Source organism: Muntiacus reevesi, chromosome 11 (genome assembly GCF_963930625.1).
Source record: "Muntiacus reevesi chromosome 11, mMunRee1.1, whole genome shotgun sequence".
Taxonomy (NCBI): domain Eukaryota; kingdom Metazoa; phylum Chordata; class Mammalia; order Artiodactyla; family Cervidae; genus Muntiacus; species Muntiacus reevesi.
In genome coordinates this window covers 16,273,614-16,417,792 of record NC_089259.1, presented here as the reverse complement: position 1 = coordinate 16,417,792, position 144,179 = coordinate 16,273,614, and positions in this window count along the sequence as shown.

Here is a 144,179-nt window from a genome sequence, read left to right as displayed (position 1 = left end):
TAAAACACAGATTTTTATATACAAGGAATTTCAGGCCAGTTGAGGACAAAGTATAGGTACAGATGAGGCAATGGGATTCAGCGGAACAGTTGTGCAGAGGACAGATAACCAGAGAGGTCAGAGATCAAAGCAGACTTGACGGTGCAGTTCACAGAGGGTTCTGGAGGGAGAGCCTTTCAGCTGAGCTGAGGAGGGTTGTAGGAGGTGGGTGAGAAAAAAGAAAAGAAGGCAACTATTCCCTGTTAGGGTGGAAAGGATGAGGGAAGAACTAAAACTCAATGGCATTTGTGTATGAGTTTCCTCAGTTCAGTTCAGTTGCTCAGTCGTGTCCAACTCTTTGTGACCCCATGGGCTGCAGCATATCATGCTCCCCTGTCCCTCACCATCTCCCGGAGCTTGCTCAAACTCATGTCCATCAAGTCGATGATGCCATCCAACCATCTCATCCTCTGTTGTCCCCTCCTCCTCCTGCCTTCAATCTTTCCCAGCATCAGGGTCTTTTCTAATGAGTCAGCCCTTTGCATCAGTAGTTTCCTAGGGTTGCTGAAACAATGTACCACCAAGGACATGACTTGAAAGAGCAGACATGTATTCTTTTACTGTGTCAGAGGCCAGAAGTCCAAGATGAAGGTGTCAGTAGGGCCCTGCTCCCTCTGAAGGCTCTAGAGGAGAACTGTTCTATGCCTCAGAGACATCAGATGCTGTGGGTGCTTTGTTGCTCAGTCATGTCTGACTCTTTGCAACCCCACAGACTGTAGCCCATTAGGCTCCACTCTCTGTGGGGATTCTCCAGGCAAGAATATTGGAGTGTGTTGCCATTTCCTTCTCCAGGGGATCTTCCCAACCCAGGGATCAAACCCAGGTCTCCCTCATTGCAGGCAGATTGTTTACCGTCCAATCTCTTTCTCCATTATCACAGGGCATTTCCCTGTTTCTCTTCATGTTGCCTTCTATTTGTGCCTGGATGTCACTACATTTCTTCTCCTTTTCTTATAAAGACAATAGTCAAGTTGGATTAAGGGCTTACCCTACTCCAGTATAACCTCAAATTAACTTACACGTTAATGATATTTTCAAAGACTCTGTTTCCAAAATAAGGTCTCACAGGTTGTCGTGGGTAGGATTTTAATATATCCCTGTGGGGTATTCAATTCCTCACACAGCAGCATCTATGGGAGTTAGTGAAGAAGCCCTGAGTACAGAGCTGAGGGCTGCATTGGAAACCTGAAGAATTCTGAATGCCGGTGTACACTGCAGAGGGGAGTGGCATGCTGAAAATGTAGAGGAACACTAATAGCTTTTGTTTTATTTTATATTTATTTTTATTTTTTATCTATTTCTGCTGAGTCTTAGTTGTGGCATGTGGGATATTTTAGTTACAGCATGCAAACTCTTAGTTGTAGCATGTGTGTCTAGTTCCCTAATCAGGGATTGAACCCAGGCCCCTGCATTGGAAACACCGATTCTCAGTCACTGCACCACCACTGTTAGTCCAAAACTAATAGTTAGAATGCATTTGGGAGAAAGGGAGCAAGTTGTGAAATAGTATGCATAGTATGATAGGCTTTATGTTTTAAAAGTAATATAGCCTTTTATTATGTAGACACTATTTCTGGAACAATCCAAAACGTAGTCTTAGTGGTTTTCTCTGAAAAGAGGAATTGAGGGTCTTTGGGATGGGCATGAGATCAGAGACTTCCCCTGTATAATCTATTTTATTGTTTGATTTCTGTTTTTTTTTTTTTTTTTTTAATGACTGTGTATCGTAAATAACTTAAAAAAGTAAAATCATAAACACACTTGAGGCATTGTTATGTAAAGCCAACTAGGGATGACTTTAAAAATTGTAATAATTGTCATTAGAGAATGAATGCATTTGTTTCCACATTGAAATTTCTTTAAATTGAATTTTCTGGATCAGGCCATTTCTGGATGTCAAAGGACCAGCCATGGTGTTAGCTAATTATTGAAATACCCAGTTGGTCTGGGTGTTTGAATGCTGATGCTCTATTTGTGGCTGCCTTTTCTGATGTCCTTGTTACTTCAGATGTTTAATTTTAAATCCATTTTTCCTCTGTGGTTTAAAGTTACACTTTATTCCTCAGAGAGTGAGAGATAAGACTAATTACACTGCCAGTACCACAGAGAGTGTGGGGTGACCTTGTCCTGAATGCTGAAGGACCCAGGATCCAAAGAACAGCTCAGCACATCTATTTCCAGACCTCCGGTGACTCCCACGGAGACAAAGAGGAGGCAGGTCTGTTTTGATGGCTCCTGTTGGCAGTGGTGAGTGGGAGAGGTGGCGGCTTGGGTGAGGCCACTGCACGGAAAGCTGGCCCAGAGGAGAAATGTGGATTGAAATCGTGTCTACCATGGGAGTGTGATGAAACCTGTTCCTACTATACCTTTAGCATCACTTCTGCTTCCAGGCTGGTACATTCAAGTGCTAGTCACTCAGTTGTGTCTGACTCTTTGTGACCCCATGGACTGTGGCCCTCAAGGCTCCTCTGTCTATGGAATTCTGCAGTCAAGAATACTGGAGTGGGTTGCCATTTCCTTCTACAAGGCTCTTCCTGACCCAGGGATTGAACTTGGCTCTCCTGCATTGCAGGCAGACTCTTTACCATCTAAGCCACCAGGGAAGCCCCAATGCATTCAAAGGCAGAGGCATTAACAATGATGGGGACTCTCCTTTCTCCAGATAGGACCTTGGCCATTTTATCAGGGTTTTCTTGAACACTGCTTTCAAATCCCTAAAAAGTGTAGTATATAAAAAACCTAATTCTTGGTCTTTATCATTCCTGGGCAGCTTATTTGGTGGCAGTGCTTCGAATTGGGAAAGTTAATATTAGGCAGAAAAATTGCTTTGTCTTTAACTCTTGCCATTCAGAGAGGCTCTGGGTATGCCAAGTAGAGCATCCTTGCTTTTGCCGTTTGGGTCTCCTGGGGCTTTCAAAACTTTAGGGTAACGCCATTAGCAAATGTGAGATGCTCGGCTTGGTGAAGGAGTGGATAACTTGAAAGCAGACATTCAGGGCTTCCCTGGTGGCTCAGATGGTGAAGAATTCACCTGCAATTGAGGAGACCTGGGTTCAATCCCTGGATTGGGAAGATCCCTTGGAGAAGGGAAAGGCTACTCACTCCAGTATTCTGGCCTGGAGAATTCCATGGACTAAACAGTCCATGTGGTCACAGAGTTGGACACAACTGAGTGACTTTAGCTTTCACTTTTCACTTGAGACTAAGAATTAATCAATGAAATGCAATACCCTTGCTGAGCACCAGTCATAATAAGCCAGGTACTGGGGACGGTCACTCAAGGCATGATTCTTGGTCTCTGATGGGAAAGACAGAAGTATTACAAAATACAGGTTCACAATCACACCTGCACATTTCTGATACCCCCAAACTTTGTGACACTGAATTCTTTCTTTTTCCATAACCCATCTGGCAGCAAAACTTAAATGGATATGAATCTATTGGGATGGCTCAAAAAGTCCATTTGGGTTTTTCCGTTACATCTTATGGAAAACCTGAATTAACTTTTTGACCAACTCAATATTTATATCCTTGATTTCTCCTACATAGTATTACTTTGTTTTGCTCAAGAAAAATGGGATGGTGTACTCAGACCTCAATGGAAAAGTTACATAAAGCTGTTGATTATGCACCAGAATTTTTTTCTTAAATCCCCCAATACGGAATTCTTAAACACATCTGGCAACAAGAGGTTGGTCTGGGGGTCTAGGTAACTGTTCAGTGCGTCTTTCTCCTCAGGAGATGCTGCTACTGGACCACCTGGCGTCTTCTAGGACAAGACTCAGGTGACATTGTCTTTTCAATACAAACATTTCCACCTTTTCAGTTAGGATTTTGCGGTTTTCTGATGCATTCTGAATAATTTTCTTTCCTCACTGAAAGTGTTGCCTTGCCAAAGACTTATTCCCTTTTCCTATTAGAGAGATTAATACCTCCCCAGTTTCTCCTTGTAAGTATTGTTTAATCCCCATGCAGGTTGATTGTTTCTTTCAGAGTGCTAATTAGTCTGTGTCCTACTTAAGCTGCAGGGGGCTCTCTTTGAACAGTTAGGTATAGCAGCACCCAGGAGTCTTGTCTCTGAAACACGAAGATTCTCAGCCTCAGATCAAATAGGCTCCTGTGGACTTAATATAGATGTTTCTAAGTGTCCTTTCCCTTCATCTCCTCCTCCCTTTCTTTCCTGCAGATGAATATTGACTTGTTTTAAGTTTAACCTTAACAGGCACCGAGTTCTCTTTCTCTGGGAATACACGCTCACACCCCTAAGCATTCATTTCTCTCACGTGAGTGGACAGAATGACTCAAGTGGCCAGAGTTTCTGTGAACTTTGAGGATGAGATGGTGGGAACCCTCTTTAATACTCCTCTGGCGTGTGGGATGTAAGCCACTCACTGCAGTGGGTGGCAGCTTCTTCAAGGGGCTTGGGGAAGCTTTATTTTTTTCCTGCATAACTGAAAGTAGATACTCTTTGTGTGGGGCTCACTTCTCTGGGATGGAGGTGGGCGTAGGACCCAAGGATTTAGTCCTGGATGGACTCACCCTGCAGAAGGAGAAGAGTAGAAAGGCTTTAGTTTTCTAAGAAATTTCCGGGAACCAGAAGCCAGAACTCAAAGCAGCAACTGCATTCATAGTAATTTTTGTTAATGTTAATATTTTTTGTTTCCCACCCTTAGTGCTTAGGAGGAAAGCTGATAAAAAGGGAAAAAAAAAAAAAAAAAAAAGCTGATGTGATTATTTTTAAGAATAGAAAGTCTGAGTCTCCTTTTATTATTTGAAAACTTCTTCCCTCTGTCCTTATTTAAAAAGTTTATCTCCAAAATGCAATTCTTCATAGAAAATTTAGAAAATACAGCTTAGTTATAGAAGAAAAGGGAAATCCCATTATCTTGCTGCATAGACACGACTGTTTCTATCATCTTGGTGTACACCCTTACTGACTTTTCTAAGCCTGTTTTTAAACTTCACTGGCATGATATATTTGCATGCTGTGTGTTCATGTATATAGTGTGTGTCTGCACATGAAATATGTGGGTATCTCCACAATTTTGTCATGGTTTTTAAATTTAAAGATTTTAAATGCATTTCTTCATGTTTCAGTAAATTTATTCCTCACCCATTATTCTATTCTGAGTCTAGTGATGTTATAGCCACGCTTTCCGGGAAACAGACTCACTCAGAAGGACAATGCAGATAGTGGAGTGCAGTTTATTACACCGGCGGGCCCAAGGCAGAGTCTCCTCTTAGCCAAGGACCCCGTCCAGCATTTGTGAAAATCTTTTATACCCCATGTGTACATGTCCAAACCCACCACCTCAATTCCCTTGAGACTTACGTAAACAAAGGAAGGGTAAATACAACTACAATAACCCCATCATTCACGTGTTATGTGTTCAAACAGTCAATAAGCCCGCAGTTACATTCCAACCAGTTAATAATCGATAAGCCTGTGATTACATCCTGATAGATACGGAAAAAGTTTATGACCTGCCTGGAGACAGGGGTGATTACGGTATGCTTCCTCTTAGGCAATGAGTAACCTGGATGTGATCTTCAAGATTCCCCCGTCTGGAGGGGGTTTTATCCTTCCCTTGTCGTTCCCACAGGCACTAAGCAGAGAGTTCAGAGTCCACTGGAGAGGCAGCCGAGCACGATCAGCACGGACAGGCCTGAGATGGAGTCCAGGCCCTATGAATTCCTTCTTCAGTGATAAAAAAGAAGGCCCTTTAAAAAATGGTGGTGGTGGTTTTGGAGAAGTGTGGTGACAAAGAAAAATTGCACCCAATGGATTTGAATAGGCCAAGAAAACTTTATGGAAGATAATTGCAAGAGGGGAGAGAGCTTCACCCCGAACTCCATTCAGACAAAAAGTGAGGGTATTGAGGTGCGAGAGTGACCAGCTGGAGAAAACCCTGAAGGCCATTAGGGAGAAAGCTTGCCTGTGGGATTAGGACATCAGGGTTTACTAACTGGTACTTATTGAAGTCAAGTTTTTACCTAATGAGGGCCTGGGAGACAGGAGTTTTATCTTCCTTGATGATATATCAAAGGGATGGCTCCCTCATCTTTCAGAAAGACATTCCTGGGCTGTAAAACTGGCAGGTTTTTTTTTTTTTTTCTTTCAGTTGCCCAACTCTTTACGATCCCATGGACTGTAGCATGCCAGGCCTCCCTGTCCTTCACCATCTCCTGCAGTTTGCTCAAACTCATGTCCATTGAATCGATGATGCCATCCAATCATCTCATCCTCTGTTGCCCCCTTCTCCTCCTGCCTTCACTCTTTCCCAGCATCAGGGTCTTTTCCAAGGAGTCAGCTCTTCCCATCAGGTGACCAGAGTATTGGAGTTTCAACTTCAGCATCAGTCCTTCTAATGACTATTCAGGGTTGATTTCCTTTAAGATTGACTGGTTGATCTCCTTGCTGTTCAAGGGACTCTCAAGAGTCTTCTTCAGCATCACAGTTTGAAAGAATCAATTCTTTGGCACTCAGCTTTCTTTATGGTCCTACACACATCTGTTTATGACTACTGAAAAAAAACCATACCTTTGACTATACGGACCTTTGTAGGCAAAGTGGTGTCTCTGCTTTTTAAGCCAACAAGAGGTTGGGAGAAGTTTTACATCCCCCAGGGGCACAGAAATAATTTATAATTGCAAATTTTCTAAAATATATGATAATGAGGGAAGGAAGACAGGGGTCCATTGTTCAGAAGAAACTCTGAGTAGTTTAGCCTTGCTGGAGGCGGGTAGAGTGGGCTGGGAGGCAAGCCTGCCGAGCCCCTAGAGAACTGTGGGAAGGAGGAGATTTCCTTAGGACCTGGTCAACAGGGACTTAGACCATGGTCTGCCCTGAAGAGCAGTCACCAAAAGTGTAAGTTAGTAATAAGGATCTTCGTGCATTTTCTACCATGTTTATATTAGTTTACAAAGGGGAAACTTCAATAAAAAGGATGTTGCTGTTGTTTAGTCGTTAAGTCGTGTCCCACTCTTTTGCAACCTCATGAACTGTAGGCTGCCAGGTACCTCTGTTCATGGGATTTTCCAGGCAAGGAGACTGGAGTGGGTTGCCATTTCCTCCTCCAGGGGATCTTCTGTCACTATCACTGGCTGTTACATTCTCCATAGGCAGCTGCTCAGAGGCATAGGAGTGTGTTTGTTTACACTCCCCAAGTGTGTTGTTTAGCATAATGTCCTCAGGGTTCACTGATGTTGTAGCAAATGGCAGGATTTCCATCATTTTTAAGACTGAATAATATTTCATTGTATGTATAGACCACATCTGCTTTGTCCATTCATCTATTCACAGATATTTGGGTTGTCCCCTTGTCTCTTGTGGACTTGGAAGTGCAGATTCTCTACCACATCCTGTTTTCAGTTCTTTTGGATAAACACTCAGAAGTGGGATGGCTGGAGGGAACCTGGAAAACAACACAGGAAGCTGATAAGTAGCTTTTGAAGTCATTTAAGTATTTGTCCTCCTCAAGGTAGCTCAGCTGGTAAAGAATCCGCCTGCAATGCAGGAGACCTGGGTTGGGAAGATCCCCTGGAGAAGGGAACAGCTACCCACTCCAGTATTCTGGCCTGGAGAATTCCATGGATGTATAGTCTATGGGGTCTCCAAGGGTCAGAAATGACTGAGCGACTTTCACTTCACAAATCATTTCTGCTCACAACCCTGCTCAGTAGAAAAGGATTCATAAGGAATTTATGAAATAACATAGGAGATCGATGAAAACATTTTGTGTGTGTGCATGCTAAGTTGCTTCAGCTTTGTCTGACTCTTTGTGACCCTACGGATTGTAGCTTGCCAGGCTCCTCTGTCTGAAGAGAGAAAATAGACGTGTTAAATATTGGGTGACTCCCTTGCTCTCCTCCCCAGGCTTATCCAGTGGGAGTTCTGTGGAGAGAAGCTTTGGGGTTTGGATTTCTATAGGGCCTGAGCTGGGCTTCAAGGGGTGACTGTCCCCTTGGATTTGTTTGTAAAACGTATGTGTGGAGCACTCTTTAGCTGTCACCACATTCTCAGAGAAGGCCGTGACCTTGAAGAAGCCAAGGACCACCGCTTTAGAGACCAGCTACCCTGCTCTGTCAGATAATCACTCCGTTTGTTGTTCAATTGTGTTCGACCCTTTGAGACCCCATGGCCTATAGCCGGCCAGGCTCCTCTGTCTGTGGGGATTTTCAGGTGATAATCCTGGAGTGGGTAGCCATTCCCTGCTCCATGGGATCTTCCTGACTCAAGGATGGAGCCCAAGTCTCCTGCACTGTAGGGAGATTCTTCACCACCTGCGCCCCTCTGTGGCCTTCGGCCAATTGTTTGACCTGGGGACTCAGTTTCTACATGTTAGAGTGCTTTTCAGTTCAGTTCAGTTCAGCCACTCAGTCGTGTCCAACTCTTTGTGACCTCATGGACTGCAGCACGCCAGGCCTCCCTGTCCATCACCAACTCCCAGAGCTTACTCCAACTCGTGTCCATTGAGTCGGTGATGCCATCCAACCATCTCATCCTCTGTCATCCCCTCTCCCTTCATCCAAAGTGTGTCTTTGGGTGGATAATAATGTACATCTCACAGGTTCGGAATAAAGTTTAAGTAAGAGGAGAACATAATGTGTTCTTCCACTTAGAGGCTTAATAATTATTTATTTCTTTTCTTTTTTTCTCTTCTTTCCCAACATTTCAGAGCAGAACTTCTCTCTGGAGAATTCAGGACCAGCAGGTTCTATTATAAGTGCATCCTAAGAAATGTTTAGGCCAAACAGTTTCAAAGTTATAGGAAGAAGAACCTCTAATATTTAAAAAAATCGAAACATGTTTGACATGTGTTAATATAAATATATAACATGTTGACTTGACAAATTATATATTTACATATCACATAAATTTATATATTTATACATCAATTTTTACATATCAATGTTTACAATTTATATATCATATCACATAGTTATTTCTTTTGGGGTGAGCTGGAATAATTAAGATCTGGTCTTTTAGGAAGTTTGATTATTACAATACAATATTGTTGTCTATATTTACTAGACCAGAGAGCTAATGATCTCTAGGACTTACTACCAGATGCAAGTCTGTACTCTTAGACAGCATCTCATTTCCTCACCCCAGACCCTGGTAATCACCATTTTACCACTCATTTTAAATTAAATACACTGTGCTGCTGTGATCACTTACCAGAGACAGCAGCAGATGTCATGGAGAAGTCCATGCAGCAAGGAGTCATCCTGGGAAGCATTTACTAAATTCCCGCCAGTGCTGGGAAGATCTGGACGTGGTCTCAGAGGTCCTTCCCCCAAAGACCTTCAATTTGGCTCTACTCAGACTTACTAATGAAGGACACTCGGGGCTGCCAGAGTCCACTGAGCCCCGTCTGGGAACCAAAAGCCAATTATTGCTTAGTTTAGAGTCCACTGACATCTTTTCTGGGTTTTTATGGGCATGAGCTCAGTTTGGTTGTTGAGGCTCAGAGGGGAGCTAATTAAAGATGTGAAACGACCAAGCAGAGAGAATCTTCGTAACACTGAACAGGTTTGGGAGCAGTTCCTACTTAGATTCTAAAAGAAATCCATATTAGGACTTTCAGACTTCCCTTTTGAGCAAAATCACTGCTTAGGTAAAATTGCAAATATGAAATTATAAAGAGGTGAGATCTGGCAGTCAGTTTGAATTTTTCTTTCCCTTCCATTATTTTGCATCTCAAATCACCAACTAGCACATGACGATATAAAGAGAATGCTGTGTCATTTGCTTCCAGTCTACCATGAAGAATGTGTGAAAGGATATGTTGCTGTGAGGGCACTGGAGGGGCTTTGAGGGGATACAGAAGTGCACGCTCAGCTGGTACAAAGGCTTAATAAGCTTTTCAACTAGACTATGCTATATATAACATGCTATATATAGTTTACAGTTTTATTTTATAAATTATGTATATCATAAAATTGAGACTACTACCTTCTCCCATCAAGTCATGTATCTGGCTTGAAGCATTTGGAAATTGCCCCCGTAAGATCTGGAAGGGAACTAATTTGCACATGGTTACAGAATCAGTTGGGGGTAATTCTCTAAACATTCTCACAATTTGACATGCATTTTTTATTTTCTATCTCAATTTCCAGCAGGTATTTCTTTTTCATTTTTTGCTTTTTAAAAATTTTATTTATTTTAAATTAACTTTTATTGGAGTATAGTTGCTCTAGAGTGATGTGATAGTTTCTGCTGTACAGCAAAGTGAGACAGTTATATGTATACATATGTCCCCTCTGTTTTGGATTTCCTTCCTATTTAGAGTTTCCTTGGTGGTTCAGATGGTAAAGAATCCGCCTGCAATGCAGGAGACCTGGGTTCAATCCCTGGGTTGGGGAGATCCCCTGGAGTAGGAAATGGCAACCCCTTTAGTATGCTTGCCTGGGAAATTCCATGGACAGAGGAGCTTGGTGGCCTACAGTCCATGGGGTCCCAAAAAGTTGGATACCACTGAGAGACTGACACTCGGTCACCACAGAGCCCTGAGTTCCCTGTGAGATAAAGAAGCTTCTCATTCAGCAGTTCAGTTGTTCAATGTCCTACTCTTTGCCATTAGTTATCTATTTTATACATAGTATCAGTAGTGTATATATCTCTCAGTTCATCCTACTTCCCCCTTCCCCCCTTGGTATCCATATATTTATTCTCTATGTCTGTGTCTTTATTTCGCCAGCAGGTATTTTTTAAGGAAGAAATGCTTTCCCTTGACACATTTCCTTTCTTAGATCCGAGTCACATTGTGTTACCTTAAATTGCCCTGGTGAATTAAATAATATGTTGTCACTGAGCAGAATTTTCAGTTTCTCTGAGGGTTGGATATTGTCCCAATGCTTATTGAATAGAGTTATCTGAGATGTTTTTACTTCATTATTAGAAGAAGAATGAATCCATCTTAGATTCTCACCTTATAAGGTACCCGTTGTCAACTAATGGGTTTTTTTCCCCCCTGACATAGTAGACAAAAGCTAAAGTGTTAGGAACTTCTTAGAACTGAAATATTAGTTTGCCTTTCCCCAACAAAGAGTCTGCAGCTATAAATAAGTCATTTGTTAAAAGCGTAGTATTTAATTCTGTGTGGAAACATCCTCTGGCAACCCATTTGCACTTGATATTCCTTAAGGATTTCAATAGAGTCTGATCATGGGCTTGTGTTTATGAATGTTTTTTCCCCCAATAAAATAGAGTCTAAAACTGAACAATTAAAATTTTAATTTCATACAATTTGATTTTTCTTCACTTACAAAATCAAATAAATGCCTACATAGTGGAGACATTTTTGTTTATCAGGCCTGCGAAGCACATGTTGAAATACTGCTGTGAACATTAGAGAATGGCTTTTTCTATTGTTATCCATTTACGTTTCTTCCATAATTTTACTGACAGTGGTTTGCATATAGCAGGTGCTCAGTATTTCTAATAAATTGATAATAGGACATACCAATATTTAATGTGTTTTTTATCTTGTTACAGCAACACAGTGATCTTTCATTAAAAAATTTTTTTGGTAACAGCTTTACCAAGATATAATTCGCACACAATTCATTCCTTTAAACTGTACAAGTCAATGATTTTATATTCGCAGCTATGCAACCATGAACACTACTTAATTTTGGACCATTTTTATCAACCGTCCCCACTAGCCTCAAAGAAACCCTGCATTTACTAGCTCGTTAGCGATCACTCCTCACTCTCCTCCAGCCTGGTCAAAATCTCAGCAACCTCTCATCTACTTTAAGTCTTTAAATCTGCCCACTCTGGACTTTATTCGTGGAGTCATACAATATGGGGTTGCTTGTGTCTGACTTTTCTTTCACTTAACATAAGTTTTCAAGGTTCATCCACAGTATAGCTTGCATTAGTGAGAGGGTAACAGGCAGGAAGGCTAGGGGTCTTCAAACGGAGGAAATAGGCTGAAAGTGTCAGACTTTTTATTACTCAGTCGTTAAAAAGAATTCATTTGAATCAGTTCTAATGAGATGGATGAAACTGGAGCCCATTATACAGAGTGAAGTAAGCCAGAAAGATAAAGAACATTACAGTATACTAACACATATATACGGAATTTAGAAAGATGGTAACGATGGCCCTATATGCAGGGCAGAAGAAGAGACGCACAAGTACAGAACAGACTTTTAAACTCTGTGGGAGAAGGTGAGGGTGGGATGTATCGAAAGAACAGCATGTATATTATCTGTGGTGAAACAGACCACCAGCCCAGGTGGGAGGCATGAGTCAAGTGCTCGGGCCTGGTGGGCTGGGAAGACCCAGAGGAATCGGGTGGAGAGGGAGGTGGGATGGGGGACCGGGATGGGGAATACGTGTAACTCTATGGCTGATTCATATCAATGTATGACAAAACCCACTGGGGGAAAAAAAAAATTTTCTCTTAAGTGGCAGGAGGAAACAAACTACAAGTGTCAGATTTTTTCCCCTTTTCTATACAAAATTAAAAGGAGGTTTCTTTTAAAATTCTGTGTTGCCATGATGACTCCTGGTTCCATCTGAACTTAACTTTTCTCAAACCTTGAGCTAACCAATGCATTTTTCTTATGGAAATGTTTTTCTTAAGCTATGTTAATGAACTATGTATTTACCCTAGACTCTGTCTTTCTTCAAGTCACTTCTGCTTAAGACTCAGAACCCATAAGGGCTCAACAAACCAGTATATTTTACTCATACAATTGTTCTCCTAATCTGTTTTAATGAAACTATATATTTGCTTGGAAACCTGCCTTTCTTCAAGATACATGTCAATCATTTTATGGACCGGGATTACTCATCTTGTGCAATGTTATCTCAAAATGCATGTTTTGGGTGAGGGGCCTGGTGCCACTCTGAGTTTTGAGACATTTCCTTTCTCTAATTAGCAGCCTGCTGACAGGCATATAACATAATACTAAAGGCTAGCAGGGGGGCACTCTTTCTGCCCCTTTCTGATGTCTATGTCAGAAGCTTTCTCTATCTCTTTTATACCTTAATAAAACTTTATTACACAAAAGCTCTGAGTGACCAAGCCTCATCACTGGCCCTGGATTGAATTCCTCTTCTCCAGAGGCCAATAATCCCAGCGTCTTTCACAATTCAGCAACAACCTTTCATTAGCACTTTATTTCTTTTTGTTGACATAATCATTTCATAAAAGATGATGCTGTGAAAGTGCTGCACTCAATATGTCAGCAAATCTGGAAAGCTCAGCAGTGGCCACAGGACTGGAAAAGGTCAGTTTTCATTCCAATCCCAAAGAAAGCTCAACTACTGCACAATTGCATTCATCTCACATGCTAGTAAAGTAATGCTCAAAGTTCTCCTAGCCAGGCTTGAGCAATATGTGAACCATGAACTTCCAGATGTTCAAGCTGGTTTTAGAAAAGGCAGAGGAACCAGATATCAAATTGCCAACATCTGCTGGATCATGGAAAAAGTAAGAGAACTCCAGAAAAACATCTATTTTTGCTTTATTGACTATGCCAAAGCCTTTGACTGTGTGAATCACAATAAACTGTGGAAAATTCTGAAAGAGATGGGAATACCAGACCACCTGACCTGCCTCTTGAGAAACCTGTATGCAGGTCAGGAAGCAACAGTTAGAACTGGACATAGAACAACAGACAGGTTCCAAATAGGAAAAGGAGTATGTCAAGGCTGTATATTGTCACCCTGCTTATTTAACTTATATACAGAGTACATCATGAGAAACACTGGGCTGGAGGAAACACAAGCTGGAATCAAGATTGCCGGGAGAAACATCAATAACTTCAGATATGCAGATGACACCACCCTTCTGGCAGAAAGTGAAGAGGAACTAAAAAGCCTCTTGATGAAAGTGAAGGAGGAGAGTGAGCAAGTTGGCTTAAAGCTCAACATTCAGAAAACTAAGATCATGGCATCCGGTCCCATCACGTCATGGCAAATAGATAGGAAACAGTGGAAACAGTGACAGACTTTATTTTTCTGAGCTCCAAAATCACTGCAGATGGTGATTGTAGCCATGAAATTAAAAGAGGCTTAATCCTTGGAAGGAAAGTTATGACCAACCTAGATAGCATATTAAAAAGCGGAGACATTACTTTGCCAACAAAGGTCCGTCTAGTCAAGGCTATGGTTTTTCCAGTGGTCACGTATGGATGTGAGAGTTGGACTGTAAAGAAAGCTGACCATTGAAGAATTGATGCTTTTGAATTGTGGTGTTGGAGAAGACTCTTGAGAGTCCCTTGGACTGCAAGGAGCTCCAACCAGTCCATCCTAAAGGAGATCAGTCCAGGGTGTTCATTGAAAGGACTGATGTTGAAGCTGAAACTCCAATACTTTGGCCACCTGATGCAAAGAGCTGACTCCTTTGAAAAGACCCTGATGCTGGGAAAGATTGAAGGCAGGAGGAGAAGGGAATGACAGAGGATAAGATGGTTGGATGACATCACCGACTCAATGGACATGAGTTTGAGTAGACTCCAGGAGTTGGTGATAGACAGGGAGGCCTGGCGTGATGTGGTCCATGGGGTCGTGAAGAGTTGGACTGAGTGACTGAACTGAACTGAACTGAGTATTCCATTTTATGCATTCTGTTGATCATCAAATGATGGACATTTGTTTTCACTTTTTGACTTTTATGAATGATGTTGCTATGATTGTATGTGTGCGTGTGTGCTCAGTCATGTCCAACTCTTTGTGACCCTTTGGATGGTAGCCTGCTATGCTCCTCTTTCCATGGAATTCTCCAGGCAAGAATACCGGATTGTGTTGGCATTCCCTTCTCCAGCGGATCTTCCCAAGCCAGAGATCAAATCTGCATCTCCTGCATTGGTAGGCAGATTGTTCACCACTGAGCCACCTGGGATGCCCGTCCTAAGTGACTGTACTGTTTATAATCCCAGTGCCAGTGAAACCATTCACCACAGATTGGTACTTGAAACTCACGTGCTGGGACTCGAACCCACGTGGTGGGACTCAAACCCAGCCAAAACCCATGGTACCTGGTTTTAGGACCTAATGAAGCTCAGCTTCTTGATGTCTCATTGCAGAAATAGTTCAGTGAGAGGCAAAGTGATAGGTAAGAAGTGGATTTATTCAGATGCAGAGAGAAGCATACTCCACAGACAGAGTGTGGGCCATTGCAGAGGGCGAGCACGGCCCTGAGATTTGGCATGGTTAGTATTTATAGGTTGGGTAATTGCATATGCTAATGACTGGGGGGATTATTCCAACTATTTTTGGGAAGGGGCAGAGATTTCCAGGATTTGGGCCACCACCCACTCCTTGGTCTTTTAACAGTGCCTTGGAACTGTCATGGCGCCTGTGGGTGTGCCATTTCACTTGCTGATTGAGTATCAAGGTCTAGTCTTGTCTGCCATCTTGGTCCCATTTGATTCTAACCGGTTTTATGTTGTGTCTTTGGGCTATGTCTTTCTTTCAAAAGTTGTGCCCTGTGCCTTTCCCTCCTGTTACAGCAGTGAGAAACTTCCAATTTCTCTACTTGCTCACCAATACTTATCACCTACCTTTTTGATTATAACCATTCTAGTGGGTAAGGAACGCTAACTCAATGTGATTTTGACTTGTATTTCCCTGATGGCTAAATAAATATTTGTCTTTTCATGAGATTATTGGCCATTTGTAAATCTTCTTATGAGAAACGTCTATGCAAATCGTTTGCACAGTTATTATTGGCTTGCTTGTCTTTTTAATTATTGAGCTGACAAGTTCTTTATATATCCTGAATACAAGTCTCTTATCAGATGTATAATCTGCAAACAGTGTCTCGCATTCAATGGGCTGTCTCTCTACTTTCTTTCTTTTTTAAAATTTTTTAAATTTTCTTGATGGTGTCCTCTGAAGCACAGGTTTAAAATTTTTTTTGTACTTGCTTTATCATTAAAAAATTTTTTTTCCATTTATTTATATTAGTTGGAGGCTAATTGCTTTACAATACTGTAGTGGTTTTTGCCATACATTGATATGAATTAGCCATGGATTTACATGTGTTTCCCATCCCGAACCCCCTCCCACCTCCCTCCCCATCCCATCCCTCTGGGTCATCCCAGTGCCCCAGCCCCGAGCACCCTGTATCATGCATTGAACCTGGACTGGCGATTCGTTTCACATATGATAATTTACATGTTTCAATGCCATTCTCCCGTATCATCCCACCCTCGCCCTCTCCCACAGAGTCCAAAAGTCTGTTCTATACATCTGTGTCTCTTTTGCTGTCTTGCATACAGGGTTATCGTTAACATCTTTCTAAATCCCATATATATGCGTTAGTATACTGTATTGGTGTTTTTCTTTCTGGCTTACTTCACTCTGTATAATAGGCTCCAGTTTCATCCACCTCATTAGAACTGATTCACATGTATTCTTTTTAATGGCTGAGTAATATTCCATTGTATATGTGTACCACAGCTTTCTTATCCATTCATCTGCTGATGGGTATCTAGGTTGCTTCCATGTCCTGGCTATTATAAACAGTGCTGTGATGAACATTGGGGTGCACGTGTCTCTTTCAGATCTGGTTTCCTCGGCAGTGGGATTGCTGGGTCATATGGTAGTTCTATTTCCAGTTTTTTAAGAAATCTCCACACTGTTCTCCATAGTGGCTGTACTAATTTGCATTCCCACCAACAGTGTAAGAGTGTTCCCTTTTCTCCACACCCTGTCCAGCATTTATTGCTTGTAGACTTTTGGATAGCAGCCATTTTGCCTGGCGTGAAGTGGTACCTCATTGTGGTTTTGATTTGCATTTCTCTGATAATGAGTGATGTTGAGCACATTTTCATGTGTTTGTTAGCCATCTATATGTCTTCTTTGGAGAAATGTCTGTTTAGTTCTTTGACCCACTTTTTGATTGGATTATTTATTTTTCTGGAATTGAGCTGCAGGAGTTGCTTGTATATTTTTAAGATTAATCCTTTGTCTGTTGCTTTGTTTGCTATTGTTTTCTCCTATTCTGAAGACTGTCTTTTCACCTCACTTATAGTTTCCTTTGTTGTGCAGAAGATTTTAATTTTAATTAGGTCCCCTTTGTTTATTTTTGCTTTTATTTCCAGTATTCTGGGAGGTGGATCATAGAGGATCCTGCTGTGGTTTATGTCGGAGAGTGTTTTGTCTATGGTTTCCTCCAGGAGTTTAATAGTTTCTGGTCTTACATTTAGATCTTTAATCCATTTTGAGTTTATTTTTGTGTGTGGTGTTAGAAAGTGTTCTAGTTTCATTCTTTTACAAGTGGTTGACCAGTTTTCCCAGCACCACTTGTTAAAGAGGTTGTCTTTTCTTCATTGTATATTCTTGCTTCTTTTGTTGAAGATAAGGTGTCCATAGGTGCGTGGATTAATCTCTGGGCTTTCTATTTTGTTCCATTGATCTATATTTCTGTCTTTGTGCCAGTACCATACTGTCTTGATGACTATGGCTTTGTAGTAGAGCCTGAAGTCAGGCAGGTTGATTCCTCCTGTTCCACTCTTCTTTCTATTTTCTGCTCCATGGCCTTCTCCTATGCATGCAAAATAAATGACAATACTGGCGTCTGAAGAAAGGGGCCAGTCTTTTTCCAAGACTGATTTTATCTACCTGATTTGAGGAGGTCTGGTTCATGTGTAATGTAGATGTGCACTGCATATTGGGAAAGTCCTATCACAAAGAGGACATGTTACTTATTTTTTCTTAGTTCAATTGTTCTTCCATAGAAAAAATTTATGATTTTTTCCTCATCACTTATAAGCCCCTTTCATATTTTTTACTCTTCTTTAGCTAGCTTTTGTCTGAACTATGAGACAAAGAGGGCTGTGAAGTTGCCCCACGGGTGCAGCTCTTGCTGATGAGCAGAGACGCTGTTTGTTTATGGGCTGGACTCTCCCCTGGCACCTTGACCTTGTTACCCTTTTTGAGAGGATTCACAGGAGTTATATTTCACTTCAAACAGAGCTCTGTCTTGGTGTCAACAGACATGATTTTTCACTTTCTTTCTAAAATTAAAAGCAGCGAGTTAGCCTTAAGTAAATTACACATTTCTAGACTGTACTAGAAATAGGTGCTTGTTTATGCATGAATGATCCCTGGGTCAGGAAGATCCCCCCAAGGAGGGCATGGCAACCCAATCTAGTATTCTTGCCTGGAGAATCCCATGGACAGAAGAGCCTGGCAGTGGGGGTCAGTCTGTGGGGTAGCAAAGAGTTGGACACAGCCGAAAGACAAACACTTTATGCATGAATGACTACCGTGACTTCCATCATCTTCATTCTTAAATAGAGACCAGAACAACTTGGGTTCTGCAGGTCACTACCCTTGGACCATGAGCTCTGGGGACTGTGGAATGCCAATGGTAATGACAGTGATAATGATGACAACAGCCACTTAGTGTAGGCCACTTACATAAGCATGCACACACCTGCTTTGCTCACCACCTGATTACCAAGAAGAATGCCTTTCAGAGACATTAATAAGCCCAAGGTCACTAGTAGTGGTGAGGCTGTGTTTCAAATTATTTCTGACGGTATCTAAAGAATGAGATCTCTCTGGAACATCCCTGGCAGTCCAGTGGCTAAGACTCTGTGCTCCCGAACCCAGGGCCTGGGTTCAGTCCCTTGTTGGGGAGCTAGAGCCCACATACCATAATTAAGAGTTTGCATGCCACAACTAAAGATCCTGCATGCCACAACTAAGACCAAGCACAGCCGAATAAATAACAAAAAATATAATAAAAGAAATCTCATTTTTTTTTTTTTTTAATAATGAGCTCTTTCCACTGTATTGGCTTCCCCCGGGGCTCCATGGTAAAGAATCCACCTGCAATGTGGGAGATCCAGGTTTGATTTCTGGGTCGGGAAGACCCATGGAGAAGGGAATGGCAACCCACTCCAGTATTCTTGCCTGGAGAATCCCATGGACAGAGCAGCCTGACAGTCTACAGTCCGTGAGGTTGCAAAGAGTTAGACATGACCAAGTGACTAATACACACAGTCCACTATATACACCGCCTTCCTCACTTACTAAACAGTGGTTGCCAACTTTTAGAAAGTTAAACGCTCATGTCTAGTTTATGGAACTGCTTGAATTTGGTGGGCATGAGACAAAAGTCTGATTTTTTTCTCCAATACCTCTTTCAGGTTATGCTCTGTTCAGTTTCCTTTCCCCAACCCCAAAGGAGGTTTCAGGCAGCACCACACACAGCTTTGTGAACGGTCCCAGTGAGGGATTCAGTGTAGGCTGTGGCCATGAGCTCCCCAGATGGACTCAGTGTGGGCTGACAGTCCCAGATCTAGGAAAATATTTCCTTCTATATCTTGTGCAAGGTACAGCACGGCTGCATTGGGGCAATACCAGATTTTCTCTTCTGAAGTTGTGACTTAACTTGCTTTTGTTATCCTAAATCATCACTTGTATTTCAACAGCATGTGGGTTTGGAATTTGTCAGCTTTTCCAAGTGGTGAAATGAATAAAAATACATTTCTTAGCTTCCCTTCATTTTCCTTGTTTAACTATTCTGAAACAATCTTTCCTTGATGCCTTTTTGAGAACTTAAATCTTCACGAAGACTTCTATTCTTGAGGTGGTGAGAGAGTGTTAAGTTCTAACATACCTAAGATTCTCTATTATGTGGTCCCACATTTTTTCTTCAACTCCCTAAATTTCTGGCTGATGCTCTTTGCCAGTAGTGATGCCAAACACTTACCCAGATCCCCTGAAACTTGCCCAAGACTCAGATACCCATTTCTGCTGTAGAGAGATCACAGCCCAGGACTTTTCAGGAATTGCCCTGGATTAAAGGAACTCCCTCACCTAGGGTTGCACCCCACCCTCAGAACAGGAGCAGTGGGCATTCCTTGCCTGGTCACTGCGGGAAGGTTGAGGGGGAAGGGACGTGGTATAAAGGCCATGCCACTTTCAGCACATTTGGACAATTTCATCTACATTTCGGAATCCCTCCCTTGGGTCTGTTTGTGTCCTTTATTGCCATCCTATTGCTTAAATTCAGATTTTCCCTGTTAAAATGTGTTTTATACTACAATTTTCCTCAAAAGTATTTTAGGAAACACAAACAGGATTAAGTTCCAAATAGTTCTATTTAAAATATTGTTTTTTCCCTGGGTATTTTCCCAAAACTAGCTTGAAAACATAATGTTCATGAGAACACTTAAAATGTTAAACAAGTTAAAAATGTTTTTTTTTAACATTTTCTGTTAAAAGCCTTGTTTTCTACCATATTTTTACTCAAAAGTTGCTTGGAAACTTTGTTTTTTTTCTCTTTATCACAGCAGACATTCTGCACTTTTCTAAGAATTCCTTTTATTAGATTTTTTTCCTAAAAGTTATCTTGGAAACATGGCTCTCTTTCCACTCCAGCCACCTCTCCCCAGTTTTACTAGAATTACTATATACAATTTACTGTATAAATTTGAGATACAGCAAGATGATTTGATTTGCATATATGTGAAATGATTACCACAATAGGTTCAGCTAACATCCATCATCTCATAAAGATACAATAAAAAGAAAAAAGAAAAAAAAAATCTCCCTGTAATGAGAATTCATGATTTACTCTCCTAACTTTCCTATATATCATACAACAGTTATAACATCTTAGTCATTATGTTGTACATTATGTTCCTAGCACTTACTCATCTTATAGGAGAAAGTTCCAATCTTTTAATCACTTTTCTTCATTTCCCCCTCACCCCACCTTCCACTTCTGGTAACCATAAGTCTGATTTCTCTTTCTGAGTTTGTTTTTGTATTATTTTTTCAGATTGCATGTATAAGTGAAATCATACATTATTTGTTTTTCTCTGACTTTTTTCACTTAGCACAATGCCTTCAAACTTCATCTGTGTTGTCACAAATGGCAGGATTTCTCTGTTTTTTTTTTTAATGACTGAATAATATTCTATTGTGTGTGTGTGTATATATATGTTGAAGAAGGAAATGGATATATATATATATATATATATATATATATGGATAGGTCCATACATGTCATATATATGTGTCACATATGTCACACATATACCCATATATGTCACAAGTTCTTTATCCATTCTTCCATTGATGGACACTTAAGTTGGAATTGACTGTTAATCACAGCAGGCTTAACTCTTTATTTCTCAGCAGAATTTAAGCTCATTTTGATGAAAATAAAATTTCCAAGTTGAGTTTTAAGAAAGAACCTGGCACAAAACAAGCTTTTCGATAGAAAAAGTGTTTGGTTTAAGAACTTTGTGATAATCATATTTCCAAGGTAGTCAAAGATTAATCCTTTACTACTAGGACTGAGAGGCTGTTTCTCTTCCCAGTGAATTTTTTTCACCAATGAATGTTTTTGATATGATTTACAAATAGATTTTATATGTACAGAGAAGTTCAGTTATCATATTTTATGTTTTACTAATGTTTTAACATTATTCATGACATTATACCTGTTGAAAGGCCTGTCTGTCTTTTGGCGAAATACTTGCAAGCCAGCTATCTTGTCCTCAATCTTGTCTTGTCCTCCCCACACCCTTAAAAATACCCTCTGTCCTACACAGATGATCTCGGTGTAGATGTCATTGTCTGATTTGAATTCTTCACAGGCTTTCTATCATCAAGAAAGTGAGTTTTAAACTGTATTCTGCAGGGGTCTTGAATTCTGTGTGTGTGTGGGTTGGGGGGAGGGTAGGGGCTTTGAGGCTGCTGTCAAGGGGAGGGAAAGCAGATGGGGAGACTGAATCACAGGGACACCAAGCCCCCCAATTTTTACATCTATCAGAACAGCTCTAATGGTTTCAGGTCTACAGAATTCTAGAGTTTCCTGTACATTTTCCTTTACGAAAGGGATTTCAGGGCCTTCATAAAAAATTCCCCTTTAAGATAAGCCCCCTTTCAGTAATAAGAGTTGCAAATCTTTTTTCCCCCAGTTTGAATTGCTAGTATATACTAGAAGACTGTTATGTCCATAAATCTTTATCCTTTTATTTTTCACTTTAACAACAACAGCCGCAACAGAATCAGCTCACATGCCAAATTAGACAGAGTTCATCACCTTCCTTTTTGATTGGCCATGATATTTTATGAACTCTAGAAATTTACAAGACCTCAAAGTTGAGGTTAGTCAGGAACACTTGTTAGATACTGTCATTACTTCTTGCAGCCACATGATGTCACTGTGGACAACTGGTCAATGTGACAGATTCTGCGGGTCTGCCTCAGGCTCACGCCTGTGCACGTCACCAAGAAACCTTGAAAGACAGTCTGCAGTGGTGGACAATTAACTGCTCCCGTGTCATGCTTAGCTAAGAATCTCCCATACCTGAGCTCCCAGGGTCACAGTTCTTGGCACTCACTTTTTTCTGGCTGAAGTCATCTGCTAAGGCACTTGAAGCTCCTTGAACACTTAATGAACTGACTCTGGAGTCTGCTTCTTGTGAAGTAGCCCATTATTTCTCACTGCTAATTCATATCCTTAGGAGTTGGGCAACCTTCCAACTCTTGAACAACAAATGGTCTTATTACATTAACTTTATTGGCGGATAGGATTATGTACCCCACTCCCCTTAATGATGGTTCCCTTCATGACTTTCAGGGAACCAAACATCTTTACTATAAGCCTTACCTGCCTTGGTGATTCTCCTCTCATTGGCAATCAGGATGATTTTCTAGAAGCCCTTGCTAGAGATGAGAATGATCCTCACTCTCCTTCACTCTTTCAAGTTTTAGTTTTCAGTAGAACATTCTACAAATGGTCATAGTCCTTTCCTTTGAGAAGTTAATATCTGGTGAAAGAGAAGGAGACTTAAGCTTATAATTATTTTACATTTTACTAAGCACAACAAAAGAAGAAAAGAATATGCAAGAACAGATGCTGGAGAAGTTGTTGGGACTGATTGTGAGAGGATTTTTTATGTTGTGATATGAATTTGGATTTTATTCTGTAAGCAGCGGAAAGTCAGAAAAAGAAAGTGAAAGTCTCTGAATCGTGTCCAACTCTTTGTGGCCCCATGTACACCACGCTCCTCTGTTCATGGAATTCTCCAGGCTAGAATACTGGAGTGGGTTGCCATTTCCCTCTCCAGGGGATCTTCCCAACCCAGGGTTCAAACCCAGGTCTCCTGCATTGCAGGAGGATTATTTACCATCGGAGTCACCAGGGAAGCTTAGAAAGTCAGAAGAGACTTTTAAGCATCTGAGAGACAGGTTCACATAGGAATTAGCTTTTAGAAAGCTAATTACAGAGGTTATGAGGAAGATGAACTATGAGAAGGAAAGATCAGTGGTAGGGAGGCTACACTAATCAGTGGGCTGCTGTCATGGTTTCAGTTCAGTTGCTCAGTCACGTCCGACTCTTTGCAACTCCATGGACTGCAGCACGCCAGGTTTCCCCATCCATCACCAACTCCCGGAGTTTGCCCAAACTCATGTCCATTGAGTTGGTGATGCCATCCAACCATCTCATCCTCTGTCGTCCCCTTCTCCTCCTGCCTTCAATCTTTCCCAGCATCAGGGTCTTTTCCAGTGAGTTGGCTCCTTCGCATCACGTGACCAAAGTACTGTAGCTTCAGCTTCAGCCTCAGTCCTTCCAATGAATAGTCAGGGTTGATTTCCCTTAGGATTGATTAGTTTGATCTCCTTGCAGTCTAAGGGACTCTCAAGAGTCTTCTACAACACCACAGTTCAGAAGCATCAATTCTTCGGTGCTCAGCTGTCTTTGTCAGCTGTCAGCTATCAGTTGTCATGGTTTAGGCTAGAAATGTTGAGGGCTTGAACCAATACAGTACTAGTGAGGCTGAAGAGGAGTGACAGATTCCAAAGATTTTCCGAGATGGAATTGACAGGATGTCAAAAAGAGAAGGAGAGGACATGATGGGCCTGAGAGACTAAATGTTGATGCTATAAAGAATATAGTGAGTTTCAAAGGGAGAAAAGGTTTCTAAGGAAGGAAAAGTTCTGTTTGGGGACATTGAATTGGAAAAATATTTTCACTGGTGTAGACAAAACGTATTTTCACTGAGTTGGCAGATTTTTCTTCTAGCACATATATGTCATTCTGTTGTCTTCTGGCTTTCATTGTAACTGTTAAGAAGTCATTCATAATTCTTTATAATTCTGTTCATCTGAATATAATGGATCTATTATTTTTCTGACTACTTTTCAGATTTTTTTCCCTTCATCTTTGTTTTGTAGCAGTTTAACTGATGTGCCTAAGTGTGGGTTTCTTTGTGTTTATTCTGCTTGGCTGGATACTTATCCTATTTTGTTGAGCACTCTGAACTTGTTTAATATCTTTTAACTAGTTTTAGAAAATTATTGGTGATTATCTTTACAAATATTTATTCTGCTTAGTTTTCTGTCTCATCTTTGTATGTTACTCCAATAACATATATATTAGAAAGCTTGGTATTGTCCCACATGCCTCTCATGTTGTGTTCTGTTTTTTCCTATCCTTTCCTCTCTTTTCTCCAGCTTAATTAATTGACCAATTTTCACATTGATGGGCCTTGTCTCTTGCTGTCCAATCTGCTGTTAAGCCTTTCCAATGCATTATTTTTTTTTTTGGAAATACTGTGTTTTTCAGTCTTAGTATATCCACTTCTCTACAGAAATTCTCCATCTTTTCATTTGTTTTTTTCATTTTTTTACTCTCATTTATTTAACCTGTTTATAAAAGTTAATTAAAAGCCTTTATCTTTTAATTCCAATGGCTCGTTTATCTGTGGGTATCTTATTTGATTGCTTTTTGCTTTTCTGATTATCAGTCATATATTACTTAATGTGTCTCATAATTTTTTATGGTATGCTACAGACTGTGTTTAATAAACATTTTATTTTAGAATGGGTTCAGTTTCACAGAAAAATTGTGAAAGAGTCCAGAGAGATCCCATATACCCAGATCCAGTTTCCCCTCTTATAAATCCCTTATGATAGTATGGCACATTGGTGACAATAAACCAGCATTATTACATTATTATTAACTAAAATCCACACTTGATTCAGATATCCTTAGCTCATACCTAATGCTTTTATCTTTTGCAGAAACCCACTCAGGATACCACATTATATTTAGATGTGATGTCTCCGTAGGCTCCTCTTGGCTATGACAGTTTCTTAGACTTTTCTTATTTTTGATGACCTTGAACATTTTAAGGGATATTAGCTTAGATATTTGTACAACGCTTCTCAACTGGAAATAGTCTGGTGTTCTCTTCATGGTTGAACTGGGTCATTGGTTTTGGGAAGAAGATCCCCGAGATGAAGTGCCATTTTCTTTACATCATATCAGATTTACATACTATTAACAGGACTCTCACTCTAATCTTGCTAAGGTAGCATTTGTCAGGTTCCTCCACCCTGGTTACTCTTTGTTTCCCGTTTCCACGCTGTACTCTATGGAGGGAAGTTCCTATGCACAGTCCACACTTGAGGAGTGGGAAGTTAAGCTTCACATTCTCAAGGACAGAGCATCTACACATATTATTTGGAGTCCTTCTGCATGGACAATTTGTTCATTCTCCCTCAATTTATTTAGATTACTATGGGCTCTGAGATACTTATTTTATTCTTTGAGTTATAATCCAATAAACTATTCAGTTTCATGCTCAAATTGTTCCACATTTGGCTATTGACAGCTTCCCTGGAGGCTCAGGTAGTAAAGAATCTCTTGCAATGCAGGAGACCTGAGTTTGATCCCTGAGCTGGGAAGATCCCCTGGAGAAGGAAATGTCTACCCACTCCAGTATTCTTGCTTGGAGAATTCCATGGACAGAGGGGCCTGGGGGTCACAAAATTTGGACATGACTGAGTGACTAACACTTTCAGTTGACTCATTTGACATATCCCCTTCATTGTGGGCTTTTGAGCAATTTCATACTTTCTGGCATTATGAGATACTCCACACTCATCTTCTATATTTAGTACCAGCTCTTAGAATCATCCATTTCTCCAAAAGCTTTGATTCCTTTTACTGAAGAATACTGTTAGAAACCAAGATCTGAGTGCTAAGTATGCTTATTGCTTCCATATCTTCTCAGCTAACAAAGCAAGGAAATATATGTGTGTAAATCAACCCATGTATATAAAAATGTCTATAAATATGTCTACATGTAATCATCTGTTTCCATACCCAGCTAAAACATGAGTCAGCAATGATGTATTCAGCTCCATTACCACATGAATTTTTATAGCTTCTACTCCTTGTTTATCTGTAGCCTCCCACTCCACAGTGAGAGAAACCTGGCTCCCACCATCTGCCATCCATTTACTTAATTGTTTAGTTTCAATATGTATGTATAGTGGTTTCAGAATTTTTAATCCCTACTCCCATGGGAAACAACTTTATCAGCTAGAAGACAGGGCTTATACATAATGCTTTTCATCTTTACTTTGAGAGACTCCACTTCTTTCCAAAGTTACTTAGGTCAGCACCTTTCCCCTCCACCTCCTTCAATGATGTTGTTTCATACATTTGCAATACAGTTAGATGTGGTTTTTTTTTTTTTTTTCATATTTTGTATTCTATCCTGGAATCTACTTACCTTCTAAATAATTCTTAAAATATTTTCATGCATTGAGTTTCCCTCTTTGTGCTGTGCTATGGATTTGACAAACGCATAGTTTTATGGATCCATCATTACAGTGTCATATAGAATAGTTTTACTGATCTAAAAAAGTCACCTACTTAATTGCCCCTTAACCTTTGATAACTGCAACTCTGCTTACTATCTGTATAGTTTTGCCTTTTCCAGAATGTCATACAAATGGAATTGTACAGCATGTAGCTTTCTCAGACTGTCTTCTTTCATTTCGCATTTAAGATTCACCAACTTCATTGAATGACTTGATAGCTCATTCTTTTTTATTGCTGAAAAGGATTTGAATGTTTGAGATGTATCAGAATTTGTTTATCTATTAACCTACATCTTGGTTGCTTCTTGTTTTTGGCAGTTCTGAGTAAAGATGCTATACACATTTGTGGTGCAGGCTTTTGTGTAGGCAAAAGTTTTAAAATCAGTTGAGTTAATACCTAGGAGCACAATTGCTGAATTGTATGATAAGATTGTGCTTGGCCTTGTAAGAAACTGCGAACCTACCTTCCAAAGTGGCTGTACCATTTTTGTATGCATACCAGCAGTGAATGAGAATTTCTGTTGTTCTGAATCCTACTAACAATTGGTATTTTTAGTTTTTTTGGATTTTAACCACTCTAATAGGCTTGTAGTGGTATCTCATTAGTGTTTTAATTTGCACTTCCCTGGCTGTACCATTTTTGTATGCATACCAGCAATGAATGAGAATTTCTGTTGTTCTGAATCCTACTAACAATAGGTATTTTTAGTTTTTTTTGGATTTTAACCACTCTAATAGGCTTGTAGTGGTATTTTATTAGTGTTTTAATTTGCACTTCCCTCATAACATATAATGTTGAGTGTGGTTTTACATGCTTATTTGCCATCTGTATATCTTATTTGGTGAGTTGTCCATTCATATCATTTACCCATTTTTATAATTGGCTTTTTCTGACATGGAGAAGAAACATGGATTCCAAGGGGGGATGGGGGATTGATGAGATGAATTGGGGTATTAAGATTGGCATATATACACTACTATGCTTGAAATAGGTAACCAATTGTATAGAGAATACTATACAGCACAGGGAATTCTCTACTCAATGTTCTGCGGTGACCTAAATGGGAAAGAAATCCACAAAAGAGTGGGTATATGTGTATATATGGCTGACTCACTTTGCTTTATAGCAGAAACTGACACAGAAGTGTAAAGCAACTGTATTCCAATTAAAGAATTGACTGTTTCATTATTGTTGAGTTTTAAGAGTTCATTGTTTATTTTGGACACAAGATTTTCATTAGATATATTTGGCAAGTATCATGTCATTTTCCTTCTGCCTGATGAACTTCTTTTAACATTTCTTTCAGAGTACATCTGTCAACAGTGAAATCCTTCATGTTTGTTGAAAAAAGTCTTCATTTTTCGCAAATACAGAATTTTAGGTTGTTAGTTTTTCTTCTTTTAGCACTTTAAATAGTTTGATCTGTATCTTCTTGTCTGTATGGCTTCCGATGAGAAATCCACTGTAGTTCTTATCTTTGTTCCTCTATTTTGTTGTTCAGTTTGCTCTAACTCATGTCCACTGAGTTGATAATGCCATTTAACCATCCCATCCTCTGTTGCCCCCTTCTCCTTCTGCCTTCAATCTTTCCCAGTATTAGGTTTTTTTCCAATGGGTTGGCTCTATAGATAAGGTTTTTTTACCCTCTGACTTTGTTCATAATATTCATTTTGCTTTGTGTTTTTTTTTTTGTGCAACTTGATTATGGTACACCTAGGAGTAGATTCTACTTGGTGTTTTTTGAGCTTCCTGGATTTTTTATTTGATATCTGTCATTAATTTTAGAAAATTCTTTTTCATTACCACTTCAGATATTTCTTTTGCCTTGTTCTCTCTCTCTTCTCCTTTACTATTCCAATTTTACATATATTATGTTACATTTTTGGGAAACTTCTCACAATTCTGCACTTTAACGTTTATTTTTTTCTTTTTCTTTTTCTGTTGTTATGTCAGTTTGGGAAGATTGTGTTCACATATCTTCAAACTTATTGACTTATTCCTTGGTTGTGTCAAGTCTACTAATGAACTCATTGAGGGCATTCTTCATTTCTATTACTGTGTTTTTGATTTCTAGAATTTCTTTTTGATTCCTTAGAGTTTGCATCTCTCTGCTTCTATTATCCATCAGTTCTTGCATCTTGTCAACTTTTCTCAATGAAACTCTAAATACATAATTATTTCAAGCCCCCTGACTGATATATTTCACTGACTGTGTCATATCTGGATCCAATTTTAATGCTTGCTTTATCTTTTCAGACTGTGATTTTTCTTCTTAACTGTTGACATGACTTAATTTTTTTTTCTTTTTGGTGAAAGCCAGACATTTTGTACTAGATACTAGAAACTAGTTAAATAACCTTTTAGTGTGAGGATTTATGTTCATCTGGTTAGAAATTGGGCTGTAAATACAGCCCAACCTAACCCTTACTGTAGTTGTAGGTATCAAAGCTTCAAATTAACCTAGTGTCCTTGTTTTTTCTCCTCTGTTGACTTCAGGGAATATCTCTAAGTTCTGCTCCTTGGAGAGTATCTGTGTGTTGCATCTCTTTCAGCTATAATCATTGTTATTATACAAGAGCCCGATTGTGTGATCATAGGGTATGAAGGAGGATGGGTGTTCTACCAACTTATGATTAAATTTCAGTCTTGTAGTAGGCTCAAGTCTCTTGTCTGTGACCTACATAAGTGTTTTTTTTTTTTTTTTTTTTCTGCCCAGTGCTATTGCTTTTTATTTCCCTCTGTTGCCGGAAAGGGGACCCATTTCAGGGCCCAAGAATGGACTCTTGTCTAACACTTAGAAATGAATTATCCAAGGAGACACTTGTGTTGACAAAGCAAGAGAGTTTATTGGGAAGTGGTACTCGGGCAGAGAGCAGGAATGTAAGGGAACCCAGGAAGACTGCTCTGCAGTCTCTGGTTTTATGGCGATGGGATTAGTTCCTGGCTTGTCTCTGGCCAGTCCTTCTGACTGGCCTTCCTGGTGGCATTACTCAGCCAAGATGGATTCCAGGGTGGAGGATTCTGGGAGGTTGGTAGGACATGTGGTATCTCCTTTTGACCTTTCCCAATTTCTTCCAGTTGATGATGGCTTGTTAGTTCCATGTGACTTACCAGGATCTCCTGTCATAAAATAACTCATGTGAATAGTTCCATGGTACCTGGTCAAGATGGGTGATTTCAGTCAGTGTTTTCCCTAACACCTGGTTTCCCTTACTCCTTTATCTGGGTATGGTGTTTTCAGTCTTTTCCCTAGAGCTTCTTCTCCCTGTTGACTATGTCCCTCCACTCTCTCTCCGTCTTAGGAGAGATAGGAAGGCTAGAGGAGTCTGGAGTGGGAGAAATGCCTTTTCCCTAACTGAGAACAAGCTCACAGAATTTTTTTCTCCAGAGTAAGTCTTGGTTATGGACAAGGTTCTGGGTGTATCACAATTAGTACTCATTTCCTTCTTCCAGAGCAATGAGGGGATCTCTCTAGGATTTTTATCTTGAGAACCAGTGAGATTCCTGAAGGTAAAGCTCACAGAAATTTGAGGCCCCTGAAGAGATTTTTATTCTTATGCTAATCCAAACACAGATTCTAGCAATTCATCAAATTTACCCCATTCAAATATTTCTAGTAGTTTATCCCTTCACTGACTTCTGCTTCAGGTGTAACTCTCTGCATGTGCCTGTTTCTCTTGATTTGGGGGGGATGTTTCCCTAAAACCTTGATTTTTTAATGGGTACTAGAAGAGTCGTTAGTTCCAGCTTATCCCACTTTTCTGCTTTTCCTTAATTATAAGGATGGTAGTGACAACTTCTAAACTCTTTACATGTTGGAGCTGAAACAGGAAATCTGAAGGTTGTGTTTCCAAGAAATCTGAAGGTTGTGTTTCCAAGAACCATGGAGATTTAAGTAAATATTATACCCTCTCTCCTCCCCAACTTTTCCTTTCATGTATATATAAAGCCTCAAGTCCAAAGGATTGACTATGTGGAATGGTTTTGGAAATGTCTCTGACTTCCCTTAAAAATTTTCAGTAATAACAAATCTGTCTTGTTACTGACTAATGCTGTAATCTTCACCATGAAGGTATCATCTTAAAAAACACTTATAGTCTTCTTAAAATGAAAACAATAATAATTTAACCTGTTGTCTAAGATAACATGCATGTCTTTCTGCTCCTTTCTTGAGAACTATTTTTTTTTTTTAAACATTTATGTGTTTACTTGGCTGTGTTGGGTCTTGGTTGGAATCTTTGCTCTTCATTTTGGCACACTGGATCTGTAGCTGCAGCGTGTGAACTCTTAGTTGTGGCATGTGGGATCTAGTTTCCTGACCAGGGATTGAACCTGGGCCACTTGCATTGGGAGCAGGCAGTGTTAATCACTGGACCACCAGGGAAGTCCCCTGAGAAACAAAGCAAAACAACTTGTTTTGACAGCAAAAGCAGTTAATGATGTGCTATGTGAAATCCATGCAGGAGGATGGCATGGATATATAGAAAGAGGTGATGGCAGGGAAAGAATGGCAAAGGTTGACAGAGCACAGACAAATTTTACCTACTAACTCCTTTCCTAACGACTTGCTTGGGTCAGCTTTTGTAAACGTGCAGTCTAATTTGCAGGGAAAGCAGTGTCCCTTTCTTCCCCAACACTTCTATGAGGCTGCAAATCTTGGTTTCTTTATTTTGTCTCTTTTCTCTAGGTCACCCACACAGTGGCTGAACGATATGACTACTCTCTAGGAGCTGTACTTCCAGACAGTACTGATGTGCCTCTTTTTTCTCAGTCTTTGAAACTCTTTCTCAGAAGTCAAGGTCAAGTTGCAAGGAAGAATGCTAAGTGGTATAACTTGGAATCTTAGGGTGAAGAGGCACTAAGGAACAATTGTTAAGATGCCTTCTTCTTATTTATCAACAAGTGATCCTACACTGAGAGGAGTATGGTGTGCTTGACATGCTGTTCAAGAAGGGGTCAAGTCAGGCATTGAGAAAGCTGGCCTCTTTTTCTCTGGTACGAAATGTGGAGGGGCTGTGAAAGTGCTCAGAGCACCACACTGTATGTTAGAAGCCCCCAGGAACCACTAGCTGAGTGAATAAGCACTAGGAGAGTCTTCCTCTTGCCTTCATGACACCTCATCATTCTCTGAGTGTCTGTAGCAGATGTTCTCAAGGCCCTCACTGACTTCCAGAACTCTTTCCATGTTTCTCTCCTCTGATAAATCTTAGCACGTGAAGGTTTCACAGTCCAGGCTAACATGGTTGCACCCTGCCTTGCACCTGTTGCCAGAGTTTCATGAATTAGTTAGGTAGAGTCCATGTGGAAAATGGGGAGCCACATTGTTGAGACTTTTACTACCTTCTCACCCTATTCCTGATTAAAGGGCTTCCAATTACCAGGTGGCTCAGTGGTAAGGAATCTGCCTGCCAAGCTGGAGACTTAGGAGACTTGGGTTCGATTCCTGGATTAGGAAGATCCCCCAGAGAAAGAAAAGGCCACCCACTCCAGTATTCTTGCCTGAAAAATCCCTTTGACAGAGGAGCCTGGCAAGTTACAGTCCATGGGGTTGCAAAGAGTCAGACATAGACGAGTGACTAAACAGCAAGGAGCCCCTACCTTCAGCCAAAGCCTCACCAGGGAATGTGCCAGTGAAACAGGGTCACTGCTCCAGGAGAGTTCCTTGCCTGCTTTATTTATTTATTTTTATAGCTTTAATTTAAGTGTAGGTGATTTACAATATTGTGTTAGCTTTAGGTATAGAGCAAGGTTATACACACACTATGTTCTTTTTTAGATTCTTTTCCATTATGTGTTGTTATAAGGTATTGAATATAGTTTCCTGTGCTATACAGTCGGGTCTTGTGGTTATCTATTTTAGATTTAGCAGTGTATATCTGTTAACCCTAAACTCCTAATTTATCCCTCCCTCCCACTGTCTCTCACTTTCCCCTCTGGAAACCATAAGGTTTTTTGTTTTATGTTATGATCTATTTCTTTTTTTTTTTTTTTTTTAATTGGTTGGAGGCTAATTACTTTACAGTATTGTAGTGGTTTTTGCCATACATTGACATGAATCAGCCATGGATTTACATGTGTTCCCCATCCCGATCCCCCCTCCCACTTCCCTCCCCACCCCATCCCTCTGGGTCTTCCCAGTGCACCAGCCCTGAGCACTTGTCTCATGCATCCAACCTGGGCTGGTGATCTGTTTCACCCTTGATAATATACATATTTCGATGCTGTTCTCTCAAAACATCCCACCCTCGCCTTCTCCCACAGAGTCCAAAAGTCTGTATGATCTATTTCTGTTTTGTATATAAGTTCATTTATATCATTATTTTTTAGATTCCACATATAAGTGGTATCATATTTGTCTTTCTCTGACTTCCTTCACTTAGTATGATAACCTCTAGGTCCATTCATGTTGCTGCAAATGGCAATATTTTATTCTTTTTATCAGTCCAGTTCAGTCTCTCAGTTATGTCCAACTCTGTGACTCCATGGACTACAACACACCAGGCTTCCCTGTCTATCACTATCTCCTGGAGTTTTCTCAAACTTATGTTCATCGAGTTAGTGATGCTATCCAACCATCCCATCCTCTATCATCCCCTTCTCCTCTTGCCTTCAATCTTTTTATGGTCAAGTGATAGTCCATTGGCCATAAATGGATATATATGGGTATATATATTCCATGTATGTATATATCATATCTTCTTCTTTAAATTTTTTTGTTTTTTGGCCATGCCCCATGGCATGTGGGATCTTGGCTCCCTGACTGAGGATCAAACCTGTGTTCCCTGCATTTCAAGGTAGATTCTTAACCACTGGACCAACAGGGAAGTCCCTGCCACATCTTTATCCATTCCTCTGCCCATGAACACTTAACTGCTTTCATGTCTTCCTTGCCTACTTTACAGTTAAGCTTTGTCCTCTCATTTTTCTTTTGAGAATGGTAGAAACTACAGTTGGAGAAGAAACCAGGTTTCTATCCACTCTGTGCTATTTTAGCATTTTATATTTGGTTTACAGTGTCAATAGGCTGTCAGCTGAGTCCTACAAGGTCTTTAAGCAGAAGGGCACTTCCTGGGACTGTATAAAGGTTTCTCAGTATGTTAGGTATAAAATAGAGAAATGGAGCCTGTGAAATACAGCTTTTATAAAACAGAGGAGCAAACCCATTTGGAGGAATTCTCTGCTCCAAACTGCAGAAACTTGGGAAAATTTAAGCCATTCTTTAGTTATGGAAGCACTAAATTAGGAGTTTTTGATGTATGGTTAGTGCTTGCATCAGAATTATTGCTATTGTTGTTCAGTCGCTCAGTTGTGTCTGACTCTTTGTGACCCCATGGACTGCAAAATCATTAGGGAGAACTTACTTAGAATGCAGAGAGTCTTGTCCAACTCTTTGCCTCCCGAATCAGCATCTCTGAGGGTGGGACCTGAGAAATCTATGTTTTAAAAGATTTTCCTGGTAGTTTGTCTAAGGATCACTGAATAGAGGTTGTCTTTTAAATTTCATCTTCTAAACTTGAAGAAAGCAGTCCACAGTTATAACCATAGTGTGAATGCCAGGGTAGACAGAATTCTCTTAATAAGATGACTCCCAATGACCCATGCCCGTGTAAAACCCTCTTCCCTGGACTGCGGTTGGGTTCTGTCACTTGTTTCCAACCAGTAGACCTTGGTAAGGATGATGGCATGTCATTTCCTTGATTATGCTGTGTGATATAGCAAAGGTGGAACCTTCCCCAGTGGCTCAGCAGTAAAGAATCTGCCTGCAATGTAGGAATTGCAGGAGACCCAGGTTTCATCCCTGGGTTGGGAAGATCCCCTGGAGAAGGGCATGGCAACCCACTCTTTCCTGGAGAATCCCATGGAGAGAGGAGCCTGGGATGTAATACATGTGCGTTGTTTGACCCTTGTTACGCAGCAATAGAAGATAATGTAAATATTAGAGAATAAAATACTTGATTTCTCAAGCATTATAAATTAGATTTCTCAGTTGCTTGAAAGTCTGCAGCAATGGTCTTCAAATCAGGGTCTAGGTACCTGTTGGGGAATAGGAGTCTTTTCTAAGAGGTACACAATTTTGAGGAGCACCAATTTTCATATCATTGTTGCCTATAATCCTCCTTTCTCAAATGTATTGGCCTGGAAAGATGCCTGCAATTCAGAAGTCATGTGTGTTTTTCTTTCCCACCTTCCTTTTCACATCTGCCTTTTCCCTACTTTCCGAAAGAAAATCACATTTTAACACATCTGAAATCTTACTGTGGTGAACTGTTAGGGTGTAAAAATCTCTAATCAAATGAAAAATATCAGCATGCATGGTGCCTCCATTAATTTAAACCCCAAGAACCTGCTATAGTATTTCGTGTCTTTCTCAGACTTTTACATATTTCTGTTGAGTGCAAAGTGTAGCATTAGAAACAGGACTCAGATGGTAAAGAATCTGTCTGCAATGCAGGAGACCTGGGTTGATCCCTGGGTTGGGAAGATCCCGAGGAGAAGGGAATGAAACCCACTCCAGTACTCTTGCCTGGAGAATCCTATGGACAAAGGAGTCTGGTGGGCTATATAGTTCATGGGGTCACAAAGAATCAGACATAACTGAAATGACTAACACTTTCACTTTCAGAAACAGGGCATTTTGGCTTCTGTGACAATGTTCTGATCTCATACATGTAAAATGGTGTAGCAGAAGTGATGGACGTTTCTTCTATCCTCTACTTGATGTCTGTGAAGGCACCTTTTCCCAGTCAGAGGCTCGGGAGACAAAAGTCGAGAGAGTTTGCCCCACGCAGTCCTCATTCCAGGATCCAGTGGGAGGAGCAGCACTACCTGTGATCACATCAGGGGAAGAAAGAAACAGTGGTGATGAGAGGTCCCTCCTAAAGTTTGTGCTTGGAAATAGCAAAGGTTCAGTTCAGTTCAGTTCAGTCGCTCAGTCGTGTCTGACTCTTTGCGACCCCATGAATCGCAGCATGCCAGGCCTCCCTGTCCATCACAAACTCCCGGAGTTTACTCAAACTCATGTCCATCGAGTCAGTGATGCCATCCAGCCATCTTATCCTCTGTCTTCCCCTTCTCCTCCTGCCCCCAATCCGTTCCAGCATCAGGGTCTTTTCCAATGAGTCAACTCTTCGCATGAGGTGGCCAAAGTATTGGAGTTTCAGCTTCAGCATCAGTCCTTCCAATGAACACCCAGGACTGATCTCCTTTAGGATGGACTGCTTGGATCTCCTTGCAGTCCAAGGGACTCTCAAGAGTCTTCTCCAACACCACAGTTCAAAAGCAAAGTAGAGGTGCCTTATTTTGTCAAGGGAGCAACCTCATGGAAAAGGTCTGTTCTAGAACTTGATGTCTATGTTAGAATGCACAGGCTTGTCGCAGAGACATGTGTTAACACTTTTTATGTGAACCGAGAAATGACATCAGGTATTTTTATTGTCAGAAAGAAAATCTGATTTTACTGGTTTGGTAATGAGGACTGGTTGTGTCAATCATGTTACGTGGTGGATACCTCCATAAGTTGAAGGAGCTAAGTCTACAGTGACAAGGTTTGGGTGAATATGTTTAATCACAAGATAAAAACATTTTATCAAAAATACTGCATTAGCCAAGGAGTACTGTAATTAACAGCATTTTGATTTTCCAAATTCATTATAGGATTCCACAAAATGTTTATACATGAAAGAGTTAGGTGTAATTAATATATTATTGGTAAGCTTGGGCAAAGCCTTTCTAAAAAATACATGGAAATTAAGTTGAATGAGTCTAGTAATTGGATAGTGAGTAATTTGTCAAAGAGATTATTTCTAAGTCTGTGTTTTTAATAAAATTCAAGGAGGACTTAATTAAATTGTCACCCAGTAAAACATTAAAATAATTTTTTGATGATAAAATGCAAGACAATTTTGGACATTTAATTCAGAAGCAAGCTCCTTCCATTCTAATTTATTCACATATGTCAATATATTTTTTTATTGCCTATAGCTGTATAAGTGAGAAAAAAGTAATGAGTGTATTTCTTAACCTGATCGCTTTCTGACAACAAATAGCATTCATCAATAGTTTGATAAACTAATTGAAAAAGTCCTGTTCATATTATTTCCAATAATATTTAATTTTTATATTTGATATCATTTATCAAAATTATAACAGATTTATATTCTATATTTTGGTTGATTGTGTGCTACTAATAATTGTGATAACAATTCAATTCAGAAGAAGAAGTTCACTCTTGGAGTCTCATTAGAAAAGAAAATTCAAAATTAAATTATATACAATTATATGCATTTTCTTTCTGAGAGGAAAGATAGGGTGACTAATAAATTCAGGATTCAGAAGTCTGTGGGGAAAGTAAAATGAAAATACAAGTTCAAACCTAGATGGATGATCTGGGAAAAATAAATTGGAATAAAATAAATAAATAAGTAAATTTAAAATAAAATTTAAAATTAAAAAAATAAATTGGAATAAAAATAAATAAATCTGGAAAAAAAACTGGGAAAAAATAAATTTTACAACTATTAAAACTTGTTTATATATTTTTAAAATACACAAAATATGGTGGTAGGTCTTATAATAATATGATTTTGTACCCATTTTGGTACATTTAAAAGGGTGAGGGAATGGTTGTATTTCAACAACCAAAATTTAGGACAAAAAATGCAAACTTTACCATTTGCAAAAATTAAAATAACTTTCATACATAAGATGGAAAATTTTAGTTGTCAACTTAACTTAGAGGCAATCTATAGTTTCTAAAAATTATTTTAGAAGATATACAGTTAAAAATTTGAAGACTATTGAATGTAACAGTCAATAATTGGCCAAGGAATGCTGGGTTAATAATTCCCAATTTTCGGTGTCTTAGAACACAAAAGTTTATCTCTCACGCATGCTACTGCTGCTTCTGCTCCATGTTCTTTTGTTTCCAGGATCCAGGTCAGTGGCTACTCTCCTTGGAAAGTGGCTGAGCTTGCAGCAAATGGAAAAAAGATCAGTAATATATGGCTACTCTTAAAGCTTTGACTTAAGAGTGGCACCATGATTTAATCACATTTTAGGGACCAAAGCAAGCCACAAGACCAGGCCTAACATCAATGGGACAAGAAACAAAACTTTTCCATTGGAGGGATCAGCAAGTATTTGGGGGGACATCATCTCCAACAATGATTTATAGAATTATAGATACTCACTTTGGGCAAAGTGTAGACATGCCCAGTGGAAAAGGTGTTGGGCAAAAAAGAAAATTAAAGATGTGCTTCAATAAAAAGTAGAGGTACTAGTATAGGTTTAGTTCAGTTCAGTCACTCAGTCATGTCTGACTCTTTGCGACCCCATGAATCATAGCACGCCAGGCCTCCCTGTCCATCACCAACTCCTGGAGTTTACTCAAATGCATGTCCATCGAGTCGGTGATGCCATCCAGCCATCTTATCCTCTGTCGTCCCCTTCTCCTCCTGCCCCCAATCCCTCCCAGCATCAAGGTCTTTTCCAATGAGTCAACTCTTCGCATGAGGTGGCCAAAGTACTGGAGTTTCAGCTTCCAGCATCAGTCCTTCCAATGAACACCCGAGACTGATCTCCTTCAAGATGGACTGGTTGGATCTCCTTGCAGTCCAAGGGACTCTCAAGAGTCTTCTCCAACACCACAGTTCAAAAGCATCAAATTTTTGGTGCTCAGCTTTTGTCATGTCCAACTCTCACATCCATACATGACCCCTGGAAAAACCATAGCCTTGATTAGATGGACCTTTGTTGGCAAAGTAATGTCTCCACTTTTTAATATGCTATCTAGGTTGGTCATAACTTTCCTTCCAAGGAGTAAGCGTCTTTTAATGTCATGGCTGTAATCACCATCTGCAGTGATTTTGGAGCCCCCCAAAATAAAGTCTGCCACTGTTTCTGCTGTTTTCCCATCTATTTCCCATGAAGTGATGGGACCAGATGCCATGATCTTAGTTTTCTGAATGTTGAGCTTTAAGCCAACTTTTTCACTCTCCTCTTTCACTTTCATCAAGAGGCTCTTTAGTTCTTCTTCACTTTCTGCCATAAGGGTGGTGTCCTCTGCATATCTGAGGTTATTGATATTTCTCCCGGCAATCTTGATTCCAGCTTGTGCTTCTTCCAGCCCAGTGTTTCTCATGATGTACTCTGCATAGCAGGGTGACAATATACAGCTTTGATGTACTCCTTTTCCTATTTTGAACCAGTCTGTTGTTCCATGTCCAGTTCTAACTGTTGCTTCCTGACCTGCATATAGGTTTCTCAAGAGGCAGATCAGGTGGTCTGGTATTCCCATCTCTTTCAGAATTTTCCAGTTTATTGTGATCCACACAGTCAAAGGCTTTGGCATAGTCAATAATTCAAATAATCCAAATAAGAGACACCCTATTTAATAGTCTCCTATAGGAGGGTGTCTCTTATTTGGATTGACCAATTTTCTGACTTCTTTCAAATTAGATTAGTTGCAGTTATTTAAATGCTTCATGGAACAGAGGTTTTAGGCTGCTGACACATACGTGAATCAGATCCAATCAATAGCAAATTCTTTATAAAAAACTTGTGAAATTTGATGTTTTCAGTTGGCAGATTTGTTTCATTTTTATCCTACCAATAAGTACAGCTTCACCATTTGCCATTTGTGAGGTGATCTGTTTATCTGTTTGGAAACAGCACATTAGAAGATTGTCAGGGGAAATGAGTTGACAACAAATACTGTTTTGAAATCTTTAAAAGTGTCCATGTGTAAGAAACTTCCAAGAAACTCTGGAACTTTAAGATGAGAACTTCAAGGATCAGTCAGTCACCTAAATTTTAATGCCAGTCTGTACTACAAATGCTTCCAATATTCAAAGCTGTTCTGTCACTTGATATATTTTACTGTGGAATCTCACCTCCTACAACTATATTGAGAGTTTTTTGATGCATGAAAATTTCATATGAAGTTCCTAGAATTATTATGTGTTTAACATTTTAAAACATTTTTTTCCCTTTAATTTCAATCTGTAGTAGTAGAAAGATGGGTAGATTAGAGTTTAAAGAAAGCTTAGGAAAAAACATGATTGTGAACTATTATCATTATTTTCTTTTTACTCTTGAGAGTAAACTTTAAGTTAAGTGTTAGTCACTCAGTTGTGTCTAACTCTTTGTGATGCCATGGACTGTAGCTTGCCAGGCTCCTCTGTCCAAGGGATTCTCCAGAATACTGGAGTGGGCTGTGATGTCCTCCTCTAGAGGATCTTCTTGACCCAGAAATCAAACTCTGGTCTCCTGCATTGCAGGGAGATTCTTTACCATCTGAACCACCAGGCAAGCCCATTAACTTTATCTATAGCCATGATAACATGATGTCCTGTATTATGTATTTAATGTAAATGACCTTTTCCCTTTGGACAATGCAAGGTACTTAGCATGTGCCAGCTACACAGTAAGCACTCAATAAGTGTGGACTAATAAAAAACAGTAAGATTTTTATTAATGTAGTTTTTCCTTCTTTTTCTTCCCTATTAATTTTTGCCTTGGGAATAATGAAATGTAATATTTCAGTGGCATAAACAACAAAGATTCATACTTATGGACCCTAGTGGTATCTTTAGCTAAAGGAATCACTGGAGAGGGGATTTAGGAAGAGATTAGCAGAGAAAACAGAGAGAAATATGACTGTATCAGAGATGCAAATGTAAAAATAATGGAACCACACAACCACTAGAAGAAAGCAAGTGTGAGTCCTTTTATAACTTTGGTGTTGAGGGGAATCTTACTAAGTCCCAAAATCAAGGAGCAATAAAAGAAAAATTTGACAACAATAGCAACAAAAAAGCAGTAAGTTTTTATTAGTAATCCCAGCATTTTGATAAAGTGAGGAAGAATGGTTGGGCAACTGAGGGCCAGAGAGGAAGAACTTAAACTTTAATTTGAAACGTTAATATATTTTGGGGAGTTTCGTGGTTGCCTAGTGGTTAGGATTCCAGGCTTTCAGTGCTGTGACTTGGGGATCTCAGTTCCCTGGTCAGGGAACTGAGATCCTACAAGCTGCGCAATTAAGGCCAATAAAAAATAAAGAAATAAAGAAAAGTTAGCATACTTTTTTTCTTAGTGGGTAGAGCTGTTGAGGGTGTTGATAATTTAAGAGAGTTGCTTTAGTCAGAATCCGATCAAAAAGATGATGTGAGCAGCAGGATTCTGAGGATCAATTGAGTTTGAGGTTCTTCTTCTTTGAAGGTCTCAGAACTTTTTCTCGTAGGCTGAATATATTACTGATCCATTGTATTTTATCCTGGAAATTTTGCACAAGGAAGTAGAATTAGAGTTTTGTCTGTTCTGCTCTATGAGAGGTTGTCAAATACTTGTGTCCACTAACAATCATCTACTTCTTAAAACTGTTTCCTTGGACTTTAGGGAAATGTAGTGATCATTCCAATTCACCCAGCAAAAAGTAATAGAATTGGACCAAGAAACCAGGCCTGACTATGCACCTAGACTTCTGTTTAGTAAATTATAATGTTATGTTAGTGAAAGGTGATGAAAACTCTACTTTTTGAAGGATTGTCACCATATTTAAAAAAACATTTACTGTGATATTGAGTCCTCTCCTAGGACATCTCTAGACGATTCCTGAAGACAGCTAGTTGTCCTATTTTTCCATTAGTAAGTACAACCTAATTTATGGAACTTTCTTTCTAAATTAAACTTCAAAGACTTTTATCTACTTCTGTTTCCAGAATTAGTGGATTATGTTCAGGACTCTGACACTATTCTGGGTAAAAAAAAATTAGGCATTTTTTTTCTTGTTCTAAAATGTGATCAATCTAGTCAATACAAGGTCAATATTACCTCCCTGAAATCATTAGTTTGAATGCAAAGTAAGTGTATAGTATTTGTCTTAAAATGCCAACATAGCGTTGTATTATACTATAAGGAGATAGTATAAATTTGAAGTAGAAAGAGAACACCGAATTTTATTTTGAATTCTTTTTGATGACTATCCTCAACATTTTCCCATTTTACCCTGCTGTTGGGTTGTCTTCCAATGTCCTCAGCAGGGGAAGGCGGGAAGAAATAATGTTTAATTAGATTGCAGCTTCGTGACTCCAGCACTTTTCATAAATCAGTGAAGAATCAGCCAAACCAGTCTGGTGTCTTGAAGGCAAAACAACTCCTTGATTAACTAAGTTTCTCACTTTTTAAATTGGTGGCTTTTTGTTGCATGGATACAGCATTGGATAGAGCTAAAAATTAGAGATTTTCTGCAAACCATAGGAGGCATTTGCAGCATCTATCAAGGCAGAGCCAAGTTGGAAGCCCCGAACACTGAGAAGGCAAAATGAACTTTGAGTCGTCTCTGTTCTCTTCCAGCTCCCTCCAGTTCTGCTCCTGGGCAGCCAGTGCCAGGTACTGGGCTCATCTGGTTTGGCCTGCTCAGTGTTGGGCTCCCAGGGGGCTATTTGTCCTGTAATCCTAGCTGAGATGTTAACTAGTAAATGACTGCCAGCTCTCAGCTTCCAGGGGACATCTGAATTCTAATAAGAGATTAGAAGATATAGTATCTCTGATGATTATATTTCAAATAGATGGTGGATACAATCCCTACTTGGGCATTAGGGAATTCTGAAATCACATCCCATAGGTATCTGACCCATGCAATGAGCATGGTTGATTCAAAAACATAGCCAAGGTTACAGCAATGGAGAAACAGACATAGAGTACAGACTTACGGACCCAGGGAGAAGGGAGGAGAGGATGAGATGTGTGGAAAGAGTAACATGGAAACTTACATTACCATATGTAAAATAGACAGCCAATGGGAATCTGCTGTCTGGCTCAGGGAACTCAAACAGGGGCTCTGTATCAACCTAGAGGGGTGGGATGGGAGGGAGATGGGAGGGAGGTTCAAAAGGGAGGGGATATATGTATACCTGTGGCTGATTCATGTTGAAGTTTGACAGAAAACAGCAAAATTCTGTTAAGCAATTATCCATCAATTAAAAAATAAATTAATTAACAACAACAAAAAAGACTAAACAAAAACAAAAACATGGTCAAGGTTAGACATTGAGGATTTTAGCCCAGTGCTTCATTCAGACTCCCGTCATTATTCCTACCTGATTCAGAGACCGTGAGGATGAGTTTCGAGAAGTTGCTTCCTATAAATAATGAGCTAGGGAAAGAAAGGATGAAGATACATAGTCACAAATATTTATTGAGAACTAATATTATCCAAACTCCGAACTAGGTATATCAGTGGCAAGACAGGGAGTGTCCTTGCCCTCTTGATATTTGATAGAATGGTGGTACAAGCTAGAAAGTAATCAAATATACAAATCTATGCTATGAATTGCAATATATATGGGGAAAACTAGTAGGATACTAAGAAAGTTACTGGAACTTCCTCGGTGGCTCAGGAGTGCAATGCAGGAGCCGCAGAGATGTGAGTTCAATTCCTGGATCACGAAGTTCCTCTGCAGGAGGACATGGCAACCCACTCCAGGATTCTTGCCTGGAGAACTCCATGGATGAGGAGCCTAGTGAGCTACAGTCCATGGGGTCACAAGAGTCAGACACGACTGAAGTGACTTAGCATGTATGTACACATGCAAGAAAGTTACTGAGGGAGTCTTTGACCCAGGGAAAGATAAACTCAATGGTGAATTTCTCCAAGACCTTGGAGTCAAAATGTTTGGATTCAAATCCCAGCTCAGCTGTGTGATCTTGGCTGCACTGCTTTTGTTTTGTGTTGCCTCAATTTCTTCATCTGGAAGATGGGGACAATAATAATATCTATCTTATTGAGTTGTTGTGAGGATTAACTGAATTAATACACGTGTGTAAGGTGTTCAGAACAGAGACGGGCACAGAGTAAACCTTTAGCTCCTTATTATTACTGGGGTCAGGGAGAGAGCCTCATAGAGGATATGCCATTTGACTATGATTAGAAGGAAGCCCCACGAAGAGGATTAGGACGTGGGCTCCGGGCAGTGGGCAAACTTCTGTGCTATGAAGGAACTCACTGCATTTAAGAAACAGAATAAAGAGAGAAGCTATCTGGTTGATGCCAAGTGGCCGGAGAGTTGAGACAAGGCTCCAGAGGAGGAGGACAGAGGTCACATTATGTTGAGATTTGAAGAGTATGTTAAGGATTTTGGATTTTATTCTAAGTGCAATAGTAAGATAGACGTGGTTTAAACTGGAAAATAATGTGTTATAATATATGCTCTAAAAAATAGCATTTTGCCTATACTGTGGAGAATGGATGGGAAAGCCAGGCTACCACTTGGGGTTGTGTGTTAGTCCAGTTAGGGTTCTCCAGAAAAACAGAATCAACAGGAGGTGTGTGCGTGTTGTCATGTCTGAATCTTTGTGACCCCATGGAGTGTAGCTCCACTAGGCTCCTCTGTCCATGGGATTTTCCAGGCAAGAATACTGGAGTGGGTTGCCATTTCCTTCTCCAGAGATCTTCCCAATCTAGGGGCTGAACCTGTATCTCTTGTGTCTCCTGCATTGGCAGGCGGATTCTTTACCACTAGCACCACCTGGAAAGCCCTATATATAAAATATAGCCCTATATATAAAATATATATTATATATAGTACCTTCCCAGCAACATTTAGACTGGTGTCTGAAACCATAACCTACCAAGTTGACCCATAAAATTAACCATCACGTGGCCTGTTTCCGTAGTCCAGGTGAGAGATAATGGTGAAGAGGGCAGTGGCTGTTGATTGAGAAGAGGTTGAGCCAAGATTTAGTGTAACAAAAGAATAAGTAGTATTGGTGTTGATGCATTATAACATATCGTAAAAAGTGGAGGGGGGCGAGGCGCCATCAAGAACATCCCCTTTATTTCTGTCTCTCATCAAAAGCACAGCCCTACCTTACCCACCTGGGGGGGTCCTCAATCAGTGACCTTTTACAACCTACCAAATGTGACCCAGTGAAGGTCAGGATTTGCAGGAAGGACTGGCTCAGTAGAACCCAAGCAGGAATATGAAGAGAGGTTAATGCTTCCTTTCTACCCAGCTTGGGGAAAGTTGCTTCAAAAAAGGAGACAATGTAAGACTTCCCTGGTGGTCCGGTGGTTAAGACACCACACTCCCAATGCCGGGGACTCAGGTTCAATCCCTGATCAGCGAACTAGATCCCATATATATGCCACAACTAAGACCCAACACACCCAAATAAATAAATATTTTAAAGATTTAAAAAAATTCTTTAAAAGTTGTAGCTGAGAGGTGTTGGACTGAAAAGTGCCCATCTAATTTGGTAGTTTTGCTGATGGACCCATTTTTCAGATGAAAAAACTGAGGTAAGAAAGGTAAACTAACTCATTCTAGTTCAAGCCAGCAGCTCAGTTTGTCTGCTTCCATTACTGTCCATGCTTTTCAGAATGAGCACAGGGTGGGGTCTTACTGCCTTTGCCCTGACTTCAGGCCCTTTTCTTGATGTGGCTGATGGACAGTGATGCTCTGATTCTGGACTTTAGCCCAGATATAAACTGGGTCTTCTGAAAACATCTCAAAGTTCTAATATTTAAGACTCTTTCACCAAATTCATAGTATTTGCTAACATTTTCTTAAAGTCTTAGTGGTGGTAAACCATCAATTTGTAACACCAGTTCTTAAAATCCTTCTTGGTTTAGAGATCTATGCAATTAAAGCAAATTTATTGAAATAGACTTTATACTTACTTAGTCTTGTAACGGAATTTCACCACAAACCAAGAACAACCACTTAACCATATTGAAGAGCTAATTTAGTTTCAGCCCAGCAATTTTGAAATAGTCACTTATATAATAAAATTTAAGTCATAGGAGTTCTTTTCTAGAAGTTACTGTGTATGTATTTATAAGTTCATAATACATGCTATTATGGTTTATTTAATATTCTTCTATTTCCAACTCACATTCAGTTCCTTCTGTTTCTTTGCCTTCTGGATCATAAGTGTCAATGATTCTTTGCTCTTGTTTCATTTTCTATCTGGCACATAGAGCTATTGTTGTACAAATCCTTTCATTTGTAAAGGACTTCTATGCAAGTTCTGTATTTTGAAAGCAATAAGCATGCACCACATAAAAAATGACTGTGACACAGGTTATTTTTTTTTATTACTTTCAAGTCATGCTTGTAAATGCTCAATAAATATGCATTTTTAAAAAGAAATAATTTTATTAAGCAGAAGAATTTCCATTCAGAAACTATACAGCCTTATGTGGTGGTTTTTAAACATGTCCACAGACTCTTCAACATTCCTTCCTTCAGGAGGTACTGTCTAATTCTCCTTTCATCTTAATTCATGTGGGTAGGTGGGCTTAGCTCTTAGCTTCTAACTAATGGCATGTTTCAGAAGTCATGGGGTATGACTTCTGAGCTAGGTCATAACAGGCGTATCCATCCTGTCTTGTTCCCTTGGGTGACTCTCTACCAGATACAGCTCATCACCGTGATGTGAGGACACTCAAGTTGCCTGAGGCTTCCTGCCCGAGACCTGTGCCAACTGCCAGGTGTGAGTGAGGCAACCTGGAGGCGGTCTCTGCAGTCCCACTGAAGCCTTTAGCTGATGGCAACTCTGGCCATCATGCTGAGTCTCACGAGCGACTCTGAGCCAGAACCACCCAGCTAAGCAGCCTCTAAATTCCTGAAGCTGAGAAAATCCAATTTTATTGTTTTAAAACCACCAAGTTTTAAGGTAATTTGCTGTGCAGCTAAAGATAGCTAATAACCTTAGCTTTGGGAAAACCCTGGGGATGGTCAATGTTTTAAATGTTCACTGTCCTCATTTGGGAGGTCACTACCATTCTTTGTTGGAGTGGGGGTGGGGTGCTATCTCTCATGTCTGTACCTTTTCTGGGGAATCCCTTATAAACACAGCCCAGCCTGAGTGTGTTTGGAAGCAAGCTGGTGGAGTTCACACCACACTTGCAGAATATCTGACACCCAGCAGTTAGCATGAGAAAAACAGAAGTATTTTTTAAGTAAAACCATTGCATCATTGCTACATCATCACCATAGACATCACCAAGAATGTTTGTGCTGTTACTTCAGTCATGTCTGAATCTTTGTGACCCTCTGGACTGAGGCCTGCCAAGCTCCTCTGTCCTTGTCATCTCCAGGCAAGAATGCTGGAGTGCGTTGCCCTGTCCTCCTCCAGGGGATCTTCCCCACCCAGGGATCGAACCCACATCTCTTATGTCTCCTGTACTGGCATGTGAGTTCTTTACCACTAGCACCACTGGGAGGCCCCTGTCCTTCACCATCTTTGTCATTAAACATTTGGGCTGCAGATGCTGTTATAACCACGCTTTCCAGGAAACAAACTCACTCAGAAGGACAATGCAGATAGTGGAGTGCAGTTTATTACACCGGCGGGCCCAAGGCAGAGTCTCCTCTTAGCCAAGGACCCTGACCAGCATTTGTGAAAATCTTTTATACCCCATGTGTACGTGTCCAAACCCACCACCCCAAGTCCCTTGACGCTTACAAAGGAAGGGTAAATACAATCACAATAACCCCATCATTCACGTGTTATGTGTTTAAACAGTTAATAATCAATAAGCCCGCGGTTACATTCCAACCAGTTAATAACCGATAAGCCTGTGGTTACATTCTGATAGATAGTGTCCGGAGGCAGGGGTGATTAGTGTCTGTTTTCTCTTAGGCAATGAGTAACCTGGATACGATCTTCAAGGTTCCCCTGTCTGGAGGGGGTCTTATCCTTCCATTGGCGTTCCCACGGGCGCTAAGCAGAGAGTTCAGAGTCCACTGGAGAAGTGGCTGAGCACGATCAGCATGGACGGGCCTCAGATGGAGTCCAGGCCCTATGAATTCCTTCTTCAATGCTATTATAAGAAGCAAGTGTCTGTTTAAAAGGGAGAAATCAACCACACACCCCCAAAGGCAATGACCCTTAGTTGTTTGTTTGTTTTTTTAATAATTATTTCCTTCTTAAAGTCCTGACAGTGTGATGATGCTTCCATTTGTGTGATGTAGCCCACATTCCATGGGAACATATACTGGGAATCAAAGCCACAGTGCTTTCTCTGTCAGCCTCCATTGAAAATGCTACTGTCAACTCAGCCATTAGCCTCATTTTGCAAGTTGATTCTCTTTATTGTTCTCCATTTTGGATGACAGAGGAAAGGGAAGACACAGAAGGAAGGAATACGCCTGCTGAGATAATTGCCCTGTCCTTCTCCACAGGAAATAAAAAATCTCTTTACCCTTTCATTCCTCTAAGCAAGCTGCTTCAATATGCGGTTCGGCAAAGAACTTGGATGTTAAAAAGCCCAGATGACATCTCCAGAGCGGTATATTATGCAGCTTTTGAGCTAGGTACAGACAAGGTGACTGATGACTGGAGAGCTGATCAGATGCCCCAGAGAAGGTAGTAGTCGTGCTTGAGAGTGATTCCTCCTGGGGAGCTGGAAACAGCATTTTAAATCTCTTGATTTGTTTGCTACAGCACCAGCCAACTGTGGTTGCTTCATGTTTATGTTCCACGCAGCCAGAGGTGCTGGAAAGACACATTTTCTTCTTTCCCATCCTCCAGTTCCATGAAGTTTAATCTGCTACTTGAGCTAGCAGTGTTAGCTTCCTTGACGTATGTGGGTATCAGGAGATAAGAGAATGTACTTCTCCTAACAGTGGAATCTTGATCTGCTTCATGGTATGCAGCACCTCCTTTTAATTATAGGACTTTTGTTGGATGGACAGTTATTTTTGGTTGAATACAATATGTTTGAGAACAAGGAAGGAGGGGATAGTGGTCATAGAGGAAAACAGGCAAGTTAGTAGAGGCAGAAGTGAGAGGTTTGGAATTGCAGATCTGGACTTAGAAGAATAGCCACTGAGGGACCAATTTCTGTGTAAGTGTTTTTGAGGCAGGAGCAGTGAGCAGAATTGTGTGAGCGTACCCTTCCTGCTCTGCACACCAACATTCTGGGATCCTCTCCAGAATGGGTTGCCAAAATCTTGGCTCCCTGTGCATTGATGCCATAGAATAGAAATATGGAGACAGAGTGGAGAAAATAGAAGAGTAGCTTTATTTTTTCTAGGCAAAGGAGAAACACAGCAGGCTAGCACCTCAAGAACAGTGTCCCTGTCTCACAGGAATAGGGAGATGTTATATCCTCATGAAGGTCTTGCATTTTCTTTTTTTTTTTTCTTTTGCAAAGTTTCGAAATGACCACGGCTACCACCAGGCAACTCAGCAACCTGGCCTGGTGTTCCTGAAGTTATTGGCTCCTGACCTTCTTTTTGAAATGCAGAATGCTACAAGAGAATATAAGGGGAGAAGAATGCAGATGCAGAGTACAACTAAATGAAGTAAAAAAGTAATTAGATGTGTTTACCTTTGTGAAGGACAAGTCTAACTATACATGTTTGTTAGTAATAACAGCTAAAGAATAACCAAGATTGCTTAACCCTTGCAGGCGTGTATGGCTGGTATGTGGCAAAGGCTGTTCAGTCATTTCTGTTTTTGCTGCAACAGGTGTGACCCCAAACAGCCCCACCCCCTGCTCCCAGCCTTCTTCCTTGTCCTTGCTGGAAGTGTCAATGAGATGGAGTCTGATTGTATGTCCACAGTTGCATGAAAATAAGAACTTTCTTTAAGAAAATTAAAAAAAAATGATTGATGGAAATATTTACTAAATCTTAAGACTGCGTTTTTAAATGCATTAAAATCTTAAGAATGCCTTTAGGCCATTTAAAAATGTATAATACAGTGGCATTAATTACATTAATGCCACAAGTACATATTGTGCGGCCATCACCACTATGCATTTCCAGAACTCTTTCGTCTTTCCAGTCAGAAATGTGGTTCCCATGAAACAATAACTCCCCATTCCTCCCTTTCCTCAGTCCCTGGTAACCACCATCATACTCTATGTTTCTGTATATTTGCCTATTTTAAGATACCTAAGACACTGTAAGGTAACATTTGTCCTTTTGTATCTGGTTTATTTCACTTAGCTTCGTGTCTTTATAGTTCATCCATGTTGCAGCATGTCAGAATTTCCTTCCTTTTGAAGACTGAATAATTTTCCATTGTATGGATATACCACATTAACTTATCCATTTATCTATTTTGTTTGTTTGGCTTTTTTTTTTTTTTTTTTTTTTTTGGTTTTTTTGGCTGTATCCTGCAACATGTGGAATCCTCCCTGACCAGGGAAGTGGATGGAACTGCAGAATCACTTCGCCTGTCATGGAAGTGCAGAGTCTTAACCTCTGGACCACTCAGGAAGTCCTCTGTTCATCTATTGATGGACGTTTGGGTTATTCCTTTTTTTGACTATTGTGAGTGATGTTTCCATGAACATTGACGTTAATGAACAAATACCTGTTCAAGTTCCTGCTTTTATTTTTTTGGGTATACACCCAGAAGCGGACTGTTTTCTACAGTGACTGTATCATTTTATATTCCCACTAGCAATGCTTGAGTGTTCTGATTTCTCCACATCCTCTCCAATGTTTATCTTCTATTTTTTAAAAAATTATTTTATAGCATCCATCTTAATGGGTGTGAAGCGGTATTTCATTGTGATTTTTATTTTTATTTCCCTAATGATTAGTGATGTTGAGCCTCTTTTTTTGTATTTATTGGCCATTTGTATCCTTTGGAAAATGTCTATTCAAGCCCTTTGCCCATTTTTGAATCAGATTGTTTATCATTTTGTTGTTGAGTTGTTGCTGACTATTTTTGTTAATAAAGTTTTATCAGAACAGCCATGCCTGTTCATTTACATATTTTTATGGCTGCTGCCCTGTTATAATGACAGAGTTGAATAGTTGAGCTGGAAGCTGAATAGCCCACAGAACCTAAAACATCTGGCTTTTTACAGAAAAAGTTTGCCAGTCCCTGCTGCAGAACATCAGAACTTTTATTGATACTTTCATTTCCCCTAGGAAAGTTGGCAACCTCTTCTCTCCCTACGCTTGTTTCCCTCATCACCCTTTCCCTCCTCTCCACCCTTGTCCTCAAGATGTGACACTTAGTTCATTGGTTAAGGCTGTGAAGAAAGGTAAAATTAGAGAGCTGGAAAGGAGTAGAATGACTATTCTAGGAAGGATAGAGTATTATAGAATAACAAGGTTGTGAGGTGAAATGTGAAAGTGGGACTCCACAATGTTTATTTCTGTAATTAATATTTATTCATGACTTTTAATGTGCCAGGTACTGCTAGGTACTTTCCTTGCATAATAACATTTCATTATCAGAAACCTATCTCTGAGGTAAATGTTCTTATTAATGTTATTTAAGCATGAGATTATTTGCTCAAAGTTTCTTAGTAAATGGCTGAGTCCAGATTTGAACCCAGGTCAGTCTAACTCCATAGTCCAAATGTAACCATTCCATCACTATGCTGGGGAGAAACACGTTCCATTTGGAAACAGGGAGCCCAATAAGGTAGAAGAAGTTGTGTGTTGGGAGGGAGAGGTAGATCAGTTACCTGCTATAGATTTGAACTGAGTTTCAGGTGACCTTGATAGCCATGCTGTAGGTTTTGGACTTTATCCTGAGAACTATGGGGGGCTTAAATGATAAAGTTCATTTGGGGTTGTGAAGAATTGGGTGACTGAGGAGAGGCAAGGCAGGGAGGGCAGTGGGTAGGCTGTTGTGGTCATCTTGCACAATGGTAAAGGCTTGAACTAGGATGCTGTAAATTTTAAAATGGGTCATAAAAAATCATGAATCTGTTTTCTCAGAGTAATGACCTCTAAAATTATTTCTAGGTTAATTTTAATTTTTTTCTTTCCTTCTCCTCTTCTTCCTTCTTCTTCTTCTTCTTTTTTTTTTTTTTAACATTTTTGATGTACCACACAGCATATGAGATCTTAGTTCCCCAACCAGGGATTGAACCCATGGCTCTTGCAGTGGAAGTGCAGAGCCTTAACAGTTGGACCTCCAGAAAAGTCCCTAACTTAATTTTAGAGGAGCATGTATGTTGCTCTGTCTCTATCCTTGGTTGAATTTTTCATCTACTGTGGAGCATGCTGGGATATGTGCCATCATAAAAATGGGAAAGGGAGACATGTTGTGGTTTATCTGTGTCTTTCTTAAGGCTGGTTGGGACTTTCTTAATATAACCAGGGACTAAGAACTTTAATTTGATCTCCTTCTAGTTATTAAAAATTGCAGTTTTACCTCATTGTGTATGACAGATGGGACTCTCTTTATAGTATTTTTATTAGCTTTTCCAGATAAGCAGAAAGGAAGAAGTATTTATTTATTTAGAAGGGATTTATTTAGAGCAGGAATAAAGACAAATGCTGCTACTCACACTTACAGAGAACAAGGTAGTGGTTATCAGTGGTGGGGAGGCAGAAGAGAGGGGAATACAGCCAGTATTTTTTAATAAATGTAAGTGGAATTTAACTTTTAAAAGGCATATAAAAATTAAAAAAAAAATGAACTGTTGTTATCACAAGTTCTCAGAGGCTGCATGTTTGAGACTTGGAGGCCTGTTTACATCCAGAGAGGCTCCTGGTTGTTAAGTGAGGTAGACATTTAGTGTAATTTTAATGAGGAATGGTTTGATCCCTGGATTGGGAAGATCCCCTGGAGAAGGAAATGTCAACCCACTCCAGTATTCTTGCCTGGAAAATCCCATGAACCCAGGAACCTGGAGGGCTACAGTCACAAAGAGTTGGACATGACTTAGTGACTGAGCATGCATGCATGCACCAAGCTGGTGGTATTGATCAGAATTTGATTTGAAGCATAACGTATTCAAAATGTAATCAATTCTCATGATTCACAGTAGTTAAGTTGCATCAAGTGTCCGTGAACACTGATTGTGTAAATACTGAACCGTTTTCCTGAGGAAACACAGGATAGGTTCCCAAGAACTTTGGGTCACAATATTTTCATTATCAGATGAAACACATAGCCATGTCTCATGTGTGTTTCTGTTTAAAGACACCTTGTTCCTAACACTGAACTATGGCTGATGTTACAGAACTGTAACTCATGCCTGAACAAAGCTTTTCCAACATGTGTTTTCTCTGTCAGGCATGTCACAGTCTTGCTCACAGGAACGCTGGACAGCACAGCATTTCAGCACACCAATTGTGGGCCATTTTAAAAGCAGCAAAATCACTCCTCCGCCACCCCCCCCCCCAAAAGTGAAGCGTGACAGTAAATAAACAACACAAAGGACCCTGTTTATAGCATGAAGGCTGGACTAAGATGGCTTGTTTGACCTCACCTAGGACCATGTGCCTCAGGTGGTGGATGAAAGCATTAGCTGCAGTAGTGCAAATGACCTCAAGAACTCCATGAGTATTGACTTTGCAGTTACAAATATGTTTTAGCAAGAGGCGAATTTGCCAATATGGAATAGTGAGGGTTGACTGAACATGATTAATGGATGGCATTCATTTATAACAGCAGTTTAATTTGGTTAACGATGTGCTAACCTCTGCTTAGTTAACCCCTGTCTGAGGAAATCTTTGATCCTGCATAGTCCTGCTGTGATTTATAGGCAGAAAGCTCAATAGTAGCTACAGGGACCAGGTGCTTGGCTTGCCTTGCAAATCTACAACTCTGCACTGCAGTGAAGGCCCTTTCACTAGTCCACGTGTGAAAAACACCAGAGTATCCCATATGCTCACTGCACTACTAGTGAGAACCCATAACAGATTTCATCTGCTTTTGTCTTCCTTATGTCACTTACAACAGTTAGGCATGTGAAGCACAAAAACATTCTAATTCCGAGACAGGACTTTTAAGAGAGTCAGAAACACCAGAAACTTGCCTAAGCTAACCTTTGCCTGTCTCTTGGGATAAGACGATCAGTCAATCAACCTGCCAAGGGGGAAGTTGTTTGATGCAGCCCAGGGAGTTATATCCAGGCTCAGAAAGTCCAGGAAGCCTAACTACTGTCCTGCTAAATCATCTAGTTACTAACAAGCCTTGGTTAGTTAATTTTCATAGGTATAAGCCAAAGACATACGTAGGAAGAATGATTCAGCTGGTTGATGGTAAAGTTTGATACAACCCTGAAAGTCATCAAACTTCTCCATACTGAATCATTGCCCCAATTGAATAAGTGAGAGTATGTGGGGTCATTTCAAACTCTGGGAGCAATTTCCAAGCATGGACCTGAGCCCCACAGTGCAAGAGGTCTGGGTACAGGTTCCTGGTCCCGTCAGCATCCTGTAGGCAACTCAAGGTTTCACCTTGGACAGCACCCCTGCACTCCTCCAGCACCTAGATGCCTCACAGCAGGGGTGACCTTGCCGCGTTGCCTCCAGTGCAGGGGTCTATGCTTCCAGATCACATTCCTCCCTACCCATCAAAATGTGGATATGATCTGTCTAAGCCCCATCTCAGTTTTCTGGAGTAATGAACCAGCTGCCTCCAACCTTCTACAGAACCAGTGAAGAAGATCTGACTGAGCATGTCTCCTGGAGTTCTTGCTTCAGAGCTGGTCTTTGAGGCAGCCTCCTTATGACCGTGTACCTGAGGGATGCCCCAGACTCCTCTGGCTTCCTCCTGGAATCTTCCCTGCAGTCCTAATTTATGATTAAAGTACAAAGTAGCAGCAACTGACATTAGAAGTTCTGGAGAGAGAGAAATGATGGTAGAGAAAATGGTTGACTTCAAGGGAGTAGGTATTTCCACAAAGAGCTGCAGGTTTATTGAGGCACATACAGCGTATCTTACCTGGAGCAAGTTGAGTAAAATGGAGCACATGGAACCCCCATGGAGCATTTGAATGTTTACACATAGGATAACAATTGAGGCCTGTTGATTTAAAAATATGTACAACCTAAAGGTTGAGTGTGTGTGAAGTAGCTTCAGTTGTGTCCGACTCTTTGAGACCACACAGACTATAGCCTGCCAGGCTCCTCTGTCCATGGGTTTCTCCAGGCAAGAATACTGGAGTGGATTGCCATGCCCTTCTCCAGGTGATCGTCCCAGCCCAGCAAGCAAAGCTGTATCTCTTGTGTCTCCTGCATTGGGTTCTTTGCCACTAGCACCACCTGGGAAGCCCCAAAGGTAGAGAGTTATGCTTTCTCTGGTGGAAAATTTTAGGACTTCAAGCCTGGGAGGCAGCATCTCTTGTAACCTTGAGAGAATTGTTTTGAGAAGGCTAGGGGGGAGCTAGGATATATAGGAGTTTTGCAATAAAGGGCAGGTAATAGGAACAGAAGATTATTGCTAATTAAAGAAACTAGAAATCTTAAGGAATGCAGCACTTTTCTAAGTATAGGAAGGTTCAAGAGTCTGGGCTCACTGAAATCATTCCTTTGATATGTGCCTCAACTAACTGAGGCCAGTATCCTGTGTTTTCACAACCTGGGTTTCTTCTGGGCTCACTGTAGGGAGTGGCTACAGTAGATGGCAGGTGTTCTTTTCCTTCCTGAGTTTTCTCAGGGCTCACCAGCTCACCATTGGCTGTGGCTGCAATCACTGATGATTGTGACATTGTTTGTTTACTGAGATGGCAGGAAATATTCCATTTATTATGTCCATAATGGCATCCTGGCCATTTATTGTTTTAAATTAAATAGAGACATGTTATCAAATAAGATAGAAATAAAGCATTTCAGTAAAAATTGTCATAAGAATGGTTAAAAAAATACAGTAAACAAAAGCACTTTTGGAGAAAACTTCTCAACAAATTTGGTTCTGTGCAACACTTTATTTCTGGATTCTGTCAGGTAAACAAGACTTAACTGATTTGAGATGAATTGCTTTGCTCACAGCCTTCCTGGTTCATGCATATTTCTAATCGAGGTAGAAAGGATAACAGCAGTTTTTCAAATAAGAGAATCTGCCTGAGGGGTCATGGAAGAGTCTCTGGGTTACCTTCACAACAGCCACTCCCCTCCCATTCTTCCTTGATGGCTCTTTCAGGGTCACCATCGCAAAGAGTATCAGGTTACTTCCCAAGCTCCCTTGCAGCTAGGGGTGGACATGCAGCCAGCTTATGGCTAATGAGATGCAAACGGATATCTGCCGGAATATTTCTGGGAAAAACTTTCCTCTTAAATTAAAAAAAAAAATTGAACAAAACAGATACAGGTCAGGAAATTTCTCTCAACATCCATGTCTCCTTGCCTACTTTCTGCCTTTGTACTGACTTGAAATTCAACCTGCTTTAGCCCTCCTGCTGTCATTGTAACCAAAAGTGGGGTCCAGTTTCTTGCTACTCAAAAGTCGATAGAAAGGCAAGGTTAGTGGAAAGGAAAGTTCGCTTTATTTTGGATCCTGGCAACTGTTGTGGGGGGAGGGCAGGTACCTGTCCAAAGGCCAACTCTATCCCACCCAACTCCAACAATTAATGAGCAAGAGTTTTAATAGATAGAGGGAAGGGGCTACACACAGAAACAACACAGTCAGCTTTAATAGTCATCTTGAAATTGGCCATCACTGGTCTGACCAGCATCATTTTTGTTGTTTTAGATACAGTTAATCTCCAGTTCCAGGGTTGGTTGGTTCCCATTTCCTTGAGACCTATTCTTGAAATTATAGCAGGTTATGTCATGACTAGTCTTGTCACCATGTAGCTAACTTTTCCCACCTGATGTGGGTTTCAGTATCTATAACACAGCTCACAGGATATGGCTCAGAATAGTATCTATAGCCCTTGAGAAGGAACTAAAGGTTCTTGACTATGCTTTATGACTAGATTATTATTATTTGGTTTCTTTTGACAGCTTTTCTTTTTCTTTTCCTTTTTTTGCATTTTTTCACTTCTTTGATTAAACTTACCTTTTGGCTAAAGTTTTTCCGCAGACAAAAGGCAGGCTGAGGACGTGGGGGAGGGGCAAGAACCATAGGGCCAAAAAAAGAACCATAGGGCCCTGGTACATTTCATCATGAAGGAACATGTCACTCATGCACCAAGAATGACAGGAGGTAAATGTGAGCAGTTTTGAATCCTTGATGACACAGCTAAGCCCCTAGACCAACTTTAGCACCACCTTTATTTAGACTTCTAGGTATAGTATGTGAGATAATTAAAATCCTACTTGTCTGTTCTTAATATTCTGATATTTGCACCTGTGAACTTCCCAGATGGTCAGCTGAGGTGGGGGGAGGACTTCTTTTTAAGGCTTGTATGCCAATTTTGATCCTTGGTAAACACCTTTTTGCAAAGCAAAGAAAGAAACCAAGGGGCCAATTGCAGAAAAAGAATCATATGTGTAGACTGGTTAGAGCAAGTTGTTAATAAGGTTGGGGTGGGGTTGAATTTCTGGGCAATGTGGCAAGTGTTTCAGTTTCATGAGCAAGGGCTGAGCTGTTCCTGCTCTCAACAATAGCAGCAACATACACACGACCACCACGGTGATGACAGCCAACATTTTACTGAGTGCTTATGCTGAGTACTGATACTGTTCTCAGATGTTTATACATATTAGCATATTAATTCTGCTTGATAACCCTATCATGTCTCTAAGGTGACCCCCAAAGTTTCCCATCTCCTGGTATGCACCCCATTGTCTTGTCACTCCCCACATTTTACCATAGGTTGGTTTGTACGGTCAACAGCATCAGGCAGAAGGAAGGGATGGATTAGACTAGATTGTATTAGACTATGTGCTCAGTTGCATCCAATTCTTTGTGACCCCCATGGACTGCAGCCCACCAAGCTCCTTTGTCCATGGAATTTTTCTGACAGGAATACTGGAGTGGGTTGCCATTCCCTCCTCCAGCGGATAATCCCAAACCAGGAATCAAACCTGGACCTCTTGCATTGCAGGTAGATTCTTTCCATCTGAGCCACCAGGGAAGCCCTTCATTAGATTATATTAGATTATAAAAGGCTGGATTTCCTCCTTGTCAAGAAACTGTAGCCACACCCAGATTGCCTCTGGGAGGCCTCCCAGGATTATTTGATGGCTTTAGGGAGGCTCCTCAGTGTGGGAGAAGTGGTTAGAAATCCATCACCACTGCATGCTCAGAGGGGGTCCACAGGATCGCGTTCCTACATCAAGGACGTTGGTATGTCCTCTCAGCCAACTCAGGATCACTCTCTCCTAAATATGTGATTTCAATGGCTAGTGCAGATCCAAAGCCTGCACTCCATAATTTTCTTATCTGGGCTCTGTCAAGAATCTGGGCTTGAGCAGAAGATAAAGAAAATTTGTTAAAAATCGGAGTTACACTTTTGGGAGGGATTTTATTTTATCACAAATTTGTTCCTGCTCTAAGCAGTGGGTTAACCTTAGAGTTCATATTCTTTTCAAATTTATATTAATTAATTCCTCCTCTCAATGACCTCTTGATGCATTGGAATGAAAGCTCTTGGCAGGTTGAGATGCTAGAGGAAATGTCAGACATTTAGAGAACTCATAGAATGTTCACCCCAGAGACAACATATATAGAGGCTCCTGTTTACGAAACTAGAAGTGAGGCACAAAATGAAAATTCCCTTTGTAATAATAAAAATTCTATCATTTCCTGATTTATCTAGCTCTTTGAACTTTTCAGAATACCTCCATATACACTGTTTCCTTGGACCTTTAGAATGTACTTATTCTGTCACTGTTGAGGAAGGCGACTCAGAGAGATGGATTGATTTGTTTAGGTCATACAATATTAATAGCTCAGTTTGGGGCTACTTACTGTGAACTTATTATTCCAAGCACTTTCACACATTAACTCACTTAATTCAAGCAACAACCCTATCAGGTAGATTCTGTTATTGTGTGTGTGCATGCTAAGTTGCTAAGTTGCTTCCAACTCTTTGCGACACTATGGCCTGTAGCCTACCAGATTCCTTTCTCCATGGGATTCTCCAAACAAAGATACTGGAGTGGGTTGCTGTGCCCTCTTCCAGGAGATCTTCTTGACCCAGGGATCGAACCCAAGTCTCTTATGTCTCCTGCATAGGCAAGTGGGTTCTTTACCACTAGCACCACCTGGGAAGTCCACAAACAACTAGGCCATATGGTTAATCATTAGGTTTACTACAATTAATTAGTGATATATGCTGGAATCTGAACCCAGTTTTACATCTGCAGTGCTCATACTGATTTCTTTGCTCCATTTTGCTGCAGTACCAAATATCATATAATTTCATTTCAGATATCCATTAATTTGCAGGTGGCCCATTCTGTTTTAGAAAAATGTCAACCAGTTTGCTAGTAAATATGGCCTTTCTTCTAGATTGCCTGCTATGTTTGATGGAAACATAATAGCATTGGGAAGTACCCCAGAAACCTTGAAAAATCCAGCCATCTGACTGTGACTGTTGATTCCTGAGGGTCCCCCACAGACCACAGGGCAGCCCTGAAGCTGCAGTCACATGTCATTGCTAGCTGCAGTGTTGGCTTCAGACTGCATGGGGAGTCTAAAACCTAAAGGGAAACCAGCAAGAGGTTTTTCTGGGTGGGTTGCCTCTCCCAGGCCTCAACCTGAATTTGGCTCTCCGGATCTTATCTCTCTGGGAGCAAGATGTGAGATCTGGGGCCCTTTCAGTATTTGTCACCCTTAAGAACAAGCCAACTGTTTTGTGACTTATAGAAAATAGCATAGTGTGGGCTCACAATCAGCCCCTGGGTTTTTATAATATCTCTGCTCTACAACTTCCTCTTTAAAGGCTCCCCTTCACTTCTTCTATGACCTTAAGCAAGTGGAGAAGCAGCAACATTTAAAATACCTTGAACCCATTTCTCCCACCAGACATCAAAGGCTGGGCCTCTTTGTGCCCTCTGAGACAAATGACATCAGCTGTTCTGGCAATAAACTGTGGAAATAAACTGTGAAAAATAAACTGTGGAAAATTGTGAAAGAGATGGGAATACCAGACCACCTGACCTGCCTCTTGAGAAACCTGTATGCAGGTCAGGAAGCAACAGTTAGAACTGGACATGGAACAACAGACTGGTTCCAAATAGGAAAAGGAGTACGTCAAGGCTGTATATTGTCATCCTGCTTATTTAACTTAATGCAGAGTACATCATGAGAAACTCTGGACTGGAATAAGCACAAACTGGAATCAAGATTGCCAGGAGAAATATCAATAACCTCAGATATGCAGATGACACCACCCTTATGGCAGAAAGTGAAGAACTAAAGAGCCTCTTGATGAAAATGAAAGAGGAGAGTGAAAAAGTTGGCTTAAAGCTCAACATTCAGAAAACTAAGATCATGGCATCCGGTTCCCTCACTTCATGGGAAATAGATGGGGAAACAGTGGAAACAGTGGCTGACTTTATGTTTTTGGGCTCAAAAATCAGTGCATATGTTGACTGCAGCCATGAAATTAAAAGACGCTTACTCCTTGGAAGGAAAGTTATGGCCAACCTAGATAGCATATTAAAAAGCAGAGACATTACTTTGTCAAGAAAGGTCTGTCTAGTCAAGGCTATGGTTTTTCCAGTAGTCATGTATGGATGTGAGAGTTGGACTGTAAAGAAAGCTGAGCACCAAAGAATTGATGCTTCTGAATTGTGGTGTTGGAGAAGACTCTTGAGAGTCCCTTGGTCTGCAAGGAGTTCCAAGCAGTCCATCCTAAAGGAGACCAGTCCTGGGTGTTCATTGGAAGAACTGATGTTGAAGCTGAAACTCCAATACTTTGACCACCTGATGTGAAGAGCTGACTCCTTTGAAAAGACCCTGATGCTGGGAAAGATTGAGGGCAGGAGGAGAAGGGGACGACAGAAGATGAGATGGTTGGATGGCATCACCAACTCAATGAACATGGGTTTGGGGAACTCTGGGAGTTGGTGATGGACAGGGAGGCCTGGTGTGCTATAGTTCATGGGTTTGCAAAGAGTCGGCCATGACTGAGTGACTGAACTAAACTGAACTGAACTGTTCTGGCAGCTCTTGGTGGGGGCAAGGGGGTGGGTCAGTAAAGGAGAGTGACTGGAAAATGTTTACCCCTGCAAAGAGGGACTCATCTCACCTACTGCATTGCATACACACTACTTGAGTGCTTATTTTCAAGAACTTTCCCATATGTAATATTATTACATTGAATTAGCAACAACGGCTCTAACAAAAAGTAGAATGGTTATTGTTATTGCTGTTGTTCAGTCTCTCAGTCGTGTCCGACTCTTTGTGACCCCATGGACTGCAGCACGCCAGGCCTCCCTGTCCATCACCAACTCCCAGAGTTCCCCAAACCCATGTTCATTGAATTGGTGATGCCATCCAACCATCTCATCCTCTGTCGTCCCCTTCTCCTCCTGCCCTCAATCTTTCCCAGCATCTGGGTCTTTTTCAGTGAGTCAGCTCTTTGCATCAGGTGGCCAAACGATGGTTAGTATTATTATTCTAAAATATCTTACAGAGGTTTCAAGACTTGTCCAAGATCCAGGATCCAGATCCAGATCTTCTGACCTTAACTCTAATGCCCTTTCATTATACCAGCTACGGCAACAATAACCATGTTCTTTCAAGTAATCTCCAGGATGTTTTAAATAGGATCTTACAGAATATTCAATCTCTCCCTTCGAACTGCCCAACAAGTTAGAGTTGACAATAATAACAATGTCACCTCATAGTTATTGAATATTTGCTTTGTGCCAGGTACTGTGCTGAGAACTTGCTGTGTATTATCTCAGTTAAGTCTTAAAAACCCAGTACAGATTTACTCTTACAAATGTGGTTTGCAGGCCATCAGTCTGGGCGTCACTGGGAGCTTGTGAGAAACGTAGCCTTTCGGTCCCACCCCAGACCCTGAATCTGAGCCTGCATTTCACTGAGGTCCCAGGTGATGTATGTACTCCTGACAGTCTGAGGAACGGTCAATAGTCCGTGTTACTGAGGAGGAAAATGAGGCTTAGAGAGACTTAAGGAACACAGATGTCTATTTAGCCAGTGCGGTCCAACCAGGATACCAGCCTCCAAGCCTTGCACACCATTCTGGAGCCTCAGCCTGCCGGCCTGTCACACGGGAACAAGGGTGCCTCAGTGGTTTGGTATCATGGCACAAAATGCAAGATCATCATGCAGAACAGCAGGCTCAGTGCCTCGGCCAGGGCTAAGGACAGCTCTGTTTATTTCCTGTAAAGCGGTGTAAATCATACCCAGCTGGCAGCATTCTTCTACTTCTCTACTGCCTGTGAAGGTCTGAGCCAGGCTTCAGCTAATGGTGCTTCTATTTTATGTGTGTAATGGTGACAAGCAAGGGTTTCTTCATAAATTTCCAGGCAAAATGTGATTTCTGATTGTTTAGAAGGACAAGGGGCCTTTCTGTGCTAAAATACACATACACATGCACACTGCCCCCCCCCCCCCAATGCCATAGTAAAAAGCCTGAAATCGAGGTAAGTAGAAACAGAATCATTTTATCTACTCTGAGGCCTCAGGCTTCTCCTGAAATTATTTGCTCAATAGAGGGTGAGCTGGACCATGAGCAAATGTCGATTTCTGTATTTGCTAGCAATATCTCCCTGCTATGACTTTAGAAGTGTTTTAGCTTCAGTGAGTAAGTGCCACATTTTTCACTGAGAAGCAAGATACCACGGCCTGAAATACATAATATATATATCCTTATTCCCTTCTTATCTTCTCCATATCTCTGTCACAGGGCCCTTTATCATCAGAGAGTACACCCTAGGTCTCTCTGGTGTAGCTCACACTCGAGGTCACCGACTCACCACCCAGGGATCTGGCCATATGGAACATCGCTGGTGTCACAGATGTGGGACGCATCTCCAGCTGATGGGCTGCTGGACCCTCCCCACTCTGTTTTCAGTCCTTTTAAAGCACCCTGCCCTGGGGTTGCGGCAGGGGACCCTTCCTCTGGCAGTGACGAGTGCCCTTCTCTTTTCTCTGAATACCTTTCTTTGCACAGTTTATGTCTAGGGAGGGCTTCCCTCATAGCTCAGCTGGTAAAGAATCTGCCTGCCTTGTAGGAGACACTGGTCAATTCCTGAGTTTGGAAGATCCGCTGGAGGAGGGAATGGCTACCGACTCCAGCATTCTGGCCTGGAGAATTCCATGGACTATGTAAGTCCACGGGGTCTCAAAGAGTCGGATATGACTGAGCCACCTTCAGTTTCACTGTCGCTTCTGTTTGAATTGTTCCCATTGACATAAGGATGTTCAGTGCAGTGCCCAAGGCACCTCTGTCTGCAAAGACACACTGGTTACATTCACGTCCTAACTCTGCTGGTTACTGAAGCTTTTTGTGCCTCCTTTACATTGCTAAGAGGAAGAGTAAAAGAGCCTACTTGCTCCCTGGTGTTTAGAACTTGGACACCCTTAGAAGAGTGCCTGACACACAGCAAGTGTTCAGTAATGAGTCTTGTCTTTTTTGTTCCTCCCAGGAAATCTGTGATCCACTCAGGACAGTTCTGTTTCCATTTAACAAATGAATACAATGGGCTCACTTCTGTTTGGTAACAATTACAGGGAGCCATCCTAAGAGCTCTTGCCTGAGACAGGCCGGCCCGGTCAGGGGCAGTCCCTCCCCTGATTTCCAGCAGCTGCTGGAGCTCCTTTAGCTCCCGGAGCCGGGAGGGACTCTCCGGAACAGGCTCTGGCTGCCCCAGCACAGGAGGATGCCTTGAGCTACAGTCCCACTGGGTGTCCTTGGGGTAAGTCGCTCCAGCTTTGCGCTGCCTGGGAATTCTACCCACTTCCTGTAGGCTACTTTGGTTGTGGGAATTAAACCTCTATGGGCTCGTCGTCGTTGTCGTTGTTCAGTTGCTCAGTTGTATCTGACTCTTTGTGACTTCAAGGACTGCAGCACACCAGGCTCCTCTGCCCACCACTCTCCCTCTGAGATATTCATGTCCATTGATTCATGATGCTATGGGCTCCGAGAGCCAATTCTGGGTTTGTTCTCTGTTGAGAATTTGGAGTCTATTTGGAGGTCCTGTCTGGGAGTGGAAGTGGAATGTTTAGACTACACGTCCTCTGATTTTCTATCTGTATGGCCGTAGCTTATCTGTTGTTTGTGCTTTTGTGTGTGTTGTTTCGAGGTGAGGCACTCCGGTGGGTGCAGGATGGGAAAATTCTACCCGCTCCATCTGTGTTCACTTCCCTTTCAGGGAGTGAGTCATCTGGGACTCAGTGGGAGCCACCTTGGGTCCAGGCCACTCTGGAAGCTTCTGTCTGGGACTGGAAGTGGGATTTTTAGGTTACACCTGGTCTGAACTTTGGTTTGTGGGACCGCATTTGTTGTTTGTGTGTTAGTATTTGCTTTGGCCGGTTGAGAGGTCTTTGGTGACGAACAGGCCTCGCGTGTGATGCCACTGTTAGTTTCACCTGTGGCAGAGCGTGGTTGGGATTTTCCCTTTAGGACTAGCTGCAGTCAATCCTTCAGCTTCATCTCTGGTGGGGCATTAGTGGGGATTCTCCTCTTTTGGACTCGTGGAGCATTAGCTGGGAATCTCCTTTTATGGGACTAGGGAATTGCATGCCTGAAAGACATTTCTGCACTGCATTGGTCTGCTGTTTGGCCGTGACTAGTTAGGTATGGCTGAGCCAAGTTCTGTTCCATCTTACAGTCCCCTAGGGTATTTTTTGAAAAACTGGGAGATCTTTAGTTATGCTCCCAGGAATGAAAGGAATTGGTATTTCTCTCCCCTAGTGCCTTGAGATGCAAATGTTCTACTTGGGCTCTCAGGAACACTTATACAGACTATTCCTGAGACTGAAGGAGAAAAAGGTGGGGATGAGGGAGGGGGGAGAATTTTTTAAACTCTAGCAGAAAAACTGAGATCTCTGGTTCTGTCTTTATGTGAAAATTAACTTGCAAATTAACTCTATTTAATGGAATTAAAACTAAATGCTTACACATTAAATCTAAATATTTAGAAGGTTGATCAGAATGAATTTTGGGCTCATGTGATCTGAGAAATATTCAGTACTGAGCCAATATCTGGTATTGAATCTGGCTTTGATTAATATAGACATGTCTTCAGAGTCATCCATGTTTTAAGTATAATATTTCTGTTGAGGTTAAATAAGATCTATCTGTTGCAAATATGTCAGCAAGGAAAATACCTTGATATGATGAAACTTTAAGTAAATGCAAATGAGATAAGAGCTTTTAGATAAACTCTGTAGGAATAATTATGTTTTGGGAATGTTTACCTAAAATAGTCTCTCCAGAGACCCACTTGCCTGGAAAATGCCAAAGAAAGAAAAAGAAAAAAAGAAAATCTCTTAAATTTTTGTTGAACCAGTGAACTGTCCACCCCATGGGGGAGGGAGGATGTTGACCCACCTTGAGTGACATTGGATACTGGAAAGGTCTCTTAATGAAGCCTTCAGGGCACTTCTGTAGGTTGGGATGGGATACATTCTGGGTGTGGTTTTCATAGAATATGTGGGTCAAGGAAATTGCAGCTCATGAATCCATTCTGACTTCTTTTGGCTGGGGAAGGATGGAAAGACACAGGGCATTTAAAGTTGTGCAAGTACTTGAACATCTAAATCAGTATCTAACTCAACAAAAGAACTAAAAGATAAACATAAGTCATAAAATTAATAGGTTAGGGGACTTCACTGACAGCCCGATGTTTAAGACTCCAAGCTTCCAATGCAGGGGGCTTAGGTTCAATCACTGGTTGGGGAAATAAGGCCCCTCATGCTGCACGGCATGGCCAAAACAGTAACAACAAACAAAAAAGCCCCAAACAAAACAACAACAACAACAAAACCTTGATAGGTTAAAGTTCACTGTCTGAAATAATTATTCAAATATTTATTCAAGTATCACCTATGACATGTTGGCTAATTTCAATGCATAGTGAGAGGTCCAGAGGCATATAAGAGGAGGAATAAGACACAGATCTTGTCCTCAACAAGTCACTGAAAATACAGTGAGCTGAGTCATATGGAGGCTTGGCCATGGGGGTCCTCCTGGTTATCTCCTATGTCAAATTGAATATCTAGGAGTACAAGTTTCTAATAAAGCTGAGGCTGCAGCTGTTTTTGTTCCCATTTCACAGGATCTTTCCATCTTGCCCAGACCCTGTGACTCCGTCTTTCTGCTAACTCCTCCTTCCCCCAAACACCTAATTACCCACCACCACTCTGGGTAAAGGGACTCAAGCAGTATTCCTCAGTTCCAGTTGGTGAGCCAGGCAACCTCACATGCTTAGCGAGTTCTCACCAGTCCCCTGGGGGTTGTAACTACTACTGATTTTTCTGACGTGGAGGCCAGACCCATATGTTATTACAGACTGGGGCACCTTCACCCTTTTGCAGTTCAGGCCAGGTCCTTGGGTAGTGGTAGCAGCCTGGATTTGACTGAGGTTTTTCCACATTTATTCACACGTGTGCAGAAGAGAGAGGGCACATGCTGCTTCTTCTCTACTGATGCGTTCCCTATTCCCATGGATCCAGCCGTCTCCTGGCATGACTACCTAGTGGGACTGGATGGAGGGTTTTGATAAGCGGATGTGATGAGCAGGGAGATGTGTGACAAATGAATGGAATAAGCAGGGTTGTATTCGCAGGTGGCACTAGTGGTAAAGAACCTGCCTACTAATGCAGGAGATGTAAGAGAAGCAGGTTTGTGCCCTGGGTCAGGAAGATCCCCTGGAGGTGGGCCTGGCAACCTACTCCAGTATTCTTGCCTGGTGAATCCCCATGGACAGAGGAGCCTGGCAGGCTACAGTCCACAGGGTTGGAAAGAGTCGGACACGACTGAAGCAACTTAGCACGTGTACACACATTGAAAAAATGAACAGGGATGTGTGTAATGAATGAATCAAATAAACAGGTGTATAACAAATAAATGAACAAGATGTGTAATAAATGAATTAAATGAACAGGGAGACATACAAATGAAGTAAGCAGAGTGATATATAACAAATGACTGAAATTAGCAGCAAACGGGAGGTGTTTGGAGATACCAGTGAGAGTAGAGAGCTGAGGCAGGAACATGGACCATGGCAGAATAGTAAAATAGCTTTGTTTAGGGAATTCTATTTTCTTACATGTTTGTCTTCAAATGAGTCAGTCAACTTGCATTATGTATCTGAAGACTTTTTTGTCCAATTATTTTCTCAGGTCAGCTAATATAAAGGTAGGGTCAGCACTCAAAAGAGCAAAGTATTCCTGTGATTTAACAATAAGCTATTTCCCAAGAAGAGATGAATAAGTGAAGCCATTCTGTAGATGTTCTGCTTGACCATATTGATTTCTTGTGTGTGTGTGTTTTCCTAACAATAGTAGAGGAAGTGACCTCAAGATTCCCAGAATCAATCATGGCAAATCTTGATAGCATGCCTGTGATTCCAAGAAATGCTCTGATTTAACAAAGGTTTGGTTCCAATGAAGTCTCAATCGCTTAAAAGTTACACCTACCCACTGCACTTGTGTCTTCTGTGATTCTGTGTCACTGATGATCTTCTTGAGTTTTATAAACTTTATTATTAACAGAGCAAATCCAAGGAGGAAGCAAAACAGGTGCAGAGTACATCTCCTCTGTCACACTTCATGGACTGTCGGTATAAACCTCCCAGATGCACACAATTACAACACAGTATTTATAGCTAACATCCCAGCATTCAATCTGGCTTATGGATTAGACTATTCTGTCCCATTCTTTACTTTATGTACTTTCTTTTCATTTCAATGTTTGTTATCATCTCCAAATATTAGATGAAAAAGCAAACTCAAGTCTGTTTAGAACTTAGGGTCTTGGAGAAGAAGCTTGGTAGGGATTGAAGCAGTTGACTGAGAGGCCGTGTTTCGATTACACATGAACTTCAGCCACCTGTGCTTTTCCTGGGTCCATCTGTGTTCTCCAGCTTAGTTAACGATTTCCATTCTCCATAAAATGAATGCTTGTACATACATAGCTCTTTGAGGTGGAGTGTGAAATTCCTGGAGAACCACCCTGTTACCTTACCACTGACCCATCAGAAGAAAGCCACACACTCAGCAGTCCTCACCCCAAATTTTGCCTGTATAAGCTTTTCCCCACAAAACACTGGGGAGTTTGGGAGTTTTGATCATGAACCACCCATTCTCTTTGCTTGGCCCTGCAACAAACCCTTCTGTGCTCCAGACTCCTTTGGTTTATTTGGCCTCACTGTATGCATGGGGGGCATACGGACTTTTGTTCAGTAACAAAGCCCCTAGAATTGGCTGTTTAATGGTGTTCTTGTGCAGACAATTGAGATGCACGATTTAAATGCCCCTGTACCTTTGCTTACACTCCTCCCTGACCCAAATGAAAATTACATTCTGTCCATTGATAGCTTACAGTGAACAATGTTGAATTTGTGGTCTCCAAAGAAGATTTAACTTTGGGACCAGGGGCCAGACTTAATCACTCAAGATCACTCAAGCAGAGTTTTATTAAAGTACAAAAAGGGACAAAGCTTCTGACATAGACATCAGAAGGGGGATAGAGAGTGCCCCTATCACTAGTCTTCAGTCACTCAGTCGTGTCCGACTCTTTGTGACCCCATAGACTGCAGCACGTCAGGCTTCCCTGTCCTTCACCAACTCCTGGAGCTTGCTCAAACTCATGTCCATTGAGTCCCTAGTCTTATCAAGGCCTTATATAGGAGACCCATTCCCACAACATACATCTTAAATTAACAAGATTAGAACTAACATTAGAAAGTGAAAGTGTATTTTCTCAGTTGTGTCCAACTCTTTGTGATCCCAGGGACTGTAGCCCAACCAGGCTCCTCTGTTCATGGGGATTTTCCGAGCAAGAATACTAGAGTGGGTTGCCGTTTCCTTCTCCAAGGGATCTTCCTGACCCAGGGATCGAACCCGGGTCTCCCACATTGCAGTCAGACGCTTTACCATTTGAGCCACCAGGGAAATTCCAACAATAGAAAGATCTCAGCAGACCCACTCCCACAACATACAGTTTAAGATAATGGGATTAGAACTAAGAATAGAAAGATCTTACCAGCCCACCCCCATAATATACATTTTAAGATGACAGGATTAGTCAGAAGGTTCTTAAGAAGGAGACGCATGTCCTCATGCAGCATACATTGTTATTATATAATCACTGGTACAGAGTTGAAGGAAAAACAAATCCTTTGAGATGAGTTGTTTGGTTGTGCAATCATCAGCTCTGGGCTTAAAGAAAAAAATGTCTGTCCTTTTCTCCTCTTTGAGAACTCCAGACCCCTCTCTCCTCCTCTGGGACCCTGGACTTCTTATCAACCTACCTAGGAATTGACTCTCTCACCAGAACCTGAGCATGCAACTCCCATGGATTGCACTAAATGGCATATTTACAATTTATTTTATCCTCCAGATTTATTGAGCTATAGTTGACATACAACACTGTTTAAGGTGTACAAAATAACAACTTGAAATATATATGTAATAAAGAAACAAAAACAAACAAAAAAAGAAATATATATGTATTGTGAAATGATTGCCACAATAAGGATAACACATTCTTAGCATTTATTTTTCCCATTTCCGTAGATTTTGTGGGCAGAAAGATATGCATTTGGATTCAGGCTGTGTTAGTAGTTGTGAGACTTTGGGCAAGTTACTCACCTTCTCTGAGCCTCTTGCTCACCTATCTATTGTGGATAATACAGCTATATCTCTGTGTTGTTATGAGGATCCTATAAAGTAGTTCATATAATATACCTACGGGTGCTAATCAGTAGATGCTGAATCTTTGTGAAATCCTCTTACTCTGGTGGACCATTGCTAGGCTCTGCCTCCCTGGTTATTTTTGCCTCTCCCATGCATCTCTCCAAACTTTTGTTATAACCACAAAATTTATTATCTTTATATACTAGTAAAAGTGATAAAGGACTTAAATTAAGTTCTTGGTCATAGGATTGGCATTTATTATAGCCAGGATTTAAACCCAGTTCTTTCTGACTCATGCCCATGTGCTCTTTCTGCTCTTTCTTTCTCTGCTGAGTTAACAGGCTTCCAGCATTAAGTATATTTTATTCTACTCTAGCATTTTGTGGACCAAGTTTTCACAAGTTTTGTATTCTCACAGAATTGTACACTGTGAGCACAAAACAGATATCAAAGCTGAAAACGGTACTCCCCACTTCTTGCCCCCAAAATATTCATGGCAAATTCCTGGAACCTATGAATGTTACTTTAATTGGAAAAAGGGCTGTTGTAGGTGTAATTAAGTTAAGGATCTTGAGATGAGGTGACAATTACCCCAAAAGGACCTAAATCTAATGACAAGTGTCATTTATAAGAGAAAGGCAGAGGGAGATCTGAGTTAAATAGGTGTGACCGCAAGCAGATATTAGAGTGATTGGGGCCACAAGTCAAGGAATGCCTGGAGCTGTCAAAAGCAGGAAGAGGCCAGGAAGGATGCTCCTTCCAAGACAGTATTGTTGATACCTTGTTTTCAGACTTCTGTCCCCCACTGTGAAAGAATAAATTTCTGTTGTTTGAAGTCACCAAATTTGTAGTAATTTGTCACTACAATCAAAAACTAGTACACCATCATCCATTGATATGCATAGGCTAAATATAATAATAAGAAATTATATTTCTTGAGTGCCTTCCCCCTCCTGTGACTTTTTTTCCCTCCGGCACTATTCCAGACTTTGGAGCAATGTAGTTATCTTATTTTCCTGTCTTGACTACTAATGCTGTGGCTGCCTCCACTGGTATGATAATTCTAGGGCTGCTACTCACCAGTCCTGAAGACAGCAAATTCAGATGACATTGACTGAAGTTTGGAGAGTTTAGAAAACCAGGTCTTGGAGACTCAAGATCTGTGTTTTGTCTTTAATTTTTTCCTTAGAGGAAGACAGAAAGGAGAGGTCAAAATTTCTATTAAACATGAAAAATACTAATTAGGACAATGGACAGAGACGATTGTCTTATTACCTGGCAAATTGATTTTTAACTCACTGGCAACTTGGTGCCACTAGATCTGAAAGTCATGCCAGTGGGTAGGTTAATATATTCTTTGCAGAGATGTGACAACTGCCACTAGGACGAATGTGCATTACTTTAAAATTAAGGTAAATTCCTGTAAGTTAGTACTGAGAAAAAAATTAGCATGATCTCTTAACAGCTGAAAGTGAATAAAGCCACCAAGGGTTATTTGCAAGTGATTTGTAGTGAATAATTGCAGACCTAAGATGGAAAATGAAATCTTTTAAATCTTAAAGACTTGAGATAAGGTCTCTAGTTCTGGAGATAACCCGGTATAAGCTCTGTATCTCAGTAGATAGGAGAGAAAGGAGAATAGCTTTCTGATGAAAGAAACTCATGCACAGCGATCATCTTTCCAAGAGCCTATTTTCTTTGCTAGAAAATCAAAGAGAAAAATTATATTTCAAGGTCATGGAATTAATCTTTCTCTGAACAATAATAACAAAAATGCACTTAAAAAAACCTCGATTTCTACCTGGAAATAAATCTGTTGAAAGGGACTGTGGTTTCTACTTGACACATAAATATAAAAATACTCCCGATTATAAAGGCTGTGGAAGCGGGATTTGATCTCACGCCAGAGTCCACTGGTCACTCAGAGGTGGCTGAGCTGTTTCACAGAGAGGGCGAATCAGCCAGAGTCAGCGGAGATGCTCCTGTTCATCTCCATTCTGTCACAGATTTATAAATTCTCCATTTTAACTGTAATATCCATCATACATTTTCTTCTTTCATGGCAATTACTGAGTCAGGGACATCACATAGCTGTGATGTCCTATAGCTCTGATCCTCTCCTCTCTCTTTTATTTCTGTCAGTTCATACCATCATCATAATACTTTGGGTGATAGGTGAAAGAGACATGGCATAGGGGGGAACCGTTCCTTTCCCCAAGTTGTCAATATCCAGATGTAGTTTTCTGGGGCAATAGAAGAATAAAGAAGAAATAAAGAAGAATGTGTAATAAATAAATAAAGAAATAAAGAAGAATGTGTAATTTTTGAAAGTAAGCTACTTAACCGTAAACATAAGGCATGGTTTTATTTGTCATATAGTGTAAGAATTGTTTTGAAAAGTTTCAAGATAGAAAAGTAAAATAAAGAAAGCAGTGAGTGAATCTCTTGGTGATCCTGATCGGCATCATACCTAGGTTATCTGGAACTCACCAATTGTTTTCTTTAATCTTTGAAGTTACAATGTTGTGTTCATTTTAGGTGTACAGTGAGGTGAATCAATTATGCATATACATATATCTTCTCTTTTATAGATTCTTTTCCCATATAGAACATTACAGAGTATTGATTAGAGTTCCTTGTACTTTACAGTAGATCTTAATTAGTTACTTGTTTTATAGACAGTTTTGTGTATATGTCAAACCCAGCCTCCCAATTTATCCTCACCCACTGCCAGCCTGAAACTCTTTACCTGCTGGTAACCATAGGTTTGTTTTCTACGTCTGTCACTTTATTTCTGTTTTGTAGATAAACTTGTTTATACCCTTTCTTTAGATTCCACACATAATGATATTGTTGTTTAGTCCCTAAGTCATGTCTGATTTTTTTGCGACCCCCATGGACTATAGCCTACCAGGCTCCCCTGTCCATGGAATTTTTCAGGCAAGAATACTACAGTGGATTGCCATTTCCTACTGCAGGGGATCTTCCTGACCTAGGGATCAAACCTGAGTCTCCTGCATTGGCAGGCAGATTCTTTATTGCTGAGCCACCAGGGAAGTCCCATATAAGTGATACCATATGGATATTCCATATATATAATATTCCATATATACAATAGTACACACACACACACACACACACACACACACACACACACACACACACACACACACATCATATCTTCTTTGTTTTGTTCTTTTTTTAATTTTGGCCATACTGTGCAACATGTGGGATCTTAGTTCTCTGATCAGCAATTGTACCTACACCCCCTTCATTTGAAGTACAGATTCTTAACCCCTGGGACCACCAAAGAAGTTCTGTACCACATCTTTATCCATTCCTCTGTTGGTGAGCGTTTAGGTTTCTTCCATGTCCTGACTGTTGTAGATAACACTGCAATGAACACCAATTAGATTCTTTTCATGCTTAGGTGTGTGTTATCTCTTTTTGTGTAATAAGTGACTCTAGAGTTAGCAGCCTAAAATAATACACATTTACTATACCAACGTTTCTGTGAGTCAAACTAGGAAGTGGCTTAGCTGGGTGGTTCCATCTACAGGTCTACCATGAGCTTGCAGTAAAGCTGCTAGCTGAGACTGAGGTCATCTCAAGGCCTGACTATGGGAGGTTCTGCTTCCAAGTTCGTCATATAGTTGGTGGCTGTTGGCATATTGGTAGTGACCATAGCCAGGCTGGCCTTGATGAGTGCAAGTTCACATTACTCAGTCCATCCATACACCTCCTTTCTGCCATGACCACTGTGTTCATGATACTGTTGGTCTATGGCAGGGTGGCTGGAGAAAGAGGCTTACTACTGTCCATGACTGGGCCTACAAATCACCTGAATGTTAAAATCCTCCCCTGAGATCTTTCATATGGGACTTGAAAGTCTTTATACTCTGTGCCCATTAAAAATGTCTGCTACATACCTCTTTCCTAGACCTCCTAGTCATCAGTTTTCTAATCTTGTTCTTTCCAAGTCCCTGACAACCCTGCCAAACCATCAGCCACTGCTCCTGAATTGGCATAAATATGGCCCTTTGGGCATCTCTCATATTATTATTCTCACATTAGTTCCTCATGTTTGACTATTTGTCTCCACTCATGGAAATTCTCACACTGTCCAGTAACAGCCGTGGCATATCAGACAAGATCATCCTTAGAGACACAAAACAGACATAATATCTTAATCGAAAGGGGTTTTATTGTTTTCATACAACAGTTAATCTTGAGGTAGGCAGTCCAGGCTGGGTCCTCAAGGAAAACATCAAGGACCGAGGCACCTTCTAGCCTCTGTTACCATTCCTAGGGCATGGCTTTCCTACTCTTGGTTGTAAGATGATAGCAAGATTCTGCTAATCTGTTGCCCAAATATAGCTTTGTGCTTCCAGTCTAGCAGAAAGGAGGAAAGAGCTAGAGTAGAAGCTTTAGGCCATCTGGTTCTTATCATTTTTATCAGGAGAACAAAAGCTGCTCTACTCTGCTCTTAATCTCATTAATCAGAACTGAGTTCCGTGGTCATTCCAAGCTGAAGAGGCTGGGGAGCTGAATAGTTTTTACTGGTCACGTTGCCTCCTAAAACAAAATTGGGATTCTCTACATAAGAAAGAAAAGATGAATGGAATTTTCTGCTACTTATGATTTTTTTTTCTTTTCCAGAGTTAGTGTGTGTTGAAGTTGGTGAATAGAAATGAGGGTAAGTTGAGGATCCAAGAGAAAAGATAGGAAAAGGAGGAGGGGACTTGCCAGCAAGAGGAATTGGATGCTAGAGGAATGGATTCCCTTCATTTTTAGTATATTTAGTCAGCTTCTACTGTAGAGTAGAATGTGGTCTTACTCTATTAACATGTCTAAAAGAGGAGAACCAGGCGACAAGGATTCCTTAAATTTGATGCCTCTTTCCTTGTGTTCTCTCTCTGACAGAAGAATCTCTTATTTTCACCTTACTGCTCTGTAAGTCTGGTCATATTGACCAGCAAGACTCTATGAGTCTTTTGAGAAATTGCTTTGGTCCGTGAAGCCTATCTTGGGGAAGGAAATGACAACCCTTTCCAGCATTCTTGCCTGGAGAATCCCATGGGCAGAGGAGCGTGGCGGGCTGCAGTCCATGGGGTTGCAAAGAGTCGGACATGACTGAGCGACTAAACAATCAAGCTTACCTGGGGGTCCTGTGTCTTCTCTGTCAACACTAAAGTGGTTTCTTTGGGTTTGGACTTCTTGTACCCATTCCTTTGGGGACACTGGCTCTGCATTTGTTGTCTAAAGCAGAAGGTGATTGTTTCAGGCTGCGTAGTTAGGAAGGACAGAATTTATTAGACCTCTGAGGCAGATAGTTTCAGGTAGATGGGACTTAGGAAGACGCCAGGTCACATGAGATCTCACCTTAGAGAACATTGTCTGTTAGCCTAAGCAAGGGTGCTTGGCTTTGAACATTGTCCTTTAATTCATTTTAGTGATATAGGGTACTCAGGCCCCATGCAAATGCTTTCCTGATTCCTAGTGAACAGCGTTTGTACAAGATGGCCTTCTGGACAAAAGCTTTGTGTTTTACTTGCACGAGTGTATTTCATGAATAAGCCACAAGTGGCACCAAGTATTAGTCAAATGGCAGATTTCCCTGCCAATAAATTTTCCTTAGGCCTTCTTCTGATTAACTACTGCAATAGAACTTTGATTTCTTTGAGGGAGTGGTTAACACATTTTTACATGTGAGTCTAATGTATATTGGGCTTCCCAGGTGGCTCAGTGGTAAAGAATCCACCTGCCAATGCTGGAGATGCAGGAGACGTGGGTTCAATCCCTGGGCTGGCAAGATCCCTTGGAGGAGGGCACGGCAACCCACTCGTCTTCTTTTCTGGGAAATCCCATAGACAGAGGAGCCTGACAGGCTACAGTCCATGGGGTCATGAAGAGTCAGACATGACTGAGTGACTGAGCACACACTAATGTATATTACAAATCATATATAAAATATATATATATATATATATATATATATATATATATTTGCATGCTAAGTTGGTTCAGTCCTATATGTCCTATATATGTGACATTTTATATATGTATATATATATGTGTGTATATATATATATATATATACACACACACACACACATTTTATATAGATATACACACACACAGGAAGCTACAGAAGTTACTATGCAATAAAAATTTTGGATCTAAATTAATAATGAATATAGTGAGACAAACCTTGTGTCACAGCTCATAAACAATGTGGGAAAAGATTTTAATTCTTCTTTTGCTCTGAGATAAGTGTCACCAGTCTCAATGGAAAGCTATTGAAATGATCAGAATTTCTTCTTCTGGGATTAGCAGGTTTTTATAATTGAAGTCATGTCTTTGATTGCTGGACTGTCTCAATGGTAACCCAGTTGGAAGTCTTTGTGGCAACTTAGTAGGTGAGAATGTGTCCCCCAGCCACACTGACTTATGGAAGAACTGCCAGCAGCTGTTTATTTTCCATCTATAGCAAGTCACAGAGCAACTCATTAGAGCCATGTTGCCCCCTGCACCTGTCCTGAGGAGGATTTAGATCCTTACATTTCAGAGTTGGGGACACTACGGATGTCTACCTGCCATGACATCACCTATCCCTCCCACAGCATGTTCTCTTTTCTGGTGCAGCCAATGTTCCAATTCCTTGAATCTGCGGAAAAGTCAAACTTTTCAGAGGCAGAGGGGTCATGTGGCTACTAATCTGGTCATGGCTCATGACCTTGATGTATCGTTCATCAGCTGTGTCCTGTCATGACCTTGTGATTTTCTGTCTTCTCCCAGGCAGGTGTATACTTTATCAGTTGTCTGTCTCTACACTTGAATAAACTTCTCTTAATCTTCATGACCCCCTTCTGCATAATAAGAACATAGAGTGGGAGAGGAGGGAAGGGAGGGAGGCTCAGGGCACCCCATCCTTCACTGCCTGCCAGCCCATTCTGTGACAGCTTGTTATACAGGTAAGATGTCAGGCTACCTTGAAAACTACATTTACTACCAACTCCATTTGTAACAGACACCCAAGGGAACATCAGAGAGCGGCAGGGCAGGATTAGCCAATGATATCTTTTTCGGGATCTACTTCATTATTTATCCTTTTTTTGCAACTGTCAGAACATATCTGTATGTGCATTCATTTAAAAATGCTGGCAAGAGTTAGTAGAAACCCAGGTGTCAGTTTTTCTTCCATGGTGGTTTCATGAAGGAATCATCCTTCTTCATGCCCTAAAGGGATGTAGCCCACAGGAGTCCAGAAAGCCGGGAGCATCAGGTGAGCCAACTAGGGAAGGTATGAGACTAGAAATCTCCTAAAAATATTGGAGCAGTTTAACATCTCATTCTCATTCTCTATTATCTTAGAATCCTCTCATCTTCCAATGAAAAATTATTTTCCTTTATTTAAAATTTTTTAAAATTAAAAATTATTTATTTAATTTTTAATTGGAATATAGTTGCTTTACAATGTTGTGTTAGTTTCTATTCTACAGGAAAATGAATCAGCCATACATATCTATATTGATATCAATAATGATATCAATATATATTCCCTCACTTTTGGATTCCCTTCCCATTCAGGTCAGTTCAGTTCAGTTGCTCAGTCATGTCCAACTCTTTGCGACCCCATGGTCTGCAGCACACCAGGCTTCCCTGTCCATCACCAACTCCCGCAGCGTGCTCAAACTCATGTCCATCGAGTCAGTGATGCCATCCATCCATTTCATCCTCTGTTGTCCCCTTGTTTTCCTGCCTTCAATCTTTCCCAGCATCAGGGTCTTTTCCAATAAGTCAGTTCTTTGTATCAGGTGGCCAAAGTATTGAAGCTTCAGCTTCAGCATCAGTCCTTCCAATGAACACCCAGGACTGATCTCCTTTAGGATGGACTGGCTGGATCTCCTTGCAGTCCAAGGGACTCTCAAGAGTCTTCTCCAACACCACACTTCAAAAGCATCAATTCTTTAGTGCTCAGTTTTCTTTATAGTCCAACTCTCACATCCATACATGACTACTGGAAAAAATCATAGCTTTGACTAGATGGATCTTTGTCGGCAAAGGAATATCTCTGGTTTTTAAAATGTCTCTGCTTCATTCAGGTCATCACAGAGCATTAAGCAGAGTTCCCTGTGCTTTACAGTATGTTCTTCTTAGTTATCTATTTTACATATAATATCAATAATGTGGGCTTCCCAGGAGGCTCAGTGTGTAAAGAATCCACCTGCAATGCAGGAGATGTGGGTTCTTTCCCTGAATAGGGAAGATCCCCTGGAGGAGGGCATGGCAGCCCACACCAGTATTCTTGCCTGGAGAATCCCATGGACAGAGGAGCTTGGTGGGCTAAATTCCATAGGGTTGCATAGAGTCGGGCACGACTGAATGGACTAAGCACACATGCACACATCCACAGTGTACCTTTTTCTTTTATACTTGTCATTTCTCCTCAGATCTTCACTTTTCTCACATGAGCCCCAACCCTGAGTCCCTTGGTTTCACTGGCTGTGGCAGAGATGACCAGCTGTCCTGGGACTCCACACCCCAGGTGCCCTTGAGTCAAAGTAGGGTCATGTCAGTGTGGGGTTTGGATGGTGGGGGTCATCTACAGTCAGTTCTGGCCACTAGGGAACTAGAGTCAGAAAGAGAGAATGAACAAGAGCTCAGGATGGAGCAGCTGCAATGATGCAGGAGGGGCCGGACCTAGGGAAGAGCCAAGATGAAGGAACCAGGGATGCAGCCTTGGCCGAGCGATGATTTCACAGAGATAGCTCAGGGCTGGCTGACAGTTTGAGGGATGTTTAAGTCCAAGACAGGGAGGGAGAGTGTCTGATGTGATCCAAGGGAAATTTAACCATAAGATGAAAATGAAAACCTCAGCAGGGGAGTTTTCAGAAACGCTGATGAGAAGGAGACAGAATAGACTCTCAAGGGATATCTGACTGCTCAAAACATGGGCCAGACACTGCTGGTGATATCTGACCAGTGCTTTCTATTCTCTGTGTGGTGGTGGGGAAAGAAGGTGGGGGTCTTATGATTTGCTGTATCTTTTTGTCCCTCTCCTTTTGGGTCATGTTAATGATGACACATTCATCTTGCCTTTCCCTCCATAAAGTTCTCATTGGACCTATCCCAGTGAGTTCTCTCTGGTCCTTACTGGTCTCATGTGTCAACTACCATTAAATATTTGCATGGTCTTAGTGTGCCTTACAGGGCTTCCCTGGTGGCTTAACAGTAAAGAATCCACCTGCAGTACAGGAGTCTCAGATGATGCAGGTTTGATCCCTGGGTCAGGAAGATCCCCTGGAGGAGGGCATGGCAACCCGCTCCAGCAGTCTTGCCTGGAGAATCCCATGGACAGAGGAGCCTGTGGACTCTAGTCCATTAGGGTTGCAAAGAGTTGGACACAACTGAAGTGACCTAGCATGTGCGCATGCACAGTGTGCCTTAAAAATTTGTTTTTCATCTAATGCTAGCTCAGGGTTCCAGAGTCTTTTCTGTGTCACTTCATCCTCCATGTCCCCTTCTCCAAAAATGTTACAGTACAACGCTCAGGTGCTGCCCATTGCTGACTAACAGCTGTTCAGTTAAGCTGTTCCTTTTCAGCCTCATCTACTGCCAGATTTTTACAAGAGCTGTAGACGTGCAGAGAAACTAGAAATGACAGAAAACCTGGCACTCTGAATGGTGTAAGAGAGAAAAGAATCTGAATAAGTCAGTGATCGTGTAATTAACCCTTGTGTGATTGGAGGCCACTGTCACTTGTGTCTCTGCTGGGACCTCTGAAAGTGACCTCAGGGGCCGTTGTTGCCCCTTTAGAGTGAATGCATTTTCTGGGCTGCCCATCTTTCCTTGGTCTTAAAAGGACTGACTTTCATCTCTTTAAATTTAGCTTTTTGAGTTGCTTTGCAGAAATGCTGCTGAAGGGGTCTCCCACCTTTTCATTGTGGAGGTGCTTTGGTGTAGAAAAATCAGCCTTGGGTCTGGAGTTGAAAGACTGGGTTAGAGTTCTGATTCATTAGTTAAGACTTTCCCTTAGGAAAGTCACTCAGGCTTTCTGAGCATCTGTTGTCCTTTAAGATCTCTTCTGTCTTCCCTCCTGGACACATGACTGCCTGGCTAGAGATCACGTTTCTTAGCCTCCTTCACAGCTAGGTATGGTCTCAAAATTAAGCTCTTGCTCATGGAATGCAAGGAGAAATTGCTGGCCCTGGAATCTCTTTTCTTCTCTTTCTGCTTCTCTTGGGCTGGATTTTAAACCTGGGGTGACACAGGTGCAGTCGAGAACAATACCCTGAGGGGACGACAGACCAAAAGACAGAGTCACTTGGATCCCAAGATGAGTTCATGATATACAGCAGCCCTGCCAGCTTGGACCTGCAAGCTCCTCACGACCAAGTGTGAGAGGAGCAGATGTCGATCTTATTTAAACCACTCTTCTTCTGTCTCTATTATAGCTGTGTAGTCTTAACCTTAATTAATGCAGTAGGTATATCTTTATTTTTAAGGACTGAGGAATTCATGTCTTCTTGATAGCATTGCTGAGAGGGTTGTTACATAAAGTATGTGTTTAGAAATTGTAAAGCACTGTTCTGCTGTTAACTTTTATTACTTTTGCCATGGTGAGACCACCAGGGGGGACAGTAGAGGAAGGGATAAATCTGGGTGTGAATAATAAAGTTTCTGGAGGGGACATGAGGTATTTTTCTACCCACAGATGTGCTGATCCTGCTGGAAAAAGGGAAGGTATGAAGATGATGGCCAAATGCACAGCTTTGCATTCTGACTGCCTGAACTTAAATTCTGTTTCTACTGTATATTACTTAGGCAATTTACTTGAACTTTCTGTTCCTCAATTGATCCATTATTCCTCAGATAACAATGGTACTGACCTTGTTGGCTTGTCGTGAAGAGTAAATGTGTGCTGTGAGGATTTCTGGGTATATGACTCTGAATAATGCCTGCACATATGAATTACTCAGATGGATTTCGTATTTGAGTTACTTATTTGTTTAGAGGAAAGGACACATGGAAATTGAGAGATGTAGTACATAAATGAATAGATACTCTCTCCATCTCAAGATTCACCATGATCTGAGACTACTTCAGAATCCTTGTAGAGACTTACTATCCCTGAGTCCAAACATTTTTTTCTTCTCAACTCCTGTTACCATACTTCATCAGCTCTCAGATGGACATTTTTTTAAGTGGCAAAAATTGAGATGCATCCTAAAATTGATGGTGTTTTATAACTGCCGTGGACCAGGCAGGAACCACCTGTCATGGCATGAACAAAGTTGGGCCACAGCCATTTATAGTATTGTTAATGCAATTGGGTTATGCCCGTTGTTGGTTTAACTGGTGCTTCAAATATCTTAATAAAGAGGACACTGATATTTAAATGATAAATTATTAACATAAATAGACATGGACACAGAGCAACAGCTTGTGCATTTTATATTAGTGAAGCAGGTATTTGTGGCTCTAGGCATTATATAATTCCATATTCTCCTGAAAAGTGAAAGCCAAGGGGATTATGGGACCTGAGGAAGAAAGATTTTTGTAAGTGTATTAAGCTGTGTTATGCTCTGTGACTGAAATATTTGCACAAGGATTATCAACCCCATACCTAAATACATGACTAAAGATGGAGAAATTGCCACAGTTGCCAATATACATAAAAAGAAAATTTAAAGATAAGAGAGACTGTGTGTTGACAAGAACGATGACTAAAGCACTGAACCACTGAACATCAATTTGTCAGAAACCTCTGGATAACTCTGAACAGAAACAGATTAATTTCCAGCAACATGTAATTCAGTTGAGGAAAAACTTATAAATTAAATCAAGGGGAAAATGTTGATAAAACCTCAGTAGTTTAGACATGTTTAGAAATTTATGAAAGGTATGAAGGAGACAAAGAACTTAATCACTGGTGGGAAAAAGCATCATATCACTGTAATAATATACATAATTTCAGTAGTCAAAAATTGTTACCATATTTAATTTAGTCCACAAAAACCCAAGAATGAGATAGTCATCTAAAGATTTTTGTTTTTAAAAGGATAGATAATATTTGATTTAATAGAAGACTGGCTTAAAGTAATCTGAAAAAGACATCCTGGAGCTGTACGTAAATCAGTAAGAATGCTCATCATTAATGCAATTTGGGGATATGTATTCAAATAACTAAAGAGGAAGCTCACAGGGAGTTTAGGGACTTGGTTATTATTTTTGAGAGGTGTGACTGAATGCCTGCAGCCCTTCAATGTTTCCATCAACAAACTTTTGAAAGACAATTTGAGTAAGGAATAGGAATCCTAGCTGTTTTCTGGAAACTTTTTGATGATATCTTCTGGTAAGATGAAGAAAGTGCTGGTATCAAAACTGGCTGATAGGCTAGTAAGCGGCTTGGAAGGAAGCCTTAGAGACAAGTGCTGCTTATGATGGTACAAAGAATGGTTGTGCAGAAAAGAGGGGTGGGATGTGGAAGGGGTGGGAAGCCCAAGGTGGGAGGGAATATATGGGATATATGTACACATATAGCTGATTCACTTCATTAATGTATATCATAAATTAACACAACACTGTAAAGCAATTATACCACAATTTAAAAATATACACAGAAGTATAGATATCTGTGTATCCATCATCCACATTGAACAGATGTCAGATTCAAGTTCCTCACTGTGTCCAACTTTTTGCAACCCTGAGTATTGTAGCCCATCAGGCTCCTCTATCTATGGGATTTTTCAGGCAAGAATACTTGAGTGGGCTGCTATTTCCTTCTCCAGGAGATCTCCCTAACCCAGGGATCAAACCTACATCTCCTGCATTGCAGGCAGATTCTTTACCCGCTGAGCCAAAAGGGAAGATTGCCATCTTTTAAGAAGTTACAGCTAAAGCCCCACTCCCTGAACCACACCCCTCTGTGCTAGGTATTAAACTATCGTCTCCCACAAGTGCTCGGGCCTGGTGCACTGGGAAGACCCAGAGGAATCGGGTGGAGAGGGAGGTGGGAGTGGGGATCGGGATGGGGAATACGTGTAACTCCATGGCTGATTCATGTCAATGTATGACAAAACCCACTGAAATGTGAAGTAATTAGCCTCCAACTAATAAAAAAAAAAAAAAAAAAAAAAAAAAGAAAGACACATGTCAGTATATAACTTCCAAAAAAAAAAAATAAATAAAGTATCGTCTCCCAGCCCCAAACCCATGCCTTTATGCTCCACACTGTTGTGCCAGGGCTGAGACTTTGTCAACTGCCCTCTCCTTTGCCAACTGAGTCCCTCCTACCTTCTGTGAATAGAGGATGGAGGAGGTAGATGGGAAGGCTGGTGTCATCTCAGCAATGCTTCTCCAAACCACCAGCTGTGGTTGGTTCCAGCAGCAGTTGGCTTCAGTGTGCTGGTTCCCTCTCACTCCTGGAAACTTTGGTACCATCTCAGAGATCCCAATACCCACACCCGTTAGTCGGTACCTCTGATCCAGTTTATAGGTGATTCATCTGCGTCCCTGAGGTTTCAGCACCAGCTGGGTGGTAAAACTTTTCAGAGATCAGAATAGTTGCCACAGAGAGAACTTTAGGTCTGAAAACCCCACCTCTACAAGGAAAAGGCCTCACAGCACTGATCTCAGCGCACACAGGGGTGCTTGGTAAACCCATTACACTCCTTGCCTGGAGCTGGAGAAAATAGCTCCTGTTTACGAAGCCTGTGCAAACTTCAGATTAGACTTCGAAGTAAAGCGCTAGCAGTTTTTAGAAGATATCAAAGTAGATGTGATTAAATCTTCTTGCATTATGGGAGCCCCTGGGAGAAAATGTGTTCCCTTGACCGAAACATTACAGTTGAGGAGAGTGCCTTTCTCGGTCCCAGAGATTGCTGGTATTCTAATCTCCAGTTAAAATAAGCAGCACCAGGGGGTGGGGGTGGGGAAAGAGCCAGCCTTCATGAAAACAGTGAACTTAAGTGGCACACACTGAGCTTGTGTGGAAGAGGTCTTCCGCAGTTAGAGAGCTTCAATCTCCTCCCCATTCTCACCCACATTTTTGGCCAGAAGAAGCCCCCAGTAAATTGTAGATATGGCCAGGATAAACATTTCCTTTGATTTCCCTTCAGGGATTCTAATATTTTATTGTAATAAGTTTTCACCACGTGCTGTTGTGAATTTTGCCTCCAGTCCTAGGAAGTGGGCCTACAGCCCATCTTCTTCCTTGTCTGCTAAGGGCAGTGAGGACATGCCTGGCCCGCGTGGCTGACACCGGAACCCTGGCCACACTGGGGCAGGTGGGGTGGACCCCGGGCTCCCACAGTTCCCCTGACAGCAGAACAAACCTTCCAGCGATGTGACCTCTGGGTCTTCCAGGGGATGCTTATCAGCGTATGTAGTTTGAGAGCATGACTGCTTGGGGGCCCAGAAAGGGTCATATCTGATTTAAAACTCCCTCAATATATTCAACCCTATGGAAAGCACAGGTAGAGCGTTTTCCTATGAAGGCTACAAAAGGGCAGCCTTTCAGTGGTTTCCTTTTTTTTCCCCCAAAGTAGAAACAAAAGGAAGAGAATTAAAGGATGTAGAAGAAAACTCTTCGTTATTTCTGTGGTCAGCAGACTTCCCGAGCATTTTCTCAGCTCCAGTGCCAGAGGCATGCGTCTTCTTTCCATGGAAGTCGTAGCTGAGAGAGACATTATCCCATGAAGGTGCAGTGGCTGAAACTGTGTTGGGGGCTTTCTGTTTGCCTGAGCAAGTCCACTTTCTACAGTTACCATGATGCTCTGAACCCTGGGAGGTCAACCTTTATAGACTAAATCAGAGGGTCTCCTGACCTCTCTCTGGCTCTGGGGTGGGTTTGATCAAAGGAAAACACTAACCAGGATGGGAGAGAAGGAGGGAGGTCCATCAGATTGGGCTATTTATTCCTTGGCTCTTCTCTGCTGGTTGCTGCCGGTTAGATGAGTTCCCTGAGTTAGGGCCACTTGCTCAGTCGTGTCCAACTCTTTGCGACACTGTGGACTGTAGACTATCAGACCCCTCTGTCCATGGGATTCTCCAGGCAAGAATACTGGGGTGGGTTAACCATTTCCTTCTCCAGTGGATTTTCCTGACCCAGGAATAGAACCCAGGTCTCCCGCATTGTGGGCAGACACTTTACCCTCTGAGCCACCAGGGAAGCACCAGTTAGGGCCACAACTTCTGTCAACTGGTCCTCCCCTGCAGTGTCACTGGTTTCTCAAGAATAACCAGACTGTGATACAGAGGCACGAGTGAGCAAATGATGTTGGAAACATGGCACACATAGACTGGCTTGACACAGGGTTACCACAAACCTTCAACTTGTAAACACACACACACACACACACACACACACACACACAATCTGTGAAGTGCAATAAATTGAAGCCCAGTAGAATGAAGTGTGCCTGGATAAACTTTAAAAATTCTCGTGGGAATGTTTGGAGATGTACTTGTCTTGCTCCACCCAAGACGAGCCTCATCTGTAAGTTCTCTTGCTTGCTAAACCTGCCACCTACCAGTCTGGACGTGGCTACTTCTTTCTTTGGTTTCTCCTTGGCCTCCATGGAGAGGGGCTGTTTGCAGATTTCAGCAAGAAAATTCACAAGGTTTTGAACCAACAGTGTACAAGAGTGCTGGACACTAGATTTTATTCAACTTGACAAATCTGAATATTATTACACTTAATATTTTGCAGTATTGCATATTACTAGACTTTTATACTTATCTATCTGATCGGTGGGCTCCTGCTTATTTTTACTTCTTTTTCAACTAAATAATTTATTTAGGCATCAATAACTTCCACTTCTTCTATGTAAATTGAAAATCCCAGTTAGAATGAATAGAAAGAAAATCTTCCATATACTCATGAATAACTTCCTTTTCTGACCATTCAATTTTTGTTCTCTATATGTACTTCCTTCAGGACATGTCCATAGCTTCTAAAATGTGTTTTCTTTTTCTGCTTTAAGTAAGTGACTATTTTATTAAAAAAAATTTTTTTTTTATTAGTTGGAGGCTAATTACTTCACAACATTGCAGAGGGTTTTGTCATACATTGACATGAATCAGCCATGGAGTTACACATATTCCCCATCCCGATCCCCCCTCCCACCTCCCTCTCCACCCGATTCCTCTGGGTCCTCCCAGTGCACCAGGCCCAAGCACTTGTCTCATGCATCCCACCTGGGCTGGTGATCTGCTTCACCATAGATAATATACATGCTGTTCTTTCGAAACATCCCACCCTCACCTTCTCCCACAGAGTTGAAAAGTCTGTTCTGTACTTCTGTGTCTCTTTTTCTGCCCTGCATATAGGGTTATCGTTACCATCTTTCTAAATTCCATACATATGTGTTAGTATGCTGTAATGGTCTTTATCTTTCTGGCTTACTTCACTCTGTATAATGGGCTCCAGTTTCATCCATCTCATTAGAACTGATTCAAATGAATTCTTTTTAACAGCTGAGTAATATTCCATGGTGTATATGTACCACAGTTTCCTTATCCATTCGTCTGCTGATGGGCATCTAGGTTGCTTCCTTGTCCTGGCTATTATAAACAGTGCTGCAATGAACATTGGGGTACACGTGTCTCTTTCAGATCTGGTTTCCTCAGTGTGTATGCCCAGAAGTGGTATTGCTGGGTCATATGGCAGTTCTATTTCCAGTTTTTTAAGACATCTCCACACTGTTTTTCATAGTGGCTGTACTAGTTTGCATTCCCACCAACAGTGTAAGAGGGTTCCCTTTTCTCCACACCCTCTCCAGCATTTATTGCTTGTAGACTTTTGGATAGCAGCCATCCTAACTAGCGTGTAATGGTACCTCATTGTGGTTTTGATTTGCATTTCTCTGATAATGAGTGATGTTGAGCATCTTTTCATGTGTTTGTTAGCCATCTGTATGTCTTCTTTGGAGAAATGTCTGTTTAGTTCGTAAGTGACTATTTTAAATTAATCAGTATTTTTCTTTAACCCATCTTTGCTGTTCTCTCTTTGTGTACTTAACACTCATTATTTCCTAGGTTTTCAAGGGTCATATGACTCTTTGACTTCTCTCTACATTGTATTAATAGTAAGGATGTAGAACATTAGTAAAAAAGAAAACATCTAATTTCAGATAGAGTTAAGTGCTACAAAAATAAAACAAGGATGAGTTAGAGAGTGTGTGTATTGGAGGAGGGAGGGCAACTGGTATTTACATATGAAAGTAAAGCAGGATCTCCCAGAAAAGACAACTTTTGGGCAGATTCCAATGATAAGGAATGAGACATGTGAAGAAAGGAGGGAGTGGAGAGGTGAACCAGGCAGAGGGAAGAATGTGCAAAGGCCCTGGGGTGGAAAGGACTTTAGTGTATTTGAGATTAGGAAGAAGCCAACTTGCTAGAGGTGTAGTGAGCAAGGGAGAGGAAGAAAAGGTTGGCTGTGCAGGCCTTGTAGGCCACAAGCCTACAAGGAGTTGGGATTTGATTATATGGAAGGAAGGCTGTTAGGAGCTGTTAAGAGATATGATCTGATTTATATTTTTAAAAGGCCATTCTGGAGACATATGCTACTGGGGCTGTTCCTCCCATTCTCCAGCCCACTCAGCCCGGAGAAGCTTCTCCCTGTTTAAAAATAGCCCTTTTTAAAAACCACTTGGCATTGTGAAGTTACCAAGCAAAACAAAGTGGGGTTTAAGCTGTAAAGGTGGCTTTGTATGTGGTCCTTTATCTTTTCTCTGAGTCCTTCAATTTATTTCATCTGAGATGGTTTAATTATATCAAGTCATTGAGTTCTAGCTGAAGTATTTTGGATAGATCTGCCCAAAGATTAGATGTCATTTAAAAACAACTTGTATTTTTTAAGAACATGTCCAAGTACAGCACTGGGTTGCTTAACAGTAGCTTTATCCTTCAGCTCTTTAGGATGCCTGGAAGGTTCCATTCCCATGAACATTTAAGAGGAAAGCAATTTTGTATAAATCTGCCCTTTCCCCTCTATCTCCGATTTTCACTAAATTTCTCCTTGTTTAAAAACATTGCCTATAAAACTCAACTTGGGTGTAAATCATAATTAGAGATACAGTCTCTGAGGTTGCCAAATTATGTCTTCCCAGGTCTATTAACATTTCCCCTGTTCTCTGTTGGCTGATGTAGATCCTGTACTAGGAGGATTTTGGCTACTTTCCCATTTAGTTTCTGCACATTGACTGATGTGTATCAAGCTAATTGCTGGCTAATTCTATAATAGATGCATCCCAGGTGTTTTCCTGGGTCACTTGGGGCTTTGTATTGTGTGATTTTCTGCACTTGAACCCCTACACACATCTTTACCAACTTGCATAATGTATAAACCTTTAATTTCTCAGAAAACTATGCCCTTCACTCTGCTCTAAGCCCTGGATTAGAAACAATCCTTGCTGACTATGGTGAGTTGAGTTTAGGAATTTTGATTAACAACAAAACTCAAGTCTAAATAATTTGATTATTTTGAACCAAGATCTGGTAATACACTACAGAATAGGCCACTCACACAGTGCAAACAGCAAGTTTAGGGGGTGAGAGAGAAAACTAGGTGGCAAAGAAGATCAATAGGCAATAGGTAGTACCTGGTCTCCACCTCTGCTCTTTTCTGTTCTGCTCCTGCACTGCTTCTTAGTACCGCTGCAATAAGCATACCTACAATTTCAGCTGTTCTTTCACGTTGCTTTTACTCAAGAACCCCAGAAGTTTGGGATCTGATATTTTCAAGAACTTCAGATGATAAACTCTTTGGTATTGTGGTTGGATTTTTTTAAAACAGTCTTTACCAGTGATCTGTTAGTAAAATCTTGTTCAAATATTGTCTTCCTGAGGGCACCCACCCTGAACCACTCTATTTAAAACTGCAACACTCTATACTTCCACATTTTGTTGTTGTTGTTCAGTCACTAAGTTGTGTCCAACTCTTTGTGACCCCATGGACTGCAGCGTGCCAGGCTTCCCTGTCCTTCACTATCTCCCAGAGTTTGCTCAAACTCATGTTCATTGAGTCAGTGATGCCATCCATCCATCTCATCCTCTGTTGCTCCCTTCTCCTCTTACCCCCAATCTTTCCCTGCATCAGGGTCTTTTCTAATGAGTCAGCTTTTCCTATCAGGTGGCCAAAGTATTGGAGCTTCAGCTTCAGCATCAGTCCTTCCAGTGAATATTCAGGACTGATGTCATTTAGGATTGACTGGTTTGATCTCCTTGCTGTTCAAGAGACTCTCAAGAGTCTTCTCCAATCCCAGCTCAAAAACATCAATTCTTCAGTGCTCAGCCTTCTTTATGGTCCACCTCTCACATCTGTACATGACTACTGGAAAAATCATACCTTTGAGTATTCAGAACTTTGTCAGCAAGTGATGTCTTTGCTTTTCAATATGATGTCTAAGTTTGTCATAGCTTTTCTTCCAAGGAGCATGCATCTTTTAATTTCATGGCTACAGTCATCATCTGCAATGATTTTGGAGCCCAAGAAAATAAAATCTGTCACTGTTTCCATTTTCCTCCATCTATTTGCCATGAAATGATGAGACTGGGTGCCATGATTTTCACTTTTTGAATGTTGAGTTTTAAGCCTGCTTTTTCACTCTCTTTCAACTTCATCAAGAGGCTCTTTAGTTCCTCCTTACTTTTTGCCATTAGAGTGGTATCATGTGCATATTGTCACCCTGCTTATTTAACTTATATGCAGAGTACATCATGAGAAACACTGGGCTGGAGGAAACACAAGCTGGAATCAAGATTGCTGGGAGAAATATTAATAACCTCAGATATGCAGATGACACCACCCTTATGGCAGAAAGTGAAGAAGAACTAAAGACCTCTTGATAAAAGTGTAAGAGAAGAGTGAAAAGGTTGGCTTAAAGCTCAACATTCAGAAAACTAAGACCATGGCAACTGGTCCCTTCACTTCATGGCAAATAGATGGGGAAACAGTGGAAACAGTGGCTGACTTTATTTTTCTGGGCTCCGAAATCAGTGCAGATGGTGATTGCGGCCATGAAATTAAAAGATGCTTACTCCTTGGAAGGAAAGATATGACCAACCTAGACAGCATATTAAAAAGCAGAGACATTACTTTGCCAACAAAGGTCCATCTAGTCAAAGCTATGGTTTTTTCCAGTGGTCATGTATGGATGTGAGAGTTGGACTTAAAGAAAGTTGAGCACTGAAGAATGGATGTTTTTGAGCTGTAGTGTTGGAGAAGACTCTTGAGAGTCCCTTGGAGTGCAAGGAGATCCAACCAGTCCATCCTAAAGGAGATCAGTCCTGGGTGTTCATTGTAAGGACTGATGTTAAAGCTGAAACTCCAATACTTCGGCCACCTGATGCGAAGATCTGACACATTGGAAAAGACCCTGATGCTGGGAAAGATTGAGGGCAGGAGAAGGGGCCAACAGAGGATGAGATTGTTGGATGGCATCACCGACCTGATGGACATGGGTTTGGGTGAACTCTGGGAGTTGGTGATGGACAGGGATGCCTGGCATGTTGCAGTTCATGGGATTTCAAAGAGTCGGACATGACTGAGTGACTGAACTGAACTGATGTGCATATCTGAGATTGTTGATATTTCTCCCAGCAGTCTTGATTCCAGCTTGTGAGTCATCCAGCCTGGCATTTCGCATGATGTGCTCTGCATATAAGTTAAATAAGCAGGGCAACAATATACAGCCTTGACATACTCCTTTTCCAATTTTGAACTAAGTTTTACTCTTTTTTTTATTAGCACTTGCCAACCTCTAACATGCTATGCTACCTATTATGTTTGCTGTCTTTCTCGTCCTCCTCCTGTTAGAATGTGAACCTTAAAACTACAGGGATTTTTGCTTTGTTCATTCATATATACCTGGAATGAACTTAGCACAATGCCTTGTACAAAGTAGATGGTTAATAAGTATTTGTTGAATGGTCAAATGATGTTTCACAGCAAGAATGAGTCATAAATTTCCTCTCTGAAGACTACTTCTTATTTTGGATATTTAATTAATTTAGCTGTTTGACCAGTCTTTACTTGTGAATGTTTGCATAACATGATATGTAATCTATCTACAGCTGTCATGACTTTTATTATAATTTTTTTTTACCAACCATGTACATTGTAGTCCTATTCTTAGACTACCAAAAGTCACAAAACTGGCTATTACATTTTTTGTTTTTTTTAGAAAAAAGTTTATTTGCTTGGCTGCACTGGGTGTTAGTTGTAGCAAGTGAGATCTTCTACCTTCATTGTGGCATAAAGGATCTTTAGTTGGGTCACATAAACTCTTAGTTGTGGCATGTGAAATCTAGTTCCCTAGTCAGGGGTTGAACCTTGGGCCCCCTACATTGGGAGTACAGAGTCTTAGCCACGGGACTGACAGGAAAGTCCCCTGGCTATCACCTTGATAGACAAACTGATCTAATATAGCATGATTCCTATAATTAAGTATATGATATATTAACATTGTTTCATTGTACACCACTTCTCATTTTATTTTCAAGTGAATATCCCCATTCTTTGGATTTATCATAGCACTAGGCATTTAGTACATACCAATTAAGTACTTAATAATTAACTGTAAAGTGTCATGGGAATTTGTATCTTACTATAACTATTACAATTCTATGTCAGCTGTTAACAGTTCTGTTGTTGGCAGCAATTGCACCTGAGGAATTTACTCACGAAATGTAAGTTGCTCACTGGCCTTCTGCACATGTTCCCTTCTGAAGGTATTCCCTGCTTCCAGATCTTTCTCTCTCAGCTCTGGCATCGACAACTCTATCAAACTTTCCTCTCAGCTCTGATCATCCATGCTAACCTCAAAAACCTCCAACAGTCCTGAGTGCCTATGTGAGTATGCTGTATATGCTAAGTCACTTCAGTCATATCTGACTCTTTGCGACCCTCTGGACTGTAGCCCGCCAGGCTCCTCTGTCCATGGGATTCTCCAGGCAAGAATACTGGGGTGGGTTGCCATGCCCTCCTCCAGGGGATCTTCCTGACCCAGGGATCGAACCCACATTTCTTAGGTCTCCTGTATTGACAGGCAGGTTCTTTACCACTAGCTCCTGGTAAAGAAACTGGGAAGCCTGAGTGCCTATACAGATAAACACAAATTCTTCAGCATCTTATTGAAAGCCCTCTTAAAAGGCCTCAAATCACCTTCATAGGTAATTTATGTCTTATTATTTTCATATTAACACAGAAATCAGATTGATTATATTCTTTGCACCCAAAGATGGAGAAGCTCTATACAGTTAGCAAAAACAAGACCAGGAGCTGACTGTGGCTCAGATCATGAACTCCTTATTGCCAAATTCAGACTTAAATTGAAGAAAGTAGGGAAAACCACTAGGCCATTCAGGTATGACCTAAATCAAATCCCTCATGACTATACAGTGGAAGTGAGAAATAGATTTAAGGGACTAGATCTGATAGAGTGCCTGATGAACTATGGATGGAGGTTCATGACATTGTACAGGAGATAGGAATCAAGACCATCCCCAAGAAAAAGAAATGCAAAAAAGCAAAATGGCTGTCTGAGGAGGCCTTACAAATAGCTGTGAAAAGAAGAGAAGCGAAAAGCAAAGGAGAAAAGGAAGGATATAACCATTTGAATGCAGACTTCCAAAGAATAGTAAGGAGAGATAAGAAAGTCTTCCTCAGATATCAGTGCAAAGAAATAGAGGTAAACAATAGAATATGAAAGACTAGAGATCTCTTCAAGAAAAGTAGAGATACCAAGGGGACATTTCATGCAAACATGGGCTCAATAAAGGACAGAAATGGTATGGACCTAACAGAAGCAGAAGATATTAAGAAGTGGCAGGAATACACAAAAGAACTGTACAGAAAAGATCATCACGACTCAGATAATCATGATGGTGTGATCACTCACCTAGAGCCAGACATCCTGGAATGTGAAGTCAAGTGGGCCTTAGGAAGCTTCACTATGAACAAAGCTAGTGGAGGTGATGGAATTCCAGTTGAACTATTCAAATCCTGAAAGATGATGCTGTGAAAGTGCTGCACTCAACATGCCAGCAAATTTGGAAAACTCAGCAGTGCGCACAGGACTGGAAAAAGTCAGTTTTCATTCTAATCCCTAAGAAAGGCAATGCCAAAGAATGCTCAAACTACCACACAATTGCGCTCATCTCACACGCTAGCAAAGTAATGCTCAAAATTCTCCAAGCCAGGCTTAAGCAATATGTGAACCGTCAACTTCCAGATGTTCGAGCTGGTTTTAGAAAAGGCAGAGGAACCAGAAATCAAATTGCCAACATCCGCTAGATCATTGAAAAAGTAAGAGAGTTCCAGAAAAACATCTACTTTTGCTTTATTGACTATGCCAAAGCCTTTGACTGTGTGGATCACTATAAACTGTGGAAAGTTCTTCAAGAGATGGGAATACCAGACCACCTGACCTGCCTCTTGAGAAACCTGTATGCAGGTCAGGAAGCAACAGTTAGAACTGGACATGGAACAACAGACTGGTTCCAAATAGGAAAAGGAGTACGTCAAGGCTGTATATTGTCACCCTGCTTATTTAACTTAAATGTAGAGTAAATCATGAGAAATGCTTGGCTGAATGAAGCACAAGCTGGAATCAAGATTGCTGGGAGAAATATCAATAACCTCAGATATGCAGATGACACCACCCTTATGGCAGAAAGTGAAGAAGAACTAAAGACCTCTTGAAAGTGAAAGAGGAAAGTTAAAAAGTTGGCTTAAGCTTAACATTCAGAAAACTAAGACCATGGCATCTGGTCCCATCACTTCATCACATATAGATGGGGAAACAGTGTCAGACTTTATTTTTCTGGACTCCAAAATCAGTGCAGATGGTGACTTCAGCCATGAAATTAAAAGACGCTTACTCCTTGGAAGGAAAGTTATGACCAATCTAGACAGCATATTAAAAAGCAGAGACATTACTTTGCTAACAAAGGTCCATCTAGTCAAGGCTATGATTTTTCCAGTAGTCACGTATGGATGTGAGAGTTGGACTGTAAAGAAAGCTGAGTGCTGAAGAATTGATGCTTTTGAATTGTGGTGTTGGAGAAGACTCTTGAGAGTCCCTTGGACTGCAAGGAGATCCAACCAGTCCATCCTAAAGGAGATCAGTCCTGGGTGTTCTTTGGAAGGACTGATGTTGAAGCTGAAACTCCAAAACTTTGGCCACCTCATGTGGAGAGCTGACTCATTGGAAAAGACCCTGATGCTGGGAAAGATTGAGGTTAGGAGGAGAAGGGGATGACAGAGTATGAGATGGTTGAATGGCGTCAATGGGCATGAGTTTGAATAAACTCTGGGAGTTGGTGATGGACAGGGAGGCCTGGCATGCTGCTGTCCATGGGGTCACAAAGAGTTGAACACAACTGAGTGACTGAGCTGAACTGCACTGATTTTCATATTCCCAGAAAACTAGGAGGATTGTTGTTTCCCCCATGCCCTGGGCATTTCTGATTCTCTAACTTGGCTCATGCTTGTCCTTTGCCCCATCTTAGGCTGGATTCTATCTCTCAAGCTTTTTTAATCTTTCAGAATAATCTCAAGAGCCACCTTCATGAAATTTCTTCTAATTCCTCCATCTCCTTTCTCCTAAGTACTGTAACTTTTAAAACAAAGGTTTACAACATTAGTTCCTTGTTCTTTTTTAAACATTTTCTTTTATTCTGGAAGAAACAGTTAATATGAGATCTACTTTCTTTCCTTTTTAGCTTCATAGAGGAATATATGATAAATAATATTATATCTTTAAAGTGTGAAATGTGATGATTTGATATATATATAGTGAAAGGATTTCCACGTATAAATGATATCATGCAGTATTTGTCTTTCTCTGCCTGTCTTATTTTTACTTTGCATAATACCCTATAGGTTTATCCATTTGTCACAAATGTCAGGATTGCCTTCTCTTTAAAGGATGAATTATATTCTATTGTGTATATATATATATATACATGTAAATATAAATATATACATATATATATACACATATATATCACATTTTATTGATTCATTCACCTGTTGATGGACACTTAAGATGTTTCCTTCCCCCCCCCCCCCAATTATTTTTATTAGTTGGAGGCTAATTACTTTACACTATTGTAGTGGTTTTTGCCATACATTGACATGAATCAGCCATGGTTTTACACGTGTTCCCCATCCTGAACCCCCCTCCCACCTCCCTCCCCATCCCATCCCTCTGGGTCATCCCAGTGCACCAGCCCTGAGCACTTGTCTCATGCATCCAACCTGGACTGGCAATCTGTTTCACACTTGATAATAAACATGTTTTGATGCTGTTCTCTCAGATCATCCCACCCTCGCCTTCTCCCATAGAGTCCAAAAGTCTGTTCTAGTCATGTGTCTCTTTTTCTGTCTTGCATATAGGGTTATCGTTGCCATCTTTCTAAATTCCATATATATGCGTTAGTATACTGTATTGGCGTTTTTCTTTCTGGCTTACTTCACTCTGTATATGGACTCCAGTTTCATCCATCTCATTAGAATTGATTCAAATGAATTCTTTTTAATTCTTCCTTATCCATTCGTCTGTTGATGGGCATCTAGGTTGCATCCATGTCCTGGCTATTATAAACAGTGTTGCAATGAACATTGGGGTGCACGTGTCTCTTTCAGATCTGGTTTCCTCGGTGTGTATGCCCAGAAGTGGGATTGCTGGGTCATATGGCAGTTCTATTTCCAGTTTTTTAAGGAATCTCCACAGTGTTCTCCGTAGTAGCTGTACTAGTTTGCATTCCCACCAACAGTGTAAGAGAGTTCCCTTTTCACCACACCCTGTCCAGCTTTTATTGCTTGTACACTTTTGGATAGCAGCCATTCTGACTGGCGTGTAATGATACCTCATTGAGGTTTTGATTTGCATTTCTCTGATAATGAGTGATGTTGAGCATCTTTTCATGTGTTTGTTAGCCATCTGTATGTCTTCTTTGGGGAAATGTCTGTTTAGATCTTTGGCCCATTTTTTGATTGGGTCATTTATTTTTCTGGAATTGGGTTTCAGGAGTTGCTTGTATATTTTTGAGATTAATCCTTTGTCTGTTGCTTCATTTGCTATTATTCTCTCCCATTCTGAAGGCTGTCTTTTCACCTTGCTTGTAGTTTCCTTTGTTGTGCAAAAGCTTTTAAGTTTCATTAGGTCCCATTTGTTTATTTTTGCTTTTATTTCCAATATTCTGGGAGGTGGGTCATAGACGATCCTGCTGTGATTTATGTCGGAGAGTGTTTTGCCTATGTTCTCCTCTAGGAGCTTTATAGTTTCTGGTCTTACATTTAGATCTTTAATCGATTTTGAGTTTATTTTTGTGTATGGTGTTAGAAAGTGTTCTAGTTTCATTTTTTTACAAGTGGTTGACCAGTTTTCCCAGCACCACTTGTTAAAGAGATTGTCTTTTTTTGATTGTATATTCTTGCCTACTTTTTTGAAGATAAGGTGTCCATAGGTACGTGGATTAATCTCTGGGCTTTCTATTTTGTTCCATTGCTCTATATTTCTGTCTTTGTGCCAGTACCATACTGTCTTGATGACTGTGGCTTTGTAGTAGAGCCTGAAGCTGACTTCAGGCTGAAGTTGATTCGTCCAGTTCCATTCTTCTTTCTCAAGATTACTATGGCTATTTGTGATTTTTTGTATTTCCATACGAATTGTGAAATTATTTGTTCTAGTCTGTGATGAATACCGTTGGTAGCTTGATAGGGATTGCATTGAATCTATAGATTGCTTTGGGTAGTATACTCATTTTCACAGTATTGATTCTTCCAGTCCATGAACACGGTATATTTCTCCATCTATTTGTGTCTTCTTTGATTTCTTTCATCAGTGTTTTATGTATAGGTCTTTTGTTTCTTTAGGTAGATATACTCCTAAGTATTTTATTCTTTTTGCTGCAATGGTGAATGGTATTGTTTCCTTAATTTCTCTTTCTGTTTTCTCATTGTTAGTGTATAGGAATGCAAGGGATTTCTGTGTGTTAATTTTATATCCTTCAACTTTACTATATTCATTGATTAGCTCTAGTAATTTTCTGGTAGAGTCTTTAGGGTTATCTATGTAGAGGATCATGTCATCTGAAACAGTGAGAGTTTCACTTCTTCTTTTCCTATCTGGATTCCTTTTATTTCTTTTTCTGCTCTGATTGCTGTGGCCAATACTTCCAACACTATGTTGAATAGTAGTGGTGAGAGTGGGCGCCCTTGTCTTGTTCCTGATTTTAAGGGAAATGCTTTCAATTTTTCACCACTGAGGATAATGTTTCCTGTGGGTTTGACATGTATAGCTTTTATGATGTTTAGGTATGTTCCTTCTATTCCTGTGTTCTGGAGAGTTTTAATCATAAATGGATGTTGAATTTTGTCAAAGGCTTTTTCTGCATCTATTGAGATAATCATATGGTTTTTCTCTTTCAATTTGTTAATGTAGTGTATTACATTGATTTATTTGCAGATATGAAAGAATCCTTGCATTCCTGGGATAAAGCCCATTTGGTCATGATGTATGATCTTTTTAATATGTTGTTGGATTCTGTTTGCTAGAATTTTGTTAAGGATTTTTGCATCTATGTTCATCAGTGATATTGGCCTGTAGTTTTCTTTTTGTGGCATCTTTGTCTGGTTTTGGTATTAGGGTGATTGTGGCCTCATAGAATGAGTTTGGAAGTTTGCCTTCTGCAATTTTCTGGAAGAGTTTGAGTAAGATAGGTGTTAGCTCTTCTCTAAATTTTTGGTAGAATTCAGCTGTGAAGCCATCTGGTCCTGGGTTTTTGTTTCCTGGAAGATTTCTGATTGCAGTTTTGATTTCCGTGCTTATGATGGGTCTGTTAAGATCTTCTATTTCTTCCTGGTTCTGTTTTGGAAAGTTATACTTTTCTAAGAATTTGTTCATTTCTTCCGAGTTGTCCATTTTATTGGCATAGAGGTGCTGTTAGTAGTCTCTTATGATCCTTTGTATTTCAGTGTTGTCTGCTGTGATATCTCCATTTTCATTTCTAATTTTGTTGATTTGGTTCTTCTCCCTTTGATTCTTAATGAGTCTGGCTAGAGGTTTGTCAATTTTGTTTATCTTTTCAAAAAACCAGCTTTTAGCTTTGTTGATTTTTGCTATGGTCTCTTTAGTTTCTTTTGCATTTATTTCTGCCCTAATTTTTAAGATTTCTTTCCTTCTACTCACCCTGGGATTCTTCATTTCTTCCTTCTCTAGTTGCTTTAGGTGTAGAGTTAGGTTTTTTATTTGACTTTTTCCTTGTTTCTTGAGGTAGGCCTGTAATGCTATGAACCTTCCCCTTAGCACTGCTTTTACAGTGTCCCATAGGTTTTGGGTTGTTGTGTTTTCATTTTCATTCATTTCTATGCATATTCTGATTTCTTTTTTGATTTCTTCTATGATTTGTTGGTTATTCAGAAGCATGTTATTTAGCCTCTATATGTTTGAATTTTTTCCCCATTTATTTTTATTAGTTGGAGGCTAATTACTTTATAATATTATAGTGGTTTTTGTCATACATTGACATGAATCAGCCATGGATTTACATGTATTCCTTATCCCGATCCCCCCTCCCACCTCCCTCTCCACCCAATCCCTCTGGGTCTTCCCAGTGCACCAGGCCCGAGCACTTGTCTCATGCATCCCACCTGGGCTGGTCATCTGTTTCACCCTGGATAATATACATGTTTCGATGCTGTTCTCTCGAAGGATCCCACCCTCGCCTTCTCCCACAGAGTCCAAAAGTCTGTTAAAGAAATGCAAATCAAAACCACAGTGAGGTACCATTACACACCACTCAGGATGGCTGCTATCCAAAAGTCTACAAGCAATAAATGCTGGACAGGGTGTGGAGAAAAGGAACCCTCTTACACTGTTGGTGGGAATGCAAACTAGTACAGCCGCTATGGAGAACAGTGTGGAGATTTCTTAAAAAACTGGAACTAGAACTGCCATATGACCCAGCAATCCCACTTCTGGGCATACACACCAAGGAAACCAGATCTGAAAGAGACATGTGCACCCCAATGTTCATCACAGCAATGTTTGAATTTTTAATAGCTTTTTTTTTCCCCCTGTAATTGAGATCTAATCTTATTGCACTGTGGTCCGAAAAGATGAATGGAATGATTTCAGTTTTTTTTTTTTTTTTTTAATTTCCCAAGGCTAGATTTATGGCCCAGGATGTGATCTATTCTGGAGAAGGTTCTGTGTGCACTTGAGAAAAAGGTGAAATTGATTATTTTCGGGTCAAATGTCCTATAGATATCAATTAGGTCTAGCTCGTCCACTGTGTCATTTAAAGTTTGTGTTTCCTTGTTAATTTTATGTTTAGTTGATCTATCCATAGGTGTGAGTGGGGTATTATTGTAGAGGTTTCTCCTAGTGGGTGGGGTTGGACGATTGGCTTGTCAAGGTTTCCTGGTTAGGGAAGCTTGCGTGGATGTTCTGATGCATGGAACTGGATTTCTTCTCTCTGGAGTGCAATGGAGTGTCCAGTAGTGAGTTTTGAGATGGTCTGTGGGTTTGGTGTGAGTTTGGGCAGCTTGTATATTGATGCTCAGGGCTATGTTACTGCATTGCTGGAGAATTTGTGTGGTATGTCTTGCTCTGGAACTTATTGGCTGATGGGTGGTGATTGGTTTCAGTGTAGGTATGGAGGCTTTTGGATGATCTCTTATTACTTAATGTTCCCTGTAGTCAGAAGTTTTCTGGTGTTCTCAGTTTTGGGGCTTAATTCTCCTGCCTCTGGATTTCAGTCTTATTCTTCCAGTAGCCTCAAGAGTTCTCCAACTATACAGCACTTATAATAAAACTTCTAGGTTAATGGTGAAAAGATTCTCCACAGTGAGGGACACCCAGAGAGCTTCACAGAGTTACATGAAGAAGAGGAGAGCGAGGAGGGAGATAGAGATGAGCAGGAGGAGAAAAAGGGGGACTTAAGAGGAGAGAGACAGATCTATGCAGTACTCTGTTCCCTAAGTGTTCTCCGTAACCCAGAACACCCACAGAGATTCACAGAATTGGATTGAGAAGAGAAGGGGGAGGGAACAAATAGAGGTGATCTGGGGGAGAAAAAGGAGAGTCAAAAGGGGGAGAGAGCAATCATCACACCCCTGAGTAAAAATGAGTACTGAATATTGGATTCTTAAATGTCCAAAATTGATATCAAATACTGAAAAACAAAGATTAAAAATCTAGAGTAGAGGTTAGACTCTGAAAAATACAATATTAAAAACAACAACAACAAAAAAAACCACAAAAAATTTAAGAAATATATATGAAGTTCAGTTTAAAAATAGGGTCTTTTTTTTGTGCAAGGTTATAGTGAAATGAAAATGAAAATTAAGTAGTAATAGAGGAATAATAGAGGACTTTAAAAGGAAAAAAATTTTTTTTAAGTTAAAAAAATAGTAAAATTAAAAGAAAATGAAAATTGAGGAGTAATAGAGAAGTAATAGGGAATTTTAAAAGAAAATAAAAGAGAGAGAACAAAAAAAAGAAAAGAAAAAAAATTTTTTTTTAATTAAAAAAAATAGTAAAAATTTCTCTGACACTGTTGTGGGCAGTGTGGGTTCGGTTCAGTTTCAGATAGCTCCTTGTTCCAGCTTACACTTCTCGATATCTATAGCCCCCTTCTGGTGTAGTCGGTGTTAACTACAGGGATTTTAATCTGTTGCACCAGTCACTTCTGAACCAGTTCCCTTTGTTTATTTGGCTTCTCTTTGTGAGTCTCTTCAGTGTCTAATTTCCACGCTAACACAAGCGGGCAGAGGTGGTCTCTTGTTTAGGTTTGCTTTATCAGTCGTGCTGTGGGGAGGGAGGGGCGCTGCAGAGAAATATCGCTGGCTTGTGTGGGGAGCACTCGCAGTGTTCCGGCCACACTGGGTTTGCCCCCGCTTTCGGCGCGTGTGCTTTCCCCGTCTACACTGCTCAGGTTCCAGGCTGCTCTATAGGGTGCGGGCCCTGCATTGCGTGCGGTTCCAGTTTTCTGGTACTCCACAGTAGCATAGACTTGGTTGGGCCTGCGTTTTGTGCCTTCCCTGGCCTGAGCAGCTCAGGCCGCCAGGAGCTTGACGGGCGCACTCTCCCCGGGTGCGGTGCGCCTTCTCCCCTCCGCGGTCCCAGCCTCAGTTTTCTCGCGCTGGTCGGATGCGTGCGCCTCGTGTCTGTTCTTGGGAGCTGCCCTCTAGCCGCGGCCCTCCCAGCGGATGTCGACCGTCCAGAATCTCAGGAAGTCTTTGGTTGGAAACTGGGAGCCTGTTTGCAGTTTGGTAGGGGGTGTCATCTCTGGGGCCGAGTTTGCCCCTTTCCCCTCCCCCCTGCTTCCTGCCTCCGGTGGGGGATGGGCCGGTGTGCAGCCAGCTAGCTCTTCTCTGGAATTGCTCCGTCCTTCCTTTGTTCTGTGAACGGGCCGGCAGTGTGTTCGGTTAGTGCTTTTCACTGGCTAATTCTCTCTCTCTCTCTTGCCATCCCACAGTTTAAGTTGCTATCTCACATTAGCTCCCTCTGATTGCCCTCAGGGCATTCAGGCCCGGTCCTCACCCTAAGCAATGCCGCCCGTTCCTCTCCGTTCAGCCCCCACTTGCTGGTGGCGGATGCGAGTGTCTGGGGTACTTTTCTGCTGGGAGTTGCTTTTAGGCATGTAATCTGTGGGTTTTATTTATTTTTCCTCCCAGTTAGGTTGCCCTCCGAGATTCAGAAACTTCCCCCAGACCCGCCAGTGAGAGGGTTTCCTGGTGTTTGGAAACTTCCTCTTATATTAAGACTCCCTTCCCGGGACAGGTCTCCATCCCTAACTCTTTTGTCTCTCTTTTTATCTTTTATATTTTGTCCTACCTCCTTTCGAAGACAATGGGCTTTTCTGGGTGCCTGATGTCCCCTGCTAGCGATCAGAAGTTGTTTTGTGGAGTTTACTCAGCGTTCAAATGTTCTTTCAATGAATTTGTAGGGGAGAAAGTGGTCTCCCCATCCTATTCCTCCGCCATCTTATGTCCTCCCTCCAAGCTGTTTTCATACCTTGACTATTGTGAATAATGCTGTAATGGACATGAACGGGGGAATGCAGCCATTTTAATGAGATACTGATGCCAATCTCTTCGACTCTATACCCAGAAGTGAGATTGTTAGATAATATGGTAGCTCTACTTTTAATTTCTGAGGGACCTCTTTACTATTTCCATAGTAGTGTTTACCAATTTACATTCCCTCTGACAGTCTACAAGAATTCCTTTTTCTCCATATCCTCACTAGCATTTTTTATCTCTCCTACATTTTCCTTCTCCCCCTCATGCATTTGATGATTTTGATGGCATGATTTACATCTTTTTATATTGTGTATCCATGAACACATTATTGTAGTTGTTATTCAGTCACCAAGTTGTGTCCGACTCTCTGAGACCCTATGAACTGCAGCACACCAGGCTTCACTGTCCTTTGCTATCTCTCTGAGTTTGTTCAAACTCAAGTCCATTGACTCAGTGATGCTATCCAACCATCTTATCCTCTGTCACCCCCTTCTCCTCTTGCCCTCGCTTTCCCCCAGAATGAGGGTCTTTTCCGGTGAATCGGCTCTTCACATCAGGTGGCCAAGTATTAGAGCTTCAGTTTTAGCAACTGTCCCTCCAGTGAATGTTCAGGGTTGGTGTCCTTTAGGATTGACTAGCTTGATCTCCTTGCTGTCCAAGAGACTCTCAAGAGTCTTCTCTAGCACCACAGTTTGAAAACATCAAGTATTTGGTGCTCAGCCTTCATTATGGTTCAACTCTCATATCCATACATGACTACTGGAAAAACCATACCTTTGACTACATGGACCTTTGTCGGCAAAGTGATGTCTCTGCTTTTTAATATGCTGTCTAGATTTGTCATAGCTTTCCTCCTAAAGAGCAAACACCTTTTAATTTCATGGCTGCAGCCACCTCCCACAGTGATTTTAGAGCCCAAGAAAATAAATTCTGTCACTGTTTTCACTCTCCCCGCCATCTATTTGCCATGAAGTGATAGGACCAGATGCCATGATCTTAATTTTTTGAATGTTGTGTTTTAAGCTTGCTTTTTCACTCTTCTCTTTTACCTTCATCAAGAGGCTCTTTAGTTCCTCTTTGCTTTCTGCCTTTAAAGTGGCATATCTGAGGTTGATATTTCTCCTGGCATATTGTAGTTATGTATTTTTAGTGCTTTGTATTTGAATCTTTATACTAGAGTTGCAAATGATTTTTTTAAAAGAAATTTTATGTAATTTGTTACAGTATTGCTTCTGTTTTATGATTTGATATTTTGGCTCTGAGACATGTGGGATCTTAGCTCTCTGACCAGGTATGGAACCTGCATCTCCTGCGTTGGAAGGCAAAGTCTTAACCACTCAACAGAATTGCAATATTAAAGTATTCTAATTCAATTATATATGTACCTTTACCAATGAGTTTTATGTTTTGCCTTATTTTCATGTTACTAAGCATTCTCTCATTTCAACTTGAAGAATGTTCCTTTAACATTTCTCATAAGACCAGTCTAGCAGTGTTGAAGTTCTTCAGCTTTTATTTATCTGGGAATCTCTTTATCTCATCTTCATTTCTGAAGGAACAGTTTACCCAGGTAGAGTATTCTTGGTTGTCACATTTTTTGAATATACCATCCCACTCTCTTCTGGATTGCAGTTTTGCTGCTGAAAAAAGTCTATAAAAATCATGTGGGCATTTCCTAGTATATAGCAAGGTACTTTTTTCTTGCTTTTGCTTTTAAGTTTCTCCTTTTGTCTTTAACTGTTTACACTTTAATTATAATGTGTCTCCATGTGGTCTCTTTGGAGTCTTTTAGTTTGATTCTCTTTGGGCTTCCTGTATCTAGATGTCTTTCTCCCCCCTCTCCCCCCCCATTGTTAGGAAAGTTTTAAGCCATCATTTCTGCAAATGAACTTTCTATCCTTTTCTCTCTCTTCTCCCTCTGTGAATATTGGTCCCCTTGACTGTGTGCCATAAGTCCTTTAACCTATTTTCATTCCTTTTTGTTCTTTTCTTTTTGCTTCTGCTCTGTCTTTGAGTTTATTGATCCTTTCTTCCTCCTGATACAATTTACTGAACTCTTCTGTTTAATTTTTCAGTTCATTTACAGTATCCTTTGGCTCTAGTATTTCTGTTGACTACTTTAACAAACATTTCTATCACTTTGTTGAACCTCTCACTTTGTTCATGCGTTACTCTTCTGAACATGGTGAACATCTTTGTGACCTTTATTTTGAAGTCTTTATCTGATAAATGTTTCATTAAGATTGGTTCTGGAGATTTATCTTGTTCTTTTATTTGTAACATATTCCCCTTTACTTCATTTCCTTTGATGCTCTGTGTTGGTTTTTGACAGTAGACAAAGCAGCCACCTCTTCTGATCTGGAGAGACTGGTTTTGAGTAGGAGTTAAATCTCATCAATCAGCCTCTCAAGGTCGTGGTTGCATCTCAAGCCTTTGTGATTGTCAGGCCACTGTCTTTGTTCTTAGTGGCTTCCAGTAATTGAGGGTGTGCCAAGACCTGTCAGTCTCCAGATATGAAGGATACAGTCAGAAATAGTTGCATGCTGATTAGAACCTTGTAGAATATGCAGTAATATATTTTCCAGGAAAAGACAGGCAGATGAGACATGTTACCTGTTCCCTCTGCACAGAGTCCTAGGGAAGAGCTTCAGCAAGTGCTTATGTGCCTGTTAACAACTGCTTCTTTGTTTGCTAAATTCTTGTGGGAATCATGAATTCAAGCCCTGTTGACTTTCAGAGCTGTGTCATTTGGGGACCTGATCCTTAGGTGGCAGCCTTAAAAACTGGGGTGCTAGATATGTGCTCTAAACTCTTTACTTCTCAAGGAGTAGCTTATAAGTTAGGGGTTCCTTCCCAATTATGCTGGTGCTGGGCCAAGGATGGGATTCATGGTGAGAGTATCTCAGCCTTTTCTACCTATTGTAATGTATTTTCTCAGTTGTCTGATGTATAGGAGCCACTCAACTTGTTTCTCTCTTTGACTAGTTTAGATACTTCTTTTAATGGAATCATGCTATATTTGTCTTCCTGTGACTGACTTATTTCACTCTACATAATGTTCTCAAGGTTCAACCATGTGATGCATGCTGTATAATTTCCTTCTTTTTAAACTCTGAATAGTATTCCATTATATATACATACCACAGTTTCTTTATCCATTCATCTATTAATGGACATACAGGTTGCTACCATATGTTGGCTATTGTGAATAATGCTATAATAAACATAGAAATGCTAATATCTCTTTGAGATTTTGATTTAAAATCTTTTAAAGAAATATCCAAAAATAGAATTGTTAGATCATATGGTAAATTTAATTTTAATTTTTTGAGGAACCTTTATACTGTTTTCAATAGTAGTTGCACCATTTTGCATTCCTACTGAGGTACAAAGATTGCAGCTGTTCCACTTACTCATCAACACTATCTCTTACTTTTTTGATAATTATTTTTGATAACAGCCATCTTTACGGATGTGAAGTGGCATCTCATGGTGGTTTTGATTAGGATTTCCACGATGATTAGATGTTGAACATTTTTTCATATGTCCATGTCCACTGCCATGGCATTCTGTGTGTCTAATATACACTTATTTTCTTTTACTTATATTTTGGTCTACAAACTTGTCTAGTTCTCATCCTCTGCTAGAAATCACCTATGGGTGGGGATCATATATATGGTACCTGGCATGTAATATTTCACTGATGCACTGAATTGAATGAATGAGGAAGCTTATTCAGAAAAATCAAATATTTTCCATCCTTTTATTCAGTTATCTCAAATAAGTTTAACCTTGAGTAAGGTGGAAGGAACACAGGGGGACTGATAAATTGACTGATAAGGAAGGTTTGGAAGTTTCTCTTTGAGGAACAAGAAAGAAGACTGACCAAGGACAAATGAAAACTTTGCCTAGTAGTGCTGGGAACCCTGCTGAGCTAGTGATGTGTTAGGTGGTTAAAAATTAATAGTAATAATAGTAGTATATTATGGGCTAAGCAATGTGCTAAACATTTTACAATAATAATTTTATAGTAAAATTTTATTTAATACTCAGTTCTATCTATGAAGCAAGGTATTAATTTCATTTTACATATGCAGTAACTGAGGTTCAATGATTTATTCACGTTCACACAGTTAAAGAGTGGCAGTGTCAGAATTGCCAACCAGCTCTTTCTGGTTTCACCTTTGGATCATTTAACAGCTGTACTAGCCTGTCTCTAGAGGAACTGAGCTTACAGGTTTTGGCATACCTTATCTCAACTGCAAAATTACTCAGTCAAAGGACAAGCGCCATCACTCTTTGGATGTCAGCTTCCTTGTGTGTGATGTCTGAATGGTTCTGTTGGGGGCTGAGAGGGGTGGGAGGTATTTAAGGTGATCAATCACATTCTGTGATTCTATCCTATAGTAAATATGCTCAAACAGAGCTTCTACTTGCAATTACAGAACAAAAGACAGCAACAGCCTATGTGGAGAGCCTCTGGTGCCTTATGTTTGTATAGGTAAATCTTCTTTGCAATTGTTTCCGATTTAATCTGAGACTATAACATGGACAGCTAATAACTGTCACAGCCACATTTTACCGTCTGTGCTTGGTTATCAAGTTTTCTTATTTCCTGCCAACTTCCTGCTCTTTGGTCCCTGCTTTTTAGCATTTTTGTGGTCAAGGTAACTAGCCCTTAGATTTTCTTGACTTATTGCAGTCTGCAACCTCATCTCAATCAGAATTGTCAAATGGGTTGCTGAAAGCTGCTCTTTAGCCTGATTGGAGAATAGAGGCCTACCAGCCTGCAGACAACTCCTGGCTGGGTATTTCCCAAGTCTAGCACACTTCCTGCTTAAATATGTGTTTTTATTGACATTAAAAAAATGCACAACTTGAGAATTGTGAGTTAAGTTTTATCTGGGGCAAAATGAGGCTTGTAGTCCAGGAGACAGCATCTTGATAGTTCTGAGAAACTGCTCCAAAGAGGTGGGGGGAAGGTCAGTCAGCACATGTGTGATTTTGGTGAAGAAGGAGTACAGTTCAAGCACATATTTTTTGCAGGTTTCTGCTAGTTTCACGAAAGTAACTGCCAGTCATGAAGAGCAGACTTCACCATGAAGGATTTTAGTGCATTTTTTAGACATGAAAAGATACAAGAATTGGGCTCATAAAATCAGCTCCTGAAAATATCGAATTATCTGAAGACCTGTTCTGCCAATTTTTCCCAAGGCACAGAGTGCCTCATTTCTGTTCTCCACCCTGAACTCCTTTCAGGGGGTTCTGAAAGTCAGCAGCTGCAGCAGCACCTGATTTAAGCCTTGTAGAGGTAGATGGCAAGTGCCAATTTGTAGTTGACATTTTGAGTCAGAATCTGCTCACTCTGACCTCAGTACCTTTTATTTCTATGAAGTTAGAACCACTTCTCAGAAAGAAGCACTTTCCATTGACTTTAAGAATTTTCAATTACTGTAACAATTTTCTTTTAGGACAGAAACTCTCTTTTTTATCATGAGGGACTACATAATTTTTCATCTCTGAATGGATGCATGGTTACTTTTGTTTAAAGTTTGACTCTCAGAAAATAGCCTTGTGCTAATATTTATGTAAAAGTGACAGGCTGTGGGTCAGAAAATATAGGAGGAAATTTAAAAATACACTTTCTAGTGTGTTACACTCAAATCTCCCAGTAGATTAATCTGCTCTGTTAAACTAGATATACCACCTTTTGCATTTTCCTTAATATATAAACTATGATTTTTATCTGCAATATTTATAGTGTTGTGGAGTAACTCATCAAAGACAAATCTCAACAGGTACTTCCAGAAATTAGAGCTTCTCTGGGCATAAACCCAGTGCCTATGGGTCTAAAGTCTCAGAACTCTGGACATGGGATGTGTGGTTTTTTATCATTAAGAGAAATGGACAATTTCTTAAGTTTTGCTTAAAATGAAACTCTACTTACCAATTTTCCTTTCATTTAGCATTTAAGTTATCTGCTTTAAGTTATTTCTCATTGATCAGCAAGCAACAACTTTTAGCAAGGCACATAGAAATTCAGTTCCACACAGCTCTTAAATTCTGATTTTTGGTGGGTGCTATGTATCATAGGAAAAAGTCTTCCCTGGTGGCTCAGATGGTAAAGAATCTGGCTACATTGAGGGAGACCCAGGTTCAGTCCCTGGGTCAGGAAGATACTCTGGAGAAGGAAACAGCAACCCACTCCAGTATTCTTGCCTGGAGAATCCCATGAACAGAGGAGCCTGGTGAGTTACAGTCCATGGGGTCGCAAAGAGTCGGACATGACTGCAGTGACTTAGCAGCAGCAGTGTATCATGGGAAATAGAAAAATGAATAAAGCGTGGCCTCTCCTCTTTAGGGAGTCACAATCAATTAGTAGGGACAGGTACAGACAAAAAAGCTTGAGTACAGTGAAGGGACTCAGCCAAAGAAATACGTTCGCTGTTCACCTGAAACTGTCACAACATTGTTAATCATCTACACCCCAACAGAAAATAAAAAGTTTTAAAAACAAAACAAAAGCTTAAAATCATGTTGACATGGTAATAAACTTCTAAAATATAAAAGCAGAGAAAGAAATCAATATGATCATCTAGAAACACCATAAAATTAAAAGGCAAAAGAACAAGCAAGAAAAATATTTGTACTGTATTTAACATTTTTGATCTTGATAGTTTAAAAATCATTTTCTTTTAAAAGATGAAATCTTAATGGCAAAAATTGGTGAGTTCAGTTTAGTCACTCAGTTGTGTCTGACTCTTTGCAACCCCATGGACTGCAGCATGCCAGGCCTCCCAGTCCATCAGCAATTTCCGGAGCTTGCTCAGATTCACATCCATCTAGTCAGTGATGCCATCCAACCAACTCATCCCCTGTTGTCCCCTTCTCCTGCCTTCAATCTTGCCCAACATCAGGGTCTTTTCCAATGAGTCAGTTTTTTGCATGAGATGGCCAAATTATTGGAGTTTCAGCTTCAGCATCAGTTCTTTCAATGAATATTTAGGACTGATTTCCTTTAGGATGGACTGGTTGGATCTCCTTGCAGTCCAAGGGACTCTCAAGCGTCTTATCCAACACCGCAGTTCAAAAGTATCAATTCTTCGGTGCTCAGCTTTCTTCACAGTCCAACTCTCACATCCATACATGACTACTGGAAAAAACCATAGCTTTGACTAGATGGACCTTGTTGGCAAAATAATGTCTCTGCTTTTTAATATGCTGTCTAGGTTGGTCATAGCTTTTCTTCCAAGGAGTAAGCGTCTTTTAATTTCATGGCTGCAATCACCATCTGCAGGGATTTTGGAGCCTCCGAAAATAAAGGTTTTATTAAATAAGTATGCCATCATTTATTTAGCCATTCTTCTGGGTGATTCCCAATTTTTTCTATCATAGACAAGCCTAGGGGGAAAATCCTTATGCATTCATCATTGCCCACTTTTCTGATTACCTCTTTCGTATCTAAGTCAATTATTGGTTGAAGTTTGTGATATTTTCCAAAGTCATTGATCTATATTGCCAAACTGGTCTTCAGGAAGTCTTACCAATTTATAGCATTTGAAGAAGGTAATGAGACTGTTCAAGTCACTGCACGTTTATCAAAACAGAGTAGGACAATTTCTAAATTATCATCTCTAAATTATTATCAATTTCAAAGTTAAAAATAGTACTTTGTTTTAATTTGCATTCATTTATTAGTTGGAAGCTGAGTATTTTCTCACACATTTACTGGCCATTTTTATTTCTTATTTTGTGAATATTCATCACAATCTTCACTGATAAAGGATAAAGGACAAAAATTGGTAAATGTTGTGATGAATACCAATTGATGAACACTTCTGGCTTCTCTTCCCATGGGAGGAGGAGTGATCAGATCTACTCTTTGCAAAGCATCTGGTTAAGTGCTAGAGGCCCTGCCCTTGTGAGCAAAGACTGCCTTTGCCCATGCTTGCGTGGACCTGAGAAGAAAGCTTTGATCATACTGACAGGCCTCTTGCACCTAAGCCTTGCTCCTCGCCAATGATAATAAATTAGTGACAATGATATCAGAGATCAGAATGTGGCATAGACAAATACACAGTAACACTTTCATCTCGACACAGTTCCACTATTGAGAATATGCTAAGTGACTTCTCATCTTATTGATTAGTTACTTGGAAAATTCTATACCATATTAGTCAGCTTTTTACTAATACAAAATGTTACGCGATGTTACATAATGAACAACTCCAAGATTTAGTGGCTTCTGACAGCAAATATTTCTTCATTGCTTATAAATCTAAGGGTTGGGCATGGTTCTGCTGGTCTTTGCTTGGCTTGTAATCTCTTCTCATTCTAGGGTCATCTCTAGCCTGAGTTGTTCTCATAGTGGAAGGCAGGCATGTGACAGGCAAACTCAGATTTTTAATGCCTTTAGGACTTCCCCGTTGGCCCAGATGGTAAAGGATCTGCCTGCAATGCAGGAGACCTGTGTTTGATCCCTGGGTCAGGAAAATCCCCTGGAGAAGGGAAAGGCCACCCACACCCACTCCAGTATTCTTGCCTGGAGAATTCTATGGACAGAGGGGCCTGGCGGCTACAGTCCATGGGGTCACAAAGAGTCAGACACGCCTGAGTGGCTAACACTTTCACTTTCCTGTCTCTTCACACATATGTATTGCTTCATTCCCACCAGTTTAGAACTGAATGAGTTCGCTTGGTGTTAAATTATGTTTGCTAATGTGTGTGTATAGATAATATAGATGAAATTTATAGTAGGAATTGGGTTTGAAATAGGGGCTTCCCTCATAGCTCAGTTGGTAAAGAATCTGCCTGCAATGCAGGAGACCCCGATTTAATTCCTGGGTTGGAAAGATCCCCTGAAGAAGGGAAAGGCTAACCACTCCAGTATTCTGGCCTGGAGAATTCCATGGGGTGTATAATCCACGGGGTCACAAAGAGTCGGACACGACTGAGCGACTTTCACTTTTACCTTTCAGAAATGAATGCAAACAAAAATACCTTAGAGTTCAGGAGATTGAAATAAAATATAATAAGAGTAACAAAAATGTATCATTTGGCATGTAATCTTGTAATAACTTGGGTAGGAACCATATAGTATAATGCTATGTTAGTGATCCTTAGGATAAGGAAAAAGGTATTTTAAAATGATACAGTTAGCTATTAAGTCCTATCTAGTATATATTGACCATATACCTAACTGAGCTCTTGTTAATGAGAACAGAGGCAAGCCAGTTCTGACACTGCTTTGTATATCAATGTCCCTCTGTATCTCCTTCTTATTTCTCTTTGCTCTGAAATTGTTCTGCTGTCTTTTATTAAACTATAGATATTTCATCCCTCTGTGAATCGAAATCTTTTGCTTCTTTCATTTCTGCATACACATTGCATTTTAGAGTTTGCGTTCTGGGCATGCCAAGGAGGAAATAAAGTTTTCTCTTACTTTGACTTGGAATTTTTTTTGTTTCCAATGAGTTTACAGAGTGTTTTCTTCTTAGGCATTTCTCTTGGTAGAAAAAAATCTGTCTCCCAAAAGTATGTTTGGAACTGAAAGTGCATCTGTCTTGAGAGTCTGGCGCCATCTTAAATGTAAATGTGTGCTCTGTGAACGTTAGTAACTGTTGAGAAAGACAAATAATGGAGATTGTGTCTATGAATTCTCTCTCTCTGTGTGTATGTGAGACAGAGAGAGAAAGAGAAAGAGAGAGATTCAGAGGGAGTCAGAAGGAAGAGGCAAAAGAGAACTAAAGAAAGAAATGGGGAATTCTTGAGATAGTTAATAAACAGAAATCAGTTTGACTTGAAGCAGGTGCCAGGGTTATTGCTATGTTTACTAATTAAGACAGCTACAAAATGATGACAGAGGGGGACCAGACACTTAGGGAAATCTTTTCAGAAAGACAGAAAGGTCACAGAGAAGAAAAATAGGAGCAAAACAAGAATCCAGCTTGTCCTCCTTTTCTGGGATAATAAGAGAGTTCAATTTAAGGTCCTGTGACAATGGATGTAATAATTAGGGAGCCCACGTTTTCAGGATACAATCTAGGTAAGGAGTTAAACACCTGAAGTGTTTCTTAAAGTTCAATAGGGAGGAAAGATGATTTGGAAATTGATCCCCGAAGCTATTTGTTTTCCCAGTAATAGAGAAGGGGAGCACTTGGACTGGGGTCACCAGCAAGTGGTGACAAGAGTGGAATTGGAAATGGAATAAGTAGAAACCTGATCAACATGTTAAAGGGTGTTGCGTGTGTACTCAGTTGCCCAGTTGTGTCCGACTCTTTGCTACTCCATGGACTGTAACCCACCAGGCTCCTCTGTCCATGGGATTTTCCAGGCAACAGTACTGGAGCGGGTTGCCATTCCCTTCTCCAGGGGATCTTCCTCACCTAGGTATCAACCCTGGATCTCCTGCATTGCAGGCAGATTCTTTATTATCTGAGCCACTGGGGCAGCCATTCCCAATATCTAATCTTTCAAACATTTCTTCTTTAACTTCCCATGCCAGTGGAGCTTTAAAAACAACCGTATAGTAGATATTATCTTTAAACTCAATTCAATTCAGTCAATTTATTGAGGACTCATGTACTAGGTGTTATAAGTGTGGGGATGAAGAGATAAGGAAACTGGCCCCGCTTCTTCACATCTTACCACACAGGCAGCTGAGTGGAGAAAGAAGCAGATACTGGTATGTGTGCTGTAAGGAAGGTGAGGAAAAATCCCATTGACAGAGGAGCCTGGTGGGCTATAAGCTATGGGGTCACAAAGAGTCAGACATGACTGTGTGTGTGCACGCGCGCGCGCACACACACACACACACACACACACGCACGCGCGCGCGCTGGATACTGGGGGTAAGGAGGAAAGGAGACTGATTCCGGAGAAGAAATGATGTTTTGGGACAGAAAGAAGAGCTCAGTTTTGGACATGTGCTTGAGGGATCATGGGTCACCTAGATGGAGTAGATGGAAGTCAATCTCATTATTATAGAAAATGAAACCTTTAAGTAAATGAGGTCACCTGGGCCATTATAAAGAGAAGATCCTTGGGAATGCCAACAGTTGAGAAATAGGTAAAGGTAGAAGACAAGTCAGTAAAGGGTAAGAAACATTTGCCAGAAAGGTAGGAGAAGCTCTTTACAGTACAAAATTCCTCCAAACCTGTGGGTTGAATGGATATAATTAATTAATTAATTGTATTTATTATACATGTAATTAATTAATTGCTGTGGTTAATACCTCTGCAAATGAATCATTTTTCTAATTAGGCAACTGCACAGATTTAAATCATCTGTCCTTTGTTGGTGCTTAGAATAATATTACTGAATGATTGTGTGTCCTAAAACTGAGTGTGTGAAAAGGCTTTTATATGGATCTGGGGAGTAACTTACAGTTATAGGGCCAATGTGATCTAGAATGGAAAGGAGTGAATGAAAATACATTCAATCTGAAGGGGAATTTCTTTGAGCAGTTTATTTGGAAAATATATTTCTTTTACCTATATTGTATTATCATAAATCTCCTTTCCCCTAAAAGTTTAGTTCAAGAAGAGACTGATGTTCAAAATTAGATTTTATGGGAGAGACATTTTAGAAATAGTATCTGAAACACTAAAAAAAAAAAAAGTATATATATATCAGATGCAATTGTGTCCAGTGCTTTTCTTTTTCTTCATGTATCTTGGATATCTTTCCATATCAGTACGCAAAGAACTTCCTTGTTCTTAAAAAAAAAAAGTAGCTGTGCATTATAGCCACTAAATGAATATATGAGAATAGACAGATAACTCTATATTGCTGGAAATTAAGGTAATTTCTGATATTTTCCATTCAAAACAGTGCTGCAATAGATAACTATTACATATATCATTTTTACAGTCTGCTAATAAATCTTCCTGATAAATTCCTAAAAGTATAATTGATGCATTAAGTGATATGTACAGTTATAATTTCAATATATACTGCCAAATTGACTCCATATGAGGTTCCAATTTGAATTCTCATCAGCAGCATACAAGAATTCATGTTGTCTTCACTGCTTTACAGCAAGCCTATCTCCGAAATTTTAAAATGTTACCAATGTGATAAGTTAAGAATAATGCCACATATTTTAATTTGCATTTTTCTTATTAATGTGGTCATATATTTCCTATATTTAAGAGCTATTTGTATTTCCTTTCCTGTGAATTGGTTGTTTATATGTCTTGCATTTTCTATTTATTTTTCATGGTTTTTAGAAATTCATTATGTATTAATGAAATTAATATATAAATTTCTCCCAAGCTATATCTTTTTTTTGTTCTTTGATTTTGCTTTTGGTGGTTTGCTTTGCAGGAAGTTTCAACTTATATGTAGTCAAATTTGTTAGTTGTTTAAAAACTGTTTTTAAATTTCATAAGGCGTAATAGCTACAAAGATCTTCCTTATTCTGAAATTGTAAGAAAATCCTCCTATATTCCCTTTATTGTTTAATCATTGTTTGTATTTTAATTTTAAAAGATATTTGGAGTTTTTCCCTGATATAAAGTTGAAGTCCCTGCATAAAGACTTAGTTTAGATCTGGAAAATGTTGTTTTAAGTAAGAAATTAATTGAGAAAGTAAAAAATTTGAATTTTTTTTTTTTAACCTAAAAGTGTAAAGTGATTGAGAAATCTTTTTGGAGTGAGTGGCTTTGGCTTTGGCATGGCTTTTGGCTGCCATGATTTCAACACCCAAAGACAGTAGACAATCTCATTTCTAATTTTTTTTTTTTTGGTCTATTTCAATAATGTATTAAATAGAACTTATCTGGATAATGAAAGGTCTTCTTTTAGATTAACTTAAAGTGGACACAGAGTTCTGACCAGCGATAAGAATGGCATGGAAGAGCAGAAAATCAAGAAAGTATCGTGGGACTTCCCAGGCAGTAAAGAACCTGCCTGCCAATGCAGGAGATGTAAGAGATGTGGGTTCAGTCCCTGGGTTGGGAAGATCCCCTGGAGGAGAGTATGGCAGCACCCTCCAGTATTTTTGTCTGGAGAATCCTATGGACAGAGGAGCCTGGCGGGCTACAGTCCACGGGGTCGCACAGTTGGAAACGACTGAAGAAACTCGGCCCACATGTACAAAGCATTGTGAGGGCATGGAGCGGGAAACGTGAGGACCAAATCACAAAGTTGCTTTTTCAAAATTAGATTTTAGGGTAAAACTGGAGAAAGGATTATTGAGAAAAAAAGTTATATTGTAGTTCTTAGGATGTGATAAATAATGGCTTTAAATTGCTCTTGGGTTCAGGTTTTGCATCAATTGAGTTCAGGTCAGGTCAGCTTTGCTGCCAAATGACTTTCTAAAAAATCTTTTATTTTCAGAGCATTTTGAATTTCAGAATTTCCTGTAGATTTGTGGTCTTCAAATCATCTGAGTTATTTTTCTCTGCTATGATTTTCCCTATGTTTACCAGCATCAGATAGTTGTTTTCTGTGGCAGGGTTGGAGGGGATATTTTACATTGGAAAATGACTGCAAGAGTAGAAAAAAGAAGACTCATATTCTGAATATGCTTTCCTGATAGTTTCATTTGATGGGATACCCTTCCATTTAAAGACATGTATATGGAGAACACTCTGATGAAACCCAAATTCATTCTTTTCTCATATGTTTTATAGTTTCCTGATCACTTATATTGTAGCTTACAGTTAATATCCTACTAGGTGAATATTCAGTTTATGTGTTTGTACAGTATGTGGTACTAGGTGCTGGGGATCCAAATTAGATGCTCTTTCTCCTGAGGGATGTTAATGTCAGTTTAGTGAGGCGAACAGGTGAAGCAGTAAGTGTAGCCCAATGTGGTGAGTGTCAGGTATAAATAGGAACAGGGTACTTTGGGGGCATGGAGGAAGCCCAGCTAAACCATGTTGCAGAGCTAAACCATACAGAAGGGGATGAAAGGCTTGACCTGAGTTCTAAAGTCTGGAAAGGAGTTAATGAAGAACTAGAAAAAGAAATGGAGATCACTACCATGTATGTGTGTGGGGAAGTTCAAGTGGCTTATTTGGGCTGGAGTGGAGGACCTGTGTGGGGGATGAAGAAGGCAAGCCAGTGAGGCAGGAAGGAGTCAGAGCATGAAGGGCCTGTGTCCTAAGCTGGAGTATTCAACCACTGTTTTGAAAGCCAGGGGATAAGGGATAAGCAAAAAACTGACATGGCTAGGTTTGCCTTTGATAAAGACCATTAAGATATTTTTGTGGAGGATAAATTCAGGTGGGCCAGATGGGGAGCTGGAAGACTCAGGCGGGCGGTAATGGAAGCTGGGTGGGAGGGGTAAGACTCAAGAGGTATTGAGGCAGGAGAAGCTATAGGGACAAAGAAAGTGAAAGTGTTAGCCACTCAGTTGTGTCCAACCCTGAGATCCCATGGCCTGTAAGCCTCCCAAGCTCCTCTGACTATGGAATTCTCCGGGCAAGAATACTGGAGTGGGTTGCCATTTCCTTCTCCAGGGGATCTTCCCGACCCAGATATTGAACCTAGGTCTGCATTTCAGGCAAATTCTTTACCAACTGAGCCACGTTGGAGGCCTGGGACAAAGAAACTATATCCCAATTTTAAAAAATGTTGTAGTATAGAGTTAAGAACAAAGAAGCTGTAGGGACTGACAGTTGACTGAATGTGGAAAAGGGAGAAGCAGTCAGTTTGTGACCAGTGAGCCTGGGACCAGGTGTTTTGAGAAGCCTGTGGCCAGAACTGGAGTGGGTCTGGCCTGGTTTAAACTCTGCTCCAGGGTGACATGTAAAAACCCTCTGGTTTGGGGTTTCTGCCATTGCCTGGAAGTCCAAATGTGACCATCCCCAATTCCTACCCTGCCAAGGTTGCTAATTAAAGAAAAATAATTTTAATTAAAAGAAAAAACTCTTGTCTAAGCAGTTTGGTGGATGGTAGTACCTTTATGAACTTGGGGAGAAGTGGTCATTGTGCTCTGGATATCTTAAATTTGCCAGTGGGATAGACTAATGGGGTTACCCAGGAGATGGTTAGCAAAGAGTTTTCATGTGTATGAGAGAGGCTCAAGCCAGAGGATAGATTTGGGAGTTATCTAACCATTCCTGGCTTGGGTGTGACCATTCAGGGTGAGTCTTAGAGAGAATAAAGAAGAGAGATTCCTTGTCAGTACACCACAGAGACAAATGTGTCTCCTGTATAAATTGGGTAACTATCATTTTTAAAACAATTTCTTGAAGGGGGTGGCTGTAAGCAATGCATTAAGAACTTTTGCAACTGACTGGATCCACTGTTCAGGCCAGTTAACCTGTAGCAGAGAATGGTCAGAATGGAAAAATTGCAGATGGAGCCCAAATCTGTTAGGTTAACTTTTGATTTGAGATTAAAGAGTTGGGCTGTGTGCCACTGCTTAAAATCCCTTTCAGAGTAATCTCAGGGATCCACCTTTCCATACTGGAGATGGGTCTATTTGGGAGGTCTAGTTAAGTGACCTCCATACCAAATGATGGTCTCCAAAGGTCATCATGACTCCTGACTACTGGAAAAACCATATCTTTGACTATGTGGAGCTTGGTCAGTAAAGTGATGTCTCTGCTTTTTAATATGCTGTCTAGGTTGGTCATAGCTTTTCTTCCAAGGAGCCAGTGTCTTTAATTTCATGACTGCAGTTACCATCTGCAGCAATAACAGTGGTCATTATGCCATACTCTTGATTTCTTATTTTCTTACATTTTATTAGTGGAAGAATGTTGCAATGTTGTAGGTGTAATATAGATAAGGATTTGAAATTTTGTTGAGGGTGGTCAGGCCAAATTTTAGACCATAAGTCTCTGGATGTGTCTTTGCTAATTGCTGAATGTGAGTTGTTGTGTTACTTTTCTTCAGTCCTGTTCGAGCTGTCACATCTGATTTCTCCTATCCCAGAACATAAGTGAAAGGTAGAAAAGAAGCTTCCAGAATCTCTCTCCATCCCCATTTCATGCTATGCTTTCATTTTTTAATATGTTCCAGAGTCACTGTTCTTTCTTCATTTCTTCTATCACTAAGCTGTTTTATCAACCACAGGACCTCTGCACAGTCTGCCTGAAATCTACCACAGCTTTTACTCACAACTGGCACTTTATCCTGTTTCAAGTTCTGATCTATTTGTCACTTTTTTCCTCTGATCACCAATTCACAGAGAGGATTCCTCTCCCTGTCCCCACCTCTCAGCAGTCTGTCGATCTGCCTACTTGTTTTCTGTGTTGTTCAATGGTGTACCCTGACAACAATAATAATGTGAAGACATTTCAAATTTATTCTCATTTGAGCAACTCAAATGGCTGTCTTCCCTCATGGCTCACTTGATAAAGAGTCTGCCTGCAATGCAGGAGACCCCAGTTCAGTCTCTGGGTTGGGAAGATCCCCTGGAGAAGGGAATGACAACCCACTTCAGTATTCTTGCCTGGAGAATCCCACTGGCAGAGGAACCTGGTGGGCTCTAGTCCATGGGGTCACAAAGAGTCAGACATAACTGAGTGACTAACACTTGAACAATTCAATGTACCAAGGTGTGATATTAATATGCCCCAATGATAAATAAGAAATTGGAGGCCCGGGAAACTCAAGTGATTTACCCAGGGTCACACAGTTAGTAACGACAGAGCTGCACGTGGTCTGATTGACTGACCAAGGCTGCTCTCATAACATCATCATCTTGAGGGGAGCATCTAAATGTGACTTGTCCAAGGACTAGCATTTCTCTCAAATACGCTGCCTTTGGTGAAAGCTTCACTTCCCTGTGTCTTTGCCTTTAAGACAATTTCTTTTATTCCTTCCCTGAAATCTATAGTGAATCTCCGAGAACTCCAGAGAAAGATGATTTTGTTTTTCCCTGTAAAAGGGAAATAGCCCCTGATTTCAGCACTGATTAGAAGTGAGGTCTTTCCCTGGGGACATAATCAGCTGTGGACAGTAGGTTCTGATGATGTCTGAGTTTCTTTCTCCCACTCTGCCCTGAGGGGGGATGAAGGGTTTTCAGTCTTTACTTTTTAATGACTTTGTAAGAGGAAAAGAAGGAGCTGGTGCAGGAGAAGAGGTGAGTCATGTTGGAAGCAGTGATGAAGCGTGTGAGGTGATGAGCTGTGTGTTGTTGGCAGGGGGTGGTCTTTCACAGTACTCAGTAATTATTTCAAGGAGCTCAATCAAACCCACTGCTGGCCCCATGTAAGTCAAAGGGGGAGCTAACTAATTGCCAATTTCTCCCTTTAAATTCCATGCCTTCCTATCATTAAGGAATTTTGCAACACAGATACATAAGTGCAAGAGCCAAGCCTGCATTCATTTGCACAATCTCTTCCCTCAGTGTTTACTTCTAAACAAGGGAAGAGGGGGCCACCCTGACGAACCAGATTTTCATAGAGTACTGACAGCCATCTAATTAGAATAAGATGAGACCTAAATTGGTTTAGGAGAACTTAGTCCTCCCCCAGAACTATCTTAGAACTATCTTAGAGGTTTAATTTTTTTAAATTAAAAAACACTTCTGACTTTTTATTTTGCTTTCTTGCTACAAAAATATGCTCCCTCTACCCCCTCCATTCTGATAATAAATTCCTTCTTGGTTACAGTGACAGGATAAAGGAGAACATTTTTAATACTGTCATTTTAGTTTGGACTCTGAACTAAGGGAAAGACACAAGGAAGTGGAAAATCTGTCCAAGGGCACCAAGGAATTTCTTCCCACCTTACCAAGAAAGACTGTAGCACAACCACAAGGTCACTGCTGGTACAAACCTATCACCATATTTTGCAATGTGTTGAAGCAAAGATTTAATTTCTACCATTACCAAAACCTTCTATACCTACAACCCAGAAGATCCAGCAAATTACCCTTCAGTCAATAGTAACAACTGAAGTAGTTTCATAGCTGCATCTCTATATTGATTATACTCAAATGTATCATTGCTCCATGTAAAAATATATACACATAAAAATTACAAATAATGTGGAAATGTTGACTAGCCATGGTTATCACTGAGAGATTCTAATTATACAATTTATATTTTTTTCCGTATTTTGCAAATCTTCTACAATTACATATGCTGAAAAGTAGACATTTTAAAAAATCATTGTGCATTGGTTTCTATATACCATAAAAAACTATACAAAGCAAAAAGACTAGAAAGAAATATAGGAAATTATTTTTAAAATGTTTATTTATTTACAGTGTGTTAGTTTCAGGTAACAGCAAAGTGATTCAGTTAGATCTAAATATTCTTTTTCAGATTCTTTTCCATTATAGGTTATTACAGTATATTGAATATAGTTTCCTCTTGGGAAGTTATTAATACTGGTTATCCCTAGATGGTGGGCCAAAGGGAAATTTGTTTTACTTTTCATCTATTATGATGTGATCAACATGTGTTAGCTTCAAAATGGGAAATGAAACAAATTTTAAAAAATGAGATTAGAGAAAGAATGCAACAGTGCAGTAGTATGTATCACACTTAAAATCAAAACATTGATGAAAGAAACATGCTGGACAAGAGTTATGCAGCAAAACCAGGAATTTTATACTGCCAAATGAAAGAAAAAAATCTTGCCAATGATTTTTATTGCTGTTTAGTCTCTGTGTTATGTCCCTCTCTTTTGCAACCCCATGGTCTATAGACCGCCAGTCTCCTCTGTTCTTGGGATTTCCCATACAAGAAAACTGGAGTGGATTGCCATTTCCTTCTTCAGGGGATCTTCTGGACCCAGGGATTGAACCCATGTCTCCAGCAATGGAAGGCAGCTTTGTTACCACTGAGCTACCTTGGAAGTCCTTCCAGTGATTTGAGGTCACCTAAATCCCAAGATTCTCAGCATGGTGTTCATGAGCCTTTTATGAAGATGGTGCAGCACTTCTGTGGACATTTGTGTACAGCATGTACTTTAACTTTTTTTTATGGTAAGTTTTATCATACAATCCTTTGTATCTTTAGAAGTCATCTTTTCCTTTACTGAGTCTAGATAGAGCATAAATAGATAAAAATAATGTTTTCTAATGCTGGATTGATATATACCAAAGTGATTTCCATTAATCTGTCAAGGCACAAGTACCAGAAGCATTTTCTATAATTTCTCTCATCATCATAATTTAGTTTAAGAAAACGATTTAGAACCCTTCAGAGAAAGATTAACAGCTACTTTTGAGCATGTTTCTTGTATTTGGTTTTGAAAGTTATGAAAACCATGGAATTATTGTAACAGAGGTTCATCAGCCCAAAGGTACAAATGTTTTCTTATTCCACAGAGACTAAAAGTACATATGTTTTTACATGAAAGTCTATGTGGTCTGGGCTTCCCAGCTGGTGCTAGTGGTAAAGAACCCACTTGCCAGTGCAGGAGACACGAGGAACTTGGATTGGGTCTCTGGGTTGGGAAGATCCCCTGAAGAAGGGCATGGCAACCCACTCCAGTATTCTTGCTTGGAGAATCCCCATGGACAGAGGAGACTGGCAGGGTACAGTCCATAGTGTTGCAAAAAGTTAGTCATGATTGAAACGACTTAGCATGTACGCTATGTGGTCTATGTGAAGATTAATGTGGAAACTATGACTTTAGAAAGTGATTCTTTGATTGTGAGAGACAGTAAAGCATAGATGTTACTGTCAGTCAGATCTGATTTCAAATTCCAGTATCTGAATCCAAGAGTTTGGGAAAAACATTCTATGTAGATTGAGTCTTGAGTGTACTTTATAGGTTGAAGAACTTTCCTTAACAGTTAAAAAGGAAAGAATAAAAAAAAAATCAAAAGCTCATCTCTCTAGATTTACAGTTATAAGTTGCCCCTAGTGGTCTTGTGGGTCTTGGGTTTCTTTGTTACACAACTGTTGAGTGTATGACTTTGACAATTTACCTAACCTCTCTATGTTTTCATTTCCTTATCTGAAAATAAGACTTCTCACTGTCTCAGATGGTAAAGAATCTGCCTGCAATGTGGGAGACCTGGGTTTGATCCCTGGGTTGAGAAAATCCCTTGGAGAAGGAAATGGCAACCCACTCCAGTGTTCTTGCCTGGAGAATCCCATGGACAGAGGAGCATGGCGGGCTACAGTCCATGCAATTGTCAAGAGTCGTACATAACTGAGGGACTAACACTATTCTATTCTGAAAATAAGAGTAATAATGTCTTCTATCATACAGTTGTCAAGAGGATAGCATAATTTGATATATATAATTTCTTAGAACACTGCCTGGCACAGAGTAAATGCTCTACGAATGTTCTTAGCATTTATCTCCAGCAATCAAAGAGTATGATGTTGATGGTAATATAAAAAGTCTTAAAAATAGCCTAGACTGTTGCTGATGATGGTAGCAATCCACTGGGGCCAGAGTTTCTCATTTATGCTTATTCCTCTTTCAGGAGCCAAGGTTATTTCCTAAATTGACACAAGCCCAGTGGATCTCAGGCAAAGTTCATCTGTCTTGATTCAGGCATTTATTTTAAAAAAGTTATTGTCTTATTTTTGGATTCTGAAAAACTTTGAGAAGAAGGAAAACACTTAAGATATTCTAATTTGCCAAGACCACTGTAATGTGTATTGCAGAGTGATGTTCTAAGTTTACCCCATGTGGGTAACTGAAAAGAGATGAAATGACTCATCTGGTTTGTTCTTTGTAATCTTTCATGAACTTAGCTCGGCTTGCTTAGAGCTTTAAGTGGGAAAAAGAGAAAAAGATTCCATTGTTTAAAGAAAGAAAACTACTTTTTTTCTCTCTCTAAGCATTCTCTCTGTATTTACACAGATGACAATCGCTCAGCACTTTTGTGTTATTCCTTGGTGATGTATCCTTCGGTTTTCCATATATTTTAACTAAAATAGAATCAGATGTTGTTACCTGCTAAATGTTTTCTTGCCCTTTCCACCTACTTACTCATCAGCATTCCTCCCAGTATCTGACAAGGGCTCAGCAGGAAACAGATGTCACACTTAAATTAGGATAATTTGAGGATGGCTTAATAAGCAGACGCTTTACAAAGACTTTGGGGGGGGGGGAATGTAGGGAGCCCCAGGGGACAGTATGGCCCCTGGTGCTGGTAACAAGAGAGGACAGCAGGCAGAGGAACACGAGAGACTCTTAGAATCTCAGTGGAGCCAATGTGATGAAGGCCACTTTGAGAGGAGCAGTGACCATGGATTGCACATTGAAGGAAGCAGCCAACCAAAAGCAAGCCCATGAGAAGGGACCAGGCAGGCTCAATATTTCTACTTGTCTCTCCCCGGTACCACCAGTCCCCTACCAGGACTTCCCACTGGCTGATCCCAAGGATAACCAGAAGGCATGGGACACTTGATGCAGAACCTGCCCTCTCCGCCCCCCCACCCCATCAGCCTTAGCTGGTGGAGCATGCTCAAAGAGAATGCAGGAGGTACCTACATGTTACTTGTCCTTGCTTCCTTCTCTTTCACATCTGAGACAGGGATGCAATCCCTGCAGCCCACCTTTCTCCACTGATCATCTTCTCCCTCCCCTCTCCCTCTCCACCATCACCTTCCCAGCAGTGGATTGTTTCACTCAAGTTTCTTCCATTTAAAAACAACAACAATAGACGTGGCAACTTACTCCAATATTCTTGCCTGGGGAATCCCACGGCCAGAGGAGCCTGGTGGGCTATGGCGGCAAAGAGTTGGACATGACTGAAGAGACTTAGCATGCAAACACCCCCTTTTAGTTTCATTTTAATGTTCTTGAAGAAAGGACAGTTAAGATCCATGGGCTGAATTGATGTTAGACATGTAAAGAGTGCATTTTAGGCAAGGAAAAAATTGTCTCAGTAGAGTTTCTGATGAGGAATAAGCAAGGGTCAGAGTGGTTGATGCCTGCTTAGCAAGGCTCAAGAAGAGACTGCAGGACTAGCTAGGATCTGAATTATGCAGGAACTATGGGTTTCAAAAAGGATGTTGGATGTTATCCTGAAGACAGTTGGAAGCTGATCCAGTCACTGTTGCTGTATAAATGAGTAACCCCCAAATTTAGTGGTATAATAATGGCCGTTTGATTTTTACTCAAGTTTTGTGGGCCAATAATTCATAAGGGACTCAGCTGGGCAGTTCTTGCTCAGATTCTCTTATTTAGTTTTGTTCAGATGTTGCCTGGGGTCAGTGACCATCAGCCGAAGTCTCAGCTGGGCTGGATAGTCAAGATGTTTGGCAGTTGGTGGTGCGAGTTCAGCTGAGGCTGCTGACTAGAGTGCCTTATATGACTTTTCTGAAATGGAGGTCTACCTTTTTTAAAGGTTCAGTTCAGTTCAGTTCAGTCACTCAGTTGTGTACGACTCTTTGCAACCCCATGAATCGCAGCATGCCAGGCCTCCCTGTCCATCACCAACTCCCAGAGTTTACTCAAATCCATATCCATCGAGTTGGTGATGACGTCCAACCATCTCATCCTCTGTCATCCCCTTCTCCTCCTGCCCCCAATCCCTCCCAGCATCAGGATGTTTTCCAATGAGTCAACTCTTTGCATGAGGTGGCCAAGGTACTGGAGTTTCAGCTTCAGCATCAGTCCTTCCAGTGAACACCCAGGACTGATCTCCTTTAGGATGGACGGATTGGATCTCCTTGCAGTCCAAGGGACTCTCAAGAGTCTTCTCCAACACCATAGTTCAAAAGCATAAAATTTTCAGTACTCAGCTTTCTTCACAGTCCAACTCTCACATCCATACATGACCACTGGAAAAGCCATAGCCTTGACTAGACAGGACCTTTGTTGGCAAAGTAATATCTCTGCTTTTTAATATGCTATCTAGGTTGGTTTTTAAAGGTAGTATCATTTTATTTAGTGTTACAGGAATGGGGTCACAAAGAGTTGGACATAATGGGTGACTGAACAACAACAACATAGGGAATTTTAGGTTACTTCTTAAAACTAAAAGAAAAGAAATTCAAAATTCCCCAAATAACAAGGCAGGAATTTGGAATTTCAGTTCATTAAGTTTTTATAGCTGACTTTCTCCAAAGTAAGAATCTCAAGGAAAACAGATGGAAGATTTCTGGCCCTTTTTGACCCAGGCCCAGAAGTCACATAATGTCACTTCCACTGCATTCCATTAATTGAGTCTGTCCCAGATTCAAGGGTGAGGGCAGTTTTACTCCGTCTCTTAGTTGGGGAGAGTCCCAAGTCCCAATCACATGTGGTCCCAAGAGCATGTGTGAAGCATGTTAACATGGAAAATACAATCTCTCCCGCTACTTAAATACTTTTAACACAGTAGAAATGAAGGCCAATATGGGTCCTACAAAGGTCACTGTGCTTGCTGCTCAGACTAAAGATTAAAGAGTGAACAAGACTGTACATGGTAGCCTATGGAGGTAGTGTAGGCAAGATATGTTGATGGCTTGGTGCAGAGGGCTGGCAGCAGACATGGGGAGCAACTAGAAAATATGAATTAAATTGTAGATGGTACTGCTGAGGCTTGGTGAAGGATGGGGTGTGCAGTGTGATGGGGAAGTGATATCATGTGACTTGCAGGTTTCTGGACTTGAAGCTATTAAGTGAATGCTGGTGTTGTTTTCTGAGATTAGGCAGTTAGGAGGAGGGGTGTTTTTGAAGGCAAAAATCAAGGCTTCACTTTAGATTGAGTGCAAGTTGGGCTTCCCCTTGTGGCTCAGTGATAAAGAATCTGCCTGCAATGTAGGAGACCCGGGTTCAATCCCTGGGTCAGGAAGATCCCCTAGAGGAGGGAACGGCAACCCACTCCAGTATTCTTGTCAGGAAAATCCCATGGACAGAGGCACCTTGGGGGTTATGGTCCATGGGGTTGCAAAGAGTTGGACGTGACTGAAGCGACTGAGCATACAAGTTGCTTTGGGGCCAACCAAGTAGACTTATCGAGAGGCTGTCTATATGCTCAGAGATGGGGCTCAGAGGAAAACTCTGGGCTAGAGATATAAATGTGGTACTGGTCATCATATGAATGATACATAAAACCATGAAAAGGGATGAGATTCAACTAAGAGAATGCCTGCAGAGAGACGAGAGAGGCAGGTGAGAGCACTGAGAATCTGTATTAAATACTGAGCAGAGGAGGAGCTTCCAAAGGAAACAGAAATAGCCAGAGACTGAGCATATTTTTGGTGGAAGGACATGTATTTTTCCAAACTCACATAAATCAACAGAAAAATCTTAATATAGAAAGTTGGAAACATTAAATATGCTTCTTCCAATTTTCTCTTGGAAAGACTTTTCCCCCCTTCTTGATCAAGCACCTTTCATAGTTAGCAGCCTAATAGGCAGTTTCTGATTTCCTGTGATTTCTGCGAGTGAGGTATTTGTTTAAACTAATTAGGTGTTAGAGATGTTATGCTAGAATTCTAATCTCTGTGTGATTCCAAATAGCTTGTTTAGCAGAGTGTATTCTCGTTTGGAAGCTACCTGTATGAAAAAAAAAAAAACCTAGAATTTTAACTTTAAATTTAAAACTTTAAATTTTAAACTTAAAATTTTAAAACTAAGTTTAAAAATTAAAACCTAAATTTTTAACTTTAAAAAGTGTCACTCACTGTTTACTTTATCAGAGATACTTTGTTCAGCTTCTTGTCAGAGAACTATTTTAAGGTAAATGTGATGAAAACTTAGAAAAGATGTTCCAAATTAAGTAGTAGATATATATAGGGTTTCTCTAAAGCAAAGACATCATGAAGTGGGTTGGATAACATCAAGAATGTGACTGAGATGGATCATTTGGTGCAATATACAATTTCTTTTGTACAAAATCATAGGTGTGAAGACTAACCAGTGGAGCATGGGATGAAGTTGACAGAGAAAAGATATAAAGCAGAAAAATGGGCAAGAATTGTGTGCTTCATGACAAATGAGAAGAAGCAGACATAGAGGAATTACGTGGGAGAGGTTTATAAAGCATCCTTGATGAAGAGAACATTTCTTTTTTTTTTTTTTTTAACAACTTTTTATTGTATTCACAAAGTTGTACAACCATCCCCATTGTCTATTTTTCTTTTTGACTGTGCCACACAACCTGTGGAACCTTAATTCCCTGAGCAGGGATTGAACCCATATCCCCTGCATTGGAAGTGCTGAATCTTAGCTGCTGGGCTGTCAGGAAATCCCCCAAATTCTTGTTTTAATATTGACCCATCTTTAGCAGTGATCACTGGAACATCATTTCATTTTTATTTTTCCACCTTCTGAAACTTCTATCACTGATTGCTTCAAAAAAGTGACTGTCATTCACTGTTCGGAGAAGGCAATGGCAACCCACTCCAGTACTCTTGCCTGGAAAATCCCATAGAAGGAGGAGCCTGGTAGGCTGCAGTCCATGGGGTCGCTAAGAGTTGGACACGACTGAGCGTCTTCACTTCACTTTTGACTTTCATGCATTGGGGAAAGAAATGGCAACCCACTCCAGTGTTCTTGCCTAGAGAATCCCAGGGACAGGGGAGCCTGGTGGGCTCCTGTCTCTGGGGTCGCACAGAGTCAGACATGACTGAAGCCACTTAGCAGCAGCAGCAGTATGCTCTGTTGGAATTAGTCACCCCCCTCTTTAGGAAGGGTATCTTTTTGCTCAGATAGTCTGTTTTCACAGTATGAATTTGGGTACAGTTACAGTGAAAATAGCCAAACACCACTTAAGAGAGTGATGTGACCTGATTCGCTTATTAGGATGGACAAGTGGGAAGTTGGGAGGCTACCAACCTAGAGGAGACAGGATGAGAATTGGAACTGACTCAACAGTGGAAATGGCAGGGAGAGCCCAGATTTGAGCACAGTTTTTGAAGTGGATTAAACAGATCGTGGTGGGCCTTCCCTGGCGGTCCAGTGGTTAGGACTTTCACCTTCCAATGCAGGGGATGTGGTTCAATCCCTGTTTGAGGAGTTAAGATCCCACTTGCCTCTTGGTCAAAAAACCAAAATGTAAAACAGAAACAATATTGTAACAAATTCAATAAAGACTTTAAAAAGGGCCCACATTAAAAAAAAATTCTTAAAACCAGACACATCTTGGTGACACAACTTGGTGACCGATTCAGTTGAGGCAGTTTAGATAAAGGGAGGAGTCTGATCAGGCTGATGTCTGCCTTAGATCACAGGTGAGACAGAGTCTATGAGAAGGAACCACGCATGGGCATCATACTGATGAGACAACTAGAGAACATGCCCATGTGTTATCTTCCCAGCAGCTCTATGGAGTGGATAGGCAGACTGTATTTTCCTCTAAGGGAAGGCAACTCAGATGACATTCAAAACCCGAGGTTCTCCAGATCTATAGAGTTACTACTTGCTTGCCACTAGCACCTAGATGATGAAGATTTGGAGTAAGGAAGGGGATTTATCTCCCTCAGCTCCACTCACACCAGCAATCACGACCTTCCCTATGCATGAAGGACCTCGTCTAGGAATACCGTTCCAGCTGACCAGCAAGTTGACAAACATCTTGGTCATGGAGGGAATTTCATGATGGATTGGCAAGCACGTTACTCTTAAACAGCTACAATTTCCACTTTTCCTTGCAGTCAGGGTTCTATCTTTAAAAGTCTTAAACATTTTCTTTAAAAAGATATTTACCTATTTGGCTCTGCTGGGTTTTAGTTGCGGCACGTGGGATCTAGTTCCCTGATCAGGGATTGAACCCAGGCCCCCTGCATTGGCAGCGTGGAGTCTTAGCCATATGGTGGCAGGAATGAGGTTTTCCTTATAACATTCTCACAGAGGGTAGGGTATTTCTCCCATCTGCAGTTCTTCCTGGCTGTGTAACATCTATTCTTGACTTGTGGCCCTCCTGGAGGTGTGGTATGCCACCTAGTAATCTATAATAAATGCCTTTCTGATCTAACTAGCTAGAGTTGAGTTTATTGACTGCATCTGAGAACAGTGATGATGCTCAAAGCATGTGTGTATCTATCTATCTATCTGCTAAACCAGACATAAATATGTTTATGTTGAACAATTCATTTTGGCACAAGTCACAACTTTTATAGTGCTTTCAAAATAAAATTGACATTTAAAAATTATTTAGCAGTTATTAATTGGACATTTCCTGGAGAAGGGAATAGCAATCTACTCCTGTATTCTTGCTTGGAGAATTCCATGGACAGAGGAGCCCGGCGGGCTGCAGTCCATGGGGTTGCAAAGAGTCGGACATGACAGAGTGTCTAACACACAATTGGACATTTAGGATTTTTTAATTGAAGTCTAGTTGCTGTACAATATTATATAAGTTATAGGTGTCCAATATAGTGATTCACAGCTTTTGAAGATTACACTCCATTTGCCATTATCATAAAATATTGGCTATATCCCCATATTGTACACCATATACCCTTGTAGCTTGTTTTATACCTAATCATTCGTATCTTTTACTCCTCCACCCCTATGTTCCCCCTCCTCCTTTCCTCTCCCCACTAGCAACCAGCCCTGTTTGTTCCCTATATCTGTGACTCTGCTTCTTTTTGTTACATTCGCTAGTTTGTTGTAACACTTAGGATTCTTAAAGCAGTGTCCTAGATATGGATGCATTTGATGTCATGAGTTCTGGCCTTCAAAGAAGCTCACTCTGGCTTAAAATGTGTCTTAAAAGTGTCTCTCTCTGGCTTAAAATTCTTTTCGGATGCTAACCTAGGAAGACAAAGACCACGCCTTTCTCAATCACTGTGACATCTAAGGCCTAGCACCATGCTTAGCACTAATACATATAAGGGAACACATACACACATATGCACACACAGGCATACTCACACACTTCATGCACACACACACGTATTTACTACATGAATAAAGGAAACTCCATGCCAAGGGTCCTAGAAGTAAATAACATGGGGAGAATTTCTTTTGGGCTATTTCATGCCAGCCATCTCTTCTTCCAGCCATGAAACCCTACTTTCAAAAGGACTCATATTTGTTTTAACACGATTTTCTTATAATAATCTTTATTTTCCCAAGGTAATTTGCTCAAAGGTTTTGTTGTCTTTTCCGATTATGTAATTTTCCTAAAAATCTGCTTCCTTACTCTTACCCTGCAGACTCCCACTTTGTCAAAATGTACATTTCCAGGCAGCTTCTTCTTGTTGGCACACAACCCCCAGGTCGACACTTTCTTTCCAGGGTAAGCATTTGCTTATCTATTACCCAGTCTACTCAATCATGGCAGTCCAGACTGCCAGTTCTAGAGAGATTTTTTTTTAAAAACAGTTCCACACCTTTTTTTTTTTTTTCCAGTTGGGGTTTGCTGGTGCAGGTAGACAATGGGAGACATATCTTGCTAATGTTTCCATTTCATAATTGAGAAAACAGTGAAATGATGAAGTTACAAAACTTAAATGAGTTCATGCAGCACGGGAGGATGACTCAATTTTTATTTCTTAAACTGTAATTTCCTTATGATCAACGTGCTTGTTCAAGGTCACTTGTAATCTGTACTCTACACACAATCCTAAGACTTTTATTTTTTTTTCATTCTTTTTTTTTTTCCAGTGGGTTTTGTCATACATTGATATGAATCAGCCATAGAGTTACACGTATTCCCCATCCCGGTCCCCCATCCCACCTCCCTCTCCACCCGATTCCTCTGGATCTTCCCAGCCCAACAGGCCAGAGCACTTGACTCATGCCTCCCACCTGGGCTGGTGGTCTGTTTCACCACAGATAATATACATGCTGTTCTTTCGAAACATCCCACCCTCCCCTTCTCCCACAGAGTTCAAAAGTCTGTTCTGTATTTCTGTGTCTCTTTTTCTGTTTTGCATATAGGGTTATCATTACCATCTTTCTAAATTCCGTATATATGTGTTAGTATACTGTGATGTTCTTTATCTTTCTGGCTCACCTCACTCTGTATAATGGGCTCCAGTTTCATCCATCTCATTAGAACTGATTCAAATGAATTCTTTTTAATGGTTGAGTATATTCCATGGTGTATATGTACCACAGCTTCCTTATCCATTCATCTGCTGATGGGCATCTAGGTTGCTTCCATGTCCTGGCTATTATAAACAGTGCTGCGATGAACACTGGGGTGCATGTGTCTCTTTCAGATCTGGATTCCTCAGTGTGTATGCCCAGAAGTGGTATTGCTGGGTCATATGGCAGTTCTATTTCCAGTTTTTTAAGAAATCTCCACACTGTTTTCCATAGTGGCTGTACTAGTTTGCATTCCCACCAACAGTGTAAGAGGGTTCCCTTTTCTCCACACCCTCTCCAGCATTTATTGCTTGTAGACTTTTGGATAGCAGCCATTCTGACTGGCGTGTAATGGTACCTCATTGTGGTTTTGATTTGCATTTCTCTGATAATGAGTGATGTGGAGCATCTTTTCATGTGTTTGTTAGCCATCTGTATGTCTTCTTTGGAGAAATGTCTGTTTAGTTCTTTGGCCCATTTTTTGATTGGGTCATTTATTTTTCTGGAATTGAGCTTCAGGAGTTGCTTGTATATTTTTGAGATTAATCCTTTGTCTGTTTCCTCATTTGTTATTATTTTCTCCCAATCTGAGGGCTGTCTTTTCACCTTTCTTATAGTTTCCTTTGTTGTGCAAAAGCTTTTAATTTTCATTAGGTCCCATTTGTTTTTTTTTGCTTTTATTTCCAATATTCTGGGAGGTGGGTCATAGAAGATCTTGCTGTGATTTATGTCAGAGAGTGTTTTGCCTATGTTCTCCTCTAGGAGTTTTATAGTTTCTGGTCTTACATTTAGATCTTTAATCCATTTTGAGTTTATTTTTGTGTATGGTGTTAGGAAGTGTTCTAGTTTCATTCTTTTACAAGTGGTTGACCAGTTTTCCCAGCACCACTTGTTAAAGAGATTGTCTTTTTTCCATTATATATCCTTGCCTCCTTTGTCAAAGATAAGGTGTCCATAGGTTCGTGCATTTATCTCTGGGCTTTCTATTCTGTTCCATTGATCTATATTTCTGTCTTTGTACCAGTACCATACTGTCTTGATGACTGTGGCTTTGTAGTAGAGTCTGAAGTCAGGCAGGTTGATTCCTCCAGTTCCATTCTTCTTTCTCAAGATTACTTTGGCTATTCGAGGTTTTTTGTATTTCCATACAAATTGTGAAATTATTTGTTCTATTTCTGTGAAAAATACCGTTGGTAGCTTGATAGGGATTGCATTGAATCTATAGATTGCTTTGGGTAGAATAGCCATTTTGACAATATTGATTCTTCCAATCCATGAACACCGTATATTTCTCCATCTGTTTGTGTCCTCTTTGATTTCTTTCATCAATGTTTTATAGTTTTCTGTGTATAGGTCTTTTGTTTCTTTAGGTAGATATACTCCTAAGTATTTTATTCTTTTTGTTGCAATGGTGAATGGTATTGTTTCCTTAATTTCTCTTTCTGTTTTTTCATTGTTAGTATATAGGAATGCAAGGGATTTCTGTGTGTTAATTTTATATCCTGCAACTTTACTATATTCATTGATTAGCTCTAGTAATTTTCTGGAAGAGTCTTTAGGGTTTTCTATGTAGAGGATCATGTCATCTGCAAACAGCAAGAGTTTCACTTCTTCTTTTCCTATCTGGATTCCTTTTACGTCTTTTTCTGCTCTGATTGCTGTGGCCAAAACTTCCAACACTATGTTGAATAGTAGTGGTGAGAGTGGGCATCCTTGTCTTGTTCCTGATTTCAGAGGAAATGCTTTCAATTTTTCACCATTGAGGGTGATGCTTGCTGTGGGTTTGTCATATATAGCTTTTATTATGTTGAGGTATGTTCCTTCTATTCCTGCTTTCTGGAGAGTTTTAATCATAAATGAGTGTTGAATTTTGTCAAAGGCTTTCTCTGCATCTATTGAGATAATCATATGGTTTTTATCTTCCAATTTGCTAATGTGGTGTATTACGTTGATCGATTTGCGGATATTAAAGAATCCTTGCATTTCTGGGATAAAGCCCACTTGGTCATGGTGTATGATTTTTTTAATATGTTGTTGGATTCTGTTTGCTAGAATTTTGTTAAGGATTTTTGCATCTATGTTCATCAGTGATATTGGCATGTAGATTTCTTTTTTTGTGGCATCTTTGTCTGGTTTTGGAATTAGGGTGATGGTGGCCTCATAGAATGAATTTGGAAGTTTACCTTCATCTGCAATTTTCTGGAAGAGTTTGAGTAAGATAGGTGTTAGCTCTTCTCTAAATTTTTGGTAGAATTCAGCTGTGAAGCCATCTGGTCCTGGGCTTTTGTTTGCTGGAAGATTTTTGATTACAGTTTTGATTTCCTTGCTTGTGATGGTTCTGTTAAGATCTTCTATTTCTTCCTGGTTCAGTTTTGGAAAGTTATACTTTTCTAAGAATTTGTCCATTTCTTCCAAGTTGTCCATTTTATTGGCATAGAGCTGCTGGTAGTAGTCTCTTATGATCCTTTGTATTTCAGTGTTGTCTGTTGTGATCTCACCCTTTTCATTTCTTATTTTGTTAATTTGGTTCTTCTCTCTTTGTTTCTTAATGAGTCTTGCTAATGGTTTGTCAATTTTGTTTATTTTTTCAAAAAACCAGCTTTTAGCTTTGTTGATTTTTGCTATGGTCTCTTTAGTTTCTTTTGCATTTATTTCTGCCCTAATTTTTAAGATTTCTTTCCGTCTGTTAACCCTGGGGTTCTTCATTTCTTCCTTCTCTAATTGCTTTAGGTGTAGAGTTAGGTTATTTATTTGGCTTTTTTCTTGTTTCTTGATGTGCGCCTGTAATGCTATGAACCTTCCCCTTAGCACTGCTTTTACAGTGTCCCATAGGTTTTGGGTTGTTGTGCTTTCATTTTCATTCGTTTCTATACATATTTTGATTTCTTTTTTGATTTCTTCTTTGATTTGTTGGTTATTCAGAAGCGTGTTATTTAGCCTCCATATGTTTGAATTTTTAATAGTTTTTTTTCCTGTAATTGAGATCTAATCTTACTGCACTGTGGTCAGAAAAGATGACTGGAATGATTTCAATTTTTTTGAATTTTCCAAGACCAGATTTATGGCCCAGGATGTGATCTATTCTGGAAAAGGTTCCGTGTGCACTTGAGAAAAAGGTGAATTTGATTGTTTTGGGGTGAAATGTCCTATAGATGTCAACTAGGTCTAGCTGGTCCATTGTATCATAAGGTTTGTGTTTCCTTATTGATTTTCTGTTTAGTTGATCTATCCATAGTTGTGAGTGGGGTATTAAAGTCTCCCACTATTATTGTGTTACTATTAATTTCCTCTTTCATACTTGTTAGCGTTTGCTGTACATATTGCGGTGCTCCTATGTTGGGTGCATATATATTTATCATTGTTATATCTTCTTCTTGGATTGATCCTTTGATCATTATGTAGTGTCCTTCTTTGTCTCTTTTCACAGCCTTTATTTGAAAGTCTATTTTATCTGATATGAGTATTGCGACTCCTGCTTTCTTTTGGTCTCCGTTTGCGTGAAATATTTTTTTCCAGCCCTTCACTTTTAGTATGTATGTGTCTCTGGTTTTGAGGTGGGTCTCTTGTAGACAGCATATATAGGGGTCTTGTTTTTGTATCCATTCAGCCAATCTTTGTCTTTTGGTTGGGGCATTCAACCCATTTACATTTAAGGTAATTATTGATAGATGTGGTCCCGTTGCCATTTACTTTGTTGTTTTGGGTTCACGTTTATTCAACCTTTCTGCATTTCCTGTCTAGAGAAGATCCTTTAGCATTTGTTGAAGAGCTGGTTTGGTGGTGCTGAATTCTCTCAGCTTTTGCTTGTCTGTAAAGCTTTTGAATTCTCCTTCATATCTGAATGAGATCCTTGCTGGGTACAGTAATCTAGGTTGTAGGATATTCTCTTTCATTACTTTCAGTATGTCCTGCCATTCCCTTCTGGCCTGGAGGGTTTCTATTGATAGATCAGCTGTTATCCTTATGGGAATCCCTTTGTGTGTTATTTGTTGTTTCTCCCTTGCTGCTTTTAGTATTTGTTCTTTGTGTTTGACCTTTGTTAATTTGATTAATATGTGTCTTGGGGTGTTTCGCCTTGGGTTTATCCTGTTTGGGACTCTCTGGGTTTCTTGGACTTGGGTGGCTATTTCCTTCCCCATTTTAGGGAAGTTTTCAGCTATTATCTCCTCGAGTATTTTCTCATGGCCTTTCTTTTTGTCTTCTTCTTCTGGGACTCCTATGATTCGGATATTGGGGCGTTTCACATTGTCCCAGAGGTCCCTGAGGTTGTCCTCATTTCTTTTGATCCTTTTTTCTTTTTTCCTCTCTGCTTCATTTATTTCCACCATTCTATCTTCTACCTCACTTATCCTATCTTCTGTCTCCGTTATTCTACTCTTGGTTCCCTCCAGAGTGTTTTTGATTTCATTCATTGCATTATTCATTTTTAATTGACTCTTTTTTATTTCTTCTAGGTCTTTTTTTTTTTTAATTTTTTTTCCTTCTAGGTCTTTATTAAACATTTCTTGCATCTTTTCAATCTTTGTCTCCAGGCTATTTATCTGTAACTCCATTTTGCTTTCAAGATTTTGGATCATTTTTATTATCATTATTCTAAATTCTTTTTCAGGTAGATTCTCTATCTCCTCCTCTTTTGTTTGACTTGGTGGACTTTTTTCATGTTCCTTTACCTGTTGGGTATTTCTTTGCCTTTTCATCTTGTTTAGATTGCTGTGTCTGGAGTGGGCTTTCTGTATTCTGGGGGTCTGTGGTTCCTTTTTATTGTGGAGGTTTTACCCAGTGGGTGGGGTTAGATGATTGGCTTGTCAAGGTTTCCTGATTAGCGAAGCTTGCTTCAGTGTTCTGGTGCGTGAATCTTGATTTCTTCTCTTTGGAGAGCAATGGAGTGCCCAGTAATGAGTTTTGTATGGGTCTATGTGTTAGGTGTGACCTTGGGTAGTCTGTATGTTGGCGTTCAGGGCTATGTTCCTGCGTTGCTGGAGAATTTGCGTGGTATGTCTTGCTCTAAAATTTATTGGCTCTTGGGTGGTGGTTGCTTTCAGTGTAGGTTTGGAGGCCTTAGGACGGGCACTTATTACTTAAAGATCCATGTAGTCAGAGTTTTCTGGTGTTCTCAGGTTTTGGGCTTAAGTCTCCTGCCTCTGGATTTCAGTTTTATTCTTCCTGTAGTCTCAGGACTTCTCCAACCATACAGCACTGATAATAAAACTTCTAGGTTAATGGTGAAAAGTTTCTCCCCCGTTAAGGACACCCAGAGAGGTTCACAGAGTTACATGAGGAAGGGGAGAGGGAGGAGGGAGATAGAGATGAGAAGGAGGAGAAAAAGGGGGAGTCAAGAGGAGAGAGACAGATCTACGAAGTTGTCTGATTCCAGAGTGTTCTCCGTAGCCCAGACACTCACAAAGATTCACAGAATTGGTTTGGGAAGAGAAGGGGAAAGGAGGAAATAGAGGTGTTATGAGGTAGAAGACAGAGAGTCAAGATTGGGAGAGAATAATCAACACACTCCTGAATAAAAATGGGAGCTGAATATTGGATTCTTAAATGTTCACAATTTATATCATATACTGAAAAACAAAAATTAAAAATCTAGAGTAGAGGTTAGACTCTTAAAAATACTGTATTAAAAACAAAAACCAAAACATAAAAAAAAAATTTTAGAAATATATATGAAGTTTGGTTTAAAAATAGGGCTTCTCTTCTTCTTCTTTTTTTTTTTCCCCCATAAGGTTATAGTGTATTGAAAATGAAAATTAAGGAGTAGTAAGAAGAGTACTAGATGAATTTAAAAGAAATGAGAAAAAGAAAAATAGAAAATAGAAGAGAAGAAGAAAAAAGAAAAGAAAAAAAAAGAAGAAAAAGAAAAAAAAAAAGAGAAAAAAATTGTTTTACCTAATAAAAAAAATCATAAAAATCTTATGAAAATGAAAGTTAAGGAGTAATGAGGGAGTAATAGGGAATTTTAAAGGAAAATAAAAGAGAAAAAAGAAAAAAAAATTTTTTTTTCTTACTTAAAAAAAAAAAAAAAGAAAAAAGAAAAAAATATATCTAGGAATTTCTCTGGATCTGTTTCGGTCAGTGTGGGTTCGGCTCAGTTTCAGATATCTCCTCGTTCCAGCTTACACTTCTCGATATCTATAGGCCCTTCCGGTGAAGTCGGTGTTACCTACAGGGATTTTAATCTGTTGCACCGGTCCCTTCTGAAGCGGTTCCCTTTGTTTATTTGGCTTCTGTTGCCGGTTTCTTCCGCGCCTAATTTCCGCCCTGACACAGGTGGGCGGAGGTGGATTCTTATTCAGGTAGCTAGTTCCGTCGCGCTCCGGGGTGGGGCTGGCGCTGCAGGGAGGGGCTGGCGCTATTTTCTCCGTCTGGGCTGCTCAGGCTCCAGGCGGTTCCAGCCCTCGGGTGATTCACAAAAGCGCGGTACACAAAGCTGCGCCCGCGGTTTGTCCCCACGCCGCCCGAGTGGCTCAGGTAGCCAGGCGCTTGTCAGGCGCTCTCTCCCCGGGTGTGGCGCGTCTTCTGCCCTGCGCGATCCCAGCCTGTTTCCGCCCGCGCCAGTCGGGTGCGTGCGCCTTCTGCCCTCCGCGTCCCCAGCCCCAATCCCGCCCGCACTGGCCGGGTGCGTGTACTGTGTCTAGCCACGACCCTCCCGGCCGATGTCGACCATCCAGAATCTCCGGAGGTCTTTGATTAGAAGGCGGAGGCCCGTTTGCAGTGTGGCAGGGGATGCGGTCCTTGGGGCCGAGCCTGCTCCCTTCCCCTCCCCCCTGCCTCCTGCCTCCGGCGGGGCTGGGCCGGTCCGCAGCCTGCGAGCTCTTCTCAGGACTTTCTCGGTCCCTTTGTTCTGCGAACGGGCCGGCAGTGTGTTCGGGCCAGTTAATTTTCTCTCTCTCTTTTGCTGACCCACAGTTCAAGCTGGGAACTCACAAAAGCTCCCTCCGATTGCCCTCAGGGCACTCAGGCCCGGACCCTGCCCCAAGCAATGCCGCCCACTCCTCTCCGTTCCGCCCCCACTTGCTGGTTGTGGATGCGGGCGTCTGGGGTACTTTTCTGCTGGGAGTTGCTTTTAGGCTCCTAATCTGTGGGTTTTATTTATTCTATCCCTCCCAGTCAGATTCAAACTCTGAGATTCAAACACTTCCCCCAGGCCCGCCAGTGTGAGGGTTTCCCGGTGTCTGGAAATGTCCTCTATTAAGACCCTTCCCGGGACGGATCTCCGTCCTTAGCTCTTTTGTCTCACTTTTTATCTTTTATATTTTGTCCTACCTCCTTTCGAAGACAATGGGCTGCTTTTCTGGGCGTCTGATGACCTCAGCTAGCGATCAGAAGTTGTTTTGTGAAGTTTGCTCTGCGTTCAGTTATTCTTTTGATGAATTTCTAGGAGAGAAAGTGATCTCCCCATCCTACTCCTCCGCCATCTTGGCTCCTCCCCCCAATCCTAAGACTTTTAAAGTAGAAATGACTCAGGCATAGAATGACAGTGATGGCTTAAAGGAAATAATTGGGCATAACCTCCAGTTGCATCTTTCAGACAACAAATAAGCTCAAGTGAAAATAGGGAGGACAAATTGGGTGATAGACATCTGACTGGTGGTCCTCTTATTGTTTAGGAAGAGAAGGGACTTAAAGCCTAATGTGCTTTTTAGTGTTACATTCTTTGCTGTAGTCTGAAATCACCATCCATAAAAACAGAAAGTATTTTACTCACTTCTAAAAATTCACAGTTTTCCACTTGCTGCTCTAGCATAAAATTTCCCCCCATCACAATTCAGAAGAAATGATAATGCATATGTTTTTAACTCCCTTTAACAGGTGTTTTCCATGACTCTTGATTCTTTGAAAACCTCAGATTTCTCTAGACATGACTGTGGTTGACGTCGTTAACCTCAGTTGGCTTCACTGAAATACTATGGTGCTAGCCTGTCAGCATACCCGCTTATGGCACCTCCAAAAACTGACTTGAGCCACCTTAAGTCAAATCAATTTAATAGACATTATTGAACACCTTCGCAGATCAAAGCTCTTTAATAGGAGTTCTTGGAGGTAAAAGGTGGTAAAATGTCTTTCCTGTCATGTTTCTTAGACTAGTTAGGAAATGGTCAAATGAAAGCAAAACAAACCCAAGCAAAATCCGTGTAATCACTGACTAAAATAGGACGTGTGAATCTTCCCAGGGGGCACAGTGGTAAAGAATCTGCCTGCTAATTCAGGGGATGTGGTTTGATGCCTGGGTTGGGAATATCCCCTGGAGTAGGAATAGCAATCCACTCCAGTACTCTTGCCTGGAAATTTCCATGGACGGAGGAGCCTGGTAGGCTGCCGTCCATGAGGTTTCAAAGAATCAGACATGACTGAGCACACATGCACGCAAAAAATTCTTTGCAGCAGGTGAGGTAGAGAAGAGAAAAAACTGAATGCCCAGATTCCAAGCAGCTGTCCAGTATTTCAAAGGGAATTAACTTTATGGATGCCAGTCACTGTTTGTCATCATTCATCTTAGAGGTCACAGAGTGAAAATTTGACAAATGATAAGGAACTAGAAAAAAAAAGTCCAAATGAATCACAAAGTAAGCAGGGAACTAAAAAGGAAAAATAAAAAGCAGAGAAGTAAATTAATTAAAAACAGAAGCACTAAAGAGAAAGTCAGTGAAACTAAAAGTTCATTCTTTGAGAAGGCTGATAAAATTTATAAGCCACCAGGCCAACTGATTGTGAAATGATCAAGAATTACAGAATTGGCATCATAACAGATTCTATAGATTAAAAAAAATTTTTTTTGTTATTTATTTTTGGCTGTGCTGAGTCTTCACTGCTGTGCTGACTTCTCTCTGCTGCTGCTGCTAAGTCACTTCACTCGTGTCCGACTCTGTGTGATCCCATAGACGGCAGCCCACCAGGCTCCCCCGTCCCTGGGATTCTTCAGGCAAGGACACCGGAGTGGGTTGCCATTTCCTTCTCCAATGCATAAGAAAGTGAAGTCGCTCAGTTGTGTCTGACTCTTAGCGACGCCATGGACTGCAGCCCACCAGGCTCCTCCATCCATGGGGTTTTCCAGGCAAGAGTACTGGAGTGGGGTGCCATTGCTTTCTCCAGGCTTTTCTCTAGCTGCCATGAATTTGGGCCACTCTAGTTGCTACTCTCTAGTTGATGTACTAAGGCTTCTCATTGCTGTAGCTTTTGTTTTTGTGGAGTAGGGGCTCTAGGGCGTGCAGGTCTAAGTAGTTGCAACCCGGTCGGCTCAGTAGTTGTGGCTCTCAGGCTCTAGAGCACAGGCTCAATAGTTACAGCACAGGGGCTTAGTTGCTCTGCAGCATGTGGGATCTCTCCGAATCAGGGATCAAACTCATGTCTCCCGCATTGGCAGGTGGATTCTTTCCTACAGAGCCACTAGGGAAGCCCTGGGATTCTATAGATCTGAAAAAAAAATTAACAGAAGGTGAAAATGACATAGGAAGACAAAAAGGATAGTAATGCTAATAAAATGCAAGTAAATTATAGCAATCTTGAACACATATTCACTTAATGATAGAGTCTTTAAATATATAAAGCATCAAATTATAGAGTTAAGCAGACAGAGCAACGGAAGTATTAATAATGTTAGTGAGAGTTTTGTTTATTTTTTTAAATGCATCTGTTTTGGAAATTGAAAGAACAAGCAAGCCAACAATAAAGTAGAAGATTTGACCTAAAAGACTCATAGAATTTTATAATTGAAATTTTGTAAGTAGAAATATATAACTGGTAAGTATACACTGTTTTTGAGAGCTGTATGCATGCATGTGTGCTAAGTAACTTCAGTTGTGTTCAACTCTTTGCAACCCCACCTACTATCGCCCGCCAGGCTCCTCTGTCCATGAGATTCTCCAGGTGAGAGTAATGGAGTGAGTTGCCATTCCCTCCTCCAGGGGATTTTCCTGACTCAGGGATCAACCTCACCTCCTGCATGGCAGGCTGGATCTTTACCACTAGTGCCGCCTGGGAAGACCTTTGAGTGCCATGTTGCTGCCGTTCAGCTGTCTAGTCTGACTCTTTGTGGCCCTGTAGACTGTAACACGCCAGGCCTCCCTGTCCCTCACCATCTCCCAGAGTTTGCCCAAGTTCGTGTTCATTGCATTGGTGATGCAGCTATCGCATTGAGAGCCATATACTATATTACAAAAAATATGTACTAGGCCACAAAGGAAATCCCAATAAATTACAAAGCATTGGCATCAACCTACTCCAGTATTCTTGCCTAGGAAATCTCATGTTCAGAGGAGCCTGGTGGGCTACAGTCCAAAAGCTTGTAAAAAAGCTGGACACGACTCAGTGCCTGAGCACAAGTGGCACAGACATTGGCATTATATAAATAATGTACTCTGACCACAGCACAGCACAGTCAGGAATTCATAATAAAAGAGGAGCTTAACAAAACCTACCTCCATATGATTTAAATATTACTAAATAATTCCCATATGAAATAAAAAATTATGAAATGCTTAAAGCTAGAAAACAAAGTGGTACATGTCAAAATTTGTGGAACAGAGCTAATGACTCTCTGAAACTTTGATTGTGTTCTTAGATAGCAAGAAATAAAATACATAAACAAGAAGCTGGTAAAAAATGACAGAGTAAATATAAATAACAAGAAAGAAATAAATAACAATGATAAAGGCAGAAATTAATAAGTTTAAGAATAACAATAACAAAATATAGGAAAATTTGACACAAAACTGATTTATTCAAAAGACTAATAAGATCTCTCCTAAGGTTAATTACAAAATGCAATGCAATATTGAAATGAAAAGAAGGGTATTATAGTTGGAGATTTTGAAACGGTTTTATTAAAAAAGTAAAGAATATTTTGAAGAAAAAATGTGCCATAGAATTGGAAAACTGAGAATAAATATCTTGATTTCATAATATATCAGAATTGTCAAAAGAAGAAAGAAAAAGCTATAGGAAATTATGATACCAGAAATTAAATGATAATTAATCTTCCATTTTCTATGAAATATTCTCCCCTGAATTATTTCTGGGTCCAAACAGTTTCTCTGATTTATTCTACAGATTTCAAAGAAACAGTAATCCCTATCTAGATTACTCTAGAAAGTAGAAAAAAAGGAAAATGCTTACCTCATTTTATGAGACTAGTACAACATAATACTAAAAGCTAGTTTAAGAAAAGATAATTTTAGGTTAATATTACTTAAGAACAGCTGTAAAACCTTCTTTTGAAAAGTTTCATAACTATAATGATTTAAGAGTGACCATTGCACGTAATATTGGAAAAAGAAAATCCTTGTCTATCTGGGGTTTATGACTGCTCACTGCCAGGTAAGGTGGCGAGCAATAACAGAAGTGCACAAGCATAAAAATACTCTCTTTCTAAATCAGATACTCCATTTAAAATTAAGATATCATGATCATGTTGGTTTTTTTCCAGGAAAGTAAGGATGATTGAATATCAGAAAAATATATCCACATAACTCACCACATTAATGAACTAAAGGAAAAAAAAAGGTGCAAATAAATCGCTTGCTAATTTTCTACACACATTTACTATGAAAGCTTGCAGATAAGTAAGAGTAGAAGCAACCTACCTTAACTGAAAAGTGGATATTGACACAAATATCAAAGTACAAGTGGCGCTTTATTATAAAATTCAGATTTTTACCTCTGAGTTCAGTAAAAACGACAACAAAACTCCCAAGTGTGTCTGTTCTTGCTGTTACAGTTCAGTGTGACACTAGAGGTCCTTATAACTAAATTCAAAAATTCTACAATATTTAGAAGGGAGTAGATAAAATGATTACATTCAGATGATATCTTAATTAACATATCAAACCCAAAAGAATCAAAGAAAGTTTCATGCAACTAATAAGAAATTTCAAAAGGATTCTTAGTTATAATATCCATATGCCACATTAGTTATATTTACCTAAATCAACAATAACTGAGTGAAAGTTGTTCTGAAAACTAAGATGCCATTTACAATAACAACAGCAATATCCTGGAAGTTACAAAGAATGATAAATAATTCAGAAGTCGTGTAGGGAGACAGTTTTTTAAAATTTGGCTTTCTATTGAAGTATAGTTTATTTACAGTGTTGTGTTAATTTCTGCTCTACAGCCAGGTGACTCAGTTAGACACCTACATTCTTTTTCATATTCTTTCCCACTGTGGCTTATCCCAGGATATTGAATGTGGTTTCCTGGGCTATACGGTAGAATCTTGTTGTTTATGCATTTTCTGTATAATAGTTTGCATCTACTAACCCCAAACTCCTAGTCCATTCCTCTCCCACCCCTCTCCCCCTTGGTAACCCCAAATCTGTTTTCTGTCTGTGAGTCTGTTTCTGTTTTGTAGATAGGTTCATTTGTGTCATATTTTACAGTCCACATATAAAGTGATATTGCATGGTATTTGTCCTTCTGACTTATTTAACTTAGTGTAATCTCTAGGTCCATTCATGTTGCTGCAACTGGCCTTATTGCATTCCTTTTTATGGCAGGTGGAGTAGTATTCCACTGTATACATGTACCGCATCTTCTTTACCCATTCATCTTTTGATGGACATTTAAGTTGTTTCCATGTCTTGGCTACTGTGAATAGTGTTGCTATGAATGTTGGGGGTGCATGTATCTTTCTGAGTTAGAATTTTGTTTGAATGTATGCCCAGGAGTGGGATTGAAGGATCATATGGTAATTCAATTTTTAGCTTTCTGAGGAAACTCAATACTGTTTTCCATAGTGGTTATACCAATTTACATTCCCACCAACAGTGTAGGAGGGTTCCCTTTTCTCCACACCCTCTCTAACACTTGTTATTTGTACACTTTTTAGTGATAGCCATTCTGATTGGTATCATGTGGTGTATCTCATTGTAGTTTTGATTTGCATTCATTTAATAATTAGTGATGTTGAACATCTTTTCATGGGCCTATTGACCATCTGTATGTCTCCTTTGGAGAAATGTCTCTTTAGGTCTTCTGCCCATTTTTTGAATTGGGTTGTTTGGTTTTTGTTGAGTTGTATGAGCTGTTTGTGTATTTTGGAAATTAAGCCCTTGTTGGTTGTATCATTTGCAAATATTTTTTCCTAGTCTGTAGCTTGTCTTTACATTTTGTTTATGGTTTCCTTTGCTGTGCAAAGGCTTATAAATTTGATTAAGTCCCACTTGTTTATTTTTGTTTTTACTTCTATTGCCTTGGGACACAGAGCTAAGAAAATATTGGTATGAATTATGTCGGAGAATGTTTTGCCTATGATGTGTCTAGGAGTTTTATGGTGTTATATTGTATGTTTACGTCTTTTAGCCATTTTGAGTTTTTATTTTTGTGTGTAGCGTAAGGTGTGTTCTAACTTCATTGATTCACATTCAGCTTCTGTCTGTACTGTAGCCCGCCAGGCTCCAACAAACGTACTTTGAAGTTATATGAATACTAGTTACATTAATAGTTATGATAATTCAGAGAAAGATAATGGAGGTTGACCTTGTTAGATTAAGACATATTTCAAAGGTATTTTAATAAAAAAGCATGTACTGTATGGGAGCAGTCAAAAGGACCAATGCTATACAGTAGATGCAGATCAAAGTAAAATGGGAACTTGTTATAAGATAGAAATGCCATTGCAAATTCATGAGGAAGGATATATAGTAAGTTGTTTTATTAAAGGTGAATCAATGTATGAATAAAATGTTGAATTCCTTCCTCACAACCTTATCCCATGCATAAAGATAAACTGCAAACTAATTAAAACTGAAATATGGAAAGAAAATCTATAAAGTGAAAACAAAAGTTTGAAAGAATATCTTTGTGACTTTAGGATGGTGTATATCTTTTGAAAGAAAAATAGAAAGTGCTCTGAAACTCAAAGTTGACAGTGTAAGTAACATAAAATTTGAATGAAGGAGGGAGATGAATTTGTCAATGTGTATAAAGGAACTCTATTTAATGAAGAACACTGCAGACAAAGTCAGCAGAATTAGGATTCACTGTAAGAAGATTTTTGCAACATCTATAATAAACAAAGCACTTACAACTAGAAAAATAAAAGCAGAGAAAAGTAAAAAAAGACAAAGGCATCAAATATGAATTTTCAGGAGGGGAAACAGAAAACATGAAGGGTATGACAGAGCTTCATTTTCAATAGAATAGTGAGATCAAATTCAGTTAACAATGCAGATACCACTTT